The following is a 115,315-nucleotide window of genomic DNA, read 5'->3' as shown; positions in this document are numbered from 1 at the left end:
CAAAAAAATTAGCTGGGCGTGGTGGCGGGCGCCTGTAGTCCCAGCTACTTGGGAAGCTGAGGCAGGAGAATTGCTTAAACACAGGAGAGGCGGAGCTTGCAGTGATTGTGCCACTGCACTCCAGCCTGGGGACAGAGCAAGACTCCATCTCAAAAATAAATAAATAAACAAAAATTAGCTGGATGCAGGCACGCACCTGTAGTCCTAGCTACTTGGGATGCTGAGGCTCCCAAGTTCCAGAATCACTGGAACCCAGGAGGCAGAGGTTGCAGTGAGCCAAGATCACGCCACTGCACTCCAGCCTGGGTGACAGAGTGAGAATCCATCGCAAATAAATAAATAAATATAATATTAATATTAAAACTTAAGGGAGTTGATGAAACTTCTCAGCTGACAACCCTCCCTGGCTCTCCTCTCTCTCAGAGTAAAAGCCGAAGTCCACACCAAGGCCCACAAAGCCTAGCATGATCCACCTACATCTCCCCTGTCCCCCTTCCTCAGGTGGCTCCAACCACCGTGGCCTCCTCACCATTCCTCAGACACACCCCCAACCCTCCAAGTTCATGGCCTTTGCACTTGCTGACTCCTCTCCATGGAGTACTTTCCCCATAGGGATCTGAATGCCTGACTCTCTCCCCTCCTTCAGGTCCCTGCTCAAATGTCACCTCCTCAGAGAAGTCCTCCAGGATCACCCTGGCTAAGGTAGAACCCACTCTCTACCTCTTATCACTGCCCTATTTTTCTCCACAGCCCTCCCAACCACTCTGCATATTCCACATTTCTCTGCCTAAGGGACTGTCTTTGCCCGGAGAACATAAGCCCCGTGAGGGCTTTGCACAATGCCCAACTCCCTGCAGGGGCTCAGTAAACATTTGTAGAAACAATCCCTAATGTTGACTGAGCCATTCCTATGTGCAGGCACCGCTCTGAGCTCTTTGCATGCATGTATTAGCTCATCGAACCCTCATCATATCTCCAAGAAACAGGAGTTTTGGGGTTTTTGTTTTTGTTTTTGAGACAGTCTTACTCTATCGCCCAGGCTGGAGTGCAGTGGCACGATCTCAGCTCACTGCAACCTCCGCCTCCTGGGTTCAAACTATTCTCCTCCCTCAATCTCCCCAGTAGCTGGGATTACAGGTGCATGCCACCACACTTGGCTAATTTTGTTTTGTTTTGTTTTTTTGAGTCAGAGTCTCGCTCTGTCGCACAGGCTGGAGTGCAGTGGCACGATCTCGGCTCACTGCAAGCTCCGCCTCCCGGGTTCACGCCATTCTCCTGCCCCAGCCTCCCGAGTAGCTGGGATTACAGGCGCCCACCACCATTCCCGGCTAATTTTTTGTATTTTTAGTACAGACAGGGTTTCACCATGTTAGCCAAGATGGTCTCGATCTCCTGACCTTGTGATCTGCCCGCCTCGGCCTCCCAAAGTGCTGGGATTATAGGCATGAGCCACTGCACCCGGCCTAATTTTGTGTTTTTAGCAGACAAGGGGTTTCACCATGTTGGCCTGGCTGGTCTCGAACTTCTGACGTCAAGTGATTTACCCACCTCAACTTCCCAAAGTGCTGGGATTATAGGCATAAGCCACCATGCCCAACTGAATTGTATGCTTTAAATGGGTGAATTGCATGGCTTCTGAATTATATCTCAATAAAACTGATATTATATATTATATTATTATAATATAATTATAACATATTATTTATTTTTATTTATTTTTTCTATTTTTTTTGGAGGTAGACTCTTGCTCTGTCACCCAGGCTGGAGTGCAGTGGCGCGATCTTGGCTCACTGCAACCTCTGCCTCCGGGGCTCAAGCGATTCTCATGCCTCAGCCTCCCGAGTAGCTGGGATTACAGGCATGCACCAGCAGGCCCAGCCAATAACATGTTACTATAATATTACTATTATATATATAATATATAAAAGGTCTGGAGCTTAATGATAACTTACGTTAATGTTGTTACTGCTAGGAGACAGGCCCTGTTCCAAAAGCATCACCTAAATCATCTCCCTTCCCCCAGGAGGGCAAGTCCTGTTATTATTGTTATTATTATTATTATTGCTATGTCTCAGATGGGAAAGTTGAAATACAAGGAAGTAAAGTCTCAGAGCTGGGTGCAGTGGCTCATGCCTGTAATCCCAGAACTTTGGGAGGCTGGGGCAGGGGATTGCTTGAGGCTAGGAGTTCAAGACCAGCCTGGGCAACATAGTGAGACCCCATCTCTGCAAGATAAAAAAAATCTAAAAATTAGCCAAGTGTGGTGGTGCACACCTGTGGTCCCAGCTACTCGGGAGGCTGAGGTGGGAGGATTACTGGAGCCTAGGAGGCCGAGGCTGCAGTGAGCTGTGATCACGCCACTGCATTCCAGCCTGGGTGAAAGAAGAAGACCCTGTCTCAAAAAAAAAGAAAGTAGAGTTTGGCCTGCCAAGGTGTGGAAGAACTCGGAGTTGAGCCAGAGTTGTCTGATGGGAGAGTCTTGTTTCACTTCTACCCCAGGGCTTCTCAACCTGTTGCAAAACATTCTGGAGGATCGGCTGGGCGCGGTGGCTCACACCCGTAATCTCAGCACTTTGGGAGGCCGAGGCGGGCGGATCACAAGATCAGGAGATCGAGACCATCCTGGCTAATACGGTGAAACCCTGTCTCTACTAAAAATACAAAAAAATTAGCCAGGCGTGATGGCGGGCGCCTATAGTCCCAGCTACTCTGGGGGCTGAGGCAGGAGAATGGCGTGAACCCGGGAGGCGGAGCTTGCAGTGAGCTGAGATTGTGCCAGTGCACTCCAGCCTGGGCGACAGAGTGAGACTCCGTCTCAAAAAAAAAAAAAAAAAAAAAAAAAAATTCCGGAGGATCTGTGAACTTAGATGTTGGGGGAAAAAGACAGCTGGAGTTTTCACTAAAATTCAGAGTTTCTGTCAACCACAAATGTTAGCAGCAAAGCACAGCGTCATCAGCAGGACCTGGGTCCCCGCCACCCAGAGGCATCACTGATGCGTTCATCGGTTTGCAGTTGTGGATCTTTTTTTCTTTTTTCTTTTTTTTTTGGAAACAGAGTCTCACACTCTTTCCCAGGCTGGAGTGCAGTGGTGCGATCTCAGCTCCCTGCAACCTCTGCCTCCCAGGTTCAAGCGATTCTCATGCCTCAGCCTCCCCAGTAGCTGGGACCACAGGTGCCTACCAACAAGCCTGGCTAATTTTTTGTATTTTTTAGTAGAGACGGGGTTTCACCATGTTGCCCAGGCTGGTCTTGAACTCCTGAGCTCAGGCAATTCACCCGCCTTGGCCTCCCAAAGTGCTAGGATTACAGGCATGAGACACCGCACCCAGCCCAGTTGTGGATATTTTCAGCGATTGTATACACTCATCGCTCACTGGCCCCACAGCCAGCTCTCTCTAATGAATGCATTGAGGCAGGTTGGCTCACAGCCCAGTCTGCCATGTACTACATCTTTGGGGCCTCAGTTTCCTCACCTGCAAGCTGGGCCTATTAGTTCCCACGCTGGGGCTGCTGTGAGGACCAGATATGCTAACCCATGCGGTTCCCTGTTTAGTAAAGGTTGGTCACTGCTGTTCTGTTCTTCCGCTCGCCTGCAGGCAGTCAGCCTTGCAGAACCGAGTCCCAGAGCCCGTGGAAATTGTGGACGAGTCCTTGTGAGTAATCAGGAGGGGTCTTTCAGGAGAGTCTCTCCGAGAGTTTTGTGATCCAAGGATGTTAAGAAACAGCCATTTAGGCTGGGCGCAGTGGCTCACACTTATAATCCCAGCACTTTGGGAGGCCGAGGAGGGTGGATCGCTTGAGCCCAGGAGTTTAAGACCAGCCTGGGCAATATGGTGAAACCCTGTCTCTACCAAAAGTACAAAAAAATTAGCCAGGCGTGGTGGCGCATGCCTGTAATTCCAGCTACTTGGGAGGCTGAGGCAGGAGAATGGCTTGAACTCAGGAGGCGGAGGTTGCAGTGAGCCAAGATTGTGCCACTACACTCCAGCCTGAGCGACAGAGTGAGACTCCATCTCAAAAAAAAATTATCTATTTATTTATTATTTATTTATTTTTTGAGACGGAGTCTCACTCTGTCGCCTAGGCTGGAGTGCAGTGGTGGGATCTCAGCTCACTGCAAGCTCCGCCTCCCGGGTTCACACCATTCTCCTGCCTCAGCCTCCTGAGTAGCTGGGACTACAGGCACCAGTCACCAAGCCCGGCTAATTTTTTTGTATTTTTAGTAGAGACGGGGTTTCACCGTGTTAGCTAGGATGGTCTCGATCTCCTGACCTCGTGATCCGCCTGCCTCGGCCTCCCAAAGTGCTGGGATTACAGGCATGAGCCACCCCGCCCAGCCAAAATTTTTTTTTTTTTAAGAAACAGCTGTTTTCCTATAGTGCTTTATTTCACACGTGGAGGGAGTAGTTCTAGAGCTAGGAAAGGGGATGGTCCATCCCTCTGAGACCCCAGATATCAATTTCCCACCCACATACAACCCCAGGGGGCCCATTGCCATGGCTCATGCCTGTAATCCCACCACTTTGGGAGGCTGATGCGGGAGGACTGCTATAGGCCAGTGAGACCCCTGTCTCTACAAAAAATAAAAATAAAACAATAAAAATTAGCCAAGTGAGGTGGTATGCACCTACTCAGAAGGCTGTGCCAGGAGGATCCTTTGAGCCCAGGAGTTCGAGGCTTTAGTGAGCTGTGATTGCACCACTGCACTCCAGCCTGGGTGACCCAGTGAGACCTTCTCTCTGTCTGTCTGTCTGTCTCTCTCTCTCTCTAAGACAAGGTCTGGCTGTATCGCCCAGGCTGAAGTGCAAGCAGTGGTGCAATCTCAGCTCACTACAACCTCCATCTCCTGGGCTCAAGCAATCCTCTCATCTCAGCCTCCCCAGTAGTTGGGATCACAGACGCACACCACCACACCCAGCTAATTTTTTTTTTTTTTTGTAAAGACCGGATTTCGACATTTTGGCCAGGCTAATCTCGAACTTCTGACCTTAGGTGATCCACCTGCCTCTGCCTCCCAAAGTGCTGGCATTACAGGAGCAAGCCACTGTGCTGGGCCGAGATCCTGTGTCTTAAAAACAACCAAAAAATAAACAAACAAAACACTTCCAGGGGCCTGCAGAGAAACAGGGTGCATCACCCCGGTCCAGCCGCCACAACCACCCACCTGGACTCACAGCAGTTGCCTCCTTGCTGCGCTTGGTTTCCACCCTTAGCCCTCGTCTATTCCCGCAAACAGCCACCAGAGGGTGCTGGGGAACCTAAGTTCGCTCAGGGCCCTCCTGAAGCTCCCGCCTCAGTGTAACAGCGAAATCATCCCCATGGAGGACACGGTCCCGCACGATGAGGTGCTCTTTGTTCCCCCTCGGACCTCACCTCCAGACCTCTCCCCATCACTTATGGGCTGCAGCCGCATTGGCTTTTTCGCTGTTCCTCGACACTCCAGGCAGGCTCCTGCCACAGGGCCTTTGCACTGGCGGTTCCCTCTGCCTTGGATGCTCTTCCCTGAGAGCTCTCCTGTGGCTTCCTCCCTCTTTTCCTGCATGTCTCTGCTCAAATATCACCTCCTCAAAGAATCTTTCCCTTCCCACCTGATCCCAAGGGCCCTGATGTGCAGTTGGGCAGGTTGTTCACTGCACAAGGCACTCACTGAATGGGTGAGAGGGGACTGGAGCCCAGCTCACGCTCTGCTCTTCAAATTCTGGGCCCAGGAGAGAGGGATGCCCTTTTCTAGTTCACACAAAGGCATACTAGGGCCTGACAGCTGTCTTGCCCACTTGCGGAGTCCTAATTAGGGAGAGTCAGGCTGCTGAGAATGCAGGAAAGCAAAAAGATAAAGCAGCTAAGTTACAGGTCTGCCTTTCTTTACTGTCCAGGACATAGCCCTCCTATACAAATAACTCAATCTTCCTGCGCCCAAGTATCACCAGACACCTGCAAGTGAGCTCACTGTAACCCTGGCATTATCAGTACTGCACAAAGCCCTCTTCAGCACACAACATGAACTCTCCTATATGCCGGGCATGGTGGCTCATGCCTGTAATCCCAGCACTTTGGGAGGCAGAGGCAGATGGATCACTTGAGGTCAGGAGTTCGAGACCAGCCTGGCCAACATGGTGAAACCCCATCTCGACTAAAAATACAAAAATTAGCTGGGCATGGTGATGGTTGCCTGTAATCCCAGCTACTCAGGAGGCTGAGGCAGGAGAATTGCTTGAACCCGAGATGCGGAGGTTGCAGTGAGCTGAGATCATGCCACTGCACTCCAGCCTGGGTGACAGAGTGAGACTCTATCTAAAAAACAAACGAAAAAACCAACTCCATCCTATACAACCCCCAGCAAGCCTTTGTTTCCTTGCAGTCAGCTTCTCCCTGGCTGTGTTACCCATTGCAACTTTGCAATATATTTTCCTACTTTATTTCATAAATCTGCCTCTTTTTTTTGATGGAGTCTCACTCTGTTGCCCAGGCTGGAGTGCAGTGGTGCAGTCTTGGCTCACTGTAACCTCTGCCTCCTGGGCTGAAGTGATCCTCCCAGTTCCCAAGTAGCTGAGACTACAGGTGTGCATCACCACGCCCCGCTAATTTTGTATTTTTATTTATTTATTATTTTTTTCGATGGAGTTTCACTCTTGTTACCCAGGCTGGAGTGCAATGACGCGATCTCAACTCACTGCAACCTCTGCCTCCTGGGTTCAAGTGATTCTCTTGCCTCAGCCTCCTGAGTAGCTGGGATTACAGGTGCCCGCCGCCACACCTGGCTAATTTTTGTATTTTTTAGTAGAGGCAGGGTTTTGCTAAGTTGGCCAGGCTGGTCTCAAGCTCCTGACCTCAGGTCATTTACCCACCTCAGCCTCCCAAAGTGCTGGGATTACAGGCGTGAGCCACTGCACCTAGCCAATTTTTGTATTTTTAGTAGAGATGGGGTTTCACTGTTAGTCAGGCTGGTCTTGAACTCCTGACCTCAAGTGATCCGCCCACCTCCCAAAGAGTTGGGATTACAGGTGTGAGCCCATAAATCTGCTTTTTTTTTTTTTTTTAACCTACCACTGTCTTGGTAAATTCTTTTACCCCGACACCACCAGCCCAGATAATTGTCACTCACTTGTGACACCCACCTCCTTACCCTGCATTACGGATTGAGTTGTTCTGTCTTCTCAAAATATAGGCTGATGTCCTAACCCTAGTGCCTGTGAATGTAATTTTATTTGGAATCAGGGTCTGTGATCTGAAGAAAGCTAGAAGGGCTGGGCGCGGTGGTTCACACCTGTAATACCAGCACTTTGGGAGGCTGAGGCAGGTGGATCATGCCATCAGGAGATTGAGACCATCCTGGCTAACACAGTGAAACTCCGTCTCTACTAAAAATACAAAAAATCAGCTGGGCGTGGTGGCACATGCTTGTAGTCCCAGTTACTCGGGAGGCTGAGGCAGGAGAATCACTTAAACCCTGGAGGCAGAGATTGCAGTGAGCCGAGATCGTGCCACTGCACTCCAGCCTGGGCGACAGAGCAAGACTTCCGTCTCAAAAAAAGAAAAAGAAAAAGAAAGCTAGAAGAAAAAAAAAAAAGGAATCAGGATCTTTGCAGATATGATTAAGTTATGACAAGGGCATACTGGTAGGATGGGCAAAACTCCAATATGACTGATGCCCTTAGAAGAGAAGAGATACAGTGGGAAGTCAGCCGGAGATTGGACTGATTCAGCCACAAGCCAAGGAGAACCTGGGGCCACCAGAAACTGGCAGAGACAAGGAAAGATCCTTCCCTAGCACCTCTGGAGTGGGTATGGCCCTGATGCCACCTTGTTTTCAGACTTCAAGCCTCTAGGGCTGTGGGAGAATAAATATCTGTTGTTTTAAGCTGCCCTATTTGGGGCATTTTGTTATAGCAGCTTGAGGGGACTAATACACCTAGCATGATTTTTTTTCTTCTTTTTTTTTGTTGGTGGGGGGATAGAGTCTCACTCTGTTGCCCAGGCTGGAGTGTCAGTCTCGTCTCACTGCAACCTCCATCTCCTGGGTTCAGGCGATTCTCCTGCCTCATCCTCCGAAGAAGCTGGGACTACAGGCGTGTGCCACCATGCCAGCTAATTTTTGTATATATATATATATTTTTATAAGTAGAGACGGGGTTTCACTATGTTGGCCAGGCAGGTCTCGAACTCCTGACCTCAGGTGACCCGCTCGATTTGGCCTCCCAAAGTGCTGGGATTACAGGTGTGAGCCACCGTGCCTGGCCTGATTCTTCTTTATATGGGCATCTGACACTGTATACATTTACAGTGGACCCTCACTATTTGCAAATGCCATATTTGTGCATTTATCTGCTCATCAAAACTTCTTTGTAACCCCCAAGTCAAGACTCTCAACACACACACGGCAGCAAAATATCAAGTTGCCCAACACAGACGTTCCCAGCTGAGGTTGAATAAGGTGACATTCTGCCCTCGTTTTGGCTCTTGTACCATAAACACGCGTCCTTTTCTTGGTTTATCTAGTCCCACGCTTTTCACATTTTTGTGCTTTTTGTTGGTGACTCATTGTTTAAAATGGGCCCAAGCGTACAGCTGAAGTGCGGTCTAGTGACCTTAAAGCGCCAAGAAGCTGTGATGTGCCTTTGGAGAAAAGATAAAATATATGTGTGAAATAGGCTTGCTCCAGGTTCCAGTTATAATGCTGTTGGCATGACTTCAATGTGAATGAATCAACAATATAAATGAAATAAGGTATCTTTAGGGCTGGGCGTGGTGGCTCACGTCTGTATTCCCAGCACTTTGAGAGGCCAAGGCCAGAGGATCACTCGAGCCGTGGAGTTCCAGACCAGCTTGGGCAACATAGTGAGATCCCATTGCTACAGAAAGATTAAAAAAAAAAATAGCTAAGCGTGGTGGTGCGCCTATAATCCCAGCTACTCGGGAGGCTGAGGTGGGAGGATCACTTGAGCCTGGGAGATCAAGGCTGCAGTGAGCCACGATCGTGCCACTGCACTCCAGCCTGGGTGACAGAGTGAGCCCGTCTCAAAAATACATAAAGAAGTGTTTTTAAACAGCAACACATGTAAACTAAGGTGATGTATTGACTGAACTGTGGTGATCAGAGGCCCTTAGAAACCTAACCCAGTCTCCCTGGGGGCAATGGCTCAGTATTCACTAATTCTCAGAGCGTATGCAGAGATTATAGAACCTTACCGGAAATAAGAAGAACTGGCTTGATCTGGCTTAGCTGTTTACCACCCGCCTTCCCCACTAACAAGTCAGCTTACCGGCTTAGCAGGGACTCTTGTCTGCCTTGTTCATGTTGAACCCCCTGAGCCTAGAACGGGGCCTGGTACTCAGCAGGTGCTCAACAGATGCATGCGGAAGAAGGCCTCACAATCCCAGATCCAAACACTCCCCCACCCTCACAAACCCAAAAGCAATGGGCCAAGGGGGCATGAGTACAGTTTTAAAAAAAGGATCGGTTTTTAATTTACAAGAGTTCTAAATGTACAGAATTCTCCTTTAAAAAAATCGTTATACACAATAAATACAGTACAAAAAAATTTATCTTACAGTACTAGTTTTGTCTCCGAGATTTCAAAATCTGGCGCGGGCGGCTGGAGGCAGGAAGAACAGAGGGAAGACTAGCTGGGGAGAGGTTCGGGGGAGAGGAAGACCCCAGTTTCTTGTTTTGCTCAGATTTCAAAGTCGAGGGGTGGGCGTTCAAAATCTCTCACTCACTTGTGCACACACACACACACAGGTCACGGAGCTGGACGTGCAGATGTCACATGGGTGCCTGCGGGCACAGCACGCTGGGAGGCTGGCTCCCCCACCCCCTCTCCGGTTTTGTTTGACAGCCTGTTGGGGGCGGCGGGGAGAGGCTGAGACTGTCTGGAAGGACCCTGCCAGCTCCCAGCACCCTCCACCATCTGAGAAGCCACACAGACAAGACAGGCACCCGGAGCGTTGGCATCAACCCGGTGGCCCCATCCCTGGCAAACACACGCGCGTGTCCCCCGGACAGAGGGGCAGAGTGTGCCAGGAAATGGGAAGAAACAGGAACTGACACAGCACTTTGCCCCTCCTTTGGCAGGGGAGACGTTTTACATCACAGCCCCCTCCCCTAAATCCACGCCCACCCCCCAGCAACCCAGCTGAAGCAGGCGGCAGGGAAGGAGGCCTTTGTGACTCAAATAACTTAGGCAAGAAAAACCGTCAGGGGATCCCCGGCTCGAGTCCCCAGGAGGCTGAGGGCGGACACCCGGCTGTCCCAGCGTCTTCGGGAGGAGGGGACGGGGAAGGGGAGGCGGCCCGGTGTTATCTGGTCAACGTCCTGGCGCCGAGGCCACCGTTGTGACTGGAGGGTGGGTAGGCCTCGGGCCTGTGCAGGGGCGGCGGGGATGCGGGGGTGCCGGCCGGGGCAGCGTGGGGGTACGAGGGCGCGGGCGTCCGGCCGGGGGCCTGCTGCAGGTTCAGGATGCTGTCGATGGCGCTCTGCAGGTGCTCGGTGAGCGTGTCATCCTGCGGGCTGTCGCTGGAGAAGCTGGCCTGGTCCACGTCGGGCGACTCGGACTTGCGCCGCTTGGCAGGGGGCAGCCCGGGCGCCTCCCAGTCGGGGTCCCCGGTGCCTTGGGCGGCGCTGGCTGCGGGCTCTGGCGGGGCGCCCTTCAGCATACGCTGGTACAGCTCGTCCTCCACGGCCGCCAGCTCGCGGATGAGCCCGCTGGTGGCCTCGTCCACTTTGGCGGGCAGCGGCGCCGGGCTGCCTCCCCGCGCCCTGCCCGCGGGCGTCCCCTCCGGCGCGCCAGGGCCCCCCACGTTCTCGCGGTAGGTCTTGCGCAGTGGCAGGCGCGGGCAGTGCGGGGCAGTGCCCAGGGGCTTGCGCTCGGGGGCGGCAGGCGGCGGGTGGTCCACCGTGCCGTTCATCTGGCCCGTGGGCGGCGGTGGTGGCGGCGGCCGTGGCGGGGGCTCGGCCACCTTGAGGGCAGCGGGGGGTGGCGGGGGCTGGTGCACGGGGTCCAGGGCCGTGTTGTGCACGACCTTGCTGAGCCCGGCTTCCTGCTTGATCTTGAGCTTGAGCCCGATGCGGCTCCGGGCCTCGTAGGTCTTGATGGGCGGGCGGTTGCGGGAGGGCATGGGGCCGTCCTCGTCGGCGTCCAAGGAGGAGGCGGCAGAGGAGGAGGAGGAAGAGGAGGACAGGGAGGAGGACGCCCGGGCCCAGGTGACCGAAGGGGAGCCGCCTGCCCCGCCGTGCCGGATCACAAGCTTGGTGGGCAGGTGTGGAGGGGGCTGGGTGGAGGCCCCGGGAGCTGAAGACGACGGGGGGCCGTGGCCGGGAAGCCGATGACCCTCGGAAGAGGCTGCGATGGGGAGGCCGAGCGAGCGGGAGGAAGACACGTACTCGTCTGCAGAATCGGGGCAAAGAAAACCCGCGGGGTTAGGATGAGGCCCCGCCGACCGAGCTGGGAGGAGCTGTGTGCAGTGAGCACCTACCTGCCAGGCACCAGACTGCACCCTGGAACCTCCAATCCTCAGGATAGGCTTGATGAGACCCTCTTCAGCAAGGCCCAAATTCCCCCAACTCTAAAACCACTGTGCCTGGCCCAGCGCCACGAGCCACGTGGGGCTCATTCAGACATAAGTAAATTAAGAGAATACAAAACAAGGCTCAGGCCTGTAATCCCAGCACTTTGGGAGGCCAAGGGAGGGGGATCGCTTGAGCCCAGGAGTTTGAGACCTGCCTGACCACAGTAGTGAGACCCCTGTCTCTACAAACAAACAAACAAACAAATAAATAAAATATGAAGTTCTATTGGACAGCACTGCTCTAATTATATACATAACTTTTTAAAAATGGGGCTAAGGAGGTATCTAATTTCAAAATCTGGTCTGAAATGACATGAGGTTTTTTTTGTTTGTTTGTTTGTTTTTTTGAGACAGGCTCAATCTGTTGCCCAGGCTGGAGTGCAGTAGCGCCATCTCACCTCACTGCAACCTCCGCCTCCTGGGTTCAAGCGAGTCTCCTGCCTCAGCCTCCCAAGTAGCTGGGATTATAGGTGCCAGACACCACACCTGGCTAATTATTGTATTTTTAGTAGAGACAGGGTTTCGTCACATTGCCCAGGCTGGTCTCGCACTCCTGACCACAGGTGATCGCCCACCTCAGCCTCCCAAAGTGCTGGGATTACAGGTGTGAGCCACCACACCCGGCTACATGAGGTTATTTATGGTCATGATTTATCTCAACTACTCTGGATACCCATCGATTTCACTCCAGAAATACTAGTGTGTTTGATCACACAGTGCTTCCCCAAACCCACTGGGGGTAAATCAGAAGACAGCATTGAGGTAGCTCATTGCCTTTCTAAAAGCAAAAAGATTCCAGAACATATCAGGCCCCAAGGGTGTCAGATAAGAGATTGTAAGCTGATCATCATAACCCCCACTTTACAAAATGAGAATACAGAGACACAGAGAAGGTAAGTAACTTGCCCAAGGTCACACAGTTAGTAAGTGGCAGAGCCAGGATTTAAACCAAGACTCCAGCATCGAGCCCCTAACCACGGAACTACCCTTCCTCTCCTACCCTAGAGACTTCAGACTCGCTCCTGGCCCCTCCTTCACTATGGCCACCCCTTTGCACTCATTTAAGTACCAATGACTACTTTTTCAAAATTAAGGTCCAGAGCTCGAGGTGAAAAGCCTGGGCCTGGCAGCACAAAGCAGGGACCATGCTTTTATCCAGGGAAGCCCTGGAGTTGGAATGTGGGCAAAGGCTAAGGGAATATTCTGGAAACTCTGGCAGCTGGGATCTGCCTGTACCGTTTCCTGCAGACAGGAGACTAGAGTGAGGCCAGCGAGCTGCCTAAGGTGCAACACTTAAGGAGGTGCTCACTCTCAGGGTCCCCAAGCAAAGGACTGGCACCCAAGAGTGGGCGTTACCTTATATATTTTGCAACCTAGGCGCCTGCTCTCCTGTTTTCTGTCCCACGGGGGTGGCAGAAATATTCCCCCCATCCCAGAGTGGTGGGGGTGAAAGGGACACACAGGGATGGAGGAAGATGGATGTGGGCTATCTGGTCTGAGAGGCGGGAGGTCAGGGGAGGCACAGCGGCCAGCAGGAAGGTGGAGCTGGGGCACCGCCTAGTGGTGGAGTGAGGTAGGGCCACACACCCACTCCCCGCCCTGAATCTAACTCTTCTGCCCAGGTGGGGTGGGGGCACCTCTCCCTCCCCTCCCCTCTCACCCGGCTTCTCCTTGGCCAGCTGTTTATCCAAGGCAAGGGTGGTCTTCTCCTCCTGAATGAACATCCGGTCGATCATGACCATCTCCGCTGAGGGGCTCACCCTCTGGGGTGGGGGGAAAAGAAGACGTGCGAGTGAACCAGCAAGAAGGGGGAAGGGGCGCGAGCGAGGGGGACGATGCGTGCAAGGTCCAAACTGTCCTCCTTGTGATGGGAGCTCCCGCCTCCCTCCCAACCTCCCTCCCGGGGCTAGGAGGGGCGGGAGGCTCCACCTTGCCCAGAGCGGGTGAGGGAAAGGGGCAGTGTCCCAGCGGGGAGGAGCCCAGAGGCGAGGAAGGCGACTCTGACCCTACCCGGGACTCCTCCAGGAGCAGGAGCCGATATTTATTGAGCATGGCCTGGGTGCGTTTCAGCAGCTGCGTGGAGACCGCCTCAAACTCCTCGTCCACTGCGAGGAAGGGAAGAGAGGCAAGGGCGGAGATGTTGGGGGCGGCCGCGGATGCGCAGGAAGGAGGGCGGGGCAGGGTCAGCATAGCGCACCGTGCACCTGCGGCTCCACACTGGCGACGCCCCGCCCCACGGGCTGGGGTCCCCTGGGACATATAGGGCCGTGTCCTGGGGAGGCCTCACCTTTGTGGTAGTCATTGGGGGAGGGGAGGGCGCCCTGGTAGACATGGTAGGGCAGGAGGCGATGCAGGGCGTCCTCAAAGGAGGGGAAGGCCGTCTTGTAGTCGGGGTGCAGGACGGAGCCCTGGTGTTTGTGCAAATGCTCCAGGAAACTGCGGGTGGAAAGGGGAGAGACCACACACGGCGGAGGGTGGGGGGGACGGATGAGGGCCAGGGGAAGTCCCTGAACCCTCAGCCCCAGGCCGCAGCTGAACACGACAGCGGGAAGGGGAATACTTGGGCAGTGGTGTTCCCATGTACTGAACGTGCTTGTTCCATCTCACTGAGTCCCTGGGGCCGACCAAAGCAGTGCTATCGCTATCCCCATTTTACAGAAAGGGAAGGTGAGGTCGAGGAAGTGAAGTCACTCCTCTCCAAAGCACGTAAGGTAGGAAGAGCAGAGCGGGAGTGAGGCCAGAGCCTGGAAGCTGCTATTCTGCCTCCTGCCACCTGGAGCCAGTGTGGCTCCACCGTGCCTCCTCCAAAGTGCAGCCTTCGGGAAGAAGGGAGGGAGGCTGGATCCTGTCTTCTCACTGGCCGCTTTTGTAGCCCATGTTACAGTGGGTTTTGTCTGTTGGCCGTGTGACTGTCTCCCCCACCAGGCAGGCCCAACTCCACCCTCGGCTAAAAACCAGCAGCCTCTCTGCACTGTGGGGGCAGGGACTTTGTGTCACTTACTCCTGTGTTCCCAACATGGGGCTCAGGCCTGGGCACTGAGTGGGGACTTAATTCACACTCCTAGGCCAAGCACAGAGGCTCACGCCTGCAATCCCAGCGCTTTGCGGGGCCGAGGCAGAAGGATTGTCTGAGCCCAGGAGTTCAAGACCAGCCTGGGCAACACAGCAAGACCCTGTCTCTACAAAAATTATTTAAAAATTAGCCGAGTGTGGTGGCACGTGCCTGTAGTCCCAGCTCTCAGGAGACTGAGGTGGGAGGATCACTTGAGACTAGGAGTTTCAGACCAACCTAGGCCGGGCATGGTGGCTCACACTTGTACTCCCAGCACTTTGGGAGGCTGAGATGGGTGGGTCACCTGAGGCCAGAAGTTCAAGACCAGACTGGCCAACATAATGAAACCCCGTCTCTACTAAAAATACAAAAATTAGGCAGGTGTGGTGGCATGCACCTGTAATCTCAGCTACTCGGGAGACTGAGGTAGGAGAATCACTTGAACCCAGGAGGCAGAGGTTGCAGTGAGCCGAGATTGTACCACTGCACTCCAGCCTGGGTGACAGAATGAGACTTCGTCTCCAAAAACAAAACAAAACAAAAACAAAACCAACCAGCCTGGGCAACATAGTAAGACCTTGTCTCCACAATATATATATAAAAAAATTTTTTTTTTTTGGGTGAGGGGATGCAGTCTTGCTCTGTCGCCTGGGCTGAAGTGCAATGGCATGATCTCGGCTCACTGCAACCTCTGCCCCCCGGACTTATATGTTTTTAAAAAAACACTCATGGTGGGCTGGGCGTGGTAGCTCACACCTGTAATCCCAGCACCTTGGGAGGCCGAGGCAGGTGGATCACTTGAGGCCAACATGGTGAAACTCCATCTCTACTAAAAATACAAAAATTAGCCGAGCATGGAGGCGGACGCCTGTGGTCACAGCTACTTGGGAGGCTGGGGCAGGAGAATCACATGAACGGGGGAGGCGGAGGTTGCAGTGAGCCAATATTGTGCCATTGCACTCTAGCCTAGGTGACAGAGTGAGACTCTGGCTCAAAGAACCCCCCCTAAAACAAAACAAAAAACCCTGGTGGTGGAAGGAGGGCAGGAGAGAGGGCAGGCAGGCATCCAGCATTTACCCATCCATCCGCCCAGACTCCCATCTATCCATCCCCAAACACCCCCCCCATCATCCTCCCAACAGCTATGTCCACCCACTCACTTCCCCCACCCATCACTTCACCCACCCAGTGGGGCTCAGCACCGACGCGGCCCAGCCGTGTGGGAGACGTGGAGGGCACAGCAACAACCAGGATGGACCAAACTGCCGCCCTCCTGAGCCCCAGCCTGGCGGAGCCACAGCCCACCCTCCCTCCACCACTCTCTGGTCACCCCATTTTCCAGAGGGGGAAACTGAGGGTCTATGAGGGAACTACATCGCTACCAAGAGGTGGAGCTGGGCTTGGCACTTGGGCCTGCCCAACTCTGCTTCTGGAGGGTGGCCCCATGCTCCCCCAGGTCTCTGGAAGGTACAGGGCAGGCATGCAACGATGGGGTGTGGACTCACCAGGCTTCCTTGCTGGGCTGAAGCGTGGGGGGCTTCTTCAGGCCACTCAGTTTGCTCTCATACTGGGAGAAGAAAGGCGAGTGAGAGGCCTTTGCCTCCAGAAGCCTTCCCTCCCCCGACCCGCTTCCCCTCCAGCCTAGGATAAAGACGGGACAGGGGACCAGTGTCTCACCCAGGTGGGGGCCTGGCCCCAGCTGCAGGATCCCCCGCCCATCACAATGAACCCCAGGGGAAGACCTGGGCTGGGCTGGGGAGTGGACGGAGAGGGTGACAGGCAGGCTGGAGCCCTGGGCGTCCTCTGCCTGGGTTCCCTCCGTCCCCTCGCCCAGGGCTGCCTCTGTGTGACCTCCCTCCTCTGCCGGATGCCTGCTTCCCACATCACCGCCCAGCACCCAGTGCCCCTGCCTCGCACAGTCTCTCTCCCAATGTGGCTCCTGTCGTTTCGCCCCCCCGCCTCCCTTCCTGGCTTCCCCTCTTGTCCTCAGCGTCTGGCCTTCGTTCCGGCATCTCCATCTCTGTGCTTCTCCCGGCCTCTTGGGTCCTGGTCCTCCCACCTGCTCCTCTCCTTGTCTTCTGTCTCCCCCACGTCTTACATCTACAGGTGGCCTCGGCCTCAGCTGTCCCCACCCTCTCACCCTTTCATTCTCGGTCCCTGATCTGCTCCGTCTCCGGTCTGTCTCATCTAAACCCGCCTTTCCTGTCCTGAGCTCACATCTTGTCATCTCAGCCCTGTCCTTCCCGTCCTGTGTCCATATCACCTACTCTTTCCCCAGTCATAGTCCCTTACACTGTTGCCAGTAGTCTCGGTGCCGTCTCCGTCCCACCGTCTCCGTGTTTCTCCCTCATCTCTGGCTGCCTGTCTGGGTGTCATTCTGCCCTTCCTGTCCCTGCACGGCTGTTCATGGTGTCTCAGCTGCCTGACGGTCCCAGCTTCATCCTGTCCGCGTCTTTCTGTGTCTCCCTGCCCCTGCCAGCCCCAGTTCCCAGTTCCCGAAGACTCCTGGTCCTGTCCTGACCCCTGCTCTGAGGGCCCCTTACCTGCAGCCCGGAGGGCTTCCCTGGCCCGGAGGAAGCGGCCTTGGCCACATTCAGGGTCGGGAGGTTGCTGGCAAAAGCCTTGTTCTCGGCTGGAAGCAGAGGAGGGAGGCCTGGGGGTGGGCGGGGTGGGGGAGACAGGGCCTGCGGTCACTGCATGAAGGCCCCCTCCTCAAACGGGAGCCCCACCCTGTACCCCACCGCTCTCCTCCTGGCCCTCCGGCCCTTCAAATCTGGGGCCAGCCCTGCCACCTCTGGCCTTCCTGGGTCCCTTGAGTTCTGGCTGATGCCCTGTGCTGAGTCCCACAGCCCTGCCCCAGCCCATTCTCCCTGCTCAGCCCCGCCCACCCATCTTCAGGCCCCGTCTCCCTGGGCACATAGGCGACCTCTCTCCTACCTGTGGTGGCCATAGGTGCCGGGGCGGGGGCGTGGCTGGGGGCAGTGGGGGTCCCAGATGGGGCCTGCCCACTGACCAGCACAGAAGCAGCGGGGCTGGTGAGGGGCCCCAGGCTGGTGGAGGTCTGCGGGGCGGCAGGGGCCCCCCCAGCCTTGTTCTGGAGGATGATTCCGGACGGCACCTGAGGAGGGGACAGGTGGATGAGGGGTGGGGAACATAGGCTAGGTGTAGGGGTGTCCAGACGCAGCAGGGCTGGGGAGGATCACAGAGCCATAAGGCGGAGGGGCTCCCATCAGACTGAGGGGGTGGGATGGGATGGGGCTGATGGGGCGGGCAGTCCCTGCCTCCCATTACCTGGTGAAATCTCTCGAGAAGAGCCTTCGGCTGGGGCAGCGCTGGGAAGGGGGTGGTCACCATCTGGAAGGTCCGAGGAGGCGGTAGGGGGGGTGCTGCCGGCTCAGGGACCAGGTGGAGGGTTGGAGGGGGAGTGGGGGACTTGTGGGGCCCCTGGCTGGGTGGGAACTGGAGCTGGAAGTCGGATGGTGTAGGGGCTGGCAACCTGGAGGACGTCTCAGAGGAGGAGGCCACAGCGGAGGAGGTGGAGGATGGAGGGAGGTGGGGGGCTGGGGGCAGCGGTCCCTCAGGCGGCTGGGATGGGGGGCGGAGAGGCGGCTGCGGCGGGCCTGGGGCAGTAGGGGCCGGGTTGCTGGCAGGCGGGGGAACGCCTAGCTGGTTTTGGATGACAAAGATGCCAGGCAGAGTTGGGGGGGCCTGGGGTGGGGGGCAAGGGTGCAAGGCTGGCTCTGAGGGAGGGCGGGACACACTCTGTGGCCGGGAGGGTGGGCGGGAAGGGGGCCGGGTGGGGTGTGGGGAGGGCAGGTGGGGGCTGTCCCCCAGAGGGGCCTGGTGAGGTAGTGACGGGGACGAAGAGGGGCCTGGGCCCTTCAGCGGAGCCGCTGCCGGGATCTGGGCAGGGGAGGGAGGGAGAGGGGAGGGGCGGGGGTCAGAACCAACCATAGCTCCTGTTGCCCCAAGACACTGGGGTCCCCAGCCATCCCCGCCAGAAGCCCCCTTCCTAGCCCACACCCATCCTGAGAGAGGAGCCCACCACGGCTGCTCTTCCCTCCCTCGCCTCTCATTCCCCACGGCACCCCCTCCACCTGCCCTCGACCTCTGTCCCCCACCCCAGCTCCTCCACATTTCTCTGGCCTCCGATCTCAACCCCCCTTCTGCCCCATTCCCCCCACCCCTCGCAGTTCCCCAGACAAAGGCGAGCCCTGCAGGGTTGGGGTGGCAGCAGCGGAGGAAGCAGAGGCAGTGGTGGCGGTGGCAGCAGGGGCACCACACCCGCTGCCCAGCAGGAGGCAGGAGGGCCGGGCGGCGAGCACAGCAGCGGGGAAGGAGGGCAGGCAGGGCAGCGTCCCAGCCGCCAGCCCCCACCAGCCCATCCAGCCAAGTCAAGGCAAAGAGACACCAGCATGATGCTGTGTACCATGGCTCGGGGTTGATGGCCACGGCATGGGGGCTGCCGAGAATACGGATAGCCACACAGGGACAGGCCTGGGTTCACAGCCACGTGTGGACCTCTGGATGCGGGCATGGGAAGGCCTGGACCCCCTTCTAAGTGTCCTGGGCACCTGCCTCTGTGTGCCTGTGTGTCCATGGCTGCAGGCCTACCTGGGTGCCACGTGAGCTTGCAGGTACAAGCGTGCGTGCGTGTGCACGATGTACCAGACTCTGATGAAGCCTGTGTCTGCAAGCACACACGATCTGGTGCTAGTTCTGTCACACGCACACAGCCACCTCGCCTAAAGCATGTCTCAGACGGAGCGCCTTGCCCTTCTGGACCCTCCTCCCAAAGAATCATAACCAGAGCAGCCACTGTGTAACCAGTGGGCACCAGCTGTGCACCCAACACTGGGCTGGCACCGTGACACTTGCTGTCACAGAATCTGCATCCTAGTAACAGCTCACGCTGATCTAACACGAATGGCCGGCCTCCCGCATCCATTTGTGTGATCTCTCCCTAGCCCTGAGGGCAGTGGTAACACTGGACCCATTTCACAGATAAGAAACTGAGGCCAAGGCTCCAAAACTGGTCCAGACTCTCCAGGCTGGTGAAGGCGGAACTGAGGCCTTTACACTGCTCAGTGACTTCTGAGCCGTTTCTCAAAGCTGACTGAGTTCAGGCTCAGAGGGCTCAGGAGATCTGCCCGAGGACAGCCAGCACCACCACACTCCAGAGCCGGGCCTCTCGGCATGACATCAGATTCACCACCAGCTTTGGCCTCTAAGTCCCAGGGCCCTTCCAGCATCCCTTCCAAGCTGGGCCCTGAGTAACTTCTGACAGTTAAAGAACCAAACCAAACCAATCAATCAATCAGTCTTCAAAAGGTTTGCCACCTCTAAGAAGAGATGAGAGGCGCAGTCCTTGGCGCTGTGTACAGCTGGTGGGACTGCCTCCTGGAAGGCAGCTTGGTCTGGGGACTTTGAAAGGGTCACGACTTTGACCTGGAAATTCCCCTCCAGGAATCTGTGATGAAGAATATTCGGCCGGGCACAGTGGCTCACGCCTGTAATCCCAGCACTTTGGGAGGCTGAGGCGGGCAGATAACCAGAGGTCAGGAGTTCGAGACCAGCCTGATCAATATGATGAAACCCTGTCTCTACTAAAAATACAAAAATAATTAGCCGGGCATGGTGGCATGCACCTGTAATCCCAGTTACTCAGGAGACTGAGGCTGGAGAATTGCTTGAACCCAGGAGGCGGAGGTTGTAGTGAACTGAGATCACGCCACTGCACTCCAGCCTGGGCACAAGAGTGAAACTCCGTCTCAAAAAAAAAAAAAAAGAATATTCAAGTACTTGCTATGGGGTTGCCCACTTTGGGAGTATTTACAATAGAGGAAAAGGAGAAATGACTCAAATGGCCAATGGCAGGTGCGTCGCTGAGTCGGAGAAAAGAGAACTGGCCCACTCAATAGGTTCCAAGGGCTCAGGGAGGTGGCCCACACGCAGCGGCACTCCAATGCTACATGAAATAGGAGAATAATACAACATTACAGGATCCCTGGGCACCTGGTAAAGTTGGATTATGGACAGTGGATATGACAACAGTATCATGTCAATGCTGTCTGCTTTATTTCTTTGCGGTATGATGGTTAAGTAAGAGAATGTCCTTGTTCTCCAAGGCTGAAATATTATACTAAAATATTAAGGGGTAGGCTGGCCGCGGTGGCTCACGCTTGCAATCCCAGCACTTTGGGAGGCCAAGGCAGGTGGATCACTTGAGCCCAGGAGTTTGAGACCAGCCTAGTCAACATGGTGAAACCCCATCTGTACTAAAAACACAAAAATTAGCAGGGTGTGGTGTGTGCCTGTAATCCCAGCTACTCAGGAGGCTGAGGCAAGAGAATCGCTTGAACCTGGGAGGCAGAGGCTACAGTGAGCCAAGATTGTACCACTGCACTCCAGACTAGGCGAGAGAGTGAGACTCAGACTCAAAAATAAATAAATACATAAATAAATAAAATAAAATATTAAGGGGCAAACGGGTATAATGGTTGCAACTTACTCTCAACTGATTCAGAAAAAAGTGTACACAGAATGAGAATGCTAAGGTCAAGGCAGATGTAGCAAAAGGCTGACAATGGGTAGACGTGGGAGGCAGCCACCAACAATCCTCACCTCCTTGTGTTCAGTCCCCTCCCATATGCTGGTCTTTGTGGCCAATAGAATTTGGCAGAAGTGATTATATGACACTTCCAAGATTAGTTATAAAAAGCCTGCGGCTCCCATCCTGAGCATTCTGTCTGTTTCTATTGGGTCACTCACTTTGTGGGAAGCCAACCGCTGTGTGTCATGTGCTGCTCTTTGGAGAGGCCCACTGAGGAAGCAATTGAGGCCTCCTGCTAATAGCCACACAAGTGAGCGTGGGAGCAGGTTCTCCAGATCGGTGGGACCTTCAGATGACCACAACTTCATGGGAGATCCAGAGCTAGAACCTCCTAGCTAAGCTGCTTTCAGATTCCTGATGCTTAGAAACAGTGGGAGACACGTGAATACTTGTTGTTTGAAGCTGCTAAGTTTTGAGGATATTTTCCTGCATAGCAATAGATAACTAATACATCTAGTTGAGGAGTAAAGAACTCCTATGAGCTCTCTGTACTAATTCTGAAACTTTTTATGTGTTTGAAGTCATTTAAACATAAAAAGCTTAAAGATACCAAAAAATTTAAAAAATTTAATTTCATTCTCATCAAAAGTGCGCACACACACAATCCACAAATTAAGTCACATGCCAAATGACTTACTGGGGAAAACAGTTGCAACTCCAAATACAAAGTTCATCTCTCTCATATATAGATAGACTCTAGAAATCACTAAGAATTACAACTGGTGAAAAAGGGGCAAAGGATATGATCAGACAGTGCACAGAAAAGGAAAGACAAAAGGCTTAAGTATTTTCAGAGCTACTCAACCTCACTTGTAATAAGAGAAATGCACAGCAAAACGCACCCCGGGGCACTATTTTTCACCCTAGGGTACCATTTACCACCCATCGCATTAGGAATAAAGCCTATGTCTAGTAAAGATGCTTGTATATACTGCCCTTAGGGGTCTCAACTGGCACAATTTGCTACAACTCAAGAGGAACGCAATTCAGCAGTAGCTATCCAAGTTATAAATGCACATTTGCTTTAGTCCAGCAAACAGGCTTCCAGGAAGTAAACAGACCTGCACACATGGGAAATAACAAGTGAACAAGTAGGCCAGGCGCGGTGGCTCACACCTGTAATCCCAGCACTTTGGGAGGCTGAGGTGGGTGAATCACCTGAGGTCAGGAGTTTGAGACCAGCCTGGCCAACATGGTGAAACCCCATCTCTATTAAAAATACAAAAATTAGCTGGGCATGGTGGTGTGCACCTGTAATCCCAGCTACTAGGGAGGCTGAGGCAGGAGAATTGCTTGAACCTGGGAGGCGGAGGTTGCAGTGAGCCAGTATCATGCCATTGCACTCCAGCCTGGGCAAAAAGAGCGAAACTCTGTCTCAAAAACAAAAACAAAAACAAAACAGGTGAACAAGTTGTTTCCTGCAGCTTCGTGTAGAACGCCAAAATCTGGATATGGTCTAAAGTGCATCAATATGGCATTTCCTGGGGAAATGAACTGTGGCTCTTCTGTACAAAGGAATACTTCAAGACTCTAACAGAAAACAAGCAAACTCTCTGTTGCTGCCACAGTAAGTACATAATGAGCTCCCTTTTGGGTACAAATGGGAGAGAAACGTAAACCATATTTGCACTAGGTTGTATATACACGAAGAACTGGAAAGGGATACAAAAATTAGGCCAGGTGGCCAGGCGTGGTGGCTCACGCCTATAATCCCAGTACTTTGGGAGGCCAGGCAGGCGGATCACCTGAGGTCCAGGAGTTCAAGACCAGCCTGGCCAACATGGCGAAACCCTGTCTCTACTAAAAATACAGAAATTAGCCGGGCGGGATGGTGTGCACCTGTAATCCCAGCTACTCCGGAGGCTGAGGCAGGGAGAACTGCTTGAACCCAGAAGGTGTAGCTTGCAGTGAGCCAAGATCTTGCCACTGCACTCCAGCCTGGGCGACAGAGAGAGACTCAGTCTCAGAAAAAATAAATAAAATAAATTAGGCCAGGCTCAGTGGCTCATGCCTGTAATCCCAGCACTCTCGGAGGCCAAGGCAGGAGGACTGCTTGAGCCCAGGAGTTCAAGACCAGCCTGGGCAACAGAGCAAGACCCTGTCTCTGGAAAAAAAGAAAAAAAAGAAAAAAAAACTTTTTGATGATCATACCATGTGAATAAAATGACTTATTTAAAAAATGTTTTAAATAAAATTGGGGTCGGGGGGTTAAACAGAAACTTCATACCAAAATATTACTTCTTCTACAATATTTATCTTAGAAAAAACAAAGCTAGGCCTGGCATAGTGGCTCACACCTGTAATCCCAGCACTTTGGGAGGCCGAGGCGGGTGGATCACTTGAGGTCAGGAGTCCAAGACCAGCCTGGCCAACATGGTGAAACCTCATCTCTCTAAAAATACAAAAATTAGCCGGGCATGGTGGCATGTGCCTGTAAATCCAAGTTACTTGGGAGGCTGAGGCAGGAGAATTGCTCCAATCCCAGAGACAGAGGTTGCCATGAACCGAGATCGCGCCACTGCACTCCAGCCTGGGCGAGAGAGAGAGAGAGACTCTGTCTCAAAAACAAAAAATAAAACAAAACAAAGAAAAAAAAAATTTTTTTTTTTTGAGACGGAGTCTCGCTCTGTCACCCAGGCTGGAATGCAGTGGCTCAATCTCGGCTCGCTCGCTGCAACCTCCACCTCCCGGGTTCAAGCAATTCTCCTGCCTCAGCCTCCCTAGTAGCTGGGATTACAGGTGCACGCCACCATGCCCAGCTAATTTTTGTATTTTTAGTAGAGACGGGGTTTCACCATGTTGGCCAGGATGGTCTCGATATCTTGACCTTGTGATCCACCCAACTCGGCTTCCCAAAATGTTGGGATTACAGGCGTGAGCCACTGTGCCTGGCCAGAAAAAAATTTTTTTTACCAACTGCTTGCACACAGTGGTATTACATGTGACTTATTTTTCTTCTTTGTTCTTTTCTGTATTTTCTACATTCTCTAAATGAGCACAAAATTATTATTATTATTTGGTCTTCAACTGCTAGCCTCAAGTGATCCCCCATCTTAGCTTCCCAAAGCAAAAAAACTAACATATGAGTGGATTGTTCACCAAGAGATTCCCTCCTTCTCTTCCTTCCATTTCTTTCTTCTTCAGAAATGAGATCTCGCTATGTTGCTCAGGCTGACCTCAAACTCCTGGGCTCAAGTGATCCTCCTGCCTCAGCCTCCCTCCTGAGTAGCTGGGACTACAGGCATGAGCCACCACGCCCAGCTTCCAAGAGATTTCAAGAGCCCCATGTGGAGGCGGCAAGATGCTCAACTTCACACACAATTAGAGAGAAGCACAGGGGGTGTGTCACTTTCCAGCCTGGCAAAGAACAGGCCAGCTGCTAATCTCGTGTGTCGGTAAAGCTGCAGGACCAAGTGAAGCCATCACTGTCATGAACCTTTTCAAAAAGGTTTAGCACTTTCCACAAAATGGCTGGAAAGCTTATCATCTGCGTCTGGCAATTCTATTTCTAGAAATTTACCCTACAAGTACTTTCATACCTGTGTGCAAAGCATGGGTGCAAGAATTTTTTTTTTTTTGAGGCAGAGTCTCACTCTGCTGCCTAGGCTAGAGTGTAGTGGCACGATCTCAGCTCACTGCAACCCTCTCTAGGCTCACTACAATCTCCGCCTCCCAGGTTCAAGGGATTCCCCTGCCTCAGCCTCCCAAGTAGCATAGCTGGGATTACAGGTGCCCGCCATCACGCCTGGCTCATTTTTGTATTTTTAGTAGAGATGGGGTTTCCCCATGTTGGCCAGGCTGGTCTCACACTCCTGACCTCAGGTGATTGCCCGCCTTGGCCTCCCAAAGTGCTGAGACTACAGGTGTGAGCCACCACGCTCAGCCAAGAATATCTTATAGGAGTTTTGTTTGTTAACAATGACAAATAAACCACCTGAAGTATTCCTGAAGAGGGGACTGAATAAAGAAATCATGGTATGTCCACATCACAAAACACAATAAAGACATCAAAAGAAAGAGGCAAACTATAGCCCACAAGCCAAGAATAGTTTTTACATTTTTAAACAGTTGAAGAAAAAAAATCGTAAGAATACTATTTCGTGACTTGCAAAAATTACATGAAATTCCAATTTCAGTGTCCTTAAATAAAGTTTTATTGGAACACTCCCGTGTTCATTCATTTACATACGGTCTGTGGCTGCTTTTGTGCTATAATAACAGAGACCATATGGCCCGCAAAAGCCTGAAACGTTTACTATTGCCTCTTTATAGAAAGTTGCCCAGAAAAATAAACAAATAAATGAATAAAAATCAAATAAGCAAAAAGAAAGTTTGCCTGGCTTCTTTCCCTTCATAGCTCTTTCAACATGCCCAACTCTGTTCTAAAACATTTTAATGTTAATATACATCTATTAATTTACAGATATTAGTTTATTTAACCCTCACAGCTCTACAAAGTAGCCGCTGTTCCTATCATTCTGATTCTGCAGGCAAGGACACCGTGGTACATCAGCGAGGCAAGCAGCCTGCTGAAGGTCACAGGGCCTGTAAGTGGCCAAGTCCTATTTCCTAACTCCCACATCACAGCAATCTTCCCAGATGGTAGCTTGCAAAAAAACCCCCAAAAATAAAAACACACCCCTACACATAGTAACCACTGGTAATGGCTCAAGTCATCTTAGGGAGCTGGAACCAGCACTTAAAAAGAACAGTAGAGGCTGGGTGCGGTGGCTCACGCCTGTAATCTCAGCACTTTGGGAGGCCAAGGTGGGCAGATCACCTGAGGTCAGGAGTTCGAGACCACCCTCGGCAACATGGTGAAACCTTGTCTCAACTAAAAATACAAAAATCAGCTTGGCATGGTGGGGCACTCCTGTAATCCCAGCTACTTGGGAAGCTGAGGCAGGAGAATTGCTTGAACCTGGGAGGTGGAGGTTGCAGTGAGCTGAGATAGTGCCACTACACTCCAGCCTGGGCAGCAGAGGGAGACTCCATGCCTCCCTGCTAACCCCAGAAAAAACAATGGAAACAAAATAGAAAATATTGATGTGTATCACACATTGTAATATAGGTAATATTTCATGAAACTTTTGTTTCAGTGATATGTGTATATATACAAATACATATATGTATGCATGTCCTGGGTGGTGACATAAAATGAAATTCTTGTGCCGGGCATGGTGGCTCATGCCTGTAATCCCAGGACTTTGGGAGGCCAAGGCAGACAGATCACCTGAGGTAAGGAGTTCAAGACCAGCCTGGCCAACATGGAGAAAACCTGTCTCTACTAAAAATACAAATATTAGCTGGATGCGGTGGCGTGCGCCTGTAGTCCCAGCTACTCGGGAGGCTGAGGCAGGAGAATCGCTTGAACCTGGGAGGTGAAGGTTGCAGTTAGCCAAGATCGTGCCACTGCACTCCAGCCTGGGTGACAGAGAAAAAAAAAAAAATGAATTCTTATCCCGGGTGGTGGGTCAAGGAAAAAAAAGGTCTGAAAGCCAGTGCTCCAAGATGCGTTGCTAAATAAGCAAAGCCAGATGCAGAACACAGTCTTTGCATTTCTGTTTGTGTTAACACAAAGGGAAAATGTACGCATGCGCGCGCGCGCACACACACGCGCGTGCACACACACACGCACACGCGCACACACACACACACATAGAGGCTGCCAAATCCATCTGGGTACAGAGAGCACAGAGTTCCTTCCGAGTGCAAGGAGTTCGGACAGTAAGGGAACCACTATTCTTACAAACAGTAAGAATCACCCAGATTGGGAACTGCTATTTCGTGCATTCCTGCATATCCACAGGATAGCGGTTCCCAATCTGGATGATTCTGTCCCCACCAAGGGACACTTGGCCAATCACCCAGTCACACACCCACCCATGCCATCCATCCGTCCGTCTATTCAGCCATCCATCTGTCCATCCATTTGCTCACCCAACAAACATTCATGACCACCTTCTGTCATGCTGGGCACTGCTGCAGATACAGCTACTGCGGAGGGCCCTACCTTGTGCCGCCGAGCCTCTGTGTGTGACTAAGAATCAGCTCGTGTGCACACCTGCCTGTGCGCACTAAGCTTCCTTCTCAAAGGTCATCCGCGTGGCCAGGCACAGTGGCTCACCGCCATAATCCCAGCCCTGTGAGAAGCCAAGGTGGGAGGATTACTAAGCCTAGAAGTTCGAGACCAGCCTGGGCTGCATAGTGAGACCCCATATCTCCCCCACAAAACAAAATACAAAAAAAAAAAAAAAATTAGCTGTGCGTGGTGGCACATGCCTGTAGTCCCAGCTACTTCGGAGGCTGAGGTGGGAGGATCACTTAAGCATGGGAGGCGGAGGTTGTAGGAGTCAATATTGCACCAGTGTACTCCAGCCTGGGCGACAGAACCAGACCCTGTTTCCAAAAAAATAAGTTCAGCTACAGCATCATTACTGCAACTGCTAACAGTAAGTGTCTGTTCACTGAGCGCTGGCTCTGTGCAGTGCCATCATGTCAGGTCACTGGCCTTATTCCCATTTTAGATGCAAAATCCATGCCTCAGAGAGCTCCACTAAGCAGAGCTGGATTCACACCCAGGTCTGGCTTTCTCAAGACTTCAGGTGTTTCCAGCAATAAGCCCCCAGGGTTTTTAATCCAGGCCCTACCATTTGCCAGCTGTGCAACCTTGGGCAAGCTAATTATTCTCCCTGTGCCTCTGTTTCCTCACCTGCAAAATGAGATGCTACCACCTACCTGGTGGAGGTTGTGCGGTTTAAATGAGAGTGCGCTAGGCCGGGCGCGGTGTCTCACACCTGTCATCCCAGCACTCTGGGAGGCTGAGGCGGGTGGATCACCTGAGGTCAGGAGTTTGAGAGCAGCCTGGCCAACATGGCGAAACCCCATCTCTCTACTAAAAATACAGAAATTAGTCAGGCATGGTGGCGGGCGCCTGTAAATCCCAGCAATTTGGGAGGCCGAGGCAGGTGGTTCACCTGAGGTCAGGCATTTGAGACCAGCTTGGCCAACATGGTGATACCCTATCTCTACTAAAAATATGAAAATTAGCCAAACGTGGTGGCAGGCACCTGTAATCCCAGCTACCCAGAAGCTGAGGCAGGAGAATCACTTGAACCCAGGAGGTGGAGATTGCAGTGAGCCGAGATCTTGCCACTGCACTGCAGCCTAGGCGACAGAGTGGGACTCTGTCCCCCTCAAGATAATAATAATAAAAGCAAACATTTATCAAGTGCTTACTTTGTGCTAAGCATATAGTAACTCGTTTACTCCACCTAAGTGCTCCCTCAGCCTGCCTAGGCACCTGCTGATGGAATGAAAAACTGGTTGCTGAAGGTTAAATGGTAAGTGGGAGAGCGTGCAAGTGAAACCATGGCTGTTCAAGGTCAAAGCCCGTGCTGACTTCTGCCATCCTGCCCTTGTCACTGTCACGCTCTCCTCTTCCTACCTATCCACTGGTCTTTTTTGAATGAGTACCACATTCACTGCTCTAGAATAAGAAGGTAGGCCAGGTGCGGTGGCTCACGCCTATAATCCCAGCACTTTGGGAGGCTGAGGCGGGTGGATCACGAGGTCAGGAGATCGAGACCATCCTGGCTGACATGGTGAAACCCCGTCTCTACTAAAAATACAAAAAATTAGCCCAGCATGGTGGCGGGCGCCTGTAGTCCCAGCTACTCGGGAGGCTGAGGCAGGAGAATGGCGTGAACCCGGGAGGCGGAGCTTGCAGTGAGCCGAGATCGCGCCACCGCACTCCAGCCTGGGCGACAGAGTGAGACTCCATCTCAAAAAAAAAAAAAAAAAAAAAAAAGAACGTAGCCCTCCCTAACCTGTTATGTTATGACTCATAAGCATAATGGTTATTACTTTAAGACAAAAGGCTAATTTTCCTAATATGTAAAGAGTTTCTACAAATCTACAGCAAAATGACAGCAACCCAGATTTTACAATGGCAAAGGCTATGAGCAATTTCATAGAACAGAAAGTACAAATGGCTCTTACTCTTATGAAAATCTGCCTGACCTCATTCACAATAAAAGAAATGCAAATGAAAACAAAACAAGATACTATTTTTCACCTATCTAGATTGGCCAAGTTCAACATACTGGTGAGGTTGCGGGGGGCGGGGGGAAAAAGGCACAACCACATATTGCTGATAAAGGTTAAACTAATTTACACTCCACAGGCGGCAATTTGGCAATGTCTGTCAGAGATAAAAATGCATATGCCTTTAGAGCCAGCAAATTCCTTTTGAAGAACTTACCCTAGAAAACGACATACATACAAAGGCATTCTTTGCAGCCTTGTTCATAATAGCTAGAGATCAGAAGTGACCTAAAAACCTAACAACAATTTAGACTGGCTAAATAAATATCCGCACACCCACACAGTGGAATACTACGCAGTCATACAAGAGAATGAAGAATGGGGCCAGGCACAGTGGCCTACACGTGTAATCTCAGCACTTTGGGAGGCTGAGGCGGGCGGATCACTTGAGGTCTGGAGTTCAAGACCAGCCTGGGCAACATGGTGAAACCCCGTCTCTATTAAAAATACAAAAATTAGCCCAGCATGGTGGCAGGCACCTGTAACCCCAGCTACTCGGGAGGTGGAGGCAGGAGAATCACTTAAACATGGGAGGCGGAGGTTGCAGTGAGCCAAGATCGCGCCACTGCACTCCAGCCTGGGTGATAGAGTGAGACTCCATTTCAAAAAAAAAAAAAAAAGAGAGAGAGAATGAAGAATGGTCTCCAAGATCAATTTTTAAATAATAAAAGATGCAATACTGCAGGCAGAAGATGCTACCCTTTTTGTAAAAATTGAAGGAAAAGAATCCATATTTGATTCTGTTTCCCTATCCAGATAACAAATGCAAGAAACCACCTTGGGAGGACAACAGGAGGCCACGGTTCAGGAGACGGGGGCTTTCCACTATGCATCTTTTTGTACCGTTTGAAATGTGAATTATCTGAATGTATTACTTATTCAGATTTGAAAATTATAATTTTAGGAAAGAACAGATTTCCTTCCGTGTGGGTCTTGCATTCCTGCAGCGCGTGGGCTCCCCCAGGGCCGGCCCTGGTCTCAGGCATCCATGATCACTAGGAGACACTTGGGGGGTGAAGGAGAGCTCTGTGTTCCAAGTCAGCAGAACAGAGACGCAGGCAGGGCGGAGAGCGAGGAGCGGGAGAGCGGGCAGGAGGGGCGAGGCTGGGTCTGTGCTGCGGACACAGGCTGCTGGGGTCCCTCTACCTGGGGGGCCGGAGCCGGGGAAGCCTGGCTGTCGGGGGCCTGAGGGCCGAGGCCAGCTCCTTTGGCGACGGGGGTGGCTGGGGCTGGGTCTTGGGCGGGAGGCGGGGCGCTGACTATGACCGAGGCAGGCACGGAGAGGTGGGGGCCCTCTGCGGAGAGGGGCTGCTGGCTCCTCTCCTGCAACGGGCAGCCCGCACAGGATCAGAAAGCCGCCCCCACAGGCCCTCGACCTCCCCACCCGAGACCCCTGCCCCTATTGACGCTCCCAGGGTTCCAGAGAATGGGGTAGTGGGCAGCCTGGCAGGCAGGGTGCCAGGCACAGAGGCCGAAACCCAGGCAGCCTGCTCCATTCTGAGCTCCCATTGGCCCCTCTGCCAGCTCCACGTTGCCCTGCCTCTCTCCTGCCCCACCTGCCTGTCCCTCTGTCCCTGTCTCGTCCACTTTCTCTCTGAGATTCCTCTCCTTGTCTGTCAGCAGGCCAGCCAGTGCCTGCCCTTCTCTGTCCGTCAGGTAGTCCCTCTCCCTGCCGGTCCCTCTCCTCTCCATCTGTCAGCAGCCCAGCCAGTGCCTACCCTTCTGTCTGTTCGCTGGTCCCTCTCTTTGTCTGTCTGTCCGCCAGTCCCTCTCACTGCCTAACAGTTGTCCTGCCCCTCGTCTGTCAGTCAGCCAACCTGCCAATCCATCTTCCTGCCAGTTCAGCCAGGGCCCTCACCCTTCGGGCCTCCTCTTAGGGGCCACCTGTGCCATGACTGAGACCTTCCCCGCCAGCTGCCACAGTGGCATCCACTTTTGGATCTTGGCGCCTCGCCCCAGGGCCCCTCTTCCTCCCAAACCCGCCTCCTCCGGTACCTGCTCCCTTGCCCCGCCCTGCTTACCTGGGGCAGGAACATCTGCAGGGAGTCCTGAGTGAGGATGGCCGTGGGGGTGGCAGAGGGCGGCTGCCCCAGGACGATCTTCTCCGGGCTAGACGCCAGGCCAGGGCTGGGCTGGGGGGTGGTGGCCTGAGGCGGGGCGGCGGCCTGTGGGGTGGGGGCCTGCGGGGGCTGCTGCGCCTGCGGCTGCTGGAGGCCCAGGGGCAGGGGTGTGCTGACCGCGGGGGGCGCCTGGGGGGCAGGCTGCACCGTGAGGACAGGCGCGGCCTCCCCAGTGGCAGCGGCAGGGGTGGCCGGCTGCACCAGGCCGTCGGGGGTGTTGAGCATGGCCACGGCGCTGGGGGGCAGGGTGACCCCCTGGAGGACAGTGGTGGCGGCCGGCCCGGCGGGCGCTGGCTGGCTCTGCGTGGGCAGGCTGCCCGCCGCCAGCGACACGGGCATCTGGAAGAGCGCAGGCTGGCCCACCTGGATGGGAGCGGCGGAGAGGATGTGCGCGCTGTGGGCCCCGGAGTGGGGGGCCAACACGGGGCCCAGGCTCAGTGGGCCCGCCAGGTTCTGGTTGGTGAGGATGGGGTTCGCGATGAGCTGTCCACCTGTGTGGGGGGCAGCGGCCGCCAGGATCTGCCCGCCCACGTTGGCCGGCAGGGCTGAGAGCTGCTGCGGGAGCTGGACCGCCGGGGCGCCAGGCAGTAGGAACTGGTTCTGGCCCGGCAGCATGTGCTGGGCGGGGATGACGATGCTGCTGCCTTGGTTCAGGAGGTGGACGCTCATGGGTTTGCTCAGGGCCCCGGGGGGCTGCGGCGGGGCCGCTCCGGTGGTGGTGGCCGGTGGCTGCTTGAAGACGTTCGCTTGCAGCGCAGGCGCGGGGAAGCCCGACAGCACCACGTTCTGGCCCGCCTTCCCCGCCGCCATGAACGTCAGGTTCTGCGGGGCCTTGGGCTGCTGCGGGAGCGCCCCCGGCTCGCCCTGGATGGTGAGCGTGGCGCCCGCGGGCGCGAACGGCTTGGGCGTCAGCTGGTAGAGCTTGGGCGGCAGCACCCCCGCGGGCTTGGGCTGGATGGGCGTGGGTGTGCGATGCAGGATCACGTTGGGCGCCGGGACCAGTGGCGACGAGCCGAGGCCTGGGGCCACCGCCAGCGGCTGTCCCGAGGGCGCCCCGGTGGGAGCCGAGGCGGCCCCCGCGCCTCCGAACACAGAGTTCCCATTGAGCGTGGTGGCCACAGCGGCCGAGAGGTTCTTCTGGATGACCAGGCCAGCCCCCTGTGGCGAGACACCGGCCGACGCCAGCGTCACGGGCTCCGAGGGGCCAGCCGCCGAGGCCAGGTAGCCGCTGACGGGCACCTGCTTGGCCAGGAGCTGGGAGGTGGGCGTGTTGAGCGCCATGACGGGCTGGCCCACCACCTGGATGGGCGCCAGGCCCAGCGTGGCCGCCGTGGCACCCCCAGGGCTGCCATTGGGCAGGCCTTGGAGGCCCGGGATGGGCTGCAGTGTCACATTGCCCAGGCCCACAGGCTGCAGGAAGGGCTGGACACTCAGGGCCTTGTTGACCACGTCCTGGGGCGGCACCAGGGCCTGGTGGGTCAGCACGGTGGGCGGGCCCTGCAGCCCCAGCAGGTCGGTGCTGCCTGGGAAGAGGGCTTGGGGCCCCGCAGCCACGGCCGCCGCCCCTCCAGCGCCCGTCGGGCCTGCCCCGCCATCCGCAGGCTGCAGGGTGGGCAGCTGGAAGGGACCCAGGTCCAGCTCAGCCTCGGCCTCCAGCGTCTGTTCCGTGATGTTGGCCTCTTGGAGACTCTGCTGGAGGATGTCACAGGGCTGGTCAGCGCCCCCACTGCCCCCGCCGCCGCCCCCTGTCGCAGGAGAGCCCAGGATGTCATCTTCCAGGAAGTCTAGGTCCACACTGGGGGCCGGCTGGTTGGGCTCTGGGTTCAGGTGGTTGCCGGAAGCTTCTTGCACATGGAGCTGCAGGCCAGGAAAGGTGGGAAGGAAAGAGCTGAGGTTAGCAAGGGGCTACGCTCAGGCCACAGCTGCCGCAAAGAATGCTGAGGTGACAGGGCAGCCACGTTCAAGAAAGAACATTCCCTCCTGGCATGGTGGTTCAAGCTTGTAATCTCAGCACTTTGGGAGGCTGAGGTAGGAGGATGGATGGCTTGAGCCGAAGAGTTTGAGACCAGCCTGGGCAACGCAGTGAGAAAAAAATTTTAAAAAAGAAAAATTAGCCAGGGGTGGCAGCATGTGCCTGTGGTCTTAGCTACTTGGGAGGCTGAGGTGAGAGGATCACTGGAGCCCAGGAGTTTGAGGCTGCAGAGTGGAGCTACGAGCACTTCACTACACTCCAGCCTCGGTGACAGGGCAAGACTTTGAGAAGAAAAAAAAAAGAAGAAGAAAAAAGAAAAGAAAAAAGAACATTCCACCTGCAAGTGGCTGGACCCGGGATCAAATCCCAGCTCTGCCAAGGCTTAGCTGTGTAACCTAGGGCGTGCTTGATCTGACCTGTTTCTTCATCTGTACCCATCAGTAAAATGTAATTTAAAAAACTACTGTCCAAGGCCACAGTGACTCACGCCTGTAATCTTAGCACTTTGGGAGCCTGAGGTGAGAGGATCTCTTAAGCCCAGGAGTTCCAGGCTACGGTGAGCTATGATTGTGTCACTGTACTCCAGCCTAAGTGACAAGAGTAAGACCCAGCGGGGCACCCTCGGGAAAGCCGCTGGTGGTGGCCCCGGGCCTCAGCTTGTCACCACTGGTCCCGGCGCCCAACGTGATCCTGCATCGCACGCCCATGCCCATCCAGCCCAAGCCCGCGGGGGTGCTGTCCCCCAATCTCTACCAGCTGACGCCCAAAAAACAAAAATAAAGTCTAGGCATGGTGGCTCACACCTGTAATCCCAGCACTTTGGGAGGCAGAGGCAGGCGGATCACTTGAGCCTAGGAGTTTGAGACCTGCCTGACCAACATGGTGAAACACCATCTCTACTAAAAATACGAAAATTAGCCAGGCGTGGTGGCACGTGCCTGCAGTCCCAGCTACTCGGGAGGCTGAGGCAGGAGAATGGCTTGAACCTGGGAGGTGGAGGCTGTAATGAGCTGAGATCCTACCACTGCACTCCAGCCTGGGTGACAGAGTGAGACTCCATCTCAAAACAAAACAAAACAAAAATAAATAAAAACAAGCAACTATTGTTTAAATAGTGATATAGGCCCACAACACTTATCTGTAATTACAAAACCCAAAAAGCTCTAAGAACTGAGACTGTTTTCATAGCTCTGTTGGCAGCAAAACCTGACCAGAACCAACATGGCACTTTAGGTGGGATCCATTTATCCACATGATGTGACATCCCAAGTTTGGCCGCCGAAAGGCAAGCGTGTGACATGACACACACCACACATATGGCACCACTTTTCCAGAATTGGAGAAATTCAAAATTCTGAAACACACCTGGCCCTAAAGGTTTCTGACAAGCAGTCGTAGTTCTGGTGGAGTAAAGCTCACATCAGCAGTGGCTCCCATTTGTGAACTTCTGTGCCAACCGCACTGTGAGTTCAATGCTTTTTGTTTCTTTGGGTTTTTTTTGAGACAGAGTTTCCACTCTTGTTGCCCAGGCTGGAGTGCAATGGTGTGATCCTGGCTCACCACAATCTCCGCCCACGGGTTCAAGCAATTCTCCTGCCTTAGCCTCCCAAGCAGCCGGGATTACAGGCGTGTGCCACCACGCCCGGCTAATTTTGTATTTTTGGTAGAGACAGGGTTTCTCCATGTTGGTCAGGCTGGTCTCGAACTCCCGACCTCAGGTGATCCGCCCACCTCGGCCTCCCAAAGTGCTGGGATTACAGGCGTGAGCCACCGTGCCCAGCCTCAATGCTTTTTAAGTGCTTTTCATGCTATCCTGGACTGCAACCCAGGACACGCATGGAAAAATATCTGCAGGCATATGTGTGGAAAGCCCCACAAACAATACCTATGATACAGATTTCCATCTCCACCAATACTGACCAGATAACCCATCAAAATCTGCAGCTTCCAGGATTCTCAGTAAATCCACATGGAGGGTTCACGGTAGCACCCGGCCCCTGGCAGGTGCTCGAGAAGCATCTATCATCATCACTCATTATTATTGTGATTCTCCATGCTGTTGTTGGTGACAGTCCCATGAGGCGGGTGCTGCTCCCTTCCTCATTTCACAGACGAGGGGACTGCCTGGGTCAACCACTGGTGAGTGGCGGGGAGTGGCAGGCAGACAGGGCTCTGGCTCAGCCTCCAACCGACTGAGGACCAGGCAGGCCACTGTAACCCCCTGAGCTCTTAACTGCCAGATGGTCACAACCAACCTGCCTCCTGGGATGCCTGTGAAAATTCACTGATGTCACGTGTGGAGAGTGTTTAGAACCTGAATGGGGATCTTAGGGTATACAAAAATGATGGTCGTGGTAAGAAGTGTGATCACAAAATAGTAACAGGATCACCACTGTTACTGGGCCTGTAAATAGACCAACGTTATATAATTACTGCATTTCCTCATCATTTATATTATGAAAGATAAGCTATTTGGAATATGATATTATAGCTGTGAGAACTAAATGAAGATGACAAGGAAGGGCTGGTCGTATATTAAGTGTTTGGTGAATGCATGTTCTGATGATGAAGAGGGAAGGCGGGGAGGGTGAGGAGGGGGAAGGAGGAAGGGGAGGCGGGGAGGGGGGAGGCCGAAGGAAGGTGGGGGGAGGAAAAGGTGAAGGGGGGAAAGCAGCAACAGAAGAGGGAGAAGGAGGAAGGAGGTGCCCACCGTGGTGTGGACAACTGGCACTTAGTCATGGGACCGGCATAGTCAGGCACACGGTAGGTGCTCAATAAACGTCCTCTGCATTGGCCACTCTGGGCTTTTCTCAGCACCCATATTCACTGCCCAGGTGAAGACTGAAGTCTGCAGGTGAGGAGGCCCCTCCCCTAGGTCACACCCTGCCATGGCTGAGTTGGGCAGGACCCTAGGCCTCCCCCAGCCCTCTGCTCTCCAGGAGTGCCCCTGTGAACCCCACAACCCACATCCGCTTCAGCTCCCCAGAACCACTCTGCATGAGCCGCCCCAGGGCCCCAAGGCCTCGGGGACCCTCACCTCTTCCCCGAGGGGTCTGCAAGGCACAGTCAGCCTTGTCCATGTCGGCCCCCCACAGGGTTCCCCAGCTCTGCTCCCTCCTGCACTGCCAGGATGGTCCAGCCACCCTGGGTGGCCCACCCCCGCCCTCCTCCTGTCAACAGCCCTCAGGAGATGAGCCCAAGCCTCCCCTCTTGGCTTCAGGGCCCTCCTCCCGCTGGCAGCCCCAACAGCTCAGGCAATGATCGGGAGCCACAGCACTTACCCCAGGACCTTCATAGAAGGCACTTTGGGCCTCCCCGGGATTATCCAGGAGGTCATCACTGTCAAGCTGCAACAAGACCCGCCCCATCCAAGGTCAAAAGTCAGCAGGGCAGGCCCATGCTCTGGAGCAGAAACCAATTTTGGGTCACTCAGGACAAAAAGACAAGGGTTGGGATGGGAGAGGGCTGGGGGTATGGGGGAAACTCGCCTCCGAAAAGAGGCCCCAAAGGCAGGGGCTTGGGTGCCTGCCTAAAACCCAAGGCATCCCCAGCACTGAGTCCCCGAGCCTGGCCTGCGAAGCGATCCTGCCGTGACTGCCTCGAATTCCGGAATCCTGCCTTCACGCCTCTGCCCAAGCTGCGCCCTGCCACTGCCCCCCCAGTCTCTCCAGTAGCACAGCCTTCAGGAGTGGTCACTCGTGGTCCAATAGCTCCTGTCCCTTCTCACTAAGTACTCCTTTCCCAACGCAGCCTGAGTGCCTGGCACACCTACCATCCGGGCACCTGACAAGCCATGCGGTGCCATCTCTGGAAGGGCAGGGCATTCTCAGATGCTTAGCACCATCCTTAGTGCCCAGAACAGGCCCTGGCATCCACGTATGTGCCCAGTGAATGTATGTCCATGGCTCGGGCTTCCCTAATTTCTTGTTCCATCTGGACATCTCTCCAGAACCCGAACTTGTACATCCACCAGCACCACCTGGACTTCTGGAATCTTCCCCAAATTCCCAACTTCAGAAAATGGCACCAGAATCCACTCAGTTGCTCAAGCCAAAATCCAGGAGCCATGGTGGACACTCACTCCCCCTCAACATCGAGTCCACCAGCAAGTCTAGTTGATGCCACCTCCCAGATAGATCCCAAATCCAGTGCCACATGCCTCCCCCACTGCCTGCACCATGGCCCAGGCTGCCATCATCCCATTGCTCATGCCTCTGCTCTATAAATTATTTGAAACCTCTCCTTTCAAGAGGTGGAGCTCAATTCCCCTCCGAGTGCTGGCCAGACTGACTGATTAGCTTCTAGTGAATACAGTGTGATGGGAGGAAGGGTGTGGGACTTTGGAGACTGGGTCATTAAGGGCACTGCGGGTTCCTCCTGTGTCCTCTCTCGGATCACTCGTTCTGGGGGAAGCCAGCTGCCATGCTGTGAAGACACTCAAGCAGCACTATGGAGAGGCCCCCGTGGTGAGGAACTGAGGCCTCCTGCCAACAGCCACAGGAATGAGTCCTGGTGGAAGCACATCTGCCAGCCCCAATCAAACCTTTGGCTGACTGCAGCCCCAGCCTACAGCTTGACTGCAACCTCATGAGAGTCCCTGAGCCTGAACCACCCAGCTAAGCTGCTCCCAGATTCCTGACCTTCAGACACTGCAAGAGCTCTAACAATTGTTGAAGGCACTGCATGCTGGGATAATCTGTTACACAGCCATAGATACTAATACAGCTGCTCAGAGCTCAACAGACTTCTACTTTTCCCCATTTTGTTCCGTTCTCTGAGAAGCAAATCAAATATGGCATTCTCATGTTTAAGGGCCCATCAGAGCTGCCTGTCACATTCAGAATAAAAATAACAACTCCTCTATCGGGCTTCCAGGCCTACATAACCTGGTGACTTTTACCTACTACAGTCTCACCTCCTACTAGTTTTCCCTTCAGTTTGGCCCCATCAGCCTCCTTCCTGTTCCTCAACCATGCCAAGCTCTCTCCCACCTTTGAACTTGCTCTTCCCTCTGCCAGGAGCACCGGGCCTGGCCACCTACCTCCCTGTGATCCTTCAGGTCTCACCTTCAATGTTACCTCCCTCGTGTGACCCTTTCTGATCACACTATCTAAAGGAGCCCCTGGGACCCATTTATTTTCTTTTAAACCTCTTTCATTGTGCAAATGACATTATTATTTTTTATCATACTCTACATGGTCCTTTTCACCATTACCTTTATTAGTGACTGGTTTCTTTGTTTCCCAAGGAGGTGTCCATGGCAGGAGGACAGGGGATTACCATGAGTTTTGCTCATGGCCGTAACTCCAGTGCCTGGCGTTAGAAGCCACAAGGCAGATGGCTACCTCATCAAAGGGACATGTCTCTCCCTGTCCCTCACTCCCAATTAGACAGCCCCCCACTCAGGGAATGCCTCTCCCTGCGCCCATGCTTACCTTCTCGGATCCATGCAAGAAGTCATTGAGGGCCTGTGGGTCACTGGAAGAGAAGAGGAAGAGACGCTGAGGAGGTAAGGAGCTGGGGAGGGGAGGGAAGGGAGGGGGTTGAGACAGAGGGCAGGGGGTGGGGAGCCCGTTACTCACCAAATCACGTCTAGTAAGCATCTCCCATCCTCATCATCCATCGCCACTGGATGGGGTGGGGTCAGGAAGAGGGCGAGGGAGACAAGGTTAGATTTTGGCAGCTTGCCTGGCCCCCTCCCTTCAGGGGAGCCCGCTGGAGGGGGTCAGAGTTTCTGTTCCCTTGAGTCCATGGGGATAGATGGGGACAAGGAATACCTCCCAGGTGCCCTCCCAGCCAGAAACCCCTGACCAGGGACAGGGTCCTTTTCCTCCCACTCCAACTCTCCCAGCACCTGATGATGATAATGATGATCTCAACCGAGACTAAGTGAGTCCTGACCATGCCTCACACACACTAAGCTAATCCTCAGGGTATCCCAGGAGGGGTCCCATGGCCCGTACTTTGCAGATGAGAACTGGAGGCACCGGGAGGGTCATCCTCCGTCTCCCAGCAAGCAGGCAGCAGAGCCAGGCCTGGAACCTAGGAAGCCTGGCTCCTGAGCCCTGCTCTTCACCACCCTGCTGTCCTGCAGACATGAGGCGTGTGGTGGGGGTCTGTCCTACATATAAACGGGTGAAGGAGTGAGGGAGCCAGTGTAGACAAGAAGGGCTTTGTGGCTCAAGGCTCTGGGTGACCCTTGAAGATGTCTGCAATGTGTTCCCAAGGAAGGGGAGGGTGGTGGGGAAACTGAGGCAGAAGCAAGGGAGAGGGGCTCATGAGGAGGGGCGCTCTGAGTCAGAGAAGCCACCGGGGCAAGGCTGAGCCCTATGGTCTGAATGATGAGGATGAGGATGGCTAACATTTGTCGAGTGCTCGCTAGGTGCCAGGCACTGTCTGAGCACTTCAGCAATGTTAGCTTGTTCCACCCCCATAGGGAAGGGATCGTTAGTCCCAACTGACACCAGGGGAAGCAGGTGTTTTCTGTATTTATTTACCCATCCACCCTCCCATCCATCTAGCCTTCCCTCCCCTCAAACACCCCTCCAAATATTCCTCCAACCCTCCAAAACATCCCTCCCTTCCCTGCCTCCATCCATCCATCCATCCATCCATCCACTTCTTTATCTTTCCAAACATTTCTCCAAACATCCAACCAGCCCTCAGAAACATTTAACTAGCCAACCCTCCCTCCAAAGCTTCCTCTTTCCTCCCTCTAGCCATCAGTCTCTTCCTCCCTCCATCTTTCCATCCACCTACCTACCCATCCCTCCATCCTTCCACCCATCTACTTACCCATCCTCCATCCTTCCATCCATCTACCTACCCATCCTCCATCCTTCCATCCATCTACCTACCCATCCTCCATCCTTCCATCCATCTACCTACCCATCCCTCCATCCATCCACCCATCCCTCCATCCTTCCATCCATCTACCCACCCATCCCTCCATCCTTCCATACATCTACCTACCAATCCCTCCATCTTTCTACCCATCTACCCACCCACCCCTCCATCCTTCCATCCATCTACCCACCCATCCCTCCATCCTTCCACCCATCTACTTACCCATCTCTCCATCCATCTACCTACCCATCCCTCCATCCTTCCACTCATCTACCTACCCATCCCTCCCATCCTTCCATCCATCCACCTACTCATCCCTCCATCCATCTAGCTACCCATCCCTCCATCCTTCCATCTACTTACCCATCCCCTCCATCCTTCCATCCATCTACCCACCCATCCCTCCATCCTTCTACCCATCTACCTACCCATCCCTCCATCCTTCCATCCATCTACCTACCCATCCCTCCATCCTTCCATCCATCTACCTACCCATCCCTCTATCCTTCCAAGCTTCCATCCAAGCACCCCTCCTTCCCTTCTGCCAAATACCCACACAGACCCATCCTTCCAGCCACTCATCCCTTCATTACTTCCTGCACCCTCTGCCCCCGTCTCCTCCCAATGACACACACAATACACAATGGAAAAGAAGACCTGATCCCTGAATGGTGGGAATTTACAGCTCAGGACCGTGGAGTTCCCTTACCCTCTTTTTTTGTTGGAGTAGGGGGTCCCAAACCTCACTGACGATGTGACAACTGCCACGGGTCACCATTCCCACCCAAAAACCCCACATATAAAATCTTACATGCACCCTCAGCTGGTTCACAGCCCCTCACCCTGACAGCATACTCTGAACTCCCCTAACAGGGGCCTCCTCAGTGCAACCCCCAAGTCCTCCATCCCCAGTGCTCAGTGACATTATGAAGAGCCCTGGCCAGGGACCTCCCACAGTGGGCTGGGGTGTATTTGCTGAATCAAGTTGTGAAAAATCTGATGACACACGCATGTTTCACGCCAAAACATGCATGTGGGTAAGAAATGTGACACATACTTTTCCAGGGTTCACGGATCACCCTCCCTGCAGCACAGAGACACATGCATCTCCAGAGCCCCACACGCCAATTACTCTACCTCTCAGGGGCTGGCTGTGGGGAGTGTCCCCAGGGAGGCGCCTCCCGGGCTCTCGCTGCTTTAGAAGTGGTGAGGACGTACTTTCACCACCTGCTCCACATCCCAGCCCCACCAGGCTTCCTCCCCCTGTGTCACCAGGTCCATGGCCTATGAGCCCCTTCCCTCCCCAACCCGCTCACAGAAGGCATGCAAAGGCATGGTCTGCAAAGAATCTGGAGAAAAGGGGAAAGGGGCAGAGAGAAAGATTTTGCTTGCAGCTAATGCAGAGGCAGGGTGATGGCCCAGATGACCCAGGGGGCCCAGGTGGGAGAAGAAAGAGCCAGAGATATTGCTTTGCCAGGCTCTTCCAGGAAGGAATGCTCCTTCCTCATCCAGGGGCCAAGGTGGTGCTGGGGAGGTGGAATGAGGGACGGTTGCCCCTCCAGGAATGAACAGGGATGCTTCGCTGGTTACCTGCGCTACAAACGAATCATGAAGGGAAGGAGGGGCGTGTCCACTCCAGGTCTACGCGGGGCCCCCAGCTGGGGACTTGGAAAGGGTCCTCTTGGGGGCCAGCTGTGGAGAAAATGAGAGACAGACAGTGAGTGAGAAAGTCAGAGAAAAGGAAAAAGACGTGGTCAGAGACGGACAGAGCTATGGGATGTAGGTGGGAGAGGGATGGACAAAGGAGGGGGATGGAAGAGAGACGGGAGGCTGAAAAGGCAACATTCAAGGGAAGTTTAAAAAATTTAGAATCACACAAAATGGCTGGCGCGGTGGCTCACGCCTGTAAATTCAGCACTTTGGGAAGCTGAGGCAGGAGGATCACTGGAGCTCAGGAGTTCGAGACCAGCGTGGCTAGGCAACACAGGGAGATCTTGTCTCTACAAAAAGAAAGTTTTTTGGCTGGGCATGGTCGCTTGCCTGTAGTTCCAGTTACTTGAGAGGCTGAGGCAGGAGGATCGCTTGAGCCCACGAGGTCAAGGATGCTGTGAGCTAGGATAGTGGCATTACACTCCAGCCTGGGCGACAGTGAGACCCTGTCTCAAAAATAAAAAAATCTGGCCGGGCACGGTGGCTCACCCCTGTAATCCCAGCACTTTGGGAGGCCAAGACAGGTGGATCGCGAGGTCAGGAGATCGAGACCATCCTGGCTAACCCGGTGAAACCCGGTCTCTACTAAAAATACAAAAAATTAGCCAGGCGTGGTGGCGGGCGCCTGTAGTCCCAGCTACTCGGGAGGCTGAGGCAGGAGAATGGCGTGAACCCGGGAGGCGGAGCTTGCAGTGAGCCGAGATCGTGCCACTGCACTCCAGCCTGGGCGACAGAGTGAGACTCCATCTCAAAAAAAATAAAATAAAAATAAAAATAAGAATAATTTAAATAGAACAAAACCACACTATACATACTATTATCCCATATATATACTACATATATGTAGCACATACACTATAGCATATAACATTATACTATGTCATTTACTGGCACTTCAGTATAACAAAATACAGCCAATTCTTGCTATTTGCAGTAGTGAGGTTCTAGAAAGTCACCGTGAACGCTGAGCCGCCGCTCCTGGGGAAAATACAAGGCTAGGTTCTTGCCAGGTTCTGGCCACTGTATTTTCACCCATCAATCGATACATCACCTTGACTTATATGCGTTTCTGTTTGAAGCCATCTTATTTAATCTATATTGTTGATTCATTCATATTGAACTCATGGCTAACAGGACTATAACTCCCACCTGAAGGAAGCTTCTCTAACACAGATATTTTCTCCAGAAGGCACATCACAGCCTCACTGCCCTTAGGAACACTAGATTTCTGCACCCTGCTTGTAGCCATTTTATTTTATTTTATTTATTTATTTTTTTGTGTGTGTGAGTCTTGCTCTGTCACCCAGGCTGGAGTGCAGTGATGCGATCTCGGCTCACTGCAACCTCCGTCTCCCAGGTTCAAGTGATTTTCCTGCCTCAGCCTCCCGAGTAGCTGGGATAAGGCACCTGCCACTATACCCGGCTAAGTAGAGACAAGGTTTCACCATATTGGCCAGGCTGGTCTCAAATTCCTGACTTCAAGTGATCCACCCACCTCGGCCTCCCAGAGTGTTGGGATTACAGGAGTGAGCCACTGCGCCTGGCCTAGGAGCCATTTTAAACAGAGAAATCACCAATAAGAAGCACAAAGACAGCCGGGCGCGGTGGCTCATGCCTGTATCCTGGCACTTTGGGATGCTGAGGCGGGCAAATCACTTGAGGCCAGGAGTTCGAGACCAGCCTGGCCAACGTGGCAAAACCCTTTAGTCTCTACTAAAAATAGAAAAAATTGGCCAGGCCTGGTGGCGGGTGCCTGTAGTCGTGCCTACTCAGGAGACTGAGGCACGAAAATCATTTGAACACAGGAGGCGGAGCTTGCAGTGAGCCGAGATCGCACCACTTGCACTTCAGCCTTGGTGACAGAGCTAGACTCCGTCTCAAAAAAAAAAAAAAAAGACTCACAAAGATGTGAAAAATGTGGCACTAAACAGATTGCAAAAACGACACTGCTTTGCAATCTGAGCTGAAACAAGACATCAGGCCCCACCTCAGCTGGGAACCTGCATGTCAGGCAGCTCAATTTTTTTGGCCACTCTACCCACTTCTGCAAATGATCAGCACCGTTTTGGGGTTACCAGTGTTCGCAAGTAGGTGAATTCGCAAATACGGGATCTGTGAAGAACAAGGACCGACTATGACAATGATAAACCACGCTGACTGCGGGCCCACTATGTGCTGGGTGCTGGTTTAGGTACCCCACATGTACAACTCATTTGCCTTCCCTAAATCCCGAAAGGCAGGTGCTTCTGTGATCCCTACTCAGTAGATGAGGAAATAAGCTCAGCGAGGTTACTCATCTGGCCGAAATCCTGTAGCTGGTAAGGGGTCAGGCTGGGAAATTTTTTTTTTTTTTTTTTTTTTTTTTTGCTTTTGTTGCCCAGACTGGAGTGCAATGACGCGATCTCGGCTCACTGCAACCTCTGCTTCCCAGGTTCAAGCGATTCTCCTACCTCAGCCTCCGGAGTAGCTGGGATTACAGGCATGCACCACCACGCCCAGCTAATTTTTTATATTTTTAGTAAAGACAGAGTTTCACTATGTCAGCCAGGCTGGTCTGAACTCCTGACCTCAGGTGATCTGTGCCCCCTTGGCCTCCCAAAGTGCTGGGATTACAGGCATGAGCCACCGCACCCCACCCAGGCTGGGATTTCAGCCCAGGCAGGCTCACTGCAGAGGCCTCGCCCTTCACCACTACCCGACAGGCGACCCTCTCCTGCTACTTCTCTCGTAGGATCTGAAACAAATACAGCAGAATGTTCAGGCACTATCGCGGGGCTGGGTGACGGGGGTGTGCGTCTCTGTTATCATTTTATGAATGCCTGGGATGCTTCGGATTGGAAAAGGAGATAAAGGGACTGGCATGGAAGGAGGAGGAAGGAACAGGAGTGGCGAGTGGCTTTCTCTCTTCCTCTGAGGTCCCAATCCCAGAAAGAGCTAGAAAGCAGATGTCGCAAGACCCTGGAACACAGGATTCTTTTCCTCTGGAATGCGGGTGCCCTGTTCCTGCCTGGCCTGAAGGTGTGCACGAGCTCCCAAGATGAAGGGTTCACGTCTGTTCATGCCTCCTCCCTGGCTCTGGTAGGTGTGGCCCAAGCTCTGTGCACGACCTACCTACCAGCAGAATTAGAGACAGGAGGGGATGCAGCTCCCGTGAGGCTTCTGCAAACCAGTCCCGAGGGTGAATTTCAAAGTGGAGGCTGCAGAGCTGTCTCTGAGGATTTTGTATTCATGTGCTTTCATTCCAATGACAACACTAAAGACATGAATAGGGCCAGGCGCTGTGGCTCACGCCTGTAATCCCAGCACTTTGGGAGGCCAAGGCGGGCGGATCACAAGGTCAGGAGATCGAGACCATTGTGTGAATGGTGAAACCCCGTCTCTACTAAAAATACAAAAAATTAGCCCGGCGTGGTGGTGGGCGCCTGTAGTCCTAGCTACTCGGGAGGCTGAGGCAGGAGAATGGCGTGAACCCGGGAGGCGGAGGTTGCAGTGAGCCGAGATCGTGCCACTGCACTCCAGCCTGGGCGACAGAGCGAGACTCCATCTCAAAAAAAAAAAAAAAAAAAAAAAAGACATGAACGGGAACTTCCTGGGGAGAGGGAAACGGTCCGTGTTGTGACCAAGGTGTGGTTATGTGAGTGTTCAGAATTTAACAGCTCGGATTTTTGTGTTTCAACACAGGAAAATTTTACTTCAAAGAAGTAAAAAGGAGGGAGGCATGGTTAGCTCACACCTGTAATCCCAGCCAAGGCAGGGAAACTGAGGCAGGAGGATGGCTTAAACTCAGGAGTTGGAGAACCAGCCTGGGCAACACAGCAAGATCTCATCTCTACAAAAAATTTTAAAATTAGCCAGGGGGTGGTGGTGGGCACCTGTGGTCCAATCTACTCGGGAGGCTGAGGTGGGAGAATCACTTGAGCTACAGAGGCCAAGGCTGCAGTGAACCAAGATTGCACCACCACACTCCAGCCTGGGCGACAGAGTGAGACTCCATTTCAAAAAGAAAAGAAGGCCAGGCGTGGTGGCTCACACCTGTAATGCCAGCACTTTGGGAGGCCGGGGTGGGAGGATCAACTGAGGTCAGGAGTTCAAGACCAGCCTGGTCAACATGATGAAACCTTGTCTCTACTAAAATACAAAACAGCTGGGTGTGGTGGCACATGCCTGTAATCCCAGTTACTCCGCAGGCTGAGGCAGGAGAATTGCTTGAACCCAGGAGGCAGAGGCTGCAGTGAGCTGAGATTGCGCCACTGCACTCCAGCCTGGATGACAGAGCTCAAAAAAAAAAAGAAGAAAAAGAAAAAGAAAAAAAGAAATTGGGCGAGGGGCTGGGGTTACTACCTGCGCATGCTCACAGCAGGAATCAAGTGCACCTTGACTGATTCTGAGGCTCCCATCCCTGGGCTGCCACTTCCCGTTCCCAGCCGTGTACCCTAAGACAAGTTACTTATCCCCTCTGTGCCTCCGTTTGGGGAGGATAACACTACGTCCTCCATGGGACTGTTACATAGGAACACCTCTAATCCATGTCCTAAAGTACTTTGTAAGCAGTGTGTACGCTAGTTGTGATCATTTTAATTGCCACTGTTGATGAGATCTAATGGGGCGACTCCCAGAGCTTTTGGGCCACAGCCCAGTGAGGCTGGACAGAAGTCCCCGGCCCCACTTTGGTGCTGTTTGCCGCACATGGCCTGTGTGTGTATCTGGAAGGGTTAACAGATCTCCTGCTTCAGCCAGGTACCAGGGTTCTTTGAATCCTTCCAAACACCCTGGTATTACCCCCATTTTCCAGATGAGATAAACGCAGTGGAAAAGAGCAGTTTTGGGGGCGCTGCGGCACCTGCACTGTGTGCACCCTCACCAGGCCAGCTAGGTGTCTTGCTGCTCTCAACCCAGCAGGCAGGGGAAGCCTTTCAAGACACACATGAAGATTAAAAAAAACAAAACAACCAGCCAGACATGGTGTTGCACACCGGTAATCCCAGCTACTCAGGAGACTGAGGCAGGAGAATTGCTTGAACCCAGGAGTTCGAGGCTGCAGTGAGCTGTGATCGTGCCACTGCACTCCAGCCTGGGCAAGACAGCGAGACCCCATCCCAAAAAAAACAAAACCAAAACTTTAACATCAAATATCATACATCTGTCTGAGGGTTTGGTTGTTTACTGTGTGTCTCCTCTACCGAAATGTCCCCCAGGACAGGAACTTTTGCTTGTTTTGTCCCCTGCAAGATCCCTGGGGCTGGCACATTATGTGGCATACATTAGGAGCTCAATAAATATCTGTGGGATGAATGAATGAATTTGCAGAGGAAATTAAACAAATCCTTTCATTTATTCAAGAGGCAACCTGCTGAAATGTACATTTAGTAGGCACCTACTGTGTGTCTGGTGGGGGGTGCTGAGGACAGCAAAAGGGCAGAAGCAGACCCCATCCCTGGCTTGGGGAGCACAGCCGGTGGTTCTCAGCCAGGGAGGGTGCTGGAGACCTCTCCCCTACCCCCCACACTCAGAAACTTTTGAAACAGTGACTGAGGTTGCAGGGTGGGGAGGCGGGGGGGTGGGGGTTGAAAACTAGTATGCAGGGTTGCGGACCCAAAATTGTCACCAGCACCCTGGAGACAAGCCCTGGTGTGGCACACTGGCTTTTTAACCATCTGTCCGCTGCCCCCCACCCAGTGGGCCTGCTCCTACGGAAAGATTCTCCTTCCATGAGATGGAGTGGGCGCACTGTGTCTGTTCAGAGCAGAAGCTTCAAGAGCCATCACATAGTTCCCCTGAGTTCCAGAACAGGGCGGACATGTGGCCAGAGCCACAGCCAACCCCCAGCGGGCACACACACGAGCGAGAAGCCAGCCTCTGCCACCACGGACCACTGCGAACCGGGCCCACTCATCACTGCGGCATCACGCAGCCGAAGCTGCCTGGCACACCCTGAAGAGCCCGCATTGCCTAAGTGCTTCCGGGTACCAGCCCCTGTGCTTACTCCATACCCACCGATCCCTCCCCATCCCCACGGAAGCACTGCTGATGCACATCTTACAGGAAAAGGAGACTCGGAGGTGGTCAGGACACTTGCCCCAGATCGCACCATGGGACCAGAATTTGAACTCAGACCCTGTGATTCTGAAGACCTCACTCTTCACCACCACACTATAAAAAGCAGGAAAGGCCGGGCCTGAAAACCACAACCAGCTCCAGAGAACAGCCATGATGCAACAATGACACAGTGTCCTTCCAGAAAATTGTGTGAATTCCTCCTCCACTTGTAATGCAATCGGAGTTTTGCGCTGTCATCAGGAGCTGTGCAGAAGCCAGGCTGCTAGCAGGATACGGAATTAAAAGGGCCAGCTAAGCTCCACAAACAGGCAAATTTTAATTTCCCAATATAAATTGGAGTAACCTCAGGTTGCCTGCCAGTAATACAAAGTCTCCAGAACGATATCATTTGCTGATAAGAAGTGCAAATGATGTGGCAAAGTCTATCTGTTGCTTTTCAAAACACCATTTCCCCACCTCTCCTCCTCCGCTCGCAGAAGCCTGACTCTGTGCAGGGTTAACACTTGCCAACGCTAAGATGTAAACAAAGACTGTTCTAGGCCAGTCTTTCTCAAACTATGGGTCATGCCTTTGAAGGTTGTGAAATCAAATTAGCAGGTTGTGACCAGGAACTGCTTTAAATAATTAAAATGCATGGAATGGAATGGAATGGAAGACATTAACGTGTATCGTACATGGTAAGAGTGAGTATTTGAGAAATTGGTTTCAATAATGTGTGTGTGTGTGTGTGTGTGTGTGTGTGTGTACTGCGACACAAAGAAACATATTTTGGACTGTGAGTTGTGGTCAAAATAGCCTTAAAATAATTGAACTAAGCCAGAGGCATTCCTATCTCCTTTATCAGACACTCACTTTCCCAGCCTTTCTTGCAGTTAGAGTAACCACAGTTGTGCAAATAGTAAAAACCGAAGTGTACAGACAGGTTCTGCTCAGTGAGACTTTCAGGGAAAGTTTTCCTTCCAGAATACAAAGACAGAGTTTCTCCAGAAAGACAGTCTTTTGCTCCTGCTTCCAGTTTTGAATACAGTTGAGATGACTAGAGCTGTGGCAGCCATTTTGCAACCATGGGACAACAAACCTGAGGCTGAAAAGCCCACCAGCAGAGGATGGTTGATGGGAGCTGACAAAAAGACCGTGTTCTTTTTTTTCTTTTGAGACGGAGTCTCGCTCTGTCGCCCAGGCTGGAGTGCAGTGGCACAATCTTGACTCACTGCAACCTCTGCCTCCCAGGTTCAAGTGACTCCTGCCTCAGCCTCCTGAGTAGCTGGGATTAGAGGCACGCGCCACCACACCCGGCTAATTTTTGTATTTTTAGTAGAGACAGGGTTCACCACGTTAGCCAGGCTGGTCTTGAACTCCTGACCTCTAGTGATCCACCCGCCTCAGCCTCCCAAAGTGCTGGGATTTCAGGCGTGAGCCATCGCGCCGGCCTGACTGTACTCTTCATAACTCTTCATGGGCTGCCCGCCTCCAAACTTGTTAATCCTTATGGTTTAAGCCACTATGTGGTTTCCCATTATTTGCAGACAAATACAACCTGACGCAAAAAGAGCTCCCATTTCTGGATTTTCTTTGCAACCCATGGCAAGGCCTCTCACATGGGTCAAGGGCTGTTCTTTGTGGGTCACTGATTAAGAAGAGAGGTCAAACAAAATGTGAGAGGGCTGGTGGAAAGGGGATCTGAAACAAAGGCCACTGTGGTTGATTGCAAAGTGGCCAGAAATTCTCCTCCCTCGTCCCACACTCTTTGCAGCTCCTCCTATTAAGAAGTGGGGTCTATGACTTCAGCCCTTGACCCTGGGCTGGCTTCTTGACTTGCTTTGGCCAACAGAATGTGGTGAAAGTGATGGTGTGTGATTCTTTTTTTGAGATGGAGTCTTGCTCTTGTTGCCCAGGCTGGAGTGCAGTGGCATGATCTCGGCTCACTGCAACCTCCACCTCCCGGGTTCAAGCGATTCTCCTGCCTCAGCCTCCTGAGTAGCTGGGATTACAGGTGCGTGCCACCACACCCGGCTAATTTTTGTACTTTTAGTAGAGACGGGGTTTCACCATGTTGGTCAGGCTGGTCTTGAACTGACCTCGTGATCTGCCCGCCTCGGCCTCCCAAAGTGCTGGGATTACAGGCATGAGCCAAGGAGCCTGGCCGATGGTGTGTGATTCTGAGCCTGGCACACTTCCAGTCTTTGCCCAGCTGCCAGGTGAAGAAGCCCAGGCTGGCCTGCAAGAGGATGAGAGCCACGTGCCCATCACCCCATCACCCCAGCTAACAGCCAGCCAAGCCCTAGACGCAGTCACCAGCTGTCCAACAGCTGACTACAGACACCCAGCCCAGGCCAGAAGCACCTAGCTACGCCCAGTCCAAATTCTAACCGTTGGGATCATGGTTTTCTTTTTTCTGTTTATTATTATTTTGATTTTCTGAGACAGGGTCTCGCTCTGTTGGCCAGGATGGACTGCAGTGGTGTAATCACAGCTCACTGCAGCCTTGACTTCCTGGGCTCCAGGGATCCTCCCACCTTAGTTTCCTGAAGAGCTGGGACTACAGGCGCACGCCACCACATCTGGTTAATTCTTTGTAGAGACGGGGTCCCACTATGTTGCCCAGACAGGTCTCAAATGCCTGGGCTCAAGCGATCCTCCCATCTTGACCTCCCAAAGTGCTGGGATTACAGACATGAGCCACTGTGCCCAGCCAGGGCTGTGTGTTATGTAGCGACAGCTCACTGATACAGCTCTCTCTGGGGACTTAGGAACCAAGTTTGACCCCATATCTGACTCATCCAAGTTTTATCCATCCCACCTCCCAAATCTCTCCAGTCAGTGCCCTCCTGTCCATGACCACTATTCTGGCCCAAATGTAGTAAATGTATTTCTCTCATCACCCAGCCTGGGTTCACATTTGGCTTATTCACATCTGGCTGCTCCTGCCATTAAAATACTCAAAAGCTGACCTACCGATTGGTAAATAAATGCTGCCCAAGCAGCCTCAGCTCCTCCTATATGCCTGCCCCACACTGGACACCGAGATGCCATGTGTAAACGACCATAGAAAGCCCTCCTCCCCGGCCCGGCTCCCTCTGGCCTCTGCTCCTCCCCGCGAACCCCCTTCCTCGCTGGCCACCGACTGGACCTGCCCCAACTACGAGTCCAACCTCTGCCTGGGCCACGTGGCTATGAGCCCTGGTGTTTGGGAGTCTGGGCATTTGATGGGTCAGATTCTGTCCCATGAGCCCTTGGCTACGGCCACCTCCGACTTCATCATCTTCGTCACCCCAGCCAAGGTTGCTGAATGCTAAGTACTTCGTCTTTTTTTTTTTTTTTTTTTTTTGAGACGGAGTCTCGCTCAGTCACCCAGGCTGGTGTGCAGTGGCGTGATTTCAGCTCACTGCAAGCTCTGCCTCCCGGGTTCACGCCATTCTCCAGCCTCAGCCTCCTGAGTAGCTGGGACTACAGGCGCCACAACCACGCCCAGCTAATTTTTTGTTTTTGTATTTTTAGTAGAGACGGGGTTTCACTGTGTTAGCCAGGATAGTCTCAATCTCTTGACCTCGTGATCTGCCCGCCTCGGCCTCCCAAAGTGCTGGGATTAGAGGCGTGAGCCACCACGCCCGGCAAAGTGCTTCATCTTACTTCATTTCATTCTCACAGCAACACTATAAGGCAGATGCCATTATCCTCATGCCCATTACACAAATGAGGAGACTGAGGCCAAAAAGGGTTGGGTACTTGCCCAAGGTCACCCAAGAGCCAGGATTTGAACCCAGCTGAGACTCCTAAGCCTGTGGGAACTACATGATGATGCCAGCCTGGCCTTCTCTCCCTCCACCCCCCACAGCACAGGTGTACTACAACAGGTTCCCCACCTCTGCCAGTCACCTGGCCAGGTCCTCTATCCCTTTAGTTGTCCTGAAATGCCTCGAATGAGTCATTCCCGTGAACCTTGGTCAGACAGACAAATGAGGTGATGTGTTCACCTGGTACGTGGACTTAACATGCTATGACGCCTAGAAGTTAAGCTCTTAGGATGTATTTCCAAGGCCTTTGTAGTGAGTTGAATGGTGGCTCCCACCACAAAAAATATGTAAACATCCCAGAACCTGTGGATGTGGCCATCCTTATTTGGAAAAAAGGGTCTTTGTAGACATAATTAGATTAACAATGTTGAGATGAGACTGTCCTGGATTATCTGGGTAGGCTCAAAATCCTATGATAAATGTCCTCTTAACAGCAAAGGAGAAGTCACAGAAGAGCAGAAGGCCACGTGAAGAAGGAGGCAAAGCTTAATGTCACGTGGCTACGAGCCAAGGACCACCTAGAGCTCCGGGGGCTGGACCAGGCGAAGAAGGCTCTAGGCTCTTCCCTAGAGCCTCCCGAGGCAGCACAGCTCTGACAACCCCAGTGGCCCTGCTAACACCCTGATTTTGGACTTAGGGCCTCTGGAACTATACGAGAATAGTTTTCTGTTTTAAGATCCTGCATCTGTGGTATTTGTTACAGCGACAATGGGAAACTAATGTACATGTAAGTTTCTAAGACAGAGACGCATATAATACGTACAGAGTATAGAAGATATATATGTAGCCTGGGCAACACAGTGAGACCCCATCTCTACAAAAAATTTTACAAATTAGCCAGGTATGCTAGTGTGCACCTGTGGTCCCAGCTACTTGGGAAGCTGAGGTGTGAGGATTGCTTGAGCCTGGGAGGCTGAGGCTGTGGTGAGCCAAGATCATGCCACTGCACCACAGCCTGGGTGACAGAGGGAGACCCTGTCTCAAAAAAGAAAAAGAAAGAGAGAAGAGAAGAGAACGTGTGTGTGTGTGTGTGTGTGTGTGTGTGTGTGTGTGTGTATGCACCACCATGTACAGCTGCACAGGTTGTTCACTGCACAAAGGAATCCAGACAAAGGGGCAAGTGGGGCATCAAATCCAGTCCAGGTTCTGCTCACACCTATGAGCCCCAGAGAAGGGTGGCATCCACATGGAGAAAGGAGTCCCCTTTCCCAATTCATACAAAGGACACACCACAGAGTCATGCCCTCTCGGACAAAGCACCATTTTCAATTGCATGAAAAAGCCCCGTAAGAGCTGGCTGGGCCCTGGATATGTAGCCACTTGCATGATGTGTCTATTTTAAAGCTAGAAAAGGAAAACAGGGAAAAAAATGTTGATTCTTCACCCACCTCCACCCCTGTTGGGAAAGACAGAGAAAGAGCAATTTGAAGAGCAATTAAAATCTACACCATCTTTATTTTTAGTGACCTGTAGAGCTCTAAAATCATTGAATTAGTTTAACCAAATAAAGTGGGCCCCATAAAGCTTAGACTGCTCATAAAGCGACTGATGTCTAGCTCTTAAAAGCCTATTTTATACAGGTAGTTACAAACTAGAAATGTTTTGTGCGTCTTCTCTTTTCCCTTTTCACCATTTGACGCTGTTCTAAATACAGCTATAAAGCTGCAGTCTTGCCAAGAAAACCAGGTATCTCAAAAGGGTTTGGATTTTTCTCAATGCTGGCTTATGAGAAACAGGAAAAACCCTGGGAGAGGGTAAAGTACAGGCATTCGGGGTGGGTGGCGGAAATACAAAAGAAATGATTATGTTCACCGGACACAGGGACTCACACGTCATCAGGCAATGAAGCAGGCTTCGAATTCAGGGGAAAAAATGCAGCTAAGGGAAGCAAAGGGGAAAACAAACGTTCCCCAAGACGTGCACACGGGTTTGTAGACCACTGGTTCCTAATACAGATTTGAGAATCTGGGAATCAGCAGGTCCCGGTGCGGCCTGAGACTCTGCATTTCTAATGAGTTCCCAGGTGATGCTGATGCTGCTGGCACAGACCACACTCTGCGAACCACTGTTCTAGAAGCTGCTGCTGCTTTTTTTTTTTTTTTGAGACGAAGTCTCATTCTGTCACCCAGGCTGCAGTGCAGTGGCATGATTTCAGCTCACTGCAAACTCTGCCTCCCCGGTTCAAGCAATCCTCCCGCCTTAGCCTCAGGAGTAACTGGGATTATAGGCACTTGCCACCACGCCTGGCGAACTCCTGACCTCAAGTCATCTGCCCGCCTCAGCCTCCCAAAGTGTTGGGATTACAGGCATGAGCCACCACGCCCGGCCTAGAAGCTTCTGTCTCTTTAGTTTTCCTTCTGGGGTTCTTGTTCTTGTATCAAACACAAGCCACCAGTTCCTGGTCAAGGTCCAGGCCCCTGACCAAGTGGTCCCACTGAGTCTTCTCTGAGGCTCAGGAAGGCTAATTTAGAAGTTGCCCAGGGTCTGATAAACACTTCCAGCCCCAACATCCTGGTCAACAGAGGACAGACCATAGTGAGTGCAGACCCCTGCTCCTTGGCCAGAAACTTCCTTCCTCAGACTCCCTTGCAGCTCAGAATGGATATGGGAAAGTTTTCACATTTGGCTAAAAAGGCAGAATCTTGTCTTGGGAAGACTGTTTGCTCCCTCTCCTTCTTTTTGCTTGAAAGACTGCTGTGAATATAATGACAATGACTGGTGCCGCAGCCGCCATTATGCATTCCTGAGGGGAAGGTCAAGAGAATCAGAGGTTCCCTAGCAAAACAGACTCAGGGAAAAAAAAAAACGAGAGAGAGAGAGTATAAGAGGGACACTGACCTACTGGCCTGACAATCCTCAGCTGCCAAACATCCCTGGAATGGCCTTCTCCTAGACATCTTGTCCCAGAAGAGAATTAAAGCCTGGATTAAGTAAAGTTAAATATATACCAACTCTATGACCCAACAATGTCACGCCAAGGTATTTACTCAAGGGAGGTGAAAAGTATGTCCACAAAAGCACCTGTACAAAAATTTTCACAGCAGCTGGGCATGGTGGCTCATGCCTGTAATCCCAGCACTTTGGGAGGCCGAGGCGGGCGGATCACAAGGTCAGGAGATCGAGACCATCCTGGCTAACACAGTGAAACTCCGTCTTTACTAAAAGTACAAAATATTAGCCGGGAGTGGTGGTGGGTACCTGTAGTCCCAGCTACTTGGGAGGCTGAGGCAGGAGAATGCCATGAACCTGGGAGGCAGAGCTTGCAGTGAGCCGAAATCATGCCACTGCACTCCAGCCTGGGCGACAGAGCAAGACTCCATCTCAAAAAAAAAAAAAAAAAATTTCACAGCAGCCTTATTCATAAAAGCCCCTAACTGTAAATGGCACAGACAGCCATCAACAGGTAAATGAATACACTGTTACATCCACAGGACAGAATACAGTTTGGCAGTAAAAGGGAATGAAGGACTTCTACAGCAACAATACAAATGAGTCTTAAATGGATCATGCTGAGCAAAGGAAGCCTGGCACAAAAGTCTACACACTGTGTGAGTCCATTTGTGCAAAGATCTAGAACATGGGCCTGGCGCAGTGGCTCACGCCTGTAATCCCAGCACTTTGGGAGGCCAAGGCAGGCGGATCACTAGGTTGGGAGATCGAGACCATCCTGGCTCTACTAAACTCTGTCTCTACTAAAAATATAAAAAATTAGCTGGGCATGGTGGTGGGCACCTGTAGTCCCAGCTACTCGGGAGGCTGAGGCAGGAGAATTTCTTGAACCCGGGAGGTGGAGGTTGCAGTGAGCCGAGATCGCCGCACTGCACTCCAGCCTGGGCGACAGAGCAAGACTCCGTCTTTAAAAAAAAAACCAAACAAATCTACAATATCCAGAACTGACTTATAGTGGGGGAAAAATATCAGACGTGTGGCCGCTTCAAGGGAGGGATGCAGGAATGACTGGGAAAGGCTATAAGGGAGCCTGCTCAGATGATGGACGTGTTCTCTAGCTAGAGCTGAGTGATGCTTACACAGGTAGTATTTGTCAGAACTCAAGCTGCGCACTTCAGTTTTGTGCATTTTACTGCACATAAATTAGAACCCAGTAAAGCACCCCTAGCATGTAGAAAAAAAACCCCTGTGCAATTGATTGTTATTCCAGGTGGCTGTGTTCTATATATTACAGAATCTAAAAAGTGACTGTGAACATTGGATTAGCAAATACTTAGACATTAACCATGTCTCCTGGGGGAAATACAAAGTTAGGTTCCTGAAAGCCTCTGGCCACAATGCTTTCACCAACCAATATAAAACCTTGGCTTATGTGTGTTTCTGTTTGAAGACACCTTATTTAATGTATAGTTTTGATTCATTAACACTGAGCCTCACATCAGCAGCACCCTAACTTGTGCTGAATGCAGTTTCTCTAATACGTGTATTTTCTCTGAAAGGCACGTCACAGCCTTCTCATTGTTTTTTTGAGATAGGGTCTCACTGTTGCCCAGGCTGGGGTGCAGTGGTATGAAAAGAACTCACGGCAGCCTTGGCCTTCCAGGCTCATGTGGTCCTCCTAGGTGTGCGCCATCACGCTTGGCTAATTCTAAAATTTACTTATTTATTCAGAGTGTGTGTGTGTGTGTGTGTGTGTGTGTGTGTGTGTGTGTGTGTGTCGAGACAGGATCTCACCATGTTCCCCAGGCTGGTCTCGACCTCCTGGGTTCAAGCGATTCTCCCACCTTGGCCTCCCAAAGTGCTGGGCTTACAGGCGTGAGCTACCATGCCCAGCCTCACATTATAGCTTTCTTGAGCTTAGAAACATCAGACAGCACTTCAGCACTAAACTGGGGACTTTTTTTTTTTTTTTTTTTTTGAGATGGAGTCTCGCTCTGTCACCCAGACTGGAGTGCAGTGCAGCGATCTCGGCTCACTGCAACCTCCGCCTCCCAGGTTCAAGCGAATCTCCTGCCTCAACCTCCCAAGTAACTGGAACTACAGGCATGCACCACCATGCCCGGCTAATTTTGTATTTTTAGTAGACCCAGGGTTTCGCCATGTTGGCCAGGCTGGTCTCGAACTCCTGATCTCAGGTGATCCACCTGCTTCGGCCTCCCAAAGTGCTGGGATTACAGGCGAGAGCCACCACGCCCGGCCAAACTGGGGACATTTTAAACAGCAAAATCACAAAGCACAAAAATATAGAAAACATGGCACTAACTAGACCACAAAAAGGACACTTGTTTATAGTAAGAGAATAAGAAAGCAGGGTGTGGCGTTGCTTGACTGCAGCTGGAGATGTGTGCACCAGGTGACTCAAATTTTTTGCTATTCTGTGAGTGTCCATAAATGATGGGAAAAGCATTGTGCATTATTGATTTTGGGGTTATGAGTAAGCGTTGGCGATTAGATGAATCTGCAAATATGATATCTTGGAATAATGAGGACCCCCTGCACATGACAATACCCACCAGGATCAAGACGCATTCACCCTCTGCCTGGCTACTTCACTTATGGGAACATATCCTGCAGGTACCATTGACACGACCAAAATTATACAGTTAGGGGCTTTTACAGGTGTGTTGTTTTGTGATTTTTTTTTTTTTCATAGAGATGGAGTCTTGCTATGTTGCCCAGGCTGGTCTTGAATTCCTGGGCTCAAGTAATCTTCCCACCTCAGCTTCCCAAAGTGCTGGGATTACAGGCATAAGCCACCATGCCCTGGCCTTACAGTTAAGTTTCTATTAATAATAGCAATATGGTAGCAGGTGTCTGTAGTCCCAGCTACTCGGGAGGCTGAGGCAGGAGAATGGCGTGAAACCGGGAGGCAAAGCTTGCAGTGAGCTGAGATCGTGCCACTGCACTCCAGCCTGGGTGACAGAACGAGACTCCGTCTCAAAAAATAATAATAATAATAATAGCAAGATACTGGGAACAACCCACTGGCCATCAGTAGTAAACAGGTTGATTTTTTTTTTTTTTAATTTCTTGGGCAGGACTATTGCAGTAGTAAACGGGTTAAATCAACTACAGTTTCTCTAAACAGGGGAATAGTATGCAGCTGTACAAAAAAGAAAGAGGTATACAAATGGCCATGACAAGATACTCAACATCATTAGCCACCAGGGAAGTGCACATCAGAACCACAGGATACCATTTCGCAGCCATTAGGATAGCTCAAATCAAAGAGACAGACAAGGGCAAGTGTTCGTGAGGGTGTGGCGGAACACGAATGCTCACTCACTGTCGGTAGGACTGTAAAAGGTTGCAGCTGCTGTGGAAATCCGCCTGGCAGTTCCTCCAAAAGTTAAACATAGAGTTGCCACGTGACCCAGCAATTCCACTCCTACTTATAGACCCAAGAGAGACGAAAACATATGTCCACACAAAAACTGGCCCAAGGCTGGGTGCGGTGGCTCACGCTTGTAATCCCAGCTACTCGGGAGGCTGAGGCAGGAGAGTCACTTGAACCTGGGAGGCACAGGTTGCAGTGAGCTGAGATTGCGCCACTGCACTCCAGCCTGGGCAACAAGAGCGAAACTCCGTTTCAAAAAAACAAAACAAAACAAAGGCTGGCCTGTGAACATCCGCAGCACCTTTACTTTCAAGAAGCAAAAGGTAGAACCCAAATGCCCGTCTGTGGATGAACGGATAAATAGATGTGGTATATCCATATCACGGACTATTACTGCGCCATAAGAAGGAAGGAACACTGGCACACGCTCCAACATGCATGAACCTGGAACGCATGACACCAAGTGAAGGGAGCCAGGCACAAAGGCCATATATTCCATGATTCCATTTATGCAAAATGTCCAGAATAGGCAAACCCAGAGAGACCGAAAGTAGATGCGTGGTTGCTAAGGACTGCGGGGAGGGAGAAATTCAAAGCGGCTGCTCATGAGTACGGTTTCTTTTTGAGATGATGAAAATGTTCTAAAATGGATTGTGGTGATGTCTGCACAACTCTGTGAATATACTGAAAACCACTGAATTGGTACACTTTAGATGGGTGGATTTTATGGTATGTGAATATGTCAGTAAAGATGTCCTTGAAAAAAAAAAAAATAGAATGAGGCCAGGCACAGTGGCTCATGCCTATAATCCCAGCACTTTGGGAGGCCGAGGCAGGCGGATCACTTGAGGTCAGGAGTTTGAGACCAGCCTGGCCAACATGATGAAACCCCATCTCTACTAAAATACAAAAATTAGCCAGGTGCGGTGGTGAGCACCTGTAATCCCAGCTACTCTGGAGTCTGAGGTCGGAGGATCGCTTGAGCCAGTGAGGGTGGAGGTTGCAGTGAGCTGAGAACGTGCCACTGCACTCCAGCCTGGCGGACGGCGCGAGACCCCATCTCAGAAAAAAAAAAAAAAAAGAATGAGGATGTTCTTTGTGTACTGATAGGGAAAGATCACCCAGACTACTGCTACATGGAAAAGTAAAATGTAGAATGGTGTGTGTAAAACGTTACCATCTGCTTAAGAAAAGGGTGAAGGAGACATGATACATATTCTGAATGCTTTTCAATGCCTAAAGAACTTCAGGAAGGGTGTATATGACACTAAACACAATGACTAACTATGAAGGGACCTGGCAGATCGGAACAGGAATAGGAGGTGTTCCACTGCATAGTTTTCAAAATAATTTTTGCTTTTTCAGCTTTGTGAATTAGCCATCTCAAAAACTAAATTTAGAAATATTTGTTGAAAAAAATAAGAGAGTATTTAAGCCATCAGTGGTCAAGTCAACTGTTACGAATGCACACAAGCTAAAAAGCCACGAGTAGTAACAGGAAGCAATGAGATTAGAACCTGGGTTTCTTGGACACCAAAGCCTTGGCTGCTCTCCAAGATGCCACACTGCCTGACTGCTGATGTCTATACAGAGTCTGGACAGGCCGGGCACAGTGGCTCACACCTGTAATCCCAGCACTTTGGGAGCCAAGAGAGCAGGATCACTTGGGCCCAGGAGTTTGAGACCAGCCTGGGCAGCACAGTGAGACCCTGTTCTCTAAAAAATTTTTTTAAAAATAGCTGGGTGTGGTGGCACATGCCTCTGATTGCAACTACTCAGGAGGCTGAGGTAGGAGGATTGCTTGAGCCTGGGAGGTCGAGGCTGCAGTGAGCCATGGTCACACCATTGCACTCCAGCCTGGGTGACCTCGTCTCAAAAAAAATACTCCAGATGACCTTCCTCCCCTCCACCCTTCCATACCTGAAACAGTTTTTTACCTGGATTCTGCATGAGCCTTCCTAATCACTCCCCTATTTTTCTCACATGCCACACAGGCAAAAAAGCCTTAGAGTCCAGAGAAGTGACAGCAGGCCGACATCTGCCCAGGACCTGGCAGGGGTTTGGGCTGGCAGAGTCACAGGCCTGGGTCTTACAGCAAACACCTTCAGATGCTGACCTGGTGCGGTTCAAACGTTCCTGTCCTGGAGAAGGTCCCGGGCAAGCCATGGGTTTGCAGCCGCATCACAGCCAGGAGTGGCACCATCTGTGGGAATCAGCCAACGCTGGTTGGCTCCAAGATGCCACCATTCCTCCTGTCTCTTAAATAACTCCAGCCCACCCTTCTCTAGGTCTTGGAACCAGCATTGTCTGCCCAACCCTCTCGTGCTCGTTGCCTGGAGGGTGGCAGGGACTTCTAACTGACCTCCCACTTCTAAACTCAGTTCCCCACTTGGTGGCCAGAGCGACCTATTTTATTTAAGATCGTGCTGTTCCCCTTCTTAGGGCTCCCTACTGATCCCTACTGCTCCACAAAGAGAAGTCAAACGCCTTCCCGATGGTGCTGGGAGTGAGGAAGTCATCCCTGCTCTCCCAGAGCTCACATTCTACCGGCAGGAGTCAGACCCTGAACCAAGAGACAGCGTCCCGAGGAGAAGATGAGGGCAAGGATGCCAAGAATGGGTTGGGGAGGGCTGGGGTACATACAAGATGTGCAGGAGGTAAGGGGAGCAGCAATGTGGCCACCCCAGGAGAGCGGGCTCCAGGCAGAAGGAGGAGGACATGCAATGGTCCTGAGGCAGAATCACGTGGGCGCCTCAGGGACCACGGGCAGTGATGAGGGCGTGAGCATGAGTAGGCACGCAGGAGAGGCGAGGTCAGACAGACAACGAGGGCGAGGACTTTAGCTTTTATTCCAGGTGAGCCCAGGGCTGAGGGAGGGCTCCGGACAGGGCAGGGACATGATGTGACTTGGGTGTTCACAGGTTCCTTCTGGCTGCGGAGTGGAGAACGGACTGCAGAAGGTGATGACGGAAGCACAGAGAGGGGGCGACGGTAATGGTCCAGGCAGGAGACATGGTGACAGCGGAGGGGACAAGGCGCAGTCAAATTCTGGACATAATAGCAGAGCAAGAGGGTTTGCAGATGGATTGGCCAAGGAGTGTAAGGGAACAGCAGAGCCGAGAGCCCTCCAGCATTTGAGAAGGCCAGGCGGGCCAGGCAGATGGTGTCAAGATGGGTGGACCGGGCAGATGGTGTCAGGCTGTGCAGGCTGGGCGGATGGTGTCAGGATGTGTGGTGCACACAAGCCCTCACACATGCTCCTTCCTCTCATCCACTGCCCTCTTCAGTGAAGCCCATTTCCCTCTAATGCATTCTGCTGGTCCCAAAGCTACTGATCACCTTATTAAGAGAAGAGACGACCCCAACCCAGGGCACAGCAGGGAGGGCTGCCCAGAGCCTCAGAGAAGGAGAAATACTGAAGTGGCAGCTATGGGCAAGAACTCCACACCTCCCTCTCAGAGCAACACCTTTTATATTGGGTTGGTGCAAAAATCATTGCACCTTTTGCCATTAAAAGTAATGGCAAAAACCGGCCGGGCACGGTGGCTCACGCCTCTAATCCCAGCACTTTGGGAAGCCAAGGTGGGAGAATCACTTGAGGTCAGGAGTTCAAGACCAGCCTAGTCAACATGGTGAAATCCCGTCTCTACTAAGAATACAAAAATTGGCCAGGTACCGTGGCTCAGCCCTGTAATTTAGGAGGCCAAGGCGGGAGGATCACGAGGTCAGGAGTTTGAGACTAGTCTGGCCAACATAGTGAAACCCTGTCTCTATGAAAAATACAAAAAATTAGCCGGGGTGGTGGCAGGTGCCTGCAATCCCAGCTACTTGGAAGGCTGAGGCAGGAAAATCACTTGACCCTGGGTGGTGGAGGGTTGCAGTGAGCCGAGATTGCACCACTGGACTCCATCCTAGGTGACAGAGCAAGACTCCACCTCAAAAAACAAAAAACAAAAAAAAAAAAATTAGCCAGGCATGGTGGCATGCACCTGTAATCCCAGCTACTCAGGAAGCTGAGGCAGGATAATCATTTGAGCCCTGGAGGTGGAGGTGGCAGTGAGCTGATATTGTGCCACTGTACTCCAGCTCGGGCGACAGAGACTCTGTCTCAAAAAAAAAAAGTAATGGCAAAAACTGCAATTACTTTTGCACTTAATGGCAAAAAATCTAATTACTTTTACACTAACCTAAATCTCATTTCAGAATCTGTCCCTACCCCAAAGTCTAAGCAGCTTCCAAGTTTATATTTGACTTTGAGTACTCAATAATCTTGGGATTGGCTTTGCTGTACAGTGTGAGGTAGGGATCTGATTTCATCTCCTTCCACCTGTGGATGACCTTTTTACTTTTGATCCCTACCTCTATTTATTATGAGTCCCTTGTTTCCCCACAAATCTGACCATTGGCCCTATCGACCTCATACCATGTCTTAATGTGCCTGGTTCTCCTTCTGGACTCTCTGTTCTATTCCATTAGTAGGATATCAATTTCTACTAATTCCCTAACCTCAGAGATAAAATAGATTCTGTTGGACAGGTAATCAATACATTGACACTGAGCAGACAGTGGCAGGTGAGTGGGGAAGTGAAGTGTCTCCAGGCAGGACACAAGATCTTCGAGGCAGAGACAGTAACATTCCTTTGCTTGTCAATACGTTCCTGTTTGAATTTCTGATTATGTTGACTTATATATTATGAGATCAACTTTTAACTAAATTAATCCTCACAAAAGATACAGAGGGCACATAACAGCGCTCACAAATAAATGAAAAGATTAACAATAATATTAATAAGGTACAGGCCAGGCACAGTGGCTCATGCCTGTAATCCGAGCACTTTGGGAGGCCAAGGCAGGTGGATCACTTGAGGTCAGGAGCTCGAGACCAGCCTGGCCAACATGGAGAATCCCCATTTGTACTAAAAATACAAAAATTAGGCCGGGTGCAGTGGCTCATGCCTGTAATCCCAGCACTTTGGGATGCCGAGGCAGGCAGATCACAAGGTCAGGAGATCAAGACCATCCTAGCTAACATGGTGAAACCCCGTCTGTACTAAAAATACAAAAAATTAGCCAGGTGTGGTGGCGGGTGCCTGTAGTCCCAGCTACTTGGGAGGCTGAGGCAGGAGAATGGCATGAACCCAGGAGGCAGAACTTGCAGTCAGCCAAGATCGTGCCACTGCACTCCAGCCTGGGAAACAAAGTGAGACTCTGCCTCAAAAAAAAAAAAAAAAAATTAGCCCAGCGTGGTGGTGCACGCCTGTAGTCCCAGCTACTCAGGGGGCTGAGGGAGGAGAGCCCAGGGCTCACTTGAGCTCAGGAGGCAGAGGCTGCAGTGAGCCAAGATCAGCCTACTACACTCCAGCCTGGGCGGCAGAGCAAGACTCTGTCTCAAAAAAAAAAAAAAAAAAAAAAAAAAAAACTTCTGATCTCAGGTGATCCACCACCTCAGCCTCCCAAAGTGCTGGGATTACAGGCATGAGTCACCACTCCCAGCCATGCCCTTCCTTTTCTCGAGTGTCACCAGGGCCATCTGTAGTCACAAGCCCTCCCCCAGTCCCTCTCCTGCTTGCTTTCCTCCAGGTGCCGATCGCTATCTGACAGGCCATAAATGGGACTTATCTTAGCTCCTGCCTGGCTCCCCCAGGAGTGGTGAGCTCCAGGTTTCTTTTTGTTCGCTTTGTGTAAATATTGACTGACTGGGACTCCTGAAGGAGGATGATTCTCAGTGGCCACAGGTGACGCTGTCAGGCGCCTGACCTAGGCCTGACCGGGACACATCCACAGGCCGACCAGAAACCCCAGGGATTGGTCAGCTGGAGGCGGGAGAGGAGGTGAAAGGGCACAGGGGTGGGTTACAGCTCAGGCAGCCACTGCGGGCTCAGAGACGCCCAATCTATAGGGATGGGCAGTTCAATTGGGCATCGGCGCAGAAGGCAAGGAGGGAACGAGCAGTTCAGAGAGACAGAGAGAGGGACGGGGAGACAGAGAGAGGAAAACAGGGAGACAGAGAGAAGGCAGATGCTCCACAAAGACTGATGCACCCTCCCCCTATCCCGCACACCGACCCAGGAGCAAGTTAATCCAGTAGGTCTACACCAGTAGTTCCTGCCCAGGAAATGCCAGGAGCACTCCCACCCCCAATAAACAACCCCAAATGCCAGGGCAAATATGCCAAACGGCCCCTCCTCCCCCCGCGAACTACGGTCTCCATATCTAGACACTCAAGCCCAACAGGACACCCCCCATCGTGGACAGGATCCCCATGCAGTGTGGTCAAGGACATGGCAGGGTCCTCACTAACGATGCGGACATCTTGGTCACAGGCACCGTGGAAAAGCACGTTTCTCAAGTCCACAGAGCAAGGGTTAAAGACTAAAACCAGCAACAGAGGCAGGCGATCATGGCTTCCAATCCTCACCGGGGAAGGAGGATTCTACAAGAACATGCAACGTGGGCCACACACACGTGCCAAGGAGAGAGAGGAGCCCACAGATCATTTTTACCTGTTACCTAACAGGACCTACTGTCTATGGAATCCCAACTTTATGCATAGCGGGGCAGAGGCGGACCACAAAACACATTCTAGAATGTTCACAGCACCCCTAAACTGAAACAACCCAGATCCTATCAACAGGATAATGGATGAATCATCAAAATGATAGAGAAATCAGAGCCCTCGTGCACTGCTGGGCGATATACAAGGGTGCCGCTGCCGTGGAAGAGTCTGGCTGGTCTCAGTAGGTTAACACACAGTTACCCTGTGACCCAGCAATTCCACTCCCACGTAGAAACCAGGAGAAATGGAAACAAGTGTCCACACAAAAGCCTGCACACGAACATTCATACGGCATCATTCAGAACAGTGCAAACTGGAAAAAAAAAACCTCCAATGTCCACCAACTGAACGGATAAACAAAATGTGGCCTATCCATACAATGGAGTATTACTGAGCCATGAAAAGGGATGAGACACTGACACACACGGAGGGACCTTGACAACATCACGCTGAGTGAAAGAAGCCAGGCACAAAAGGCCACGTCATGTAAGAGTCTGTTTCCACGAAATGTCCAAAATAGGCAAATTCACAGAGCCAGAAAGTAGATTTGTGGTTGCTGGAGGCTGGGAGGGGGAGAAGGAGTGGGGATGATGGCTAAGGGATGCAGAGTTTCTTTTTGAGGTGAGGAAAATGTTCTATAATAGATTATGGTGATGGTTATAACTCTGCAAACACACTATAAACTGTGGTGAACGATTTACATGGGTGAACTGTATGGTATGTGAATTATATCTCAATAAAGCTGTTAAAAAAAAAGGAATAACTGTGTGTGAGAGTGTTACTTTATAATTGCTGGATGAAATGAGCATATTTTACACTTTTCTGTAGGAATCCTTGAGTTACTTCACCTCGCTGTGTCTCAGTTTCCACTTCTGATAGTAACAGTCTCACCTTCAAGGGACTGTCAGGAGGATTAAACGAATTAATACGGGTGAAGTGCGTGACCTGAGCTCCCAGGATGTGCTCGGGAAGTACTCTCAGGAATAGCTGTTATTCTCAAATCCCCGGGCTAAGGCTCAAAAAGTAAAACACATGGGAGAAATGTTCTTCAGCATGGTGTTTCAGCCGTGTGTGTGTGCGCGCGCGCGTGTGTCTGTGTGCGTGTGTGTCGGGCTGAGCTGATCCCTTGGACTTGATTAAAAGCCTCCACTCCAAACTCACCAGGGGCTGGTGATTTCTGGAGATTTTTGCAGGTGCTCTGGAGACATAGGGAAGTTTCCAGCAGGGACCCATCTCTGCTCCCCTGAGGACCCTGGTGTCCACACTGTGAGGCAGAAATCCCAGGTCTGGGGACACAAGCCCTCAGTGGGCAGAGCATTCCGCATGCTGGACGTACCCCTCCTCCACCCCCTGCCAGATCCCAAAATGCACCTCCCTGGCTGATGCCCCCCTGCCCTGAGTTTTCATTTTTCTTTCTACTTTTTTCTTTTTTTGGAGACAGGGTCTCACTCTGTCAACCAGGCTACAGTGCAGTGGCACAATCATGGCTCACTGCAGCCTCAACTTCCTGGGCTCAAGAGATCCTCCTGCTTTGGCCTCCAGTATAGCTGGGCCTACAGGCGCGTGCCACCACGCCTGGCTAACTTTTTTTATTTTTTATAGAGGCGGGGTCTCACTCTGTTGCCCAGGCTGGTCTTGAACTCCTGGCCTCAAGCAATCTGCCTGCCTCAGCCTCCCAAAGTGCTGGGATTACAAGCGTGAGCCACTGCACCTGGAATCTCAGTCTTCAGCTCTCAAAATATGTCTCTCCTGTCAACTGTGCAAACTGAATGCCTGAGGGCAAGAGGAAGAGCCAATCAGAAGGAAGATCAGAAGGAAATATGCCCAAACATTAACATACTTGCTCTACCCCAGGAGTGACAGGATTACAAGCTACTTTTGTGTTATCTGCGTTTTTGGAACTTTGTATATTCCAGTTTCTTTTTTGCTCCCTCCCCTTTCCTCTTTTGCTCCTTCTAATGATCCTCTATGACCTTTTCATGTTAAGAGACCATTTTTCTTTAACCTTTTCTTGAAATTATATGACCCCAATATTATGAATGCAGCGGGTTGTCCAGCTGAACGCACCACCTGCCAGAACAAGGATAAGATGATGACCAGCCCTTTGGAAAGGAACCAGAATGTCCCTTTCAAAGGCAGAACCTCAGGGTGGTTAAGAACACAGGCTCTGGAAATTCCAACCAGCGATGCGTAGCCTGGATCTCACTGAGAGGAAACATCCAACAAACTGAAAATGAGAGACGTTCTACACAATAACTGGCCTGGACCCTTCTAAAATGTCAATGTCATGAAACACAAAGAAAGGCTGAGGAAACCCTCCAGAATGAAGGGACTGAAAGAGACCAGACAAGTAAATGCAACTGGTGTGATTCCAAACCTCATCCTACATCGGGGTGGGGAGGATACGGCTCTGAGGGACGTTAGTAGAACTGACAGAGCCAGAATACGGAGAGTGGCTGCATTAATGGTGTTGTATCAATCAATGTTCAACAAGGTGCGTTTGATAACTGTCCTGTGGTTACATAAGAGAATGGTTCTTTGGAAATGCACGTGCGTATCATTCCTACTCTCAAATCGTTTAGGAGAAACACAGGACAGAGAGAGAAAGAGGAAGTGTGTGTGTGTAGAGTTCAGGTGAAACTGGTTCATTTTCCTTAAGAGTAAACCGAGACCTGCAGACAGAAAACCTTTTGCTCTACTGGCCTGTAGAAATAAAAGCACATGGAATGAAATCTGGGCACGGTGGCTCACGCCTGGAATCCCGGCACTTTGGGAGGCCAAGGCAGGTGGATCACTTGAGGCCAGGAGTTTGAGACCAGCCTGGCCAACACAGCAAAACCTCATCTCTACTAAAAATACAAAACTTATCTGGGCATAGTGGCGGGCGCCTGTAATCCCAGCTGCTCTGGAGGCTGAGGCAGGAGGGTTGCTTGAACCCAAGAGGCAGAGGTTGCAGTGAGCTAAGAGTGTGCCACTGCACTCCAGCCTGAGTGACAGTGAGATTCCCTCAGAAAGAAAAAAAAGGAAGGTGAAGGGGTAGGGGAAGGGGAAGGGGTAGGGAAAGGGGAGGGGAAGGAGGGAGGGAGGGAGAAAGGGAGGGAGGGAGGAAGCAAGGAAGGAGAGAGAGAAAGAAAGAAAAGAAAAGGAAAAGCAAAGAAAATAAAAGAAAGGAAACGTGGCAAAATATTAAAAGTTGGTGAATCTGGGCCAGGTGCAGTGGCTCACACCTGTAATCCCAGCACCGTGAGAGCCTGAGGCAGGAGAATCACTTGAGGCTAAGGGCTAAGAGTTTGAGACCAATCTGGGCACCTAAGTCTCTGCAAAAAAAAAAAAAAAAGAAGAAGAAATAATTAGCTGGGCATCATGGGCACACCTGTAGTCCTAGCCACTTGGGAGACTGAGGTGGGAGGATCCCTTGAGCCCAGCAGGTAGAGGCTGCAGTGAGCCATGATTCCCCCACTGCACTCCAGCCTGGGCAAGAGAGCAAGACTCTGTCTCAAAAAATAAAGAAATAAATAAGAGGTTGGTGAATGTAGGTAAAGGTCTCTCTATATCATGCTCTGTGCCTCCTGGCTGTGCAACCTGAAGCAAGTTACTTCCCTCTCTGTTCCTCAGTTTCTAGGTCTACAAAATGGACATCGGAACAGAATTAACCCCCCCAGGTCAGTGGTGTTCCGGCTGAACACGCATGTGGTAGTCTCGCAGCCAGCCTGGGTTCTGGTGGGGCTCTGGACGCTTAAATATTCTCAGCATTGCCCATGCTTCCGTGGCCATTTCAGGATTTCGTGAGTCCAGAGCCCGATATGGCAAACAACCGATGTTAATTGTTAGGGCCACCACGAGAAAAGCAAAACCATGAAAATGTATGCCTTGTTTTCTCAGCTAACCTACAGGCTGCTCAAAGTCAGACAGTGTGGCTTCTGCTGAGCTCTTCTGTCCACAGCCACCCAGTGGGAGGCTGGTGTCCCCAGTACCTCATCACAGCCTAATGCCAGGGACCCCAGGGACAGCACCATGAGCAGCCCCGCCGTGAGAAGGGATGGTCATGGCTGGATGCCAGGGACGCTGCCAGTGTCCCAGGTGACAGATGCCCCTCCAGGGCCTGGACTGAGCCGCTAGGATGCAGAAAGAGCCACATTCAAAGCCTTCACTTTGTCAGTCAGGGGCAGCACACCAGGGCCCCAAATGTATTTGGGTTGGTTACAGAGTTACTTTTGTAGGTCAATTTTTAGCATCCAGAAAAAGGGCTGTTTAAAAGAATTCCAGACCAGGCACAGTGGTTCATGCCTGTAATCCCAGCACTTTGGAAGGCTGAGGTGGGCAGATCACTTGAGGTCAGGAGTTCGAGACCAGCTCGGCCAACATGGCGAAACCTTGTCTTTACAAAAAATACAAAAATTAGCCGGGCATGGTGGAGGGCACCTGTAATCTCAGCTACTCAGAAGGCTGAGGCAGGAGAATCGCTTGAACCCAGGAGGCAGAGGTTGCAGTGAGCCAAGATTGCACCACTGCACTCCAGCCTGGAGCGAGACTCCGTCTCAAAAGAGACAACAAACGATCCAATTTAAAATGAGCAAAAGAAGGTATGCAAACAGCCCATAAATCAATGCAATGTTCAACATCTTTAGTCATCAGGGAAATTAAAACTACAACCATAATGAGATATTACTACATACCCATTAGAACGTCTGATATTATAAAGACTGATGATGGTAAGTGGTGGGGAGGATGTGGGGCAACTGGAATGCTTATCCATTGCTGGTGGTAAACAACTGCTTTGAAAAATATTTGGCACTTTCTTTCTTTTTTCTTTTTCTTTTTTCTTTTCTTTTTGAGACAGGGTCTCACTTTGTCACCCAGGCTGGAGTGCAGTAGCACGATCTTGGCTCACTGCAACCTCCACCTCCAGGGCTCAAGAGGTCCTCCTGCCTCAGCTTCCTGAGTAGCTGGGACTACAGGCGCGTGCCACCATGCTTGGCTAATTTTTTTTGTATTTTTGGTGGAGACTGGGTTTTGCCATGTTCCCAGGCTGATCTCAAACTCCTGGGCACAAGCAGTCCTCTCGCCTCAGTCTCCCAAAGTGCTGGGACTACAGGTGTGAGCCACTGCGCCCAGCTGGGCAGTTTCTAACAAAATTAAACATACCCTTATCATCTGACCCTACTAATCCACTTCTAGGTATTTGCCCAAGAGAAATGATAGCATAGGTCCACACAAAGACTCGTACAGGCATGTTCAAGCAGCAGCATCTATGGCAGCCAAACACTGGAAATAACCCAAAGGTCCATCAGCAGGTGAATGGATGAAAAAATTATATCTGCATAATGGCATATTGCCAGCAAAAGAAGGAATGAACTACTGGTACACATAACATAGATGAATTTCAAAATCACTATGCTGAGCAACAGAAGCCTGATACAAAAGAGTACATGGTGTGTGATTCTATTTATGTCAAACTCTAGAACAGACAAATTGAAATTGCAGAAAGTTGCAAAATCAACATGGAAAAATCAGTGGTGTTTCTACACACTAACAATGAACCTAACCAAAAAAGGACTTAAGAAACAATCGCATTTACAACAGCATCAAAAAGATTAAATTAAATTTAACCAAGGAAGTGAAAGATCTGAACACTGACAACTATGATACATGGATGCAAGAAATTATAGAAGACACAAATAAATGGAAAGATATCCCATGTTCATGGATTGGAATACTTAATATTGCAAGGAAAAAATATATATATATTACTCAAATTGGTCTATAGATTCAATGTAATCACTATCAAAATTCCAATGGCATTGTTCACAGGAATAGAAAAAAAATCCTAAAATTCCTATGAAACCACAAAAGACCCTGCCCTGAATAGCTGAATTTTTATTTTATTTTATATTTTTTGAAATGGGGTGTCGGTCTGTCACCCAGGCTGGAGTGCAGTGGCATGATCATAGCTCTAACTGCTGGGCTCAAATGACTGTCCCGTCTCAGCCTCCCAAGCAGCTAGGACCACAGGTGAGATTCTAAGAAAAAAGCTGGAGGCATCACACACTCCCTGAATGTGCTGATTAGAAAAGACAAGTTGAATCTATAGTTACAGAAAGCAGAGATTTTTGTATTGCCTGAGCCAGGGGGTAGGGAGGATTGATTACAAAAGGGCATTATTGATCCTTTTGGGGTAACAGAAACATTCTGTATTCTGATCGTGATGATGGTTAATAATGGTACACATTTATCAAATTGCATCCAATGATACTTTTTAAATGGGTGTGTCACACTGTACATAAATTATACCTAAGTAAAGTTTACTAAAAAAAACTGGCCAGGTGCGGTGGCTGATGTCTGTAATCCCAGAACTTTGGGAGGCCGAGGAAGGCAGATCACAAGGTCAGGAGACCGAGACCATCCTGGCTAACACAGTGAAACCCGGTCTGTACTAAAAATACAAAAAAAAAAAAAAATTAGCCAGGCATGGTGGTGGTGGGTGCCTGTAGTCCCAGCTTACTCAGGAGGCTGAGGTAGGAGAATTGCTTGAACCCGGGAGGCGGATGTTGCAGTGAGCCAAGATCATGTCACTGCACTCCAGCCTGGGTGACAGAGTGAGACTCTGTCTCAAAAAAAAAAAAAAAAAAAAAAAAAAAATCTGACTCTGACTCCAGACTACCCAGTTCAAACCCCAGCTCCACCACTTACTGGCTGTGCCACTGGGTAAGTGTTTTCAAATCCCTGCCTCAGGACCTTTGCATCTGCTGTTCTTGCAGCTAGGAACCCTGACAGGGCTTCACACTGATGGGGCTTGCTCCCTCGCCTCCTTCAGGTCTTTGTTCAAATGTCACCTTTTCAGCAAGGGCCGGTTACAATGACCACCCACACCGCCAGCCCTCTCCGCCCCCATTCCCTCTGTTTTCTTCCACAGCACTCAGTACAGTCTGATGAGCCCAACTTTGAGTATCCTCCACTGGCAGGTCAGCTCCCCAGAGGCAGGGATTTTTTTTTTTTTTTCTTTTGAGACAGTCTCACTCTGTCTCCCAGACTGGAGTGCAGTGGCATGATCTCGGCTCACTGCAACCTCCGCCTCCCAGGTTCAAGTGATTCTCCTGCCTCAGCCTCCCGAGTAGCTGGGATTACAGGCACACACCATCATGCCTGGCTGATTTTTCTATTTTTAGTAGAGAGATTTTTGCCACACTGGCCAGGCCAGTCTCGAACTCCTATCCTCAAGTGATCTGCCTGCCTCAGCCTCCCAATGTGCTGGGATGACAGGCGTGAGCCATTGTGCCCAGCCAGGGATCTTTGACTTGTTCATGTCACATCCCCACTCCCAAAACTGCCAGGAATACAATACAATAGGAGCTCAGTAAATTACTGTCAAATAAGTTAACAAAGGGATAAATGTTACTCTCATTTTTGGATGTGAATCACAGAGATGCTCAATAATGTAGCCTTATGACAGAGTGAAGCTAACCTAGGTGTCCGGCAAAGCAGGACTGGCCCAGGAGGTTAGGGCCTTCCAGCGGAATACCATGCCACTGTGAAAGAGGCTGAGCCTGGTAAATTAGAGCCTCTTGATATGTTGTTAGAAAGAACAGCAGGCTGGGCATGGTGGCTCACGCCTGTAATCTCAACACTTTGGGAGGCCCAGGTGGGAGGGTTGCCTGAGACCAGGAATTTGAGACCAGCCTGGGCATCATAGCTAGACCCCATCTCTACAAAAAAAATTTTAAATTAGGTGGGCGTGGTGGTGCACACCTGTAGTCCCAGTGACTTAGGAGACTGAAGGCAGGAGGATTCCTTGAGCCCAGGAGGTCAAGGTTGCAATGAGTCATGATGGTGCCACACTGTACTCCAACCAGGGCGACACAGAGAAACCCTGTCTCTTAAAAAAAAAAAAAAATTGGCTGGCCGCGGTGGCTCACGCCTGTAATCCCAGCACTTTGGGAGGCCAAGACGGGCGATCACGAGGTCAGGAGATCGAGACCATCCTAGCTAACACGGTGAAACCCCGTCTCTACTAAAAATACAAAAAAATTAGCCGGGTGGGTAGTAGCGGGCGCCTGTAGTCCCAGCTACTCGGGAGGCTGAGGCAGAAGAATGGCGTCAACCCGGGAGGTGGAGCTTGCAGTAAGCCAAGATCGCAGCACTGGACTCCAGCCTGGGAGACAGAGCGAGACTCCGTCTCAAAAAAAAAAAAAAAAAAAAAATGCAGGGTGGGGTGCCAGGCATCATGGCTCACACTTATAATCGCAGCACTTTGGGAGGCAGAGAGGGGTGGACTGCTTGAGGTCAGGAGTTCAAGGCCAGCCTGGGCAACATGATGAAACCTCATCTCTACAAAAAATATGAAAAAAAATTAGTCAGGTATGGTGCTGCACACCTGTAGTCCCAGCTACTCAGGAGGCTGAGATGGGAGGATCACTTGAGCCCAGGAGGTGGAGGTTGTAGTGAGCTGTGATCACACCACTGCACTCCAGTCTGGGAAACAGAGCGAGACCCTGTCTCAAAAACATTAAAACATTTTTGAAAAGGAAAAACAAAGGCCAGAATGGTATTAATGTAACCTGCTGTTGGCAGGGCATGGTGGCTCCCGCCTATAATCCCGGAACTTTGGGAGGCCAGGGCAAGCAGGTCACTTGAGCTCAGGAGTTCGAGACCAGCCTGGCCAACATGGTGAAACCCCGTTTCTAGTGAAAATACAAATACTAGCTGGGCATGGTGGCGGCCACCTGTAATCCCAGCTACTTGGGAGGCTGAGGCAGGAGAATCACTTGAACCAGGGAGTGGGGGTTGCAGTGAGCCGAGATTGCACCACTGCACTCCAGCCTGGGCAACAGAGCGAGACTCCGTCTCAAAAACAAAACAAAACAAAACAAACCTGCCTTAAAAAGTGTGTGTGTGTGTGTGTGTGTGTGTGTGAGAGAGAGAGAGAGAAACAGAGAGCGAGTGAGAGAGATGCTTACACATGCACAGAACATCTCTTTGAAAGGAGGCCCAAAAATCCTAACCATGTTGCCTCTGGGAAGAGGACGTGGGTATAGGTGGCTGGGAGTTGGGGGAGGGAGGAGACTTGTCACTAGAAATCCTTGGTACCATCTGAGTTTTATACTTGAGCATGTGTTCCCTATTCCAAAAAAAATCAAATAAATGCACACAATTTTTAAAGCCCAGAAAAAAGCTGTTTCCCAGGCTTGGCCCTCTCCCTATGCCTTTCCGGGAGCTGAAGAAGCAGCAGGCTGTCCCTTCTGTCCCTCCCCTGGGGCCAGTGTTCAGGGCAGGCTGAGGCCTCCCTGAAGGGGGAGCAGAGCTGCCTCAGGGCCTACCCCGGGCTCCCTGGAAATTACTTCCAGACTCACTCTCTCTTGGCTGAGGCTGGGGGAGGGGGAGATACACAAAGAAAGAGCAGGAGGAGGAGGGAAGAGAGGAAAAGAGGGAGGAGGGAGGAAGAGACCCGTGGGTGCCGAGAGAGCACAGTGGAAGAGCAGCCCCGGGCAGAGAGGGGCTGGAAATGCCACCTTCCACCTGGCTAAAGAAACAGCCACCAAGCAGCTTCTGTAATAGCCAAAGGGGAATGGACCCAATGTCCATCCACAGATGAATGGATCAACAAAATCTGGTCCATCCATCCAGTGGAATATTATTCAGCCATAAAAAGGAATGAGGCATCGCCGCAGCAGGGGTGGACCTGGAAAACATGACGCAGAGAGAAAGACACCAGACACAAAAAGATCGGCTAGTGTACGATCATGTTTATGTGAATTACCCACAACAGGCAAATCCATGGAGACAGGAAGCGAAATAAAGGCTGCTGGGGCTGGGAGGAGCAGGGGATGGGCAGTGGCTTCGTAGTGGGTATGAGGTTTCCTTTTAGGGTGAGAAAAAATGTTCTCAAACTAGACAGAGATGACCGTTGCACAACTCTGTGGAGATACTAAAAACCACTGCATTGTACCCTTTACATGGCTGGATTTTATGATATATGAATTATGTGTCTCAACAAAACTGTTTTAAAAAGTTAAGCAAGAGAAAATAAAGTCACCAGGCGGCCGACCCCAACACCCTTACCTCAACTCTTAACTCCAACCTGCATTTCCCAGCAGCAAATTCACTCAGAGCATCCTCCCTCAGCACAGGCCCCATGGGCCACCCCCCAACTCCCAAACACAGAAGTCTGATCAACAGGCAGAACCAGGCCCAGCCTCCAGTCTTGGCTGCACTGCCTGGGTCCCCCACGTGATTCCCGTGGGCCCCCGTTCACCCCGGTTCCCTCCCTTCAGCATGCGCAAGGGGAGGAGGGCAGCCAGCTCGGCTTCATGTTCCCCCCACCACACTGCCCACCCCCACCCCAAGCCAAAAATGAGCCCAACAAGAAGACATAGAAACCACAATATGCTGGGTGTGCAGAATTTCCTAAGTGATGTAAAGTGCTGACTTCAGAAGCACAGACACCTTTATACTTCAAAAAACGAAACCCAAGATGTAGAAACCTTTACACATCCATAAAAACACACACACACACAAACACACACACACACACTCACACACACACACACACAGAGAAATCCACACTGGAGGGGTTAAGGGAAAGGCTCAGTGGGGGCCCTGACCTGGGCTTTGTGGTCCCTTAGGAGGCTACATTGATCAAGTGAGATTTAGGACTAATATTAAGCAGGGAGGAGAGAAAAACCCAAGGTGTTCCTAAGCAATATATATATATTTTTTGAGACTGAGTCTCATTCTGTCACCAGGCTGGAGTGCAGTGGTGCGATCTCAGCTCACTGCAACCTCTACCTCCCAGGTTCAAGCGATTCTCCTGCCTCAGCCTCCTGAGTAGCTGGGACTACAGGTGCGCACCACCACGCCCAGCTAATTTTTGTATTTTTAGTAGAGACGGGGTTTCACCATGTTGGCCAGGATGGTCTCAATCTCTTGAGCTGGTGATCCTCCCGCCTCGGCCTCCTAAAGTGCTGGGATTAGAAGAGTGAGCCACTGCACCCAGCCAGCAATTCTTTTATGAAATAATAATCCTGGCCGGGCACGGTGGCTCACTCCTGTAATCCCAGCACTCTGGGAGGCCAAGGCGGGTGGATCACCTGAGGTCAGGAGTTCGAGACCAGCCTGGCCAACACAGTGAAACCCCATCTCTAGAAAAAATAAAAAATTAGCTGGGCGTAGTGGTGCATGCTTATAGGCCCAGCTACTTGGGAAGCTGAGGCAGGAGAATCTCTTGAACCCGGGAGGCGGAGGTTGCAGTGAGCTGAGATCGTGACACTTCACTCCAGCCTGGGTGACAGAGTGAGACTCCGTCTCAAAAAAAAAAAAAAAAAAAAAGAAAGAAATAATAATCCTGACCAGGCGTGGTGGCTCACGCCTGTAATCCCAACACTTTGGGAGGCCGAGGCGGATCACCTAAGGTCAGGAGTTCAAGACCAGCCTGGGCAACATGGTGAGAACCCCATCTTTAAAACAACAAAAACAAAAATAAAATGAAATAATAATCTACAAACATATGTTTTTGCTTTCAAGCAACCAAGCTATTGATTCCATAGAATTCCTGGGAAGGGACTTCCCGGCTCCAGCTTCTCTTGCTCCCATGCCACCCTGACCCAGCCCCTCCAAGACAACACCCCTGTACAATTCACCTTCCCAAAATGCTGACTGGTGGAAATTGCTTTCCAAGTGGACAAGGGAAAAAACAAAAAACTTTGATTCATTCATTCAACAAATATTTAGTGCTGCACCTACTAGGCCCCAGGCCTTAAGAAAACCCTCATGGAGCTAAATTCTTCTGAAAGCAGCACACACAAATCAGGAAACAAATTAATCTTGAATGTAACATTGTCTAGTGGTGAGTGGCTTATAAACCCCCATGCCCATAAATGAGGAACTGGGCTGAGCCCTTTAATCATCTTTTCAGGACAACCCTGCATAGTAGGTTCTTTATCCCCATCTTGCACATGAGGATAACTGAGGACTACGGCAGCTACCCTGACGATGAGAACTGCCATTCACTATGGGCCTGCCAGGTGTTTCAGTGCTTAATTCACACGTCAGCCCCTGGAAGTGGGAGTCTAGAACTGAAACCCAATGGGGGCAGGAACGATGCCCACCACACCTGCCACAGTGCCTGGTACATGGAAAGTAGGCAATCGATAGTTGTTGAATCAATGAACCTACAGACACTTTTTTCCCTTTTTACAGATGAGGCCGTGAGGATCAGAGAGGGCAGGTCACTGACTCGAGGTCACCCAGGAAGCAGTGACAGAGCTGGACTGCAGGCATGGTCTGGCCCCCAAGCACTCCCCCGCCTACTCAGCCAGCCTATCCTCGGAGCCCTCGCACCCACCTAAAGCCAGACTGGCCCCAGCTTTCAAGCCTCTGGGCGTTTTTTGGAGATGTTCCTAACTCTTCCCACCCCTCCGCTCCCAATGCTCTTTCCTTTGGTTCACTCAAATCGTCCGAAGTTCCTCATTCAATAAATAGTCACATACTCAGCAATGAAGGACAGAGGTACATGCTACGTGTGGGCTCTGCTCTAGATGCTGAGGGACAGTGATGTAGAAAACAAAGATCTTCCTGAGCTTAGGGCTCACATTCCTGAGGACAGTAAGGGTGAAGACAGGAAAGAACAATAATATAACATATTAAATATTTAATTTACATGTATATGATTTATAGCCACTGAATACAAAAGTTACATATTTATGATTTATATTTATATTAAAATACAAATGATATCTATGTAAAAGTTATTTTACAAATATTAGAAATACTTATGGCTGGCACTGTGGCTCATGCCTATAATCCCAACACTTTTGGGAGGCCAAAGCAGGAGGATCGCTTAAGCCCAGGAGTCTGAGACCAGCCTGGACCACATCTCAAGACCCTATCTGTACAAAAAAAAAATTATGAAAAAATAAATAAAACTATTTATAAATATTACAAAATATGGCTATATATAAAATCAAGGCAAGGCACAGTGGCTCATGCTTGTAATCCCATTACTTTGGGAGGCCAAGGTGGGTGGATCACCTGAGGTCAGGAGTTCAAGGCCAGCCTGACCAATACGGTGAAACTTCGTCCCTACTAAAAATACAAAAATTAGCCAGGCATGGTGGCATGCGCCTGTAATCCCAGCTACTCAGGAGGCTGAGGCAGGAGAATCACTTGAAGCCAGCAGGCAGAGGTTGTAGTGAGCTGAGATTGCACCAATGCACTCCAGCCTGAGCAACAGAGCAAGACTCTGTCTCAAAAAATAAAAATAGGCCGGGCGCAGTGGCTCACGCCTGTAATCCCAGCACTTTGGGAGGCTGAGGTGGGCGGATCACAAGGTCAAGAGACTGAGACCATCCTGGCTAACACGGTGAAACCCGGTCTCTACTAAAAATGCAAAAAATTAGCCGGGTGTGGTGGCGGGCGCCTGTAGTCCCAGCTGCTTGGGAGGCTGAGGCAGGAGGATGGCGTGAACCCGGGAGGTGAAGCTTTCAGTGAGCCGAGATTGCACCACTGCACTCCAACCTGGGCGACAGAGCGAGACTCCCTCCCAAAAATAAATAAATAAATAAATAAATAAATAAATAAATAAATACAAAATCAATGTAAAATAGATGGCATGTCAAAAATGAAGTGCTATGAAGAATAAGCAGTGAGAGAGACGCGCAAAGGAGTTGCAATTTTAAACAGGGTGATAAAAGCAGGCTTGACTAAGGAGGGGAAGGAGGGCCCCACAGCAGGAGAACAACAAGTTCAAAGGCCCTGGGGTAAGACTCATGCCTGCCTTGAAGGAAGAGGTTGGTGTGGCTGAAGTGAGTGAACGAAGAGGACTCAGTGGGAGGTGAGGTTACAGGGAGAAATTCAGAAGCCAGGTTGCATATTAAATACAGTAATACAGGCTGGGTGCAGTGGCTCATGCCTGTAATCCCAGCACTTTGGGAGGCCAAGATGGGAGGATCACCTGAGGTCGGGAATTCAAGTCCAGCCTGGCCAACATGGTGAAATACCATCTCTACTAAAAATAGAAAAATTAGCTGGGTGTGGTGGTGCACGCCTATAATCCTAGCCACTCAGGTGGTGGAGGCAGGAGAATCGCTGGAACCTGGGAGGCAGAGGTTGCACTGAGCTGAGATCACACCACTGAACTCCAGCCTGGGTGACAGAGACTCCATCTCAATAATATTAATAATACAGGCTGGGCGCAGTAGCTCACATCTGTAATCCCAGTACCACTTTGGGAGGCCCAGGCAGGAGGATCACTTGAGCTCAAGAGTTGGAGACCAGCCTGGGCAACAAAGCAAGATCCCAAATCTACAAAAAAATTTTAAAGATTAGCTGGGCATGGTGGCACATGCCTGTAGTCCCAGATCCTCAGGAGGCTGAGGAGGAAGGATCACTTGAGCCCAGGAGGTCAAGGATGCAGTGAGCTATGATTATACCACTGCACTCCAGACTGGGCAATAGAGCAACGCTCTGTCTCAAAATAATAATACAGGTTGAGCGTCCCTTAACCTGAAATAATTGGGACCAGAAGTGCTCCAGGTTTCAGATTTTGTAGGAGTTTTGAAATATTTGCATATACATAATGAGCTGTCTTGGGGATGGGAACTGAGTATAAACATAAAATTCATTTATGTTTCATATACACTTTATACACACAGTCTGAAGGTAATATTATAAAATAATTTTAATAATTTTGTGCATGAAAAAGTTTGTGTACACTGAACCATCAGAAAGCAAAGGCTTCATGCTGGTGATCAAAAAGTTTCAGATTTTGGGGCATTTTGGATTTTTAGATTGGGGATGCTCAACTTGTAGTTAAAAGGTGGAAACAATCCAAGTTTATCCATTTCAGCAGAAAAGTGGGTAAACAAACTGTGGTATATCTGCACAATGGAGTATTACCCAGCCTTAGAAAGGGATGAATTCTGATATGTGCTATAGCATGTATGAGCCTTTACTGTGTTAAATAAAATAAACCAGACACAAAGGGACAAATATCACATGATTCCACTTAGATGAGGTGCCTAGAGTAGGGAATTCAATGAGACAGAAAGCAGAAGAGTTTTGCAGGGGCTGGGGGCCAGGGAGAATGGAGAGTTATTGTTCAACAGGTATCGAGCTTCTGTTTGAAAAAAATCCTAGAAATAGAAACAGGTGCGGTGGCTCATGCCTGCAATCCCAGCACTTCGGGAGGCCAAGGCAGGTGGATAGCTTGAGCCCAGGAGTTCAAGACCAGCCTGGGCAACATAGTGAGACCCTGTCTCTACAAAAAGTAAAAAAAAAAAATTAGCCACGTGTGGTGGCACGCTCCTGTAGTCCCGCCTACTTGATAGAGTGAGGTGGGAGGATCACTTGAGCCCAGGAGGCGGAGGTTGCAGTGAGCCGAGATCCAGCCACTGCACTCCAGCCTGGGCGACAGAGCCAGACCCAGTCTCAAAAAAAAAAAAAATTCCTAGAAATGGACAGTAGTGATGATTGTACAACATTATGAAGGTACTTAGTGCCACCAAATTGTATACTTAAAAATGGTTCAATTTTATGTTATGTATATTGTACCACAATAAAATTATAATAACATTTATGTTGCTTTTGATGTATCAGGCATTATTCTAAAAGCTTTACGTATGTGGCCAGGAGCAGTGGCTCACGCCTGTAATCCCAGCACTTTGGAAGGCCGAGGCGGGCGGATAACGAGGTCAGGAGATCGAGACCATCTTGGCTAACACAGTGAAACCCCGTCTCTACTAAAAATACAAAAAATTAACCAGGCATGGTGGCGGGTGCCTGTAGTCCCAGCTACTCAGGAGGCTGAGGGAGGAGAATGGCGTAAACCCGGGAAGCAGAGCTTGCAGTGAGCCGAGATCGCGCCACTGCACTCCAGCCTGGGTGACAGAGCGAGACTCTGTCTCCAAAAAAAAAAAAAAAAAATTTAATTTTAAAAGAGAGAGAGAAGAGAGTTGAGGATGGCACCAAAGTATCTGGCCCAGGTGGTTGGGAGCTCGGAGCTGCCATTTACTGAGATGGTGCCGTTTACTGAGATGGAGAGAAGCAGGCTTTGTTTGTTTGTTTTGGTTTTTATGGGTTTTTTTCCTGGGGAGGAGAACCGTATCAGGAGCATGGTGTTGAACACATTAAGTCTGAGGTGTCTCTCGACAACCTAGTGAGTTTCGCAAAGTGGTACAGGCTGCAGACAGCGTGCCAGTGATCAAGGGGGAGAGAAAGTGAGTGAAACCCCTTCTGGCGCACTCTTTCTGAATTCCTTCCTCTACCTGGCCACTTTCAAGGCTCAGCCTCCTTCCTGGTTCCCACCAAAGTGGGCACAGCCAACATGGCCTCCTCCTGGTCCCACAAGGCAGATCCCATGTCGAGGGCAGGCCCGAGTTAGTCCATGATGCCATTCCCCCTTCCTCCCTCATCCCAGCCATGGCCTCGCTCTGGGCTCCAGGCTCTGAGCCTTCAGAGAATGGGTTCCAGAAGCCGCACTGCCCACTCCTCCCGCCCACCCTGCAGAGCCTGTCAAGGCCTGACGCCACTGCTCATTCTCACTCGTCTGGCAAGGACTGGAGAGCTGAGTGGTAAATACAATAAAACACAGGGCTGGGAGACGCCAAACGGTGTGTGCAGTATGCAGCCTGGGATGTATGAAGAGGGGGAAACGGAATTTACATTCACATGGCTCCACGATCTTTCAGTGGAAACCTCTGGAGTGAGACGTGTTCTGAAATGAGGGGTTTTTCAGGCTTTGGAGGGGGACAGGGTGAACGCACAGAACACCCCTCGGCGGGTTCTGAGACACCCAGCAATCCATTCTTAATATTTCTGAGCCAAACATATGAATATTCAGATGGAGCTCAATAAAGACGGGTTATAAATAGCCTGGCTTCAGGTCAGGGCTTGTCACCCGATGACTCACTACAGGTGAGGTACCATTAGCATGATTAATACCATTGGTGGTGTTTTCATATCATGTCTTGTTCACTGTCCATTATAACAGGAGAAGAGACTTTGCTCCCTAAACCTGGAAGCTCTCCAGAAATGGGGAAACCCTGGGTCAGAGGAACCCAGCTTCCAATCTCTACTCTATTATTTCCTGACCCTGAGCAACTGCCCCACACCTCTGGGGCTTTAGTCCTAGAGGAAGACTAAGGGTCTGGCTGTTGCCTATTAGGCCTTAAATTTAAAATAATGACTGGCCAGGCAAGGTGGCTCACGCCTGTAATTACAGTACTTTGGGAGGCTGAGGGGAGGAATACTGGAGCCCAGAGTTCAAGACCAGCCTGGAAAACATAGGGAGATCCCATCTTGGAAAAATAGGCCGGGGCATGGTGGCTTAGGTCTGTGATCCCAGCACTTTGGGAGGCCAAGGCAGGCGGATCACTTGAGGTCAGGAGTTCAAGACCAGCCTGACCAACATGGTGAAACCCCATCTCTACTAAAAATAAAAAAATTAGTCGGGCGTGGTGGCGGGCACCTATAATCCCAGCTACTTGGAGACTGAGGCAGGAAAACTGCTTGAATCTTAGAGGTGGAGGTTGCAGTGAGCTGAGATCGCACCACCACACTCTGGCCTGGGTGACAGAGTGAGACTGTCTCAAAAAAAAAAAAAAAGAAATAAAATCGAATAAAATTAATGACAGCAACAAAATGACAGCAATATTAATAAGAGCCGCTAAGCTTTATCAACCCTTACTGTGGTCCAGGACGGATACTGAACTCTTTGGTGCTATCATCTCACTGAGCCGAACCCTTGCACCACTTCGGGAGGCAGACTCTGCTGTCATTTAACCTCGTCTAACAGAGGAGAACTTGCCTGAGAAGGAGACAGCTGGGGATCCGAGCCCAAGTTCTTCTGACACAGGCCTTAAACACTGTCCAAAACTTGAGTCACGCCTTTCCCTAGGCTGAGTGGGCCTGTGCCTGAAGGTGGTCCCCTCCCACCGTGCTGATCATTTGGTCAAATGACAACCCGGATCCTTAAGTTCTGACTGTGTGCTCTCTGCTCTCTCACTGAATCCTCCCAAACAAGTCCCATGAGGGAGGTACTATTATTTGACCCCTCAACTGCACCCCAACATGGCACACAGTGATGGGAGCCCACATGTGTGGTTCCCAGTCCAATACACTCCACCTCCTGGTCACGCTCCCTGCGGTGGGACCATCGGATGCAGCCAGCTCTCCCATCACCTGGGATGTGCCAGGCTGCCTTCAGCCACCCACAATCATCTCTTGCTTCTCCTTTTTATGGCCCCTCTGAAACCCTCACCTTTTCTTGAGATCGGAGGTAGGACTCGAGGACTGAGAATTAGGAAGCAGCCAGCCCCGGGCTGACTCCTGCCAAGGTCCCCAGAGTCCGGCACAGGCCTGGCATGGAACAGCCACTAAAAAGCTCCGGCTGCTGTTTGCCAGCAGTGAAAATGGTGAAGCCTTTCTGGAATGCAACTTGGCGGGGCCACCAAAGTCTAAATGCTCGCTCCCTTTTGCCTCAGCAATTCCTTTTCCAGGAATCTGGCCGGTGGAAACACTCTTGCATAAGCAACCCAAGGTATGGATATAAAAATGTCAGGTCGGGTCACTCCCCAGCTCAAAGCCCTCCCATGGCTCCCATCTCACTCAGATTCAAAGCCAAAGTCCTAGTCAAAGACAGAGAATGGAAACTCTAGAGCAATAAAGAGGTAGCGCTACCAGGCTAAAAGCGGAGATAAAATGGAACACTAAAATATTCCATTTAAAAGAAGCAGGGAAAGGCTGGGCACAGTAGCTCATGCCTCTAATCCCAGCACTTTGGGAGGGTGAAGCGGGTGGATCACCTGAGGTCACGACTTTGAGACCAGCCTGGCCAATATGGCGAAACCCCGTCTCTACTAAGCATACAAAAATTAGCCAGGCGTGGTAGCGTGCACCTGTAGTCCCAGCTACTTGGGAGGCTGAGTCAGGAGAATTGCTTGAACCCAAGAGGCAGAGGCTGCCATGAGCCGGGATCATACCACTGCCCTCCAGCCATACCAATTATTATAATAAACATAAATCGGCCGAGTGCGGTGGCTCACATCTGTAATCCCGGAACTTTGGGAGGCCAAGGCAAAAAGATCACTTGAGGCCAGGAGTTTGAGACCAACCTGGGCAACATAGTGAGTTCCTGCCTCTACAAAAAATTTTTAAAATTAGGCTGGATGTGGTGGCTCATGCCTATAATCCCAGATCTTTGGGAGGCTGAGGAGGGCAGATCACCTGAGGTCAGGAGTTCGAGACCAGCCTGACCAATATGGTGAAACCCTGTCTTTACTAAAAATACAAAAATTAGCCGGGTGTGGTGGCGTGCGCCTGTAATCCCAGCTACTGAGAAGGCTGAGGCAGGAGCATTGCTTGAACCCAGGAGGCGGAGGTTGCAGTGAGCCAAGATTGCGCCACTGCACTCCAGCCTGGGTGACAGAGTATGACTCAGTCTCAAAAAAATAAAATAAAATAAAAAATTAGCCAGATGGGGTGGTGCACATCTGTAGTCCCAGCTATCAGGAGGCTGAGGTGAAAGAATCGCTTGAACCCAGGAGTTCAAGGTTACAGTAAGCCTTGATGACTGCACTCCAGAATGGGCAAAAGAGTCAGACTCTGTCTCAAAAAAAACCCCAAAAACATAAATCAACTAAACTTGTGCTTTCCACTATGAGCAGCTTCACGTGACATTTGAGCACTTGAAATATGTCGAGTCCCAACTGAGATGTGCTGTGAGTGTAAAATACACACCAGATTTTGAAAACTTCATGTGGGGAAAAAAAATAAAAGACTACAACAAGTGTTGGCAAGGATGTGGAGAAACTGGAACCACGTGCACTGCAGGTGGAAATGTGAAATGATGTAGCCACTGCTCCTCCAAAAGTTAGAACAGATCATTACCATACAACCCGGCAATTCCACTCCTAGATATAAACCCAAACAAACTGAAGGCAAAAAGTCAAACAGATACTTAGAGCCTATGTTCACAGCAGCATCGTTCACAATAGCAAAAAGGGGACATGACCCAAGAGTCCATCGATGGCAGAATAGGTAAACCAAATGTGGTCTATCCATCCAATGGAAGATGACTTAGCCACAAAAAAAGAAAAGAATTCTGATACATGCTACAACAGGGATGAACCATGAAGACATGTAAAGTGAAATCAACACAAAAGGACAAATACTGGATGATTCCATTTACATGAGGTACCTAGAATTGGCCAATATAGGCCGGGCGCAGTGGCTCACACCTGTAATCCCAGCACTCTGGGAGGCCGAAGCGGGCGGATCACGAGGTCAGGAGATGGAGACCATCCTGGCTAACAAAGTGAAACCCCGTCTCTACTAAAAAAAAAACAAAAAAACAAAAAAATTAGCCAGGCGTGGTGGCGGGCGCCTATAGTCCCAGCTACTCAGGAGGCTGAGGCAGGAGAATGGCGTGAACCCAGGAGGCGGAGCTTGCAGTGAGCCGAGATTGCGCCACTGCACTCCAGCCTAGGCGACAGAGTGAGACTCCATCTCAAAAAAAAAAAAAAAAAAGAATTGGCCAATATATAGAGTAGAATAGAGGTAACGAGGTGCTGAGGGAAGGGAGGATAGAGAGTTACTCTTTAATAGGTACAGAGTTTCTATTTGGAATGATGAACAGGTTCTGGTAATGGATAATGGTGACAGTTACACAATATTAAAGTACTTAATGCCACTGAATTATACACTTAAAAATAGCTAAAATGGGTGGCCGGGCGCCATGGCTCATGCCTGTAATCCCAGCATTTTGAGAAGAGGCCACAGCGGGTGGATCACCTGAGGTCAGGAGTTAGAGACCAGGCTGGCCAACATGGCGAAACCCCATCTCTATTAAAAATACAAAAATTAGCTGGGTGTGGTGGTGGGTGTCTGTAATCCCAGCTACCCAGGAAGCTGAGGCAGAGGAATCACTTGAACCTGTGAGGCAGGGGTTGCAGTGAGTCGAGATCACACCACTGTACTCCAGCCTGGGCGACAGAGCGAGACTCCGTCTCAAAAAAAACCACAAAAAAAATAGATATTTGCATAATCATGTTCAAAGCAGCATTATTCGCAATAGCCAAGAGAAGTAAGCAACTCGTGTTCATCGACAGATAAATGGATAGGCAAAATGTGGTCTATTCATGCAACGGAATATTATTCAACCTTAAAGAGGAGAGAAATCCTGTCACATGCCACACCACGAATAAGCCTTCAGGACAATACAATAAGTGAAATAAGCCAGTGACAGTATGACAAATACTACAGGAGTCCACTTAAATTTGGCACTTAAAGTCAAATTCATAGAGACAGAAAGTTGAATGGAGGCTACTAGGGACTGGGGATGGGGGGAGTTGTTGAATGCGTATAAAGTTTCAGTTGGACGCCGGGTGTGGTGGCTCACGCCTGTAATCCCAGCACTTTGGGAGGCCGAGGTGGGTGGATCATGAGGTCAGGAGATTGAGACTATCCTGGCTAACACGGTGAAACCCCGTCTCTACTAAAAATACAAAAAAAAATTAGCCGGGCGCGGTGGTGGGCACCTGTAGTCTCAGCTACTTGGGAGGCTGAGGCAGGAGAATGGTTTGAACCCGGGAAGCGGAGCTTGCAGTGAGCCGAGATTGTGCCACTGCACTCCAGCCTGGGCAACACAGCGAGACTGCGTCTCAAAAAAATAAATAAATAAAGTTTCAGTTGGGCAAGATGAAAAAGCTCTGGAGATCTGTTACACAATAAAAGTACATTTAACACTACTGAACTGCACATTTAAAAATGATTAAGGCCAGGTGCGGTGGCTCACACCTGTAATCCCAGTACTTTCGGAGGCCAAGGCAGGAGGATCACTTGAGCCCAGGAGTTTGAGACCAGCCTGGGCAACATGGCAAAACCCTGTGTCTACAAAAAAAAATACAAAAATTAGCTGGGTGTGGTGGCATGTGCCTGTAGCCCCAGCTACTCAGGAGGCTGAGGTGGAAGGATCACCTGAACCCAGGATGTTGAGACTGCAATGAACTATGATCATGCCACTGCACTCCAGCCTGGACAACAGAGAGAGACCATGAGCCCCAAACTCCCCACAGAGGTCACCTTTGGAAAAGGAAAGAAGAGGAGATGGTGCAAAGACTTTCGTCGTGTTATATGACTTTTTTCCATATGTAATGATTAACACAGACCTGGCTGCAAATTGGCAAACCCCAAAGCTAAGAGCTAAGGAATCTTATTTTGACCCTGGCATCCAATGCCTCCCCTCTATTTGCAGAATCCTTGAAAGTAACTCAGAAACGCCTGGAAAACCACTGGACACCTTACTACTCAGAGGGCAGGCCCCTGACCACAGCAGCCTCACCTGGGAGTTAGAAATGCAAAGTGTCTGCACCAGCTGACTCAGAACTCACGTGGTAACAGGATTCCCCAGGAACTGGTGTGCAAGTCTAGAAAACTGTGGATCTGCATCACAGCCCAATGTGTCTGCACCAGCCCATACAGACCGAAGAGGGGTTAGTAATAATAATAGCAACAACAGTCAATAGTAATAGCAACCAGCAATGACAAAGTCCTTGTTATGTGCCAGTCACTCCACAACATATCATCTCAATTAAACCCCACACCCTGGCCGGGCGCGGTGGCTCACACCTGTAATCCCACCACTTCGAGGAGCTGACATGAGTGGATCGTGAGGTCAGGAGTTCGAGACCAGCCTGGCCAACATGAAGAAATCCCGTCTCTACTAAAAATACAGAAATTAGCCAGACATAGTGGCATGTGCCTGTAATCCCAGCTACTTGGGAGGCTGAGGCAGAAGAACCGCTTGAACCCAGGAGGTGGAGGTTGCAGTGAGCCGAGATCGTGCCACTGCACTCCAGCCTGGGCAACAGAGCAAGACTCTGTCTCAAAAAACAAAACAAAACAAAACAAACAAACAAAAAACCCACTCATCCTACTCGGTAGGCATTTTAGGTCTGTGGCCCCCTAATCTGCAATTCCAACCTCCAAAAATCTCTAAAGCCATCCTTTTCTTTTTTCCTGGCTCATTGTGGGGCAAAGCGGAACTGCAATGGCTGTCCTTAGATCTCCCTCTTAGTATCAACAGCAGCAGATCTATTTGCTGCAGAAATCTTTGCAGAAGTGCTAGCATATGTGCTGATGGGGAGCTGCCTGCCTTGCTGGGGGTGTCCCACATCATCCTGTGTGCACTCTGGTCTGAAACAGCCTGAATTTTGAAACACCTACAAGGTCAGTTACTGCCATAAATGCAGCATTTCCGTTGACCTATGAATGTCATCTATGTAACCTCCAAGGAGGAAGTAGGCCTCTCTAGCTATTAGGGAAACTGAGGCTGAACAAGGTAGGGGCCTTGTTCCAGTGCCACAGTTGGCTCTAGACCTACACCACACCCCCCAAATCCTGACTCCAGCTGGTCACCCATGCTCTCTAGCTCAGGAACATATTGCTCTCTGAAAGAAGCTGAGGTGGCCATGATTATGTTAAAGAAGACATCAGGAAGCGTAAAAGGAGAAAGAGAGGCTGTGCCTCAGCCTGCAATGGCTCAGCAGCAACCCAGGTTGGCTCTCGGGGCAAGAGGAAAGGAGCTTCCCAGCTGTGGTCTTGGCCCCTGTACCAAGGGGGCAGCGAGGCTTGATGAATAAAAACCCAGGGTGGACCAAGCACGGTGGCTCATGCCTGTAATCCCAGCACTCTAGGAGGCCAAGACGGGCGGATCACTTGAGGACAGGAGTTCAAGACGAGCCTGACCGACATGGTGAAACCCCATCTCTACTAAAAATACAAAAATTAGCTGGGTGTGGTGGTGGGTGCCTGTAATCCCAGCTACTCCAGAGGCTAAGGCAGAAGAGTTGCTTGAACCCGGGGGGTGGAGGTTGCAGTGAGCTGAGATCGTGCCATTGCACTCCAGCCTGGGTGATCGAGCGAGACTCTGTCTCAGAAAAAAAAAAAAAAAAACCCAGGATGCAGCTGGACGTGGTAGCTCATGCCTGTAATCTCACTGCTTTGGGAGGCCAAGGCAGGCAGATCACCTGAGCCCAGGAGTTGAAGACCAGCCTGGGCAACATGGCAAGACCCTGTCTCTAAAAAAAAAAAAAAAAAAAAAAACCAAAAAATTAGCGGGGCATGGTGGCACACGACTGTAGTCCCAGCTACTCGGGCGGCTGAGGAAGGAAGATTGCTTGAGCCTGGGAGATCGAGAGGTCGGGGCTGCAGCAAGCCAAGATCACACTACTGCACTCCAGCCTGGGAGACAGAGTCTCACTCTGTCTCCAAAACAAAACAAAACAGAAACAGGCTCCATCCAGGAAGCAGACCATCCAGGGAAGAGAGTGGGGGCTCTGCCACTTAGCAGCTGTCGGGCTCTGGGCAAGTCACTTAATCGCTCTGTGCCTCAGTTTACTCGTGTAAAATCGGGGTGCTCCCTGCACCTACCTCCTCCAGTCCTTCTGTGAGTGAAGGAGCTGATGCTTGTAAGTGGCCTAGACCAGAACCGAGCTGGGGCGAGCCAAGGTAAGTGCTGGCTGTGATTATCATGGTTATTGCCATCGCAATCCGTGAACAGCTCTTAACTGGCTCCCCACCCCTCCTGAAACCCTTTGCCAAACTTTGGGATACAGAGTCAAGTGTGTGTTTCTCTGGGGAAAAGTCTGCGGCCTCTGAGCAGATTCCTAAAAGGACTGGAGCTCCCTCTTACCCCAAATTAAGAACCACCATTTGCTCATAAGACCCAGGGGCCAAGAAACAAAAGGCGCCTCTCCATGTCGAGCAAGGCAGCTGCCAGAGCTCTCCCTAACTACCAGCTCCCCGTGCCCCCGGCACCCACACAGCCCCACGGCCTCCCTCTCCTCCTGTGTCTCTCAGCCCATCCATGCTGGCCTCCTGAAGGCTTTCCCAATTGTACACACAACCTCTGCCTTCACACCCTCTCCACTTCGCAAACTGTGAGCAAACTTCACTTCTGAGCCCAACCCAGTACCACCTCCTCCAGGCTCTTCCAGAACCTTCCCTCACCTTCTTTCCTTTTCTCTCCTAAGCCTCCAACTCAGCTCAGAAACTCAAAAACCCAATCCAAACCCAACTCAATCTCCTCAAGATCTGTGTAAAGGTCACCTGGCCCCTCAATCATTCAGTATCAGTTAGGGGTTTATTCAGTCCTTGTCAGACCCTGGGGATGTCACCTAACATGGAAATAAGCTCAGTGAAGTGAAGGAAATTGGACGAGAGAGTCAAAGAGGGCTTCCCCGAGGAGGGAGCATTTAAGCAGAGACCTGCGAGATGTGGCCCCAAAAGAGTTGGAGGCCACAGTGAACCACAATCATGCCACCGCAATCCAGCCTGGGCACCAGTGAGACCCTGTCTCTTAAAAAAAAAAAAAAAAAAGGCCAGGTTGGTGGCTCACACCTGTAATCTCAACACTTTGGGAGGCTGAGGAGGGCAGATCATTGGAGGTCAGGAGTTCGAGACCAGCCTGGCCAACATGGTGAAACCCTGTCTCTACTAAAAATACAAAAATTAGCCGGGCGTGGTGGCTCACGCCTGTAATCCCAGCTACTCAGGAGGCTGAGGCAGGAGAACTACTTGAACCCAGGAGGTGGAGGTTGCAGTGAGCCGAGATCACGTCACTGCACTTCACCCTGGGCAACAGAGTAAGACTCTGTCTCAAAAAAAAAAGCCAGGTGCAGTGGCTCATGTCTGTAATCCCAGCACTGAGTCAGGAGGATCACTTGAGCCCGGGAGTTCAAGGCCAGCCTGGGCAACATAGTGAAACCTCATCTCTGCAAAAACTTAAAAAATCAGCCAGGTGTGGTGGCACATGCCTGCGGTCCCAACTACTCGGGTAGCTGAGGTTGGAGGAACGCTTGAGCCTGGGAGGTCAAGACAGGAGTGAGTATGATCACACCACTGCATTCCAGCCTGGGCGACAGAATGAGACCCTATCTCCCAAAGAAAAAAAAAAAGTCAGGGCGTGGCGGTGGGAGGTACAGGCATAACTTGTTACTACACTTCAAAGACACAGCATTTTTTTACGAACTGAAGGTTTCTGGCAACCCTTTGTCCAGTGAGTCTATCTGCATCATTTTCCCAGTCACAAGCTCACTTCATGTCAGTATCAGCATATTTTAGCAATAAAGCAATTTTTAATTAAGGTATGTACACTGGTTTTTTTAGACATGATGTTATTGCACACTTAACAGATTGCAGTATCGTATAAACATAACTTTTGTATCCACTGGAGAATCAAAAAACATGTGTGGCTCGCTCTATTGTGATACTCACTTTACTGCACTGTCTAGAACCTAACCTGCCTGCTCTCTAGGGTATGCTTGTAGCAGGCGAAGATGACTCTGGGCAGAGTACAGTGCAGGCCGAGGTGGGGAGGCGGGAACCAGCTTGGTGAGTGAAAGGCAAGATGAAAAGGGTAGGAGATAAGCCAGGCCAGATCAGAAAGCCTTTGTACGGAGCTGAAGAGGTTTTACCTGAGGGCACTAGGGAGTCACAATCGGTGGGGCACGTTGGCTCACGCCTGTAATCCCAGCACTTTGGGAGGCAGAGGTGGGCGGATCATCTGAGGTCGGGAGTTCAAGACCAGCCTGGCCAACATGGAGAAACCCCGACTCTACTAAAAACACAAAATTAGCCGGGCGCGGTGGTGCATGCCTGTAATCCCAGCTACTCGGGGAGCTGAGGCACGAGAATCTCTTGAACGCCGAAGTCAGAGGTTGCGGTGAGCCAAGATCGCGCCACTGCACTCCAGCCTGGGCAACAAGAACTAAACTCGGTCTCGGTCTCAAAAAAAAAAAAAAGAGAGAGAGAGAAAGAACACTTCCTTCCACCCAGCTGCTCAGGGCAATGACCTTGGATCATGCTAGATTCCCTGTTTTTCTTACCCTACCCCCAAGCCCCAAAGCCTGCCCTAGAAGCTCCCTCCTCCAGGAAGCCTACCCTGATGCCTCCCCGCCTGACCTCCCCAGGCTCAGCTGGCAATCCTCAGACACTGATCTGGCTTTGCAGGGGAATGGGTGTGTTCCTGCCTCATCGCTCTCCCCAGTCCCTGAAGGCACAGCACCGGCTGTTTGTGCTGGAGGTGAGAACATGGGCCACAGTCCAAGCAGTAGGAAGCCTGAGTGTGAGTCTGAATTAACCAGGAGGACGAAAATCCCAGCTCAGGCAGCAGCTCCCTGTGTGACCTTGGGAAGTCATTTTACCTCTGTGCCTCTGTGACAGGGAGATGGTGAACACCTGGGGGTCTGACCCTCATGAGGATTTGAAGTGAACTGTACTACCTGCAGCCCATGGAGCACACAGCAGGGAGGAGCAGCAGGGAGGGACAGGTAACCAACAAGGCGACCCTCTAAACACAGCACTGGGAGGAAAAGCAGCAGCAGGAGAAACAGAAGCAGTATCCTTTCTGTAAAGCAAAAATCCATCGCACAAAGCAAGCAATTCACTCCAGCACAGGAGGTCACTGACAGGGAGGGGAATGAAAATAAAAGGGAACTTTATAAATAGGAGTATATATTTTTATATATAATAATGTATAGTTTTATATTTCTATTATATATTATGTAATGTCTAATATATGAGAGTACACACACACACACTTTTTTTTTTTTTGAGATGGCCTCTCGTTCTGTCACCCAGGCTGGAGTGCAGTGGCACTATCTCGGCTCATTGCAACCTCCGCCTCCTGGGCTCAAACAATTCTCTGCCTCAGCCTCCTGAGTAGCTAGGATTACAGGTGCCTGCCACCATGCCCAGCTAATTTTTGTATTTTTAGTAGAGATGGGGCTTCACCATGTTGCCCAGGCTGGTCTTGAACTCCTGACCTCATGATCCACCCACCTTGGCCTCCCAAAGTGCTAGGATTACAGGCGTGAGCCACCGCACCCGGCCCACTCCTAAATTTTTTTTTTTTTTTTTTTTTGAGATGGAGTCTCACTCTGTCACCCAGGCTGGAGTGCAGTGGCACAATCTCGGCTCACTGCAAGCTCCGCCTCCCGGCTTCACACCATTCTCCTGCCTCAGTCTCCCGAGTAGCTGGGACTACAGGCGCCCGCCACTACGTCCAGCTAATTTTTTGTATTTTTAGTAGAGACAGGGTTTCACCGCGTTAGCCAGGATGGTCTCGATCTCCTGACCTCGTGATCTGCCCGCCTCAGCCTCCCAAAGTGCTGGGATTACAGGCGTGAGCCACCACGCCCGGCCCACTTCTACATATTTTTAAGCAGACTTTTGTTAGAAACCAAGTTACACTCAGGCGTGGTGGCTCATGCCTGTAATCCCAGCACTCTGGGAGGCCAAGGTGAGAGGATCACCTGAGGTCAGGAGTTCGAGACTAGCCTGGCCAACATGACGGCGAAACCCCATCTCTACTAAAAAAGTATGGCCGGGAGTGGTGGCTGACACCTCTAATTCCAGCACTTTGGGAGGCCATGGAGGGCAGATCACGAGGTGAGGAGTTCGAGACCAGCCTGGCCAACACAGTAAAACCTGTCTCTACTAAAAATACAAAAATTAGCTGGGCGTGGTGGTGCAGGCCTGTAGTCCCAGCTACTCGGGAGGCTGAGGCAGGAGAACTGCTTGAACCCGGGAGGTAGAGGTTGCAGTGGGCCAAAATCGCACCACTGCACTCGGCCAAAATCGCACCACTGCACTCCAGCTTAGGCAACAGAGTGAGACTTCATCTCAAAAAAAATAATAATAAAGTACAAAAATTAGCTGGGCATGGTGGTGCACACCTGTAACACCAGCTACTTGAGAAGCCAAGGCAGGAGAATTGCTTGAACCTGGGAGGTGGAGGTTGCAGTGAGCCAAGATCGCACTATTGCACTCCAGCCTGGGCGACAGAGCAAGGCTCCATCTTGAAAATAAAAAGAAACTGAGTTAAAGAAGTCTCTCAATTCAGGCCGGGTGCAGTGGCTCACGCCTGTAATCCCAGCACTTTGGGAGGCGGACGCCAGTGATCAACTGAGGTCAGGAGTTCAAAACCAGCCTGACATGGTGAAACCCCCTCTCTACTAAAAATACAAAAATCAGCCGGGTGTGGTGGCATGTGCCTGTAATCCCAGCTACTCAGGAGGCTGAGGCAGGAGAATTGCTTGAACCCGGGAGGCGGAGGTTGCAGTGAGCCAAGATAGCACCATTGCACTCCAGCCTGGGCAACAAGAGCAAAATTCCATCTCGAATTAAAAAAAAAAAAAAAAAAGACTAAAAAATTTTAAATACAAAAGCAGGACCATGGAAGGGGACATGCTTGAGAAGGTACAAAGCACTGGGCAGACATCAGGGGATTTTGTTCCTTTGGCTAACGAGACAGAAATTTAACAGAAAAAGACAACCCTGCACAAAACAGCCTTGAGACAGCGGGCAAACTGCAGGGTGGGACAGGACTTTTCCTGAGTTTTATCAACTCCAAGATGCGCATTTTTCACACTTTTGTCTCTGAAAAGGAAGCCGCATCTTACAACTGATGGCTGCTTAGCCCAGGAAATATCCTGTCTGGCTTCCACTCCCAGGTGAACTGCAGGAGAAACACCAGAACTCATGGAGCCTCGGTTTCCCCCCTAAGCAGTGGGGAGGTCAACAATCCTGACCTACCTCCCAGGTTCCCATTCATTCCCTCTTTGAACAGCACTTAGGGAGTGAGTACAGGACTCCAGGCTCACACAGAGGCACCAGGGAGGCAGCCAGGGTCAGGACAAGCAATGACCGTAGACAGAGATCGAGTGGGGCTCCAAGACCCACGGCCGCCTTGACAGGATGACAGGCCTGCTGGGGAGCTCTGCTGCTGCCGGAAGAGGCCTAGGATTTAGGGCTGGGCTACCTGTGCAAAAGAACTGCTCAGAGACAGGGCTTGATGAAAATGCTGTTTCCTGGACGCCACTCATCGGGATTCCCAGGAGTTTGGTCTGCGTGGAGCCCAGGGATGGTCATTTTTCACAAGCATCCCTGGTCATTTGGAAGCAGGTGGGTTTTGTTCTTGTTTTTTGTTTTTTTTTTTTTGAGATAGTCTCACTCTGTCGCCCAAGTTAAAGTGCAGTGGTATGATCACAGCTAACTGGAGCCTCGACCTTCTGGGCTCAAGTGATCCTCCCACCTCTCAGCCTCCCAAGTTGCTGGGACTACAAGCATGCACCACCATGCTCGGCTACTTTTTGTATTTTTTTGTAGAGACGGGGTTTCACCATGTTGCCCAAGCTGGTCTCAAACTCCCGACCTCAGGTGATCCACCTGCCCTGACCTCCCAAAGTGCTGAGATTAGAGGTGTGAGCCACTGCGCCCTGGCCAGTGGGACACTTTTTGAGAAACACACAGGAACTCCAAAGACAGGGTCTCTGCTCCCCTTTCTCCATCCCCGGGACATGCCTGTCATCCACCCATCCATTCATTCAATAAGCATCTACAGAGCACCTACTGCACACCAGGAGCTGAGAACACAGGAAACACAGCCCTCCCTTCTCATCTTCTGCAGTTTGGAGCCTCATGAGAAAGCCAGGCTTGAAGAAATACTCACGGGAAAGAATTTCTTAAAGGAAGACACTCCCGATACACACACACCAACATCCCTGCATCTCAAAAGGATCATGCTGAGCCGAAGATGCTCAACCCAACGGACTCCACAGGGCAGGACTCCCCCTCTGTGAAATTCTAGAAGAGGCAAGGCTGACCCACAATGACAAGGCAAGCCAGTGACTGCTTCTGGGAGCAGGTACTGACCAGGAAGGGGCAAAGGGCAACTTTCTGGCAGTGACGACAATGTGCTGTATCTTGATAGGGGTTAGGACTCATGGAAAGGCATGCTTAAGCTATGTGCATTTTAATGAATGGCTCTCTGCAGCCTCAGCCTCCTGGACTCAAGCAATTCTCCTACCTCAGCCTCCAGATTAGCTCCAGGCAGGGGCCACCACAACTGGCTAAGGTCTTTATTTGTTTTTTGGAGAGATAGGGTCTTATTGTGTTGCCTAGGCTGGTCTCGGACTCCCGGCCTCAAGTGATCCTCCCACCTCGCCCTCCCAAAAAGTGCTGGGATTACAGGTGTGAGCCACCGTGCCTGGCCCCTCTGCGGATTTTACTGTATACGAATTACACTTCAATGAAAAAGGATTGGGAGAGGCTGGGACCAGTGGCTCATACCTGTAATCCCAGCACTTCGGGAGGCCAAAGCAGGCAGATCACCTGAGGTCAGGAGTTCGAGACCAGCCTGGCCAACATGGTGAAACCTCATCTCTACTAAAAATACAAAAACTAACAGGGCGTGGCGGCGGGCGCCTATAATCCCAGCTACTCGGAAGGCTGAGGCAGGGAGAATGTCTTGAACCCGGGAGGCGGAGGTTGCAATGAGCCGAGATAGTGCCACTGCACTCCGGCCTAGGCGACAGAGCGAAACAGCGAGACCCCATCTCAAACACACACACACAAAAAAAAGGAAAAAAAAAAGGGGTTGGGAAAAAAAATGTGTATATATATATATATATATACACATATATATATATACACATATATATATATATACACGCACACACACTGTCCATGAAAGAGTAAGTATACACACAAAAGTAGGAGATCACCGCGCACATTCTAGGGAGAGAAATTCCGCCAGTATAGCAAGGGCTTGCTAAGCTGTGAGCTCAGACTTCTCCCAGGGAGAACTCCCGCACCCAGGCTGGGTGCCAAGTGTCTGAGGTCAATGAGACACTATGCATGCCAGGTGATGGAGGTTATAGTCCAGCTAACTGTCACAGCCACCCTGTGAGGCAGGCACTGTGGACATCTGCCCGCCCAGCCTCACACAGTGGACAAGAGTTGGCATCCAGCCTCTGGAAAGGTGGCTCCGGGGAGCTTCACCTGCAGGTGTCCCTGGACACTGGGCCATCCTCTGCCTCCAGGCAGCAGAGGCCACCAGGCGCTCCCTCAAGGACCCCAGGGGTCTTTAGCAAGGGTCTCACAGCCTCAGACAGATATTCCCGCTCACTCCGTTCCCAAGGTTACCAGGCTGGGACACAGAGGACATAAGAGGCTGAGAGGGGCCACGCTGAAGTTGGCAGCCCCCTAAACAGGCAAGCACTTCAAAGGGAGAGTGCAGAGGGACAGGGTGGGCATGGCAAGGGAATGAAGGTAGCGAGGCCGGGCTGGGGGGTCCAGGGGCATCAACCCTTCCTCTGCAATCCTAGAAACAGCATTTTTGTCCCCAACCTCAAGAGTATACACAGAAGCAATAACAACACTAACAATAGTGACCGTTTACTCTGAGCCAGGCACTTGCAAAACATCTTTTCCACGCTAGACCTTATTTAACAATAAGGTCATCCAAATAAGTATTTATTATCTCTCCTGTACTTCCAGTTCTCTAACCTGGACTAAAGGAGGGAAATAGCTTGCCACCAAGTCACAGGGTTAGAAGGAGCAGAAACAGGACTTTAACCCACACAGCTGACCCAGCTGCCCATCACCTCCAGGGTCATCCTAGGGGTCCATCCCCTGCTGCCAGCCCCACTTCAACTCTTCCTTTATGAGGACGATTTCTGCACAGAGTAACAGAACCTGTACCCCACACTGCATGCACCCAGGTGTGACCCCCAAACCTGTGTAATCAGAAACAACCCACAGGGTTTGAGGCTTGGTGTGGCCAAGACAGGGAATTCACCACAGTCCCAAAAAGGGGATCACAGAAAAAGGACAACCTGATCAAAGCCCACTCCCTGCTGCCTCAGTTTCCCAACCTATGAAATGGGCCTAATGCCACTTTCTTCATAGAACAGGACAGACTCTGGAGGTGCTGAAACAAATTCTGGATCCCAGAAATAACACCACCATTAATAACAATACAATGGAAATGATATGATATCTGGAATTTGCTTTAAAATACCTTGGCAAAAAAGAAAAAATATATGTGCACAGTAGGTAATGGCCAAAAAAAAAAAAACCAGATCAGCAGAAAATTTTTGCAGAAGCTGGTGATGGTTACACAGGGGTGGTTGTGCTATTTTCTCAACTCTCGGTGAGTGCTTTAAAATTTCCTTAACAAAAAGTTAAAAAGGCCGGGTGCATGGCTCATGCTTGTAATCCCAGCACTTTGGGGGGCCTAGGTGGGCAGATCACCTGAGTTCAGGAGTTCGAGACCAGCCTGGCCAACATGGTGAAACCCCTTCTCTACTAAAAATACAACAATTAGCCGTGTGTGGTGGCAGGCGCCTGTAATTCCAGCTACTCGGGAGACTGAGGCACGAGAATTGCTGGAGCCTGGGAGGCGGAGGTTGCAGTGAGCCGATATGGCGCCACTACACTCCAGTCTGGGTGACACAGTGAGAGCCTGTCTCAAAAAAATAAAAAATATAAGTTAAAATAACAATAAATAAATCTGCCAAGCCGAGTCTAGATGGCAAAAAAAAAGAAAAAAGAAAACAAAATAATAATAAGCAAAGACGGCCAGGTGCAGTTGCTCATGCCTATAATCCCAGGACTTTGGGAGGCCAAAGTCGGAGGACTGTTGAGCCCAGAAGTTGGAGACCAGTCTGAGCAATATAGCAAGACCTTGTCTCTATAAAATAAAATAAAATATTTAAAAATAATAGGCCTGGTATGGTGGCTCATGTTTGTAATCCCAGCACTTTGGGAAGCTGAGGCGGGTGGATTGCTTGAGTCCAGGAGTTCGAGACTAGCCTGGCCAACATGGCCAAACACCAGCTCTACAAAAAATACAAAATTAGCTGGGTATCGTGGCCCACATCTGTAGCCATAGCTACTCGGGAGGCTGAGACATAAGAAACACTTGAACCCGGGAGGCGGAGGTTGCAGTGAGCTGAGATCACACCACTGTACTCCAGCCTGGGCGCAGAGAGAGACTCTTGTCTCAAAAAAAAAAAAAAAAAAAAATTAATAAAAATAAAAAATAATAAGAATCAAAGTGAAGCTTCACTGAGCATTCCTGAGAGCCAGGTCCTATCTTTAAAAGCTTTCCAAGTCTTCACTCATTGAAGCTTCACAACACCCAAAGCGGGGAAGCTCTGTTAAAGAAGAGGAAATTGTGGCCCAGTGGGTATCTGGGCATTGTCTTCCTTTTTTTTTTTTGAGACAGAGTCTTGCTCTGTCGCCCTGGCTGGAGTGCAATGGTGCGATCTCAGCTCACTGCAACCTCCGCCTCCCAGTTTCAAGCGATTCTCATGCCTCAGCCTCCTGAGTAGCTGGGATTACAAGCATGCACCACCACGCCTGGCTAATTTTTTTGTATTTTTAGTAGAGACAGGGCTTCACCATGTTGGCCAGGCTGGTCTCGAACTCCTGACCTCAGGTGATCCATCTGCCTTGGCCTCCCAAAGTGCTGGGATTACAGGCATGAGCCACCAATGCCAGCCCTGTGCCTTCCATTTAAAATGCCAACACTGATTGCCTAGGGTTTGGGGGAAAGGCCATAGCGACTTGGGTATCTAATCCTATGGGAGACTCTGCTACTTAATAATAATTATTCCAATCACAGCCACTCACATTTTTTGGGCGCTTGCTATACCCCAGGCACTGTGCTGAACACTAAGCATGCCTGAGGTGGGTTTCCTCTCATGCCCACTCTTCCAGTTGGGGAAACTGAGGCACGGTACAGGGAAGCCCTGTGTGCCTCATGCCGGAGCAGCCTGCTGCGTGCCCTCTGCTGCCATGCAGTTTAGAATGCCAACATTGTTCCTCGTGTGCCTTTCAGGAAGACAATGGGGACCTTTCAGAGCGGAGGAGTCAGCATGAGTCCCGCAGGAGAACAGTAATCATAGTGAAAACAACAGCAGCATCATTTGCTAGTTCCTGAAAGCGACTGCCTGCCCAGCTTGGCAGAACATTGCTTCGTTCAGCCTCACAGCAGACCCTACGAGGGAGGCATCATGGGCCCATTTTATAGACAAGGAAACTGAGGCCATGCAAAGGAATTGCTTGCCCAGGGTCACACTGCAATTAAGCAGAGAAGCCAGCATTCCATCCAACGCCTGCCAATTAAGGGGGTCACACTCCCCAGGAGAAATAAACTGCCTAAGAATGACAGGTGACACCGACACTGACTGACAAGGCTACCTTGGCACTTTATGGGTGTTTGGGGACCCTCACAAGAGCCTTACCAAGTAGGTACTGATATGAACCCACTTAACAGAGGGGAAAACCAAGGCCCCAAGCAAGCCCCCTGTCCACAGCCATTCAGCCAGCAAATAGCAGAACTGGGATTAGAACCAACAGACAGGGCCCAGAGCCCACGCTCCTGACCTCCACACCAGGTGGCAAGCACATGACGCAGGCCATAAGCAGGAGGAAGAGGCAAGAGGTCATCAGACGCAAGGAGGTCACCTGAGGCAAAGACACGTGCAGCCTGGAGACGCTGCCTGGGCGACAGGTGGGATCACATTGAACAGGAGAGAAAGAGAACAACTTTCTTCAAGGTGCAGCATGAGGGGCCGGGCACGGTGGCTCACGCCTGTAATCCCAGCACATTGGGAGGCCAAGGCGGGAGGAGTGCTTGAACAGGAATTCAAGACCAGCCTGGGCAACACAGTGAGACCTCGTCTTTACCAAAAATACTAAAACTCCCTGGGCGTGGTGGCGTGCACCTGTAGTCCCAGCTACTGGGGAGGCTGAGATGCGAGGCTCACTTGAGCCCAGGAAGGATAATGCTGCAGTGAAAAGTGATGGCGCCACTGCACTCCAGCCTGGGTGACACAGCAAGATTCTGTCTCAAAAAAATAAAAAAAGATGCAATGTGCAACATCAAAGGTGCTCCGTAAGAGCTACCAAAAGACAAATCATTGGCCCTTGATCTAGCAATCCCACTTCCAGGAGTCCATCCCACAGGCGTACTCATTTCCCTGTAACGTGTGGACGTATGCCTTCCCACGCTTCACACAGAAACGTCTGGAAACACCTCCACGTCCATAACAGTAAAGGAGGATTCACCCACACAGAGGAATACCATGCAGCCAAGAAAAAGATAGAGGAAGACCTACATTGGTAGGGTCTCCCAGGGAGATGAAGCGTGGAAAAAAAGCAATGGATAGACCAGACTACCATCTGTGTAAGATGAATAGTTTTTTGTTTGTCTGTTTGTTTTAGATAGAGTCTCGCTGTGTCGCCCAGGCTGGAGTGGAGTGCAGTGCTGCCGCAATCTCGGCTCACCACAACCTCCGCCTCCTGCGTTCAAGCAATTCCCCTGCCTCAGGCTCCTGAGTAGCTGGGATTACAGCCATGCACCACCATGCCCAGCTAATTTTTGTATTTTTAGGAGAGATGGGGTTTCACCATGTTGGCCAGGCTGGTCTTGAACTCCTGACCGCAGGTGATCTGCCCACTTCAGCCTCCCAAAGTGCTGGGATTACAGGCGTGAGCCACCATGCCCGGCCTGAATAGTTTTAAACACATAACATCCATATATAAAAGTACATGCACAGAACATCAGAATGGAGGTGCTGTCTCTGGGGAAGAGAGCTATGGGACCAGGGACTCTGGAGAGGTTAGAGGGAGAGACATCATCTTTAGTGTTCTGAATTTGCCCCGTGTGTGTATCACTTAGAACAAAAGGAACAAAAGGCAGACAGAGAAAAAGATGATGTCTCAGACCACCCAGACAGAATGAATGAAACCCCACAGCGGCTAATCCAACCGTTCTCTCTCCTCCTCCTGGACTGTGTCCCAAGGTCTTAACTGATCCCCAGGGCCCTGTCACACAGTAGGCCCTCAGGAAGTTTAATTGGGAACAATTAAAGAAACAAAGGCCTTCTCTGCTTTTGCCAACACTCCTTTCCCCCTCCCCTCAATGAATACATACACTCATACACAAAACTAATTGTCACCAAACTAGAAATGCCTTAGAAAACTCTCCCTCTCCACTGGGGAAACTTGCGTGTCACTGAGACACAAAAGCTTCAGTCAACTGGGACAAAACTCTACTGGTGGTACTCCAGGCGGAGGAGAATGCGAGGGACGGAACCAGGAGACACTCCCTGGGGACCCCTCAACCAAACGCTCCCCATGCGTCTCTAGTGTGGCATAAGGTGCATCCTACCAGGGAGCTAGCTCAGACAAGACAGGTGACAAAAAACCAGAGGGATATGAAGGGGTGAGTAAGGAGGGGGCAATTCTTCTGCTGGGGGAGCAGGCAGCAGTTGTCATCGTGGACACGGCACGGGTGACTGCTCTTGTTTCTACTAAGTGAGGGTGCCTGGTGGGGGAAGAAAGCTCAAATATGACCAGGGCAAGATAACCATACTCCCCACCCCTCTCCCCTGCAGGGCGGGAGAGGGGAAATGGCAGCCCCTCTGCCTTCCAAGCCCAGGCGGCCTGGAAAGGAATGCCATGTTTTCCTGTTTCCAATTAACTTCCCCTACCAGCAGCCTTCTGCATTCTTGAGACCTGGAGTCAAGGCAGCCTGGCGGGTGGGGGTTGAGAGCTGGCGGGGGAACTGGGCTGCTGGCTAGACCTGGGCTACAAGGTGGCCCACGGGAACCTGGGGAGCCCTATACACCCCCAGGAACTCCCCCTTCATAGGCCTCTGGGTGCTGATCCCCTGGCCCTTCCACAGCCTGGGGCACACCCCACCTCCTGAAGGAAGGTTAGGGAAGGGCCAGAGGCCTCTGGGAAGGAAGTCAGCCGGGAGACCCTCTAGGGCCTCACTCGGACTTCTCCCACCAGCCCCCCAAAAAGATCAGTTCCTACATTCAGCCAGCACTCAATCTTGAGAGATCTGGGTGTCCCCACAGCCCCTCTCCTCCTGCCCACCTCCCCCGAGAATTCTTATTACTTATGCCTGTCATCTCGCCAAGGGAAATAACTGCACTTAAAGGAGGGGACAGTGGCTGCGGGGATAAGGGGTCCCTTAAAGCTCCTGGGATCAGACCCCATGAAGCACCATCTCCCCAGTTCTATTGACAAATACGGAATCCCCACCACTAGTCTCTGCCGTCTGGCTTGGAGTCCCAGCTCGGCCGTGGAACATGCTTCCCCTGGCCTCAGTTTCCCCATCTGTAAAATGGCAAGATCACCTGTTATTACCTCCTACACCGGGTGAGCTGGGTCCAGCCCCTCTCCGTCAGCCCCCCAGCCCGTCTCCCTCAGCCCCCCAGCCCCTCTCCCTCAGCCCCCCAGCCCCTCTCCCTCAGCCCCCCAGCCCCTACAGCTAAGCATGTATTCCGCATGGGTAAAGTGCTGAAGGGGTAGGGGCCTAGTCCCCAAAGCGCTCAGAGGGTGGGTGTCACTGAAGGGGAATTGTTCGTTTGCAGTTGGCCTTCCCAGACCACAGGGAATTCTTCTGGGGCAAAGGTGTTCTGCTATTCACCTTTACATTTTTTATTTTATTTATTTATTTATTTTTTTTTTGAGACAGGGTCTCACTCTTGCCCAGGCTTGAGAGCAGTGGCACAATCACGGCTCACCCCAGCTTCAAACTCCTAGGCTCAAGCAATCCTCCCACCTCAGCACCCCCAAGTAGCTAGGACCACAGGCGAGTGCCACCATTTTTTGTAGACACAGGGTCTCACCGTGTTGCCTAGGCTGGTCTTAAAATCCAGGGCTCAAGCAATCCTCCAGCCTCGGTCTCCCCAAGTGTTGGGGTTACAGGTGTGAGCCACGGCACCCGGCCTTAAATTTAAATGCCAGTCAGATTACCTGAGGTCAGGACCTCAAGACCAGCCTGGCCAACATGGCGAAATCCCGTCTTTACTAAATATACAAAATTTAGCCAGGTGTGGTGGTGGGTGCCTGTAATCCCAGCTACTCCGGACGCTGAGGCAGGACAATCGCTTGAACCTGGGAGGCAGAGGTTGCAGTGAACCAAGATCAGGCCATTGCACTCCAGCCTGGGCAACACAGCGAGACTCTGTCTCAAAAAAAAAAAAAAAAAAAAATTAAATGCCACCAGTTGACATTCCTCCCCTGTGCCCACACTGCGTACCCGGCCTGCTGAATGATAAATATGAATGACACGTTTGGATAATACTTTTACCCACCTCCAGGTCACTTAAAGGAACTATAATTACCCCCACTTGCAGATGAGAAAACAGGACCAGCAGTTAAATGACCTGCCTAAGGTTACAGAGTGGATCATGCCAAGGAGAACAGGCAAGAAAGTTCTCCGCTAGCTGCATCAAAGGGCCATGGTGTGGCAAAGCGACAGTGGGTCACAGGGCATAGGAACAACCAGACATCAACAGTCCCAAACAGTTCAGCTTCTCTCTTCTCTACTTCAGGGCTGAGTAGCAGCAAATGGGGCCAAGTCCCCCGCTCAGGTAGAGAAGGGAGAAGATGACAGTGGGGCCAGCTCCCAGGTACCCCGAGCCCATCACTGGCCAGGCCTGGGGCTCCCCCTCCCCCACTCCTCACACACCTTCAGTTCTCAGTTCCTGCAGGCAATTCTCCATTCCAGCCACAAGTGAAATGATCCTGCCCTCAGCCCAACTTCGAGATGCATCTTACCCCTTCTCAAAACCAGCTCCCAGGGAAAAAAAAAATCTGGCCGCTTCTTCTAAGTATTATCTACATTTCCGAACCAGGTCCACTGAAGTCAGGGGGACAAAATGCCAAAGGGTGGGACAGAAGAAGAGCTTAACAGTTTTGAGCTAAGCTGGAAAAACTCCAGGAGGTTACAAATTGGGGCTCTGTGTGACCCAGGGCTGTGTGACCCTGGGCAAGCTTCTTAACCTCTCTGAGCCTCCATGAACCTGTCTGGAAAACGAGAATAATGTCTGTCCCGTCTCTATTTCCTCCTTGGACTGTGGCCAGCGTGGAATGTACTTAGCAGCAGTGGAATAAAGCTCCCTAGTTTGATATTGTTATTAATATTTCCATCTTGAGCGGGGAGCTATGAGGGAAGGCAAGGGAGGTCAACATGTCCCAAAAGTCCTACCAGTGCATGGGAAGGGGGTGCTTCCTGAGTTGTCCTCCCGTTTTCTCATGACCCAGGGCAGGTCAGAGTTGACAAAGCCCCCCACACCCACCCCAGGTGCTGGGAGAGGTTAAAAGCACAGAGAGCTTATCATGAATCTCAGGCCTTGATGCCTTGGATGTTTCTAGTTTCCCTTTCAAGTGCCCTCCGTAAAGAGATGTAAGAGAAAGGCACCCCTAGATCTGTATTATACTATGGGGTGGGTAGGTAGGTGTGTGTGTGTGTTGGGGGGTGACAAAAGGGGACGATGGTCAGGGCATGGGCCCGGGCACAGACTGCAGCCCACCAGGATGGGGACACCAGAGAGCTAGGACCTGTCACCTGGGCCTCCCCGGGAGAGCTGACACCGCGGCCTCTGACCCCACCTCCCGGGGAAGTTCAGCTGCTCAGAACCACAAAGCAAAACAAAGGGGCGCGGAGAGGAAGAAGCCGCAGTGCCTCCCAATCACCGCCGGCGCCCGAGCCCGAGCCTAGCCCTCCCGCGGCTCCTTGCCCAGTCCTCCCGGCTGGCCGCGCACCAAGGCCCAAGCAGCCCCTGGTCCCTCGTCTCCCCGCGGCCGCCCGTGACAGGAGTCGGGGAAGCAGACGAGGGGCAGCCGGGGATGGCAAAACCAGATGGCTCCATCCCTCCTCCCTCCTCCTCCATCCCTCCCTCCGGGTGCCCGCGGCCTGGCTGCCCTCCGCAGGGGCCCGGGGAGGCCGCAGGCCCAGCTCGTCCGGGCTCACCCCGGGGAAAGGGCTGCCTTTGTCTAAAGGTCACCACCCGAGCGCGGTGCCCCGGCCGGGCCTGGTGCCTCCCGTTCCCAGGCCGAGGGGGAGGAGATGGGGGGCCGCCCCGAACCTCGGGAAGTGACAGGAGGCGCTCACCCCCCCACCCCCGTAACGGCCCCCTCCGGGATGAGCCTCAGCTGGGGGTGGGGGAGGGGGTCACCTCCCTCTACTGCCGGGGGCTGGGGGTCAAGTCAACTCCTTTCATTGTTTAGGGGCGGTGCGGAGGGGGGAGCCCCGGTGGCCTCCTTCCCCATCCATCCCTCCCCAGCTTTCCAGGGCCCCCCACTGTCCGCGACACCCACGGGAGGGATTTGGGGAGGGGGCGCAGGGGCCGAGCGAGGCGGGGAGATGCAGGCTCTCCGCCTCCGGCCGGGAGATCACCGCCCGCTGCCCGGTGGCCTTCGCCTTCCCCGAAAGGCGGGGAGCGGGGCGAGGGGAGGGGGCCGGGCCGGGGAGGGGGTCTCCGCGCCCCTCCCCCCGTGGAACGTTAAGTCTCCTCTCTCCGCCGCTCCATTGTATCCCCGGCAGCCGGCGGGAGGGCCGGGGAGGCACTGGGCGCCGGGTCTGGGCAGGGAAGCCGGTTGGGGGGGGGGTCCCCGTAGGATCGGGGCGGCGGCGGTGGTGGAAGAGACGCGGGGCTGGGGGTGCCGGTGGCGGTGGGCGCCGAGCAGGAAAAAAAAAAAAAAAAAAAGGAGGCAGCGGGCGCTGCGCCCCGGCTGGGGGGCTGAGTGTGTGAGTGTCGCGGGGGTGGGTTCGGCCCAGGCTCCGGCTCCCCCCACACACACCCTCGCCGCCAACCCCCACTCCCCCCTCGCTTTTGCGCCCTGTCACAGCCCCGACTCGCAGGTAGAGAGAGTTAAGAGATTTAAAGAGAAATTGCTACATTGTGAGAAACTCACCCTGATGTTTGAGCAGCCGTCGGCGCGGGGTCTCCGAGACGGCCCCGCACGGGCTGCAAAGGGAGGACCCAGAAGGGGCCGGCCGGCCGGGCCGGTCAGCGCACTGCCTGATCGCATGGCGGCCGCTCGGCAGCCGCTGCCGGGCCCCCGCCGCCGCCCCGCGCCCAGGCCCGCGCGCCCCGGGCCCGCGCCCGTTCCGGGGAGCGCCCCTCGGGTATGCAAAAAAAAAAATTTTTTTTTAATTAAATGCAAACGGAAAAAAAAAAAAAACCTCTCAGGTTTTGTGTTCCGCCCCCCCCTTCCTCCTCCTCCTCCTCCTCCTCTTCCCTCCGCCCTCGCCGGAGGAGGGGCTTCAGGAATCCCCGCCCCGCGTCCGGGCGGACCAGCCCCGGCCCCGCCAGGCCGAGCGGCGGGCCCCGGAGCCAATGGGAGGCTGCGGACGTCCGGGGACTGGGCCCTCCGCGCCGGCGCCGCCCCCGCCCCCAGCCCCAGTCCCGGGGGTTCAGGGGCGCGCCTGCTCGAGCTCGGGTGTAGTTTGTCGACTGCCTCGAGCCGTGATCTGGATGCTGGGGCGCGGGGGAGCTGAAGGGATCCGCGCTCCCAGACCGCCGGTCCGGCTGGGGAGGGGGCGCCGTGCGTCCTGGGCGCGTCCCCCTAGGCGGAGGACGGTCGTCCGGCGGGAGGACGCGTCCAGGGGGAGCGCCGCAGGTTCGAAAAGATAGCGGGAGTCGAGGATGAAGGAAATGGAGGGGATGGAGGGGAGTTCCCCCCGGAGGTGGGACCGCGCCGGAGCCCGGAGTTGGAGCCTGACAGGGTGGAAGGCGGCGGGGACTTCGGGGTGACAGGCCGGGACCCCAGGCCTGGCTCGATCACTCACCCTAGCTGGTCTCCATCGAGCCACGGCGGCGCCGGGGAGGCGGGTCGGGCCTGCCTCGGAGCCTGTCCCCGGCCGCTCTGGCCGCGCTGATGGGATTCCCAGAAGCCCCAGGACGCCGCGGTGGTGTCGGGTCCGTTTCCGCCCCACCAGGCCGTAAACGTCCTGCTGGCGGGACACGGATTCACGCGTTGCCCTTAGCGAGCGCTTGGTGAGCGCCCACTGTGTGCGCTGCGCGGTGCTGGGGGCCCAGTGGGGACACAGAGCCCCCGGACCTGCCCTCCGGAGGCTTGCAGCCCAGGGAGATTTATACTTTGTTTTAGTCCCTTCTGCCTCCCCAGTGCTCTAGAAAAGCTCGTGCACACAGTAGGTGAATTCGGGTTGAATAAATGAGTAATCGAGACAGATTGTGATTTTGTTGTTGTGTTATATTTTGTTTTGTTTTGAGACGGAGTTTCGCTCTTTCGCCCAGGCTGGAGTGCAGTGGCACGATCTAGGCTCACCGCAACCTCCGTCCCCTGGGTTCAAGCTATTCTCGGCCTCCCAAAGTGCCCGGCCTCTGTTTTTTTAAGCCTTAACATGTGTTCTAGTATCTTGGCGGTACTAACCATAATATTTACTTCAACGTATTTTTTTTTTAATAATTTATCGGCCAGGCGCAGTGGCTCACACCTGTAATCCCAACACTTTGGGAGGCCGAGGAGGGTAGATCACCTGAGGTCAGGAGTTCGAGACCAGCCTGGCCAACATGGTGAAACCCCTTCTCTACTAATAATACAAAACTTAGCTGGGCGTGGTGGTGCACGCCTCTAATCCCAGCTGCTTGGGAGGCTGAGGCAGGAGAATCGCTTGAATCCGGAAGGCAGAGGTTGCAGTGAGCCGAGATCACACCATTGCACTCCAGCCTGGGCGACAAGAGGGAAACTCTGTCTCAAAAATAGTAATAATAATAATAATTTATCCAGCCTGGGCAACATAGCGAGACCCTGTCCAAACAAAAATTAGCCCAGCATGGTGGTGTGTGCTTGTAGTCCCAGCTACTTGGGAGGCTGAGGCAGGAGGATCGCTTGAGTCCAGGAAGTCGAGGTTGTAGTTCCCCATAGTCATGCCACTGCACTCCAGTCTGGGAGACAGCAAGACCCTGTCTCAAAAAAAAAAAAAGAAGAAGAAGAAGGAATTAATTGTGAGAGACCACAGAGGGTAAGGGCCCTGACTGAAACCAGTCAGCCCCTGGTTCATATCCTGCCTTTGCCACTTTCTTGCTGTGTGAGAGTGGACAAATTACCTCACCTCTGTGTGTCCTCATCTTTAACATGCTGATAATAATAGGCCTCATTTCATAGGGTCATGAGGAAGAATGAGCTAGGGAGAGCTGCACCTGAGAGGAAGTGCCATATAAATGCTGGCCGTTATCATTAGTAAGTAAAAAGGAAGTTATCAGTTCCACAAGTGAATACCTTATGCAATGTCCCAAACATAAAAGCATGATAGATCTATAACTTAGTACAGTGGTGTTCACCGCAACACTATTTACAATAGCAAAGACATGGAATCAACTCAGGTGCCCATCAACAGTGGATTGGATAAAGAAAATGTGATAAATGTACACCATGGAATACTATGCAGTCATAAAAAAGAATGAAGCCTGGTGTGATGGCTCACACCCGTAATTCCAGCACTTTGGGAGGCCGAGGCAGGTGGATCACTTGAGGTCAGGAGTTGGAGACCAGCCTGGCCAACAAAGGGAAACCCCATCTCTACTGAAAATACAAAAATTATCTGGGTGTGGTGGCGGGCACCTGTAGTCCCAGCTACTCGGGAGGCTGAGGCAGGGGAATTACTTGAGCCTGGGAGGCGGAGGTTGCAGTGAGCCGAGATAGCGCCGTTGCACTCCAGGCTGGGCAACAGAGCAAGACTCTGTCTCAAAAATAAATAAATAAATAAATAATGAAATAATGTCCTTTGCAGCAACACAGATGCAGCTGGAGGTCATTATCCTAAGCAAATTGACACAGGAACAGATAACCAAATACCTCATCTTCTCACTTATAAGTGGGAGCTAAACATTGGGTATGCATGGACATGAAGATGGGACAGATAAACACTGGGGACTACCAGAGTGGGGACGTAGGGATAGGAGACAAATGTTGAAAAACTAACTTTCAGGGGCGGGCATGGTGGCTCATGCCTGTAATCCCAGCCCTTTGGGAGGCCGAGGCAGGAGGAACACGAGATCAGGAGTTCAAGACCAGCCTCGCCAACATAGTGAAACCCTGTCTCTACTAAAAATACAAAACTTAGCCAGGCATGGTGGCACATGCCTGTAGTCCCAGCTACTTGGGAGGCTGAAGTGGGAGAATCGCTTGAACCTGGGACACAGAGGTTGCAGTGAGCCGAGACCATGCCATTGCACTCCAGCCTGGGCGACAGAGTGAGACTCTGTCTCAAAAAAAAAGACAAAACAAAACTAACTTTCAGGTACTATGCTCAGTACCTGGGTGACGGGCTCATTCGTACCCCAAACCTAGGCATCATGCAATAAAAGAAAAAAAAAGCCTCCATGGCCCAGGTGTGTAGGGGCTCACACCCATAATCCCAGCACTTTGGGAGGCCAAGGCAGGCAGATCACTTGAGGTGAGGGGTTCCAGAGCATCTTGTTCAACGCAGCGAAAATACAAAAATTACAAAATCTAATGTATTAAAAATACAAAAATTAGCCCGGCATGGTGGTGTATGCTGAGGCACGAGAATTGCTTGAACACCAGAGGTCGAGGCTGCAGTGAGCCAAGATTGCGCCACTGCACTCCAGCCTGGGCAACAGAGCAAGAGTCTGTCTCAAAACAAACAAACAAACAAACAGGCCGGGCACGGTGGCTCATGCCTGTAATCCCAGCATTTTGGGAGGCCGAGGCAGGTGGATCACCTGAAGTCAGGAGTTCGAGACCAGCCTGGCCAACATGGTGAAACCCCGTCTCTACTAAAAATACCAAAATTAGCCAGGCGTGGTGGCATGTGCCTGTGTTCCCAGCTACTCAGGAGGCTGAGGCAGGAGAATCACTTGAACCCGGGAGGTGGTGGTTGCAGTGAGCTCAGATTGCGCCACTGCACTCCCGCCTGGCAACACCCCAAGACTGTCTCAAAAAAATAATAATAATAACACAAAAGAAATTAGCCAGGCATGGTGGCGCACACCTATAATCCCAGCTACTCTGGAGGCTGAGGCAGGAGAATTGCTTGAACCCGGCAGGCAGAGGTTGCAGTGAGCCGGGATCACGCCACTGCACTCCAGCCTGGGCGAGAGTGAGACTCCGTCTCAAACAAAAACAAGTCCGGGCGCGGTGGCTCACGCCTGTAATCCCAGCACTTTGGGAGGCCAAGGCAGGTGGATCACCTGAAGTCAGGAGTTCGAGACCAGCCTGGCCAACATGGTGAAACCCCCCCCCCATCTCTACAAAAATACAAAAAGTAGCTGGGCGTGGTAGAAGACGCCTGTAATCCCAGCTACTGGGGAGGCTGAGGCAGGAGAATCGCTTGAACCTGGGAGGCGGAGGTTGCAGTGAGCCGAGATCACGCCATTGCACTCCAGCCTGGGCAACAAAAGTGAGACTCCATCTCAAAAACAAAACAAACAAGCAAACAAAAAAACAAAAACAAGCAGTGATCATCCACCACCCACTGGAGGTGTGTGGACCCTCTGAGAAGCAGCAGTATACACTTTTTTTACTTTATGTTTGTATAGTCTGAGTCTTCCTAACTCTGTACTTCCACAGCCACTGATGGAGCTACACTTTTAGAGTGTTAACTGGGTGGTGAACACAGTTTCTGATGAGAACTGCCCACAGGGGAGAGACCTTTAGTTACCCCCATCATACAGTGTAGAAAACTCAATTGGCTCCGAGAAGGGAAGTGTTTTGCCCAGTCACGCACCCACTAAGTGAGACGCAGCCCTCATCTGAAGCCTTCACTGTACACTGGGACCTGAAGTGTAGCACTTGTGTTTCTGTCATAGCTGCCAGCCCCGGGGGACTCAGAACTAGGGGACTCACTGGAGACTTCGTCAGAGTTTATTCATTCATATTTTTTTAGTATCTAGTGTGTCAAGGATCCTGTGGTGACCAACACCACCCGGGTTCCTGCCTCCCACACAACTCACAATCTATTTGCCTCCCACACAACTCACAATCTATTTGCCTCCCACACAACTCACAATCTATTAGGCAACACAGCCAACAAGCAAGTAAGCAAATAAGTCGCTTAATTAGCCTCGGTTTGCGGGCCTCAGTTTACCTCCCTTGGTCATGCCCTTTTTGGCAGTTCCCAGGTTCCTTTGGTACATTGTAGAATATCCACTGCCCCTAAAACAGTGCTTGGTGCTTAGTAAATGCTCAATAAAAGTTTGCTGAATAGATATTAACAACATCCACCCACCTCATACACACACCTGACCTCTTAGGGAGATGGTCTTGGGGCCATGCCACTTGGAATGGCTCTGGTAGGGTGCAGAGGACACCAACAAGAAGCCAGCCCTGGCCCCGTGCAGTGGCTTACGCCCGTAACCCTAGCACTTTGGGAGGCTGAGGTGGGCAGATTGCCAGAGCTCAGGAGTTCGAGACCAGCCTGGGCAACACGGCGAAACCCCATCTCTACAAAAACAGAAAAAATTAGCTGGGCGTGGTGGTGCGCACCTGTAGTACCAGCTACTTGGAAGGCTGAGGGAGGAGAATCGCTTGAACCGGAAAAAGGGAGGTTGCAGTGAGCTGAGATCGCGCCACTGCACTCTAGCCTGGGTGACAGAGGGAGATTCCGTCTCAAAAAACCAAAAAAACTCAGGCCGGGCACGGTGTCTCATGCCTGTAATCCCAACACTTTGGGATGCTGAGGCAGGTGGACCACCCGAAGTCGGGAGTTTGAGACCAGCCTGACCAACATGGAGAAACCCCATCTCTACCAAAAATACAAAATTAGCTGGGCATCGTGGCACATGCCCGTAATCCCAGCTACTCAGGAGGCTGAGGACAGAGAATTGTTTGAATCCGGAAGCCGGAGGTTGCAGTGAGCCGAGATCGCGCCATAGCACTCCAGCCTGGGCAACGAGAGCGAAACTCCATCTCAAAAAAAGATAAAAAGAGGCCAGCCCCATGCCTAGCCATGGCTGATAGCCATTAGTCCCCACCCTGCCTGAGTGACCCTGGGACAAGTCGCTGAACCTGTCTGGGTCTGACTGCTCAGCTCAGTTACTTCTTTCTTTTTCTTTTTTCTTTTCTTTTCTTCTCTTTCTTTCTCTTTTTCTCTCCTTTTTCTTTCTCTCTTTCCTCCTTCCTTCCTTCCCTTCTCTCTCTATCCTCTCTTCTTTTTTTCTGAGATGGAGTTTCACTCTTGTTGCCCAGGCTGGAGTGCAATGGCGCGATCTCGGCTCACTGCAACCTCCGCCTCCCAGGTTCAAGCAATTCTCCTGCCTCAGCCTCCCAAGTAGCTGGGATTATAGGTGTGCACCACCATGCCCAGCAAATGTTTATTTTTATTTTTTTCAGTACAGACAGAGTTTCACCATGTTGGTCAGGCTGGTTTTGAACTCCTGACTTCAAGTGATCCACCTGCCTTCAGCCTCCCAAAGTCCTGGGATTACAAGCGTGAGCCACCGTGCCCAGCCCTTTCTCTCTCTCTCTCTCTCTCTCGTTCTTTCTTTTTTTAGATGATGGAGTCTTGCTCTGTCGCCCAGGATGGAATGCAGTGGCTCAATCTTGACTCACTGCAACCTCCATCTCCCAGGTTCAAGCAATTCTCCTGCCTCAGCCTCCCAAGTAGCTGGGACTACAGATGCGCGCATACCACCACGCCCAGCGAATTTTTTGTATTTTTAGTAGAGACGGGTTTTCACCATATTGGTCAGGCTGGTGTTGAACTCCTGACCTTGTCATCTGCCCGCCTTGGCCTCCCAAAGTTCTGGGATTACAGGCATGAGCCACCTCACCCTTCCTTCCTTCCTTTCTCTTTCTCTCTCTATCTTTCTTTCTCTTTCTTTGTTTCTTGACAGTCACACAAGCTGGAGTGCAGTGGCGCAATCTCAGCTCACTGCAACGCGCGCCTCCAAGGGTTGAAGCGATTCCAAGCAGCTGGGATTACAGGCACCCGCCACCATGCCCAGCTAGTTTTTGTATTTTTAGTAGAGACAGGGTTTCATCATATTGGCCAGGCTGGTCTCGAACTCTTGGCTTCAAGTGATCCCCCCATCTTGGCCTCCCAAAGTGGTGGGATTACAGGCACCAACTCAGTTCTTAATGGGGGACTCATAACTTGCATATGATTCTCAAATGGAATTCTTTACACGATCCCTTGGTACAGCATCTGGGTTTTAGCTACCAGGCAGTGGAACTAAGGGGGTGGATCAAAGGGCATTGATTCCCTGGCAATCCCTGCCCTGGGAGAGCAAACGTCTGTTTTTCCTGCTCTGTCCTGTCTGTCCCCTGGCATCCTGGAAAGCCTGTCCAAGTTTCAGAGTTAATGAGTGAGTGTGGTCCACACTGTTCTAGAATCAGTGGGGAAGGTCAGAGACAGCCAAAGGGATGACCAAAGACCAGTGTTGGGGATCAATATGGGCCCAGATCGAAAGAGACCTGCTGTCCTTCGGGAGTGACACGCCCCTTCTATTTGAGAATCAGGCGCAAGTTATGAGTCCTAGGTTAAGCACTGAGTTAGGCCGTCAGACCCAGACAGGTTCAGCGACTTGTCCCCAAGGCCAGCCAGGCAGGGTGGGGACTAAATCAGTACACCCAGGTGTTCTGTGGCTGAGTCACCAGATGAACCTAGGGCAAGTCACTTCTCCAGCTCCTCCATTTTCTCATCTCTTCAATGGGAGTGTATTGTCAGGCACCCAAATCTGCCCCTGTCCCCAAACATTTTATTATGAAAATGTTCAGGCCAGGCGCGGTAGCTCACTTCTGTAATCCCAGCACTTTGGGAGGCCAAGGCGGGAGGATCACCTGAGGTCGGGAGTTCAAGACCAGCCTGACCAACATGGAGAAACCCCGTCTCTACTAGAAATACAAAAATTAGCAAGGCGTGGTGGCGCATGCCTGTAATCCCAGCTACTCGGGAGGCTGAGACAGGAGAATCGCTTGAACCCGGGAGGCGGAGGTTGTGGGTGAGCCGAGATCGCGCCATTGCACTCCAGCTTGGGCGACAAGAGCGAAACTCCGTCTCAAAAAAAAAAAAAAAAGAAAGAAAGAAAAGCAAAGAAACGAAAAGAAAATTTCTCCAATCCAAGTTGTTTCTCGACCTGGGAGGCTGCTGGTGCCACATGGAGTTTTAGTTTTCTGTAGAGCGGCGCACAAGATACGTGCATTTTCCCGTATGCATGTAAGAACCAGAGGAAAGAAATGAAAAGCCTTGCCCAATCCAAAAACACCCCTGCGTCCCCTCCAGGTTCTGTTAAATAAGGGCGAGGGGAACAAGTTTCCATTGGAGACGTTTCCGGGTCCGGATTTTAGCAGCTAGGCGGTGGAAATAAAGAGGGGGATGAGAGGGCATTGATGCCGGGGCGATCTCCGCCCTCTGACCGCTCCCTTCAAATGCGGCTGGGACCGCGGAGTGCGCCGCCCCAGCTCCTGGCCCTGCCCGCCCGCGCCGAGCGTCCGGAGCGCCCAGACTGCGAGCCGCCGCGAAATCAGGCAACTGCGCGCCCAGCCCTGCCTCGGGTCCTCAGCGCGGCAAGTGCCGGGGGCGGAGCCCAGCCGCCTATTGGCCCAGGTCTGGGGGCGGAGCCACGACTCCATCACCGTCCCAACCCCAACCCCCCATCGGGTTAAATGGGCCTCTCGCCGGTCGGGGGATTATTCGTCGGGAGGCGGGGCCTGGGTTTGTTTACACACTATCATTGGCCAGATTTGAATCGGGCCTACTGCGGGCGGGCCACGGGGCGGGGCTACAGCGGGCCACGGCCGCCGCCTGACAGCTTCTGGGAGGCAGGGCCAGTCCTGGACTCGCGGTCCCTGAGCACCGCGATCCCTGGAGCTGGGGTACCCTCGGCGGATGCGGAGAGTCGGGCGTTGGGGGGCGCAGGTTGGGGCTTCTGCCTGTCCGTTTTTTGACAAACACTAACCAAGGGGTGAGGTTGAGTAGCATTGTTTTTTTTGTTGTTGTTCTCGTAAAAATTTGTGGAAAAAAAAAAAAAAAAGACCAGAAACAACCTAGTTGTCCATCGATGG

At 51.6% G+C, this 115,315-nt stretch overlaps 1 protein-coding gene across 2 annotated transcripts; it reads right to left on the bottom strand.

The window, feature by feature from the left end:
* Positions 1–9,436: 9,436 nt before the first annotated feature.
* Positions 9,437–110,248, bottom strand: BICRA (BRD4 interacting chromatin remodeling complex associated protein). Of its 2 annotated transcripts, XM_034946664.3 has the most exons (15): positions 106,238–110,248; positions 41,866–41,967; positions 39,012–39,057; positions 38,865–38,907; positions 36,711–36,776; positions 31,359–33,314; positions 30,484–30,660; positions 17,910–18,521; positions 17,556–17,736; positions 17,162–17,271; positions 16,124–16,185; positions 13,854–14,002; positions 13,577–13,671; positions 13,227–13,329; positions 9,437–11,385 (listed from the first exon to the last, which is right to left on the bottom strand). In XM_034946664.3, the coding sequence occupies exons 3-15, from the start codon at positions 39,050–39,052 to the stop codon at positions 10,298–10,300; spliced, it is 4,683 nt and encodes a 1,560-aa protein (XP_034802555.2). In that variant the 5' UTR covers positions 39,053–39,057; positions 41,866–41,967; positions 106,238–110,248; the 3' UTR covers positions 9,437–10,297. The 2 variants fall into 2 exon arrangements, with proteins under 2 accessions (XP_034802555.2, XP_054959466.1); XM_055103491.2 differs by lacking the exon at positions 30,484–30,660.
* Between the last annotated feature and the right edge of the window lie 5,067 nt (positions 110,249–115,315).

This window comes from Pan paniscus, chromosome 20 (assembly GCF_029289425.2).
Source record: "Pan paniscus chromosome 20, NHGRI_mPanPan1-v2.0_pri, whole genome shotgun sequence".
Taxonomy (NCBI): domain Eukaryota; kingdom Metazoa; phylum Chordata; class Mammalia; order Primates; family Hominidae; genus Pan; species Pan paniscus.
Note: the sequence above shows the minus strand (reverse complement) of the source record. Positions and strands in the feature narration are given on the sequence as shown.

Bases quoted from the DNA above. Each gene is read 5' to 3' on its own strand.
- BICRA (XM_034946664.3), bottom strand. From the start codon at position 39,052: ATGGATGATGAGGATGGGAGATGCTTACTAGACGTGATTTG. The intron at 14,003-16,123 runs GTGAGTCCACAC...TTCCACCCGCAG, and splicing joins CAGCCCAGCAAGGAAGCCTG to TTTCCTGGAGCATTTGCACA. The intron at 11,386-13,226 runs GTGAGAGGGGAG...CCGATTCTGCAG, and splicing joins GCTGGCCAAGGAGAAGCCGG to ACGAGTACGTGTCTTCCTCC.